At 46.7% G+C, this 144179-nt stretch overlaps 8 protein-coding genes, 1 long non-coding RNA gene and 9 pseudogenes across 10 annotated transcripts; 10 read left to right on the top strand and 8 right to left on the bottom strand.

The window, feature by feature from the left end:
• Positions 1–31172: 31172 nt before the first annotated feature.
• LOC125531972 (ethylene-responsive transcription factor 7) lies at positions 31173–32291 on the top strand. The gene has a single exon (XM_048696162.2). The coding sequence runs from the start codon at positions 31526–31528 to the stop codon at positions 32105–32107; it is 582 nt and encodes a 193-aa protein (XP_048552119.2). The 5' UTR covers positions 31173–31525; the 3' UTR covers positions 32108–32291.
• Positions 32292–41093: 8802 nt separating this feature from the next.
• Positions 41094–41510, bottom strand: LOC147987465 (uncharacterized). Its single transcript, XM_087542383.1, has one exon. It carries the CDS (start codon positions 41508–41510, stop codon positions 41094–41096), a length of 417 nt encoding a protein of 138 aa, XP_087398509.1.
• Positions 41511–42126: 616 nt separating this feature from the next.
• Positions 42127–45242, top strand: LOC147987464 (berberine bridge enzyme-like Cyn d 4 pseudogene; annotated as a pseudogene).
• Positions 45243–50555: 5313 nt separating this feature from the next.
• Positions 50556–51333, bottom strand: LOC147987463 (mavicyanin pseudogene; annotated as a pseudogene).
• Positions 51334–53415: 2082 nt separating this feature from the next.
• On the top strand, positions 53416–54186 carry LOC125529211 (mavicyanin). Its single transcript, XM_087545306.1, has one exon. The coding sequence runs from the start codon at positions 53494–53496 to the stop codon at positions 54007–54009; it is 516 nt and encodes a 171-aa protein (XP_087401432.1). The 5' UTR covers positions 53416–53493; the 3' UTR covers positions 54010–54186.
• A 5637-nt stretch (positions 54187–59823) lies between these two features.
• On the bottom strand, positions 59824–60240 carry LOC147987462 (uncharacterized). The gene has a single exon (XM_087542382.1). It carries the CDS (start codon positions 60238–60240, stop codon positions 59824–59826), a length of 417 nt encoding a protein of 138 aa, XP_087398508.1.
• Positions 60241–60856: 616 nt separating this feature from the next.
• Positions 60857–63972, top strand: LOC147987461 (berberine bridge enzyme-like Cyn d 4 pseudogene; annotated as a pseudogene).
• A 5313-nt stretch (positions 63973–69285) lies between these two features.
• LOC125529210 (mavicyanin) lies at positions 69286–70063 on the bottom strand. The gene has a single exon (XM_048693618.2). It carries the CDS (start codon positions 69960–69962, stop codon positions 69447–69449), a length of 516 nt encoding a protein of 171 aa, XP_048549575.1. The 5' UTR covers positions 69963–70063; the 3' UTR covers positions 69286–69446.
• Positions 70064–72145: 2082 nt separating this feature from the next.
• Positions 72146–72916, top strand: LOC147987460 (mavicyanin pseudogene; annotated as a pseudogene).
• A 9118-nt stretch (positions 72917–82034) lies between these two features.
• LOC125529214 (mavicyanin pseudogene) lies at positions 82035–82717 on the top strand (annotated as a pseudogene).
• Positions 82718–84467: 1750 nt separating this feature from the next.
• On the top strand, positions 84468–86200 carry LOC125529213 (mavicyanin-like). The gene is made up of 2 exons (XM_087540345.1): positions 84468–84652; positions 85716–86200. The coding sequence occupies exons 1-2, from the start codon at positions 84540–84542 to the stop codon at positions 86116–86118; spliced, it is 516 nt and encodes a 171-aa protein (XP_087396471.1). The 5' UTR covers positions 84468–84539; the 3' UTR covers positions 86119–86200.
• A 7946-nt stretch (positions 86201–94146) lies between these two features.
• On the bottom strand, positions 94147–94857 carry LOC125529212 (mavicyanin pseudogene; annotated as a pseudogene).
• A 1315-nt stretch (positions 94858–96172) lies between these two features.
• LOC147987459 (uncharacterized) lies at positions 96173–96897 on the bottom strand. Its single transcript, XM_087542381.1, has one exon. The coding sequence runs from the start codon at positions 96895–96897 to the stop codon at positions 96259–96261; it is 639 nt and encodes a 212-aa protein (XP_087398507.1). The 3' UTR covers positions 96173–96258.
• A 4507-nt stretch (positions 96898–101404) lies between these two features.
• LOC125546771 (mavicyanin-like) lies at positions 101405–126997 on the bottom strand. 2 transcript variants are annotated; one of them, XM_087545304.1, is made up of 2 exons: positions 126814–126997; positions 101405–101803 (listed from the first exon to the last, which is right to left on the bottom strand). In XM_087545304.1, the coding sequence occupies exons 1-2, from the start codon at positions 126928–126930 to the stop codon at positions 101405–101407; spliced, it is 516 nt and encodes a 171-aa protein (XP_087401430.1). In that variant the 5' UTR covers positions 126931–126997. The 2 variants fall into 2 exon arrangements, with proteins under 2 accessions (XP_087401430.1, XP_087401431.1); XM_087545305.1 differs by having other exon boundaries at positions 101405–101817; positions 126828–126997.
• On the bottom strand, positions 122971–123834 carry LOC147987458 (uncharacterized). Its single transcript, XR_015617647.1, has 3 exons — positions 123631–123834; positions 123465–123522; positions 122971–123377 (listed from the first exon to the last, which is right to left on the bottom strand). It is a non-coding gene; the product is annotated as an uncharacterized LOC147987458 (long non-coding RNA).
• A 1997-nt stretch (positions 126998–128994) lies between the features above and the next one.
• On the top strand, positions 128995–129780 carry LOC147987457 (mavicyanin pseudogene; annotated as a pseudogene).
• A 4090-nt stretch (positions 129781–133870) lies between these two features.
• On the top strand, positions 133871–134643 carry LOC147987456 (mavicyanin pseudogene; annotated as a pseudogene).
• A 1992-nt stretch (positions 134644–136635) lies between these two features.
• On the top strand, positions 136636–137422 carry LOC147987455 (mavicyanin pseudogene; annotated as a pseudogene).
• The last annotated feature ends 6757 nt before the right edge of the window (positions 137423–144179 follow it).

Genomic DNA, 144179 nt, shown 5'->3' with positions numbered 1-144179 from the left:
ATGCACGACACCTCCAAGTTCTGCACACGATCAACTCGATGACGTCCCTCAAACTCCGATCCAGCCGAGCTTTGAGGGAGAGTTCCGTCAGCACGATAGCGTGGTGACGATGTTGATGTTCTACTGTCATAGGGCTTCGCCTAAGCACCGCTATGATATTAGCGAGGTGTACTATGGTGGAGAGGGGCACCACACACGGCTAAAAGATTCAAGAGATCAATTGTTGTGTCTATGGGGTGCCCCTCTCCTCTGTATATAAAGGAGGGGAGGAGAGGGCCGGCCAAGGGAGGAGGCGCGCCCAAGGGGGGAGTCCTACTCCCACCGGGAGTAGGGCTCCTCCTTTTCCTATTTGGAGAGGGAGAGGGATGGAAGAGGAAGGAGGGAGGAAGGAAGGGGGGCCCTCCCCTCCCAATTCGGATTGGGCTTGGGGGGCGCCCCATCCCTTGCTCCTTTCCCCTCCTTTCCACGAAAGCCCATTAAGGCCTGTATAGCTCCCGGGGGGTTCCGATAACCTCCCGGTGCTCCCGTATTATCCTGATCTCACCCGGAACCATTCCGGTATCCAAATATAGTCGTCCAATATATCGATCTTTATGTCTCAAACATTTCGAGACTCCTCGTCATGTCCGTCATCACATCCGGGACTCCGAACTACCTTCGGTACATCAAAAACCATAAACTCATAATATAACTGTCATCGAACTTTACGCGTGCGGACCCTACGGGTTCGAGAACTATGTAGACATGACCGAGACACGTCTCCGGTCAATAACCAATAGCAGAACCTGGATGCTCATATTGCCTCCTACATATTCTATGAAGATCTTTATCGGTCAAACCGCATAACAACATACGTGGTTCCCTTTGTCATCGGTATGTTACTTGCCCAAGATTCGATCATCGGTATCTCAATACCTAGTTCAATCTCGTTACCAGAAAGTCCCTTTACTCGTTCCGTAACACATCATCTCGCAACTAACTCATTAGTTGCAATGCTTGCAAGGCTTAAGTGATGTGTATTACCGAGTGGGCCCAGAAATACCTCTCCGACAATCGGAGTGACAAATCCTAATCTCGAAATACGACAAACCAACAAGTACCTTCGGAGACACCTGTAGAGCACCTTTGTAATCACCCAGTTACGTTGTGACGTTTGGTAGCACACAAAGTGTTCCTCCGGTAAACGAGAGGTGCATAATCTCATAGTCATAGGAACATGTATAAGTCATGAAGAAAGCAATAGCAACAAAACTAAACGATCAAGTGCTAAGCTAACAGAATGGGTCAAGTCAATCACATAATTCTCTAATGATGTGATGCCGTTAATCAAATGACAACTTGAGGACCCACAACTATAGGGGATCTATCGTAGTCCTTTCGATAAGTAAGAGTGTCGAACCCAACGAGGAGCAGAAGGAAATGATAAGCGGTTTTCAGCAAGGTATTCTCTGTAAGCACTGAAATAATAGGTAACACATAGTTTTGTGATAGGATAATTTGTAACGAGTAGCAAGTAATAAAAGTAAATAAGGTGCAGCAAGATGGCCCAATCCTTTTTGTAGAAAAGGACAAGCCTGGACAAACTCTTATATGATGTAAAGCACTCCGAGGACACATGGGAATATCGTCAAGCTAGGTTTCATCACGTTCATATGATTCACGTTCGGTACTTTGATAATTTGGTATGTGGGTGGACCGGTGCTTGGGTGCTGCCCTTACTTGGACAAGCATCCCACTCATGATTAACCTATATTGCAAGCATCCACAACTACAACAAAAGTATTAAGGTAAACCTAGCCATAGCATGAAACATATGGATCCAATCAGCCCCTTACGAAGCAACGCATAAACTAGGGTTTAAGCTTCTACCACTCTAGCAACCCATCATCTACTTATTACTTCCCAATGCCTTCCTCTAGGCCCAAATAATGGTGAAGTGTCATGTAGTCGACGTTCACATAACACCACTAGAGGAGAGACAACATACATCTCATCAAAATATTGAACAAATACCAAATTCACATGACTACTAATAGCAAGACTTCTCCCATGTCCTCAGGAACAAACGTAACTACTCACAAAGCATGTTCATATTCATAATCAGAGGGGTATTAATATGCATATAGGATCTGAACATATGATCTTCCACCAAATGAACCAACTAGCATCAACTACAAGGAGTAATTAACACTACTAGCAACCCACAGGTACCAATCCTAGACTTGGAGACAAGAATTGGATACAATAGATGAACTAGGGTTTTGAGAGGAGATGCTGCTGGTGAAGATGTTGATGGAGATTGCCCTCTCCCGATGAGAGGAGCGTTGGTGATGACGATGGCGATGATTTCCCCCCTCTCAGACGGAAGTTTCCCCGGCAGAACAGCTCTGCCAGAACCCTAGATTGGTTCCGCCAAGGTTCCGCCTCGTGGTGGCGGAGTCTCGTCCGGAAAGATGTCTTCTGATTTTTACCTCATCGAAAGACTCCATATAGCGGAAGATGGCCATCGGAGGGCCACCAAGGGGCCCACGAGGTAGGGGCGCGCCCCCACCCTCGTGGGCAGGGTATGCCCCCCTGGTGAACTTCTTGCGCTCAATATTTTTTATATATTCTGAAAACGTCTTCCGTGAAGTTTCAGGACTTTTGGGGCTGTGCAGAATAGGTCTCTAATATTTGCTCCTTTTCCAGCCCAGAATCCCAGCTGCCGGCATTCTCCCTCTTTGTGTAAACCTTGTAAAATAAGAGAGAATAGGCATAAGTATTGTGACATAATGTGTAATAACATCCCATAATGCAATAAATATCGATATAAAAGCATGATGCAAAATGGACGTATCAACTCCCCCAAGCTTAGACCTCGCTTGTACTCAAGCGAAAGCCGAAATCGAAAAAATATGTCCACATGTTTAGAGATAGAGGTGTCGATAAAAATAAAATACGGACATGAGGGCATCATGATCATTCTTAGAACATCAACTTATATAATTCTTGTCATATGATATCTTATGCTAGAGTAACAATTTGATCACAATTTCAAGTATGAATCATAAACTTCATTGAAAACTAACAAACTATAATCACAGTCATTGAAGCAATTGCAATTTATCATAATATAGGAAAGAGTCAATATATAAGAGATTTTCAGCAAGTCCACATACTCAACTATCATATAGTCTTTCACAATTGCTAACACTCACGCAATACTTATGGGTATGGAGTTTTAATCAGGCACAGAGAAAGATAGGGGCTTATAGTTTTGCCTCCCAACGTTTTACCTCAAGGGTAATGTCAACAATAATAGTTCATGAAAACTCACATCCAATTAGCCATATATACCAGGATCTTTCCAACATGTTGTGCTTGCCAAAAGATAAAATGTAAAAAGGAAGGGTGAAGATCACCATGACTCTTATATAAGGTAGGAGATAAAGGTAAACGATAGGCCCTTCGCAGAGGGAAGCAGAGGTTGTCATGCGCTTTTATGGTTGGATGCACAAAATCTTAATGCGAAAGAATGTCACTTTATATTGCCACTTGTGATATGAACCTTTATTATGCAGTCTGTCGCTTTTATTTCTTTCATATCACACGATCGTATAAAGCTTATTTCCTCCACACCAATCAATCATACATATTTAGAGAGCAATTTTTATTGCTTGCACCGATGACAACTTACTTGAAGGATCTTACTCAATCCATAGGTAGATATGGTGGACTCTCATGGCAAAACTGGTTTAAGGGTGTTTGGAAGCACAAGTAGTATCTCTACTTGGTGCAAAGAAGTTGGCTAGCATGAGGGGGAAAGTCAAGCTCAACCGTGTTGGATGATCCATGACAATATAATTTATCTTAGATGTAAGAAAACATAACCTATTATGTTGTCTTCCTTGTCCAATGTCAGCTCTTTAACATGTCATATTTTAATGAGTGCTCACAATCGTAAAAGATATCCAAGATAGTATATTTATATGTGAAGACCTCTCTTTCTTTATTACTTCCTATTAATTGCAACGATGACCAAAACTATGTTTGTCAAGTCTCAACAACTTTTATTCATCATACTTTTTCTATGTGAGCTCATTACTCTCCATAAGATCCATATGATCTCTTTGTTTCTTTTTATCCTTTCTCTTTTCTTTTATTCACTTAAGATCATGGCAAAATAATCAAGCCCTTGACTCAACACTAATTTTTATTATATATAGCTCACGGACTCGATTACATAGAAGGGTCATAAAGCAAAACTCACAACTAGATCATACAAAGAACTCTTATTCTACTACATAAATATATTATCAAAAGGACTGAACTAAGAAAAATGGTAAAGATAAAAGTGATGGTGATACGATACCGGGGCACTCCCCCAAGCTTGGCAGTATCCAAGGGGGTGCCCATACCCATGTGATTATGTCTCCTTTGTTGGTGAAGAAGTTGATGGTTTTGTTGATGGCGTAGGCTTGTCGTCCTTCTTTCAAGGCATAGGCTCACCATCATAGAAGGATGATAGAGTCTCCTGAAACCTCAAATCTGCAGCCAAACTCATCATCTTGAATCTATATTCATACTCACAGTTTTGATTTTGCAGGTCATAGATATGGGCTTGGAGGTGCTCGATTTTCTCATGAAGCTTGAAGATGGCCTCCCCAATGTCCTTGACGTCCAGCTTGTGGTTGTTGGTGAACTCCGTGATCATAATGTGATTGGAATCGAGTCCACGCTCCACCATCTCCTGACACTTGAAAACTTCTTGCTCCAATGCCTCGAGCCTTGCCTCCGTGCTTCCGGTCTTCCTTGGTCCCTCAACATCGCGGATGTGCAACAACCCCTCATGCATCTCGATGGTTTGAGGGTCTTGCAGCACTTCCGCGAGGTAGGGGTTGATGACCTTCTCGAAGAACTGGTCCTTGGGGGCACTTGAAGACGACATGATGACCTGGATCTGTCAAAAAACAGCTCGAAACAAAGACAGGAGATTTTTGCGTGATACGGGAGTCAAAACCTTCGGGAGATTATATAATGATTTTTTACCGACCAAAATACGTGTCGTGTAAGAAAACGGAGTCCAGAAAGCGCACGAGGTGCCCACGAGGTAGGGAGGCGCGCCCAGGGGGTAGGGCGTGCCCTCCACCCTCGTGGAGGCCTCGTGTCCTTCCCGGATGATGTCTACTACACAACCTTCTTCTTGTAGACGTTGTTGGGCCTCCAAGTGCAGAGGTTTGTAGGACAGTAGCAAATTTCCCTCAAGTGGATGACCTAAGGTTTATCAATCCATAGGAGGCGTAGGATGAAGATGGTCTCTCTCAAGCAACCCTGCAACCAAATAACAAAGAGTCTCTTGTGTCCCCAACACACCCAATACAATGGTAAATTGTATAGGTGCACTAGTTCGGCGAAGAGATGGTGATACAAGTGGTATATGGATAGTAGATAAAGGTTTTTGTAATCTGAAAATATAAAAACAGCAAGGTAACTAATGATAAAAGTGAGCGTAAAAGGTATTGCAATGTGTTGATACAAGGCCTAGGGTTCATACTTTCACTAGTGCAAGTCCTCTCAACAATAATAACATAATTGGATCACATAACTATCCCTCAACATGCAACAAAGATTCACTCCAAAGTCACTAATAGCGGAGAGCAAACGAAGAGATTATGGTAGGGTACGAAACTACCTCAAAGTTATTCTTTCCAATCAATCCGTTGGGCTATTCCTATAGGTGGCACAAACAGCCCTAGAGTTCGTACTAGAATAACACCTTAAGACACAAATCAACCAAAACCCTAATGTCACCTAGATACTCCAATGTCACCTCAAGTATCCGTGGGTATGATTATACGATATGCATCACACAATCTCAGATTCATCTATTCAACCAACACATAGAACCTCAAAGAGTGCCCCAAAGTTCCTACCGGAGAATCACGACGAAAACGTGTTCCAACCCCTATGCATAGGTTCATGGGCGGAACCCGCAAGTTGATCACCAAAACATACATCAAGTGAATCACGTAATATCCCATCGTCACCACAGATACGCACGGCAAGACATACATAAAGTGTTCTCAAATCTTTAAAGACTCAATCCGATAAGATAACTTCAAAGGGGAAACTCAATCCATTACAAGTGAGTAGAGGGGGAAGAAAACATCATAAGATCCAACTATAATAGCAAAGCTCGCGATACACCAAGATCGTACCACCTCAAGAACACGAGAGAGAGAGAGAGAGAGAGATCAAACACATAGCTACTGGTACATACCCTCAGCCCCGAGGGAGAGCTACTCCCTCCTCATCATGGAGAGCACCGGGATGATGAAGATGGCCACCGGAGAGGGATTGCCCCCTCCGGCAGGGTGCCAGAACGGGTCTAGATTGGTTTTCGGTGGCTACGGAGGCTTCTGGCGGCGGAACTCCCGGTCTATTGTGCTCCCCGATCGTTTTAGGGTATATGGATATATATAGGCAGAAGAAGTACGTCACGGGGGCCACGAGTGGCCCACAAGGGTGGAGGGCGCGCCCAGGGGGTGGGCGCGCCCCCTACCTCATGGCTTCCTCGAAGATTCCTTGACGTGGACTCCAAGTCTCCCGGGTTGCTTTCCTTCCAAAAATAAGTTCCATGAAGTTTCAGGTCAATTGGACTCCTTTTGATTTTCCTTTTCTACGATACTCTAAAATAAGGAAAAAAAACAGAAACTGGCACTGGGCTCTGGGTCAATAGGTTAGTCCCAAAAATAATATAAAAATGTATAATAAAGCCCATGAACATCGAAAACACATAATATAATAGCATGGAACAATCAAACATTATAGATACGTTGGAGATGTATCACCGGACTGCTTCTTATTTTTCTATTTTTCTAAATAATCCAAAACGAAAGAAAATTGCCATTGAAACTATTTTGGAGTCGGTTTACTTACCGTACCACATACCTATTCCTTTTCGGAGTCTGAAACATTCCGGAAAGTGTCCCTTATGTATTCCTCCGGGGTTACGGTTTCAATAACATTGGTTTCAACATGTATAGGATTACCTGAGATATAATGTTTAATTCTTTGACCGTTCACCACCTTCGGATTTGTGCCTTCAAAGTTGTTGATTTTTATGGCACCGGAACGATAGACCTCCTCGATAACTAAGGACCTTCCCATTTACAGAGAAGTTTTCCTGCAAAAAATCTTAAACAAGAGTTCTATAGCAATACATAATCACCTACATTAAACTCACGCTTTTGTATTCTTTTTTCATGCCATCTTTTAACTTTTTCTTTAAATAATTTGGCACTCTCATAGGCTTGGGTTCTCCATTCATCAAGTGAGCTAATGTCAAATAACCTCTTCTCACCGGCAAGTTTGATATCATAGTTGAGCTCGTTAATAGCCCAATAAGCCTTATGTTCTAGTTCGAGAGGTAAGTGACATGCTTTTCCATAGACCATTTTATACGGAGACATACCCGTAGGATTTTTATATGCAATTCTATAGGCCCATAATGCATCATCAAGTTTCTTGGACCAATTCTTTCTAGATCTATTAACAGTCTTTTGCAAAATTAATTTGAGTTCTCTATTACTCAATTCTACTTGACCACTAGACTGCGGGTGACAAGGAGATTCAATTCTATGATTAACATCATATTTAGCAAGCATTTTACGGAAAGCACCATGAATAAAATGTGAACCACCATCAGTCATTAAATATCTAGGGACTCCAAACCTTGGAAAAATAACTTCTTTAAGCATTTTAATAGAAGTGTTATGATCAACACTACTAGTTGGAATAGCTTCTACCCACTTAGTAACGTAATCAACAACAACTAAAATATGTGTATATCCATTAGAGGCGGGAAAAGGTCCCATATAATCAAAGCCCCAAAAATCAAATGGTTCAATAACAAGTGAATAATTCATAGGCATTTCTTGACGTCTACTAATATTACCAATTCTTTGACATTCATCACAAGACAAGACAAACTTACGCGCATCCTTGAAGAGAGTAGGCCAATAAAAACCGGATTGTAATACCTTATGTGCAGTTCTATCTCCAGCGTGGTGTCCTCCATAAGCCTCGAAGTGACACTTGCGTAGGATATGTTCATGTTCATGCTCAGGTACACAACGTCTAATAACACCATCTACTCCTTCTTTATAAAGATGTGGGTCATCCCAAAAGTAATGTCTCAAACCATAGAAGAACTTTTTCTTTTGCTGGTATGTGAAACTAGGTGGTATAAATTTAGCAACAATATAATTAGCATAATCAGCATACCATGGAGCATTATGATAAGCATTTATGACACTTAATTGTTCATCAGGAAAGCTATCATCAATAGGTAGTGGGTCATCAAGAACATTTTCTAACCTAGACATGTTGTCTGCAACGGGGTTCTCAACTCCCTTTCTATCAATAATATGCAAATCAAATTCTTGTAGCAAGAGAACCCATCTAATAAGTCTAGGTTTAGCATCTTTTTTCCATGAGATATTTAATAGCAGCATGATCAGTGTGAATAGTTACTTTAGAATCAATAATATAAGGTCTGAACTTATCACAAGCAAATACAACTGCTAAGAATCCTTTTTCAGTAGTAGCATAATTTCTCTGAGCGTTGTCTAGAGTTTTACTAGCATATTGAATAACATTTAGTTTCTTATCAACTCTTTGCCCTAGAACATCACCTATAGCATAATCACTAGCATCACACATAATTTCAAAGGGTAAATTCCAATTAGGTGGACGAACAATAGGTGCAGTGATTAATGCTTTCTTAAGTATTTCAAATGCTTCTACGCAATCATCATCAAAGACAAATGGTATATCTTTTCTAATAAATTAGTCAGAGGCCGAGAAATTTTTGAGAAGTCCTTAATGAACCTCCTATAAAAACCGGCGTGACCAAGGAAACTTCTTATACCTTTGATGTCCTTGGGACATGGCATCTTTTCAACAGCATCAACCTTGGCTTTATCAACCTCAATGCCTCTTTCATAAACTTTATGCCCCAAGACAATACCTTCATTAACCATAAAGTGGCACTTTTCCCAATTCAAGACAAGCTTAGTTTCTTCACATCTCTGCAAAACTCGGTCAAGGTTGCTTAAGCAATCATCAAAAGAGGATCCATAGACGGAAAAATCGTCCATGAAAACCTCACAAATCTTTTCACAAAAGTCAGAGAATATAGCCATCATGCATCTTTGAAAGGTAGCAGGTGCATTACATAAACCAAAAGGCATACGTCTATAAGCAAAAGTACCAAAAGGGCAAGTAAAAGTAGTCTTTGATTGATCATTGGCTGACACAGGTATTTGAGAGAAACTAGAATAACCATCTAGAAAGCAAAAATGAGTATGTTTGGATAATATTTCTAGAATTTGATCGATAAAAGGTAAAGGCTAATGATCTTTTTAGTAGCTTCATTTAATTTGCGGAAATCAATTACCATCCTATAACCTGTAATAATTCTTTGTGGGTTCAACTCATCTTTATCATTAGGAACGACAATAATACCTCCCTTCTTAGGGACACAATGGACAGGACTTACCCACTGACTATCAGCAACGGGATAAACTATACCTGCCTCAAGAAGCTTTAGTATTTCCTTTCTTACCACTTCCTTCATCTTAGGATTCAGCCATCGTTGATGATCACGAACTGGTTTGGCATCTTCCTCCAGATTTATTTTGTGTTGACACAGAGTGGGACTAATGCCCTTAAGATCATCAAGAGTATATCCAATAGCAGCACGGTGCTTCTTCAGAGTTTTCAATAATCTCTCTTCTTCATGCTCTGAAAGGTTAGCACTAATAATAATAGGATATATCTTTTTCTCATCAAGATAAACATATTTAAGAGTATCAGGTAACGGTTTAAGCTCAAACACGGGATCACCCTTGGGTGGAGGAGGATTCCCTAGGATTTCAATAGGAAAATTGTGTTTCAGGATGGGTTCCTGTTTAAAGAATTCTTCATCTATTTCCCTTCTTTCATTCGTAAACATATCATTTTCATGGTCTAGCAAATATTGTTCTAAAGGATCACTAGGAGGTACGGCAATAGAAGCAAGACCAATAATTTCATCTTTACTAGGCAATTCCTCTTCACGGTGTTGTCTACGAAATTTAGAGAAATTAAATTCATGAGACATATCACCTAAACCAATAGTAACAACATCCTTTTTGCAATCTATCTTAGCATTAACAGTGTTCAAGAAGGGTCTACCAAATATAATGGGACAAAAGCTATCTTGTGGGGAACCAAGAACAAGAAAATCAGCAGGATATTTAGTTTTCCCACACAAGACTTCAACATCTCTAACAATTCCCATTGGTGAAATAGTATCTCTATTGGCAAGTTTAATTGTGACATCAATATCTTCTAACTCAGCGGGTGCAATGTCATGCATAATTTCTCTGTATAAGTCAATTGGTATTGCACTAGCACTGGCACCCATATCACATAAGCCATGATAACAATGATCTCCTATTTTAACAGAAATAACAGGCATGCTTACCAAAGATCTAGGTTTATCTTTAGCACAAGGTTTAGCAATTCTAGCAGTCTCATCACGGAAATGAATAACATGCCCATCAATATTATCAGACAAGAGATCTTTAACAATAGTAATATTATGTTCAACTTTAATTTTCTCAGGAGGTGTATAAGTTCTAATATTGCTTTTACGAACCACAGTTGAAGCTTTAGCATGATCTTTTATCCTAACAGGGAAAGGTGGTTTCTCAACATAAGAAGTAGGAACAATAGGATCATTATAAGTGATAGTCTTTTCTTGAACTTTAATAGGTGCAGCTACTTTTACTTCTATAGGAGGATGATATTTAAACCACTTCTCCCTAGGGAGATCAACATGAGTAGCAAAAGATTCATAGAAAGAAGCTACTATCTCAGAGTCAAGTCCATATTTAGTGCTAAATTTATGGAAAACATCGGTATCCATAAAAGATTTAACAGAATCAAATTTAGGTGTCATACATGACTCCTTACCTTCGTCGAGGTCCCAGTCTTCAGAGTTGCGTTTAATTCTTTCCAATAAATCCCATTTGAATTCAATAGTCTTCGTCATAAAAGAGCCATCACAAGAAGTATCGAGCATGGTGTGATTGTTATCAGAAAGCCGAGCATATAAATTTTGAATAATCATTTCTCTTGAGAGCTCATGATTGGGGCATGAATATAACATTGATTTAAGCCTCCCCCAAGCTTGAGCGACGCTTTCTCCTTCGCGAGGAAAAAAAATTATATATATAATTGCGATCACGATGAACAAGATGCGTAGGATAAAACTTCTGATGAAATTCCAATTTCAATCGTTTGTAGTTCCATGACCCCGTATCATTACATAGCCTATACCATGTCAATGATTCTTACTTCAAAGATAAAAGGAAGACCTTCTTCTTGATAACATCTCCGGGTACACCTGCAAGCTTAAATAATCCACAAACTTCATCCACATATATAAGGTGCTCATCAGGATGAATTGTTCCGTCTCCTGCAAAAGGATTAGCTAGCAGTTTTTCTATCATACCCAAAGAAATTTCAAAGCAGACATTTTCATTTTCAGTAGGTTCAGTAGGTTGAGGAGCAACACTTTGCTCTACTGGTCGGGGTGAAGATACCCCGAACAAGCCCCTCAGAGGATTACTTTCCATACTAACAAGTGACAGAAATTTCAGCACACTATATAAATTTTTCCATACCAAATTCCACCTACCAAAGGCGCTTCACTCCCCGGCAACGACGCCAGAAAAGAGTCTTGATGACCCACAAGTATAGGGGATCTATCGTAGTCCTTTCGATAAGTAAGAGTGTCGAAACCAATGAGGAGCAGAAGGAAATGATAAGCGGTTTTCAGCAAGGTATTCTCTGTAAGCACTGAAATAATAGGTAACACATAGTTTTGTGATAGGATAATTTGTAACGAGTAGCAAGTAATAAAAGTAAATAAGGTGCAGCAAGATGGCCCAATCCTTTTTGTAGCAAAGGACAAGCCTGGACAAACTCTTATATGATGTAAAGCGCTCCCGATGACACATGGGAATATCATCAAGATAGGTTTCATCACGTTCGTATGATTCACGTTCGGTACTTTGATAATTTGGTATGTGGTGGACCGGTGCTTGGGTGCTGCCCTTACTTGGACAAGCATCCCACTTATGATTAACCTATATTGCAATCATCCGCAACTACAACAAAAGTATTAAGGTAAACCTAACCATAGCATGAAACATATGGATCCAAATCAGCCCCTTACGAAGCAACGCATAAACTAGGGTTTAAGCTTCTGTCACTCTAGCAACCCATCATCTACTTATTACTTCCCAATGCCTTCCTCTAGGCCCAAACAATGGTGAAGTGTCATGTAGTCGACGTTCACATAACACCACTAGAGGAGAGACAACATATATCTCATCAAAATATTGAACGAATACCAAATTCACATGACTGCTAATAGCAAGACTTCTCCCATGTCCTCAGGAACAAACGTAACTACTCACAAAGCATGTTCATGTTCATAATCAGAGGGGTATTAATATGCATATATGATCTGAACATATGATCTTCCACCAAATAAACCAACTAGCATCAACTACAAGGAGTAATTAACACTACTAGCAACCCACAGGTACCAATCCCAGACTTGGAGACAAGAATTCGATACAAGAGATGAACTAGGGTTTTGAGAGGAGATGATGCTGGTGAAGATGTTGATGGAGATTGCCCTCTCCCGATGAGAGGAACGTTGGTGATGACGATGGCTATGATTTCCCCCTCCCGGAGGGAAGTTTCCCCGGCAGAACAGCTCCGCCAGAGCCCTAGATTGGTTCCGCCAAGGTTCCGCCTCGTGGCGGCGGAGTCTCGTCCGGAAAGATGGCTTCTGATTTTTTTTCCTCATCGAAAGACTCCGTATAGCGGAAGATGGCCATCGGAGGGCCACCAGGGGGCCCACGAGGTAGGGGCGCACCCAGGGGAGTAGGGCGCGCCCCCAACCTCGTGGGCAGGGTGTGGCCCCCCTGGTGAACTTCTTGCGCTTAGTATTTTTTATATATTCTAAAAACGTTTTCCGTGAAGTTTCAGGACTTTTGGGGCTGAGCAGAATAGGTCTCTAATATTTGCTCCTTTTCCAGCCCAGAATCCCAGCTGTCGGCATTCTCCCTCTTTATGTAAACCTTGTAAAATAAGAGAGAATAGGCATAAGTATTGTGACATAATGTGTAATAACAGTCCATAATGCAATAAATATCGATATAAAAGCATGATGCAAAATGGACGTATCACAACTCTTTGTCTATGGCTAGGAAACATGACCATCTTTGATCAACGAGCTAGTCAAGTAGAGGCATACTAGTGACACTCTGTTTATCTATGTATTCACACATGTATCTTGTTTCCGGTTAATACAATTCTAGCATGAATAATGAACATTTATCATGATGTAAGGAAATAAATAATAACTTTATTATTGCCTCTAGGGCATATTTCCTTCAGTGATGCGAATTCATCCTGCCGCTTTTTCGGAGACGCGCCATCGCTCCGCCATCTCTCTCCCTGCAGCTACGCAGCGCCGCATTCCCCTCCCCTACATCACTCATGCCTGGCTCACTGGAAATTGTCGATTCGGCCATTCCTAGCAAGCCTGGCTGAGAACTGCTTTAAGGTTCGTGCGAGCCAAGATTCTCATGCGGGCCAAGCAACCAAACAGCATGTTTTCTTCACCGGTGGGCCAGGCTGGGCCTAATGCGAGGAACGAAACACATCCTAGGTGTTCTCTTGGCCTGCCTGAGATCCCCGAATGGTTCGTCTTCATAGTTGGTTAGCCACAATGAGGTTATCCTTGGCTAGGGATTTGGCGTCTAAGAGGCTGGGTGTTTGCCACTGGATCTCTAAAAAAGAAACTTTTAAACGTCGAACACATGTAGCGTGCTACAACAGGTCTTGTACACTGGAAGAAAAGTCTAGGGTTCCCCTGCCTCCCATCGGCGCCGCCTTCGATCCACCTCGTCTTCGGTGGTCGTAGGGCCGTGGCGGTATGGTGGATCTCGGCCCTTGCCGATACGAGAGCTCTGTTTTCAATTGTTCCTTCGTGTTTTGTTAGACTTTGTGTCCTACTTAAAAAGATGAGATGACGACGGCTCCCTGGAGATATGGAATAAGGTTATCCCCGCCTAGGCCCGGTCCTGATGGTGTGTCTAGCATCATCGGTGGTCGTGTGGAAGTGTGTCTCCGACGGATCTGTCCATGGTGGAGTTGCTCGGATTTGGTCGTGGTTCGTCTACGTTCAGATGTTTTTAGGTTGCATCCTTTCGATCTACGCTACTCTTATCAGTGGCGGTTATGCTGGTCTTATGGGGACTTAGCATGACGACTTCCCTACCATCTAGTCCAACAAGCGCGTCTTCGGTTCGCTTCAGTGCTTGTAGTTGTCGCTAGGTGATCTACGAATCTGGATGTAACTTTTATTATTTCTGGTGTTCAATTGTATTGTCATGATTGAAGACTAGCACAAATGCCCGTGCGTTGCAGCGAGAGAAAAATAATAATATCACAAACATCTAGCCTAATAATCATGACTCAAAGACTCCACCTCGCGCGTCGTGCAAGTCCATGTCCTCTATTTTAACACGGCATCCATCTATCACGGCTTTTCCTAATTTCTGCCCTCACTGATGGGTACCCCGGGTCCATTTGATCATAATGCATCTAGACGTGGTCAATCCCAAGGCGATGAGCTTGACCATCACATGACACACCTGTCATTGAATCGCACCAGCCCAATGGATTAAACTGCCCCAATGCAAGGGAATGTTTAAACTAATCTGTTGAGGTGGGGTTGAGCGGTGCCCTCTGTGTCCCTCGGGCACATGCTCCATGCAATTTCTCCTGCACAACCCTCGTGCTTCGTTATGGAGCAAACATCCGTGGCCCTGTACGAAGGTTGTCCAGATCAAGGACCTAGGTTATGACCTAGGTCGCTAATGTAAAAAACGATCGGCCACTCCGTGGTAGGGTTCTTTAGGAGGCCAGTTCAGAACATTGGACATGATAATGTGCGGCTAACGACAATGTTGGACACTTATCCCCTACCACATTGAGCGCTAACTCGGTAGCATGCCAGACGGTCACCGCAAGGCAACTCGCCTACAACTCCAAGCAACTAATATCAATTGATGATTCTAGGGGATGCACCCACTCCCATGACATGTTCGCTTCACTGCATGCACCCACTGCCACAGCAAGATCTATCATTTGCTAGTTGTGTGGAAACCGTGCTTGCTTGCCCTGGTTGGCTCTACCAACTCAGCCAAATCAGTAGTTGTCTAATTCTCTCTTCTGGCTGCGTTGCTGAAATATATATGAACTTAGACTGCACAAGGTTCAGTAAATGAATATGCACACTATCAACTTGTGTGTGCCCTTGTCTTAATTTGGAGATGTGGGGCCAACATGTTGTTCGAATCCATTAGTAATGGCAGATTGGTGAAGCTATAGTTAGATCTCATAGTACTTTCAGGTTGCAATCTGAATTGAGCTGACGATTACTTGAAGAAAAAAACAAAAAGATGCAGTATTGCAAGTGCAAGTGTGAGTGCGAATTGTTTGGGATTGGGACCAAAAGAATGTTATCTGTTGTAGTGTATAAATACGATATAGCTCATTTTATTCCATGAGAGTCTGCTGGTGTAGTTGGTTAATGTGATGGGATTTACACCTCATGTAGCCAGTTTGAATCCCACTAATGCACGCGTTTTTTGCTTATTTTCCAAAAAAAAAATGGAACTCCAGTAGGCCCGGGTCCATGAGAGAAGAGTGTTCACCAAGACTAGTTCGCAGAACGAATGACGTACACAAATTGTGACTCGGTGTACGAAACGCTGCCAATTCTATTTGACCCTTGTGAGCGAACGTTGTCGCTTCGCTGACCTTTCATTCAGAATTTCAAAATTTCTTCAAAATTTTAGAAAATGTCCGTATCTTTTTTCAATAGAAGTTCATAATTCCAAAATTTATTCATGTTCTTAAAAAATTCACGTAATGAAAAAAGTTCACCATATAGAAAAAAAGTCCACCATACATTTGAAAACTCTTCACTATGTATAAGAAAAGTTCATCATGTATAGGAAATTTATTCAGTGTGCATTTAAACAAATCACCGTATATTTAAAAATGTTCAGTGCGTATTTGAAAAATGTGCACTGTATACTAAAAAAACTTCATTGTGTATTTTTAAATTCACTTTTTTTCAAACATTTCGGAATTTTGTTGCTAGTTAAAAAATTACATTTGAAAAAAATATTCACCGTATACTAAAAAATGTTCAGTGTATATTTATGGCCTAGCGCTAATTTTGTCACCACATTCGCCTGCAAACTAAAGGCTCCGTGTTCAATTCTCCCTCGGGCCTCCTATTTTTGGCTGGTTTTCAAAAAAAATATCAGGAATGTCCTATGTGCATTTATATTATAGCGCTGCTTTTCAACACCAAATGTCATAAGGGCGAGTGGCTAGCACCTTAGCCCTAAACCCAAAGGTCCCGTGTACGATCCTCCCTGGGTAAAATACATGTGGAAGTGTGTCTTCGACGGATTTGTCCATAATGGATTTGCTTGGATCTAGTTGTGGTTCGTCTACGTTCATATGTTTTCAATTTGGATCCTTTCGACCTACGTTACTCTTAATCAGCGGCGGTTGTGCTGGTTTATGAGGGCTTAGCATGACGACTTTCCTACTGTTTACTCCAACAAACGTGTATTCGGCTCGCTTCAGTGCTTGTAGTTGTCGCTAGGCTCGGTTCATTGTATTGTTATGATTGAAGATGAATAAATGCGGAAGTTTGCTTGCGAAGAAAAAAAGAATCAAATCTACGCCTTGATGCGAAATGATGGACATTTGGAAAGCATGGACCCAGCAAAGATCAAGACATTTTCATGGTAAGTACTTCCTCCGTACCATAATGCGAGGCAAACAGAGCTCCTAGTTGGGATTAAATTCTCAAACGTCATGGTCCAGGAGACGGCAAATATATTTGGTGCGGCGAGGATGAACATTGTAATTTGCCACTGTATTGTCACGAGATTCGTTTGGAGTGTGATTAGAAAGGCATTAAAAATTATTTTATTTGCTAGCGATTTTGCTTCGCTACTTTCTTTGTTGAACTTGAAATATTTCATTCCATCAACCAACGCGCCGAGCAGAATCGCTGGCTACAAAGTGCTGGGCATAGGCAGGGGCGTGACCGGGCCATATGGCTAGAGATGCAAGCTCCAACTTCGACCCAAACAGCGTCAGAGCGTCTGCAACTTTATTACAGGTTCGAGGGCGGTACTCAACTTGAAAATGACTAAAATTAAGAGAAGCAAAACCTTAATTTCCCTAGAAAGGACCCCATTGGAAGAGAGGTCGAAACTGGATGACTTGAGCGTATGGACTAGAACATTGCATCCATTTCCACCATGGCTGTGATGATTCCCAGCTCCTGTGCCTTGTGTATTGCCTGAAGGCATGCTTCAGTTTCAGCATGTAACACATCCTGTGCGTGTCTCATGTAGCCTGCCCCCGCGACGACCACATCACCTTCATGGTCACGAATAACACAGCCCCAACCTCCAGAGGCTGATTCACTGTTAAAACTGCCATCGACATTAATCTTGGGAGCTCCTTCAGCTATTTTCCCCCACCTGTCTGTCTTATGCACTATTGGTTTCTTCTCTGCACCAAAGAAAAGTTTGAACTCCTCCACTGTACTACTTCATGTTTTCCAAATCAAGCTAGAAAATTCTGTGTGCTTCCCTTAGTAGCAAAAGAAATGCAACGTATGGTTGGTGCCCATTCGCAGGAAAAGACAAAAAATACATCACGTGAAACGGGCTGAATCTAACCGACGAGATTGGTTAAGTTGAACCATTTTCAAAACTCGACCTAATTATACACGTACCCGACGAAGGAAGTGGCCGATACGTCTTCAACAAGAGACGGATTGGATCGTCCGGTGCCTGGTGAAAGGAACACGCCACGCGACGCGCACTCCACAGAAGTGACGAAAGAGGTTCCCTCGAAAAAACAAGCGAGGAAAGAGACGGCGGCGCGCGGGGGCCGAGGCCGAGGCGACCTGGTCGATGGGGGCCGCGCGGTCAAAGGCTCCGGGCTCACTCCGATGCCGTGCCGTGCTGCAGCCTGCAGGTCGGCGTCGCGTGAAAAGCCGTGTCGTGGTGAGCTGAGCTCTCTCGGGCGGCGCGACCGCGTGCCTGCCGCCGCCTACGTCTCCTCTCCTCTGGGTGCGCGTCCGCTGCACTGACGCGTGGGCTCGGGGCGCCGTCTGCGGGTGGGAGTGGTGGCGTGCACCGCGCGCAGGCTGCGAAGGCCGCTGAGCCGATGGAATTCATGGCGTGGCACTGGCGCAGGTGGCAGGTGGGCAGCCGCTGATTCCTGTGGGATGTGACCGCCCACTGGCTCCCCGCCGTCTTTCTGAACAGACATTACACCGGGTGACGATCGCTTTTTCGTTTTTCTTCTTATCTCCTTTCAACATTAGAGCATCTACTCAACATTTGGCTCTCAAATGACCGTGAACGTGCACGCGAACACTGACCGTATGGGCCTCAAATTTTATCATTTACAATCGTAAACCCTATTTGTAAAACATGTAATACATGCAAACACGTCTGTGATGGGTCACGGGTCTGTTAAAAACACCAAAAAAAATTTATACTTAAAATTTTCATATCCGTATTGGGCCGGCGGGTGTCGAATGTTTAGTCCCACCACGTCACCTGAGGAGCTAGTCGACCGGTTTAAATAAATGGATCATACAGAAGCGATAAGCTTCGGACATCATTGCATCCTTTGTTAAGGATATAGACTGTCAACTTATCACAGATAAGATTCATAGTCATGGTCTATCTCCTTCACAAACTAAACATTGATGTTTGCACGGCGCTTTTTGAATCACAATGTGCCGATAAATTCTTTTGAACAAAACAAAAATCTCTTTCATTGTAGTAGGGTTATGAAACGTATATGAATGAACCGAACTTGACACTCGGTGAATGATCATCAATTGATGAAATGCAATTTAGTGTCAAGCTATCTCATCCACACAACAAGAATTGATCGACCTATGCAACAACAAATAAGCTTGTCGCCATCCGCCAGCAAGTCTATTTAAACTGGTTGGCGTCTGCCTCACGCGGCGAGGTGGGACTTAAAGTTTGAGTGCATAGATGAAATAGGAAGGAGTTTCGGGTTGCTGTAGGTGGGACCGCTATGATCTGGAGCGGGGTTCTCGGTCGAGCCCGGTCGTGTCTAGACGCCCTCAAATCGTCTTTACATTTGGTACCGATTTGTGGGGCGCCGGTCAGTCCGGGCATATAGGAACTAGGTGAGGGGTCCGGTTGGGTCAATTTATTTTACTGGGTGGATATTGCGGTCGTTTAGGGAGGAAATAGGGGGTTCGGCTGTAGATTCTGTTAAGGATCAAGTGTGCAACGTCGGGATCATTTTAACATTGAAAAAAATGTCTTTCAAAAAAATTGAAAAAAATGTTGGGATCATTTTGTAAGAGCATGATTAATAATTCTATCAAGAGCCGGTTATATAGAGCTGTCATGTTATTTATAGCCAATGATATAGGCCACCCATACAATAGTTAGTTATACTATATAGTACTATACAACTAATAGATGACCTACATCATTCTCTCATAAAGATTGTTAGGTTCCATGCTACGCCGGGATGTAAAAGCATCTACAAGACTACAAGACTACAACCGGACCCCATACACGGCACGAAAAACTCCACCCAATCAGGCGCCCCATAATCGGCCCAAACGCCCGGACTAACCGGCATTCTCCATATTCAGTTCATATTTGGAACGGATATGGGGGCGTCCGAACGCGGCGGTCTGAGCTAGGCGGTTGTATGGTCTGAGCTAGCCGGCGGTCGCTCATTGCTCCGGTTGTTATCAAGCACGCTAGCAACCATGGGCGTGCTCTGCGAGCCATGTTGCCCTTCTACAGGGCGCTCTCCAAGGTGGCTGTGGGGGACAGGCATTGGATATCCTTCTGGCTTGACAATTGGCTCTCATGTATTGTAGTTTCAGCTGCCTTCCCTGTCTTGATCTCCCGGCCACGAATCGTGATGTGCCGGTTTGGCAGGCGAGGAAACGACCACTGATTGGTCCCATGTCTCACCTAGAGGGGTAGCTATAGCGCATCGCCCGACATACCGGCTGAGGGAGTCCTGGATTAGGGGGTGTCCGGATAGCCGGACTATACCTTCGGCCGGACTCCTGGACTATGAAGATATAAAATTGAAGACTTCGTCCCGTGTCCGGAAGGAACTTTCCTTGGCGTGGAAGGCAAGCTTGGCGATACGGATATATAGATCTCCTACCATTGTAACCGACTCTGTGTAACCCTAACCCTCTCCGGTGTCTATATAAACCGGAGGGTTTTAGTCCGTACGACGAACAACAATCATACCATAGGCTAGCTTCTAGGGTTTAGCCTCCTTGATCTCGTGGTAGATCTACTCTTGTACTACCCATATCATCAATATTAATCAAACAGGACGTAGGGTTTTACCTCCATCAAGAGGGCCCGAACCTGGGTAAAACATCGTGTCCCCTGCCTCCTGTTACTATCCGCCTTAGACGCACAGTTCGGGACCCCCTACCCGAGATTCGCCGGTTTTGACACCGACATTGGTGCTTTCATTGAGAGTTCCTCTGTGTCGTCACTTTTAGGCCCGATGGCTCCTCCGATCATCAACGACGATGCGATCCAGGGTGAGACTTTTCTCCCCGGACAGATCTTCGTATTTGGCGGCTTTGCACCGCGGGCCAATTCGCTTGGCCATCTGCTACGTCCCTGGCCGTCAGGTCAGATTTGGAAGTTTAAACTACACAGCGGACCTCCGCGGAGACTTGATCTTCGACGGATTCGAGCCACAGCCGAGCGCTCCGCACTGTCACGATGGGCATGATCTAGCTCTGCCGCCGAACAGTGCCCTGGAGGCCGCACCCGCATCAACTCCGACCCTTAATTCGGAGCCAACTGCGCCAATCGAGGATGGGTGGTTGGGCACCGCCTCGGGGGCTGCAATCACTACGGCGATCGAGCCGAACACCAGCCCTATTCTCTGCGAAGCCCGTGACTCCAAGGAGCTGGACTCCTCTCCAGACTCCGAGCCCTCCGCGCCCCTACCGATCGAACCCGATTGGGCGCCGATCATGGAGTTCACCGCCACGGACATCTTTCAGCACTCGCCCTTCGGCGATATTCTGAATTCACTAAAGTCTCTCTCTTTATCAGGAGAGCCCTTGCCGGCCTATGGTCAACATGATTGGGATGCGGATGATGAAGAAATTCAAAACCCACCCACCACCCACTTCGTAGCCACTGTCGATAATTTAAACTACGTGCTCGACTTCGACTCCGAAGACATCGACGGTATGGACGACGATGTAGGAAATGAACATGTACCAACACCTATAAGGCACTGGACAGCCACCTCATCTCATAATGTATACATGGTGGACACACCCAAAGGAAGCGACGACGAGGAACACAGGGATGCAACGAGGGATCGTTCACTCGAAAAGCAATCAAAGTGGCGACGTAAGCGCCGCTCTAAGCCCCGCCTCGATAGAGACAACAGCCATACAAACCCAGCCATAGAGCAGGACGAGCCGGCGGATGATGAACATGCCTTCGAGCAACCGTCCTGACGCAGCATAAAGGGCTTTCTAGCCGCGATCTCTCCTTCCTGACACAGCTCCTCCTTCATAGCTCTCATCGCAGAGCGAGCATCCTTGGCATCGGCAACGACCTTCTCTAGGTCCGTCTGTTCCGCCCGATATTCTTTTTCAAGAAGCTTGCAACGGTCAGCAGCGTTCTTCAGCTTCACGGCCATCTCAGCCATTTCCTTCTTGCTTCGGCAGTGAGCAGCCTGCTCGGCTTTCAGCTCTTCAATTGCCTTTCCGGTAGCCGCATCACTTTCCCTGGCTTGCTCCTTGGCTCGGGCAAGTTCCGCCCGAAGATTCTCCATGGCAGCAGCACCATCTGCATCAAGCGAACACATTGTAAGATACTGGCATAAAGCTCCTCTTACCAGGTGCCGCCGGAGGAATTACATACCTTGTGCCTCGTCAAGCCGCTTGTCGACAAGCACGATGTCGGCATCTGCCACGTCAAGTTGCCGCTTTAACTCGGCAAATTCATCAGTCCGGCTTGCCACCGGACACTTTCCCACCTACGTATGAAGGCGGCATATTAGACCTGGGATTATGATCCTCTGCGCGCCGTCACTTTTGACAACGCACAGAGTCTCAGGGGCTACTATCTACACAGGGTGCATCTTATTTATGTGCGACTGTCCAAAAAGGGTACATTATTTCGCGTACCTCAAAACCTGTCAGTAAACTCCTGACAGCCTTGTGCAATCCGCTCTCCACAGATGAAATCCTCTCAATCACCGTACCCATCAATGCACGGTGCTCCTCTGAGATAGATGCTCGCCCTAGCAGATCCTTCAACTCCTCCGACCGCGCACCAGATGGTGCCGGACTCATCCGATGACCCTATTCGAAGGCCGGACGCGGAGGGCTTTGGGGGGCCATATGACAACCTTCCGGCCCTGCCGGATTCGGAGAAACCCTCCGCGACGATACCTCAGGATCGCCCGCCTTGCAAGGCGGTACGGCAGGGGGAGGCATTCCGCTCTCCATCATCTCCGGAAGAAGATCCCCCGAAGACGAGCTCTGCTGAGAAGGGCTAAGGTCCGAGCGACAAGGTAAATTTTCGATTACTCTTCTCAGATATAACGCAAGGATTTCTCTCATTTCCTAAAAAGAAAAACTCCTCTCTACTTACGGCTCGGTGGAGGGCTGATCCCCTTGAGGGCATAATTCGGCCGAAGTATCCCCTGACGCAGGACCCTCTGACGAAGATTTCTTCCCCCACTTTGAGGCCATGGTCTCCGGGTCGTCAGAGGCGGTCCTCTTCTTCCCCTGAGGAGAGGAATTTTCGATTCCTCCCTTCCGAACAACCTTCTTCGAGGAGGCTGTAGCTTCCTTGTCCCCTCCCTCGCTTTCCTCCGAAGGCGCAACCTCCAACATCCTGACTAGCACGGGACCCGGCATGGTCTCGGGGAGGGGGGGCAGACACCTGATTAGCTTTGCTTTCGCTATCCACTCCTGTTTAAAGGACAACTCTTTTAAGGGCAATTTTATGACAAATATGCGGATTGCGAGTCCGGGCACAGGGCTACTTACTTGAGTATCAGGGCGGTTGCAGCTCAGACCTGCGTCCTCGGTCAAGTCCGGACACATTGCTTGTGATCCGAAGAACAATTTGTACATCTCTGCGGGCGTCGCGCCCATAAAATGTTGGAGAGCTCATGGTCCCTCCGGATTGAACTCCCACAGGCGGAGGGGGCGACGTTTGCAGGGCAAAGCTCGGCGAATCAGCATAACCTGTGTCACCACGATCAGACTGATATCTCTTTCTAGGAGATCTCGAATGCGGCCCTGCAACAAGGGCACGTCCTTGGACGGCCCCCAGTCCAGTCCTTTATTGACCCATGACGCTAGCTGTGGTGGGGGACCCGAGCGAAAAGCAGGCAGCGCCACCCACTTGGTGCTCCTGGGAGCTGTGATATAAAACCACTCTCGTTGCCATAAGCTGGACTCCCCTTGAAAAGAGCCCTCGGGCCATGGAGCACCAGCATTCTTGCTTATAAAAGCACCTCCGCACTCCGCGTGCCATCCCTCGATCATCTTCGGCTCTACTTTGAAGGTCTTGAGCCATAGTCCGAAGTGAGGAGTAATACGGAGGAAGGCTTCACACACGACGATGAATGAGGAAATATGGAGGATGGACTCCGGAGCTAAGTCGTGAAATTCCAGCCCATAATAAAACATGATCCCCCTCACGAAGGGATCCGTCGGGAAGCCTAGCCCCCGAAGGAAGTGAGACATGAACACCACACTCTCACCAGGCTTGGGAGTGGGAATGACCTGCCCTTAAGCGGGCAGCCTATGCGAGATTTCGCCGGTCAAGAACCTGGCCTCTCTCAACTTCAGCACGCCCTCCTCCGTGACGGAGGAGGGCATCCATCGGCCTCGAAGGTCAGAACCGGACATTGTCGAAGGTCCGAAGCGCCTGAAATATGGAGCCTTGGGTGTTGGAACTTGAGGCGAAGGGCGAACTCGTTTGAGATTGAAAGAAATGAGTAAGGCCTTGGTCTCTTTATAAGAGGTTGAATACCAAGGGCCCTCCCCGTGACCGTTTGGGACTCGCCTTTGATCGAGAAAACATACCAACGGGTACGACTGGGTTACCCACGCCCGTATTGATGAGAATCCCGGAATAAGGGGACACGATCTCTGCTTTAACAAGACGTGCCAAGGAAACCGCCTCGCTAAACGAGCTGAGGTGGGACAGTAAAACGATTTGAATAAAGACTTGGCCGTGGTGTGATGTCATGCTACGGAATACGTCAGCAGATTAGATTTGTGTAAATATTATTCTCTCTATGGCAATATGTGGAAACTTATTTTGCAGAGCCGGACACTACCTTTGTGTTCAAAATCTTCTATGAAGTACTTGGAGGAGGAACTCGCCTTGCAATGCCGAAGACAATCTGCGCGCCGGACTCGTCGTCATTGAAGCCTGGTTCAGGGGCTACTGAGGGAGTCCTGGATTAGGGGGTGTCCGGATAGCCGGACTATACCTTCGGTCGGACTCCTGGACTATGAAGATACAAGATTGAAGACTTCGTCCCGTGTCCGGAAGGGACTTTCCTTGGCGTGGAAGGCAAGCTTGGCGATACGGATATATAGATCTCCTACCATTGTAACCGACTCTGTGTAACCCTAACCCTCTCCGTGTCTATATAAACCGGAGAGTTTTAGTCCGTACGACGAACAACAATCATACCATAGGCTAGCTTCTCGGGTTTAGCCTCCTTGATCTCGTGGTAGATCTACTCTTGTACTACCCATATCATCAATAAGCTTCAGAACCGATAAGATCATACAGAACCGATAAGCTTCAGACATCATTGCATCCTTTGCTAAGGATATAGACTGTCAACTTATCACAGATAAGATTCATAGTCATGGTCTATCTCCTTCACAAACTAAACATTGATGTTTGCACAGAGCTTTTTGAATCACAATGTGCCGATAAGTTCTGTTGAACAAAACAAAAATCTCTTTCATTGTAGTAGGGTTATGAAACGTATATGAATGAACCAAACTTGACACTCGATGAATTAATGATCATCGATTGATAAAATGCAATCTAGCGTCAAGCTATCTCGTTCACACAACGAGAATTGATCGATCTATGCAACAACAAATAAGTTTGCCGCCATCCGCCAGCAAGGCTATTTAAACTGGTCGGCGTCTGCCTCACGCGGCGAGGTGGGACTTAAAGTTTGAGTGCAGAGATGAGAGAGGAAGGAGCTTCGGGTGGCTGCAGGTGGGACCACTATGATCTGGAGCGGGGTTCTCGGTCGAGCCCGGTCGTGTCTAGACGCCCTCAGATCGTCTTTACATTTGGTACCGATTTGTGGGGTGCCGGTCAGTCCGGGCATATAGGGACTAGATAAGGGGTTCGGTTGGGTCAATTTCTTTTACTGGGCGGACGTTGCGGTCGTTTAGGGAGGAAATAGTGGGTTCGGCTGTAGATTCTGTTAGGGATCCAGCGTGCAACGCCGAGATCATTTTAACATCGAAAAAATGTCTTTAAAAAACTCAAAAAAATGTTGGGGTCATTTTGTAAGAGCATGATTAATAATTCTATCAAGAGCCGGTTATATAGAGCTGTCATGTTACTTTTAGCCAATGATATAGGCCACCTATACAATAGTTAGTTATACTACCGGACCCCTTACACGGCTCAAATGCATGGTCGGGCTGCCCGGCCAGTTAGTGTGTGGAAGGAAAAACTCCACCCAATCGAGCGCCCCATAATCGGCCCAAACACCCGGATTGACCGACACTCTTTATATCCAGTTCATATCTGGGGCGGGTATGGGGGCGTCCAAACGCGGCGGTCTGAGCTAGGCGGTTGTGTGATCTGAGCTAGCCGGTGGTCGCTCATCGCTCCGGTTGTTGTCAAGCACGCTAGCGACCATGGGCGTGCTCTGCGAGCCATGTTGCCCCTCTACAGGGCGCTCTCCAAGGTGGCCGTGGGGGGCATGCATTGGACATCCTTCTGGCTTGACAATTGGCTCTCGTGTGTTGTCGTTTCAGCCGCCTTCCCTGTCTTGATCTCCCGGCCACGAACCGCGATGTGCCGGTTTGGCAGGCAAGGAAACGAGCACTGGTTGGTCCCACGTCTCACCTAGAGGGGTAGCTATAGCGCATCGCCCTCTGGGACATACCGGCCACCATTCCTGTAGGGGCGGCGTGGCCATTTGGAGCTGCGCTCTGTGCGCAGTGGACGATGATCTCTCGTTCGCCCGCCTATACAAGATTTCCCTCTTCAGCGGGGTGTGCGCTCTGTGCGCAGTGGACGATGATATCTCGGGAGTGTGTGCGCCATTCAGGGTCAGGTTCTTTCCATGGCTGCTTGTCCAACGACGCATCTAGACACGCGACCTCCTACTGCGGAAGGTCATCATTGAATTGTGGGAAGCAGGGTGCCCTCTCTGCTCTACCGACATGGAAACTGCAGACCACTTGCTTTTCCAATGCCCTTTCGTGTCTGTCTTCTGTTATAGGGTGAGGGTGGACACCACCGGTGCGTTGGCGTGCGCCCTTCACCTCCTCGAAGCCCATGCGAAGGTTGGCGCCCCCTTCTTGGGGACTTTCGTGATCCTCTATTGCTGGAATCTTTTGGAACATCGGGACGCGTGGTCTTCGAAGGGGTACTCCTCCCCCCTCCCTCGCGTGCGCCCTCCAATGTTGTAGGGATGACACGATGCTGTGGTGGGAAAAACTATGCATGAATGACCATAACCATGCCGATGCCTAGCCTCGAGCGCGCCTCGTGATGTTGGCTAATACCCTCTTGTGTGTTATGTCCCCTCCCTCGCCAGGCTGTCTTGTTGGTTATGTTGACCTGTCTTACCACTGTATACTGTAAAATTATGTAACGCTTTACCGCTTTATATCAAAAATCAGAATCCCCCCACCCCCACCCCCTCCCTCGCGGTTGATTTTTTTTATAACGTTGCAAATGATATATCCGAGAGCTTGTAAGCATGGAACCAACAAACTAGAAACACCGAACATGTCTACAGCCAGTGGCGGAGCCAGGGGGGACGAGCGGGGGCCAGCCCCCAACGATCGAGCGATCATGCAGTAGGTACCGTGTAATCAGCGATCTGATCTCATGAACTCACGTACTCCCCCCCCCCCTATCTCAACGCGAATTTTGGGAAAAAGGGAAAAAGGCCCATGTGGAGCCCACTAGCGGCCACGTTAGGCAATTGGCTCTAATCTACTGGCCTGGGGTTCTCCCGTAATTAGCGTGTGCGTGGCCGCGTGGGATAACTGCGCACAAAGTTTTGTGGCCGCCGCTCCGAGCCTTGCCGCCCCACTGCCTCCGCTCCCCCTGCCCTGTTCACGATCTGGTTGATACAGCGACGACACAATGCAGCTTGATCAATTCTTACGGCTCCGATCAACAAACTAGCCAAAGGTTAAACACATCAGACTATCTAATCTCCCTGACTCTCTCAATTCGCATCTTACATCTTGTTTCATTGTCGAACTTATACATCAGTTTTTGGTTGCTTCGGTCGTGTGATTTGTGGCAATATAATTCTATCTTGTACGTCTCCCTAGAAATTATGGTGATTATGAAGCAAATTATCTAGTACAAGTTCCTATTTGCGATGCAAATTTTTTCTATGTCAAATTTACCTAATTTCAGATTGCAATTCAGCAGCTATGAAGAGAAAACTGCCAATCATAGAGGCCAATTTAAACTAATACAAGTTTCATATGTTTTTTTTTCATTGGATATTTGTTTACCTAGTTTGGCTTGCCCCTCCCCCCCCCCCCCCCCCCCCCCCACATACCTAAATCCTGGCTCCGCCCGTGTCTACAGCAGTATGTATTGTAGTCACATTTTGTTCCTAAATGTAAGACATTTATCAGTTTAATACATCTAAACTTAGTTTTTTGTTAGAGAAATATTTAAACTTTGTTTATGGCGATTTCAGCCTACAACCAAACATGACCCAAGGCCTTCCCAAGTTTGATCGACAAATCCCAAATTATTTGCTCTGGCTGAATTGTACACATCCTGGGTCTTGGAACTCGAAACATGTACCCATACGGCTAATTCATCATGTAAAGCGAAGCCCTCTCTTTGCCCGGAATCATGCAAAGCGGTACGTTCATATCCCAGCGGGAGTACCATTTGATTTGAATCTTCCGTGCCCGCCACAGTGGAACAAGGAACAGAGCCTCTAGGCCACAACCCCACCCGCATAATTCATTCACGATAGTAAATGATGAACCTGAAGATTATTAAATTCTGAATAATGTATTAGGGCCTCAAAGGGCTGTTTATATAAGATACAAAACTTGGGGGCCAAGGATAGTAGAGATAGATTACAATTTGAACTACCAAATATACAAACCGAATATATACTCTAATACCCCCCCCCCCCCCCCCCCCCCCGCAGTGTCAACATCAGGTGTAACAATGTTGAGACTGGAGCGAATGTCAGTGAATGCTGTAGTGTGGAGCCCCTTGGTGAAAATATCAGCAAATTGCACAGTGGTAGGAACATGAAGCACACGGACCTCGCCAAGAGCCACTTTTTCACGAACAAAATGAATATCAATCTCGATGTGCTTGGTGCGTCGATGCTGAACAGGATTGGACGCCATGTAGACTGCAGAAATATTGTCGCAATAAACAATAGTTGCACGCTCGATTGGTCGATGGAGCTCAACCAAAAGCTGACGGAGCCACACCGCCTCGGCCACAGAATGAGCAACAGACCTGTATTCAGCTTCTGCAGACGATCTGGAAACTGTAACCTGCCTTTTAGAAGACCAAGAAACAAGATTGTCACCCAAATAAACACAAAAGCCGGATGTAGATCGTCGAGTATCTGGACAACCCGCCCAGTCTGCATCAGAATAAACTGTCAAGCTTGTTGGAGAGGAAGAATTAAGGAGAAGACCATGATCAATAGTGCCTTTGAGATACCGAAGTATTCTCTTGACATGAGAATAATGAGGAACACGAGGATCATGCATATATAAGCATGCTTGTTGAACAGAATAAGATATATCAGGACGAGTGAGTGTGGCATATTGGAGAGCACCAGTGATACTGCGATATAGAGTAGGATCAGAAAAAGGTTCACCGTCGGCCGACAACTTGGTACCAACGTCGACCGGCGTATGACATGGTTGACAGTCAGTCATCCCTGCACGAGAGAGCAGGTCAAGAATGTACTGGCGTTGAGAGAGAAAGAGTGTAGATGAAGAGCGGGAGACAGTGATCCCAAGAAAGTGATGAAGAGGACCGAGATCGGTCATGGAAAATTCACGATTAAGAGAAGATATAATGTGTTGTAAAAAGGAATCAGAAGAGGTAGTGAGAATTATGTCATCAACATATAAGAGAAGATAGGCAGTATGGGAGGAGAAACGAAAAATGAAGAGAGATGAATCAGATTTAGACGCGGTAAAACCTATTGTGTGAATAAAGGTGGTGAAGCGATGAAACCAAGCACGAGGAGCTTGTTTAAGACCGTACAGAGATTTGTGAAGAAGACAAACAAAATCAGGAGAAGAGGAATTCTCAAAACCCGAAGGTTGTTGACAATAGACAGTTTCATTGAGAGTGCCATGGAGGAAGGCATTTTTAACATCTAACTGATGGATCGGCCAAGAGGAGGAGACAGCGAGACTGAGAACAATACGAATGGTACTAGGTTTTACAACTGGAGAAAAAGTCTCATCAAAATCAACATCGTGTTGCTGAGAAAACCCACGACAAACCCAACGAGCTTTATAACGAGCAAGAGTACCATCAGCATGAAATTTGTGACGGAAAACCCATTTGCCGGAAACAACATTGACACCGGGTGGTTTGGGAACGAGAGTCCAGGCGTTATTTTGCTGAAGAGCATGAAACTCATCACGCATAGCAGAGTGCCAAAGAGGATCGAGAAGATCACGTTTATAAGATGTAGGAATAGGGGAGATAGTGGGAACGGCCGTGAGGTTAAGACGTCGTGTAGGGAGGTGAAAGCCACGCTTACCACGAGTGCACATGACATGATCATTGGCCGAAGGTATTATAGGAACGGCATTAGATGGAAGAGGCGGTGTGGAGGAAGAAGAGGAAGAAGGAGAAGCAACAATAGGGGAGATGGGCGTGGGAGGAGAGGAAGCTGCTGTCAAGGGAGGAGTGGGGGCGCGCGGAAGGCTGTGGTGAAGGAGAAGTGGGCGGTGCAGAAGGCTGCTGTGGAGGCATGGAAGACTGATGCGGTGGTGGTTGTTGCTCCGGGACAATAGAGGTAGGAGCTAGACGAGGGAGGAGAGAAGATGAAGAACGAACAGAGGAAGGTTGGGTTGTGGATGATGTTTGTGTGGCAGCGTAGGGAAAGGTATATTTGTGTAACGAATATATACTCTAATAGAACCGACACCACCCCGAACAAAACGCAGACGGCTGGGATTACAGTAATTTACTACTACTGTGGCAATAATGAATTCCGCCAGACGCCCGTAATTTCCACCGCCGAATACACTTCAATTCCGTCAGGCGTCGCCCGTGACAGTGAGGCCGCGTCTGCGTGCCAGCCGCAGCACGGCGCACGGAGGATACGATCCGATCCAACCCAACCCAACCCTACCCCCTACCCAGCGTCACGTACTCCCCACGCTGCACCGCTGGGCGGGGCGGGGCGGTTCGATTTGAACGCCACCGAATCTCGGCGCGCAGTCTGCCGCCCCTGTGGAGCCGATCCGATCCGATCTAGTGCGGCCGGAGCGCGCTCCACGTCGCGGACAGCGCACCCACAGCCGGCGAGCGAGCTACGCGTAGTAGCGGCGGCACAAGCCAAAGGAAACGTGTTATCCCTGCTGCCGACGCGGGAGAACAAAGTAAACTCGGCGAAGACCGGTCTCGTGTGGGAGGGAGGGAGAGTGAGGACGAAGGGTGCGGAAGGTGGGAAGAAGCGGCCGCCCACCAACGCTGGCTGAGCTATCCCTCCCGCGCGGCGCCTCCCACCCCACCACGCACCCGCACGCGCCTCCTCCCCCTTCTTCTACCCCCCTCCCCCGCCCCTTCACACCATCACAGCCCACCCCACCGCGCCGCCTTCTCCTAGCTCCGACACAGCGGCAGCCCCCTCTGCGCAGAGTCAACAAGTCAAGCCTTTCTCAAGCCCAGAGCAGGGTAGACGCCCGGCCTGACCAGCTCGGGGCAGCACCCTCGGCCTCCGGTGATAGCCACTAGCCAGCCGCGTCTCGGCGAGGAAACAGCGGGAGCTGGCTCAAGCGATTGCCGGCCGGCGTTCTACTACTATGAGGAACGGCAGCACCGTGTGCGACGCGGCGGCGGCTGTGGGACTGGGCGTGGCGCCGCGGTACAGGGGGGTGCGGAAGCGGCCGTGGGGCCGGTTCGCGGCGGAGATCCGGGACCCGGGCAAGCGGGCGCGGGTCTGGCTCGGCACCTACGACTCCGCCGAGGCCGCCGCCCGCGCCTACGACGTCGCCGCGCGCACCCTCCGCGGCCCGCTCGCCACCACCAACTTCCCCCACGACCTCGTCTCCTTCCCCACGCTCCCCGCGCTCCCGCCTCCGTCTCGACCGGCTTCCCCCGGCCCCGCCTGCAGCGCCAGCTCCACCGTCGAGTCCTACAGCGGGCCCAGGGCCGCGAACGCGCCTCGGGTCGTGCCGCGCGTGCCAGCGCCGGCACCTTTGCCGGCGAAGCTCCCAGGCGGCGACGCCGGATGCCAGAGCGACTGCGCGTCGTCGGCCTCCGTCGTGGACGACGGCGGCGACGAGGCTGCCTCGGCCGCCGTCCGGCCGCGCGCGCCCTTCGTGTTCGACCTCAACCTTCCTCCGCCGTCGGACGAGCTGTGCACGGAGCTGCGGCTCTTCTAGGACGGATCCACCGGAGCCGGATCGCGGGACGAGCTGTGCGCCAAAGCTAGCGATTTTAATTTTTTTCTTCTATTCTTTTTCCTCCTGATTAGATTAGACAGATGATGTGTGCAAGAGAAGACCGATTGTACCACCAGCACTACTACTATTCTTTACGCGATAAGAATTGCGGTTGATTGATTGATGCCCAAATTTTGCGATCTGATTAAGAGTTGATTTTTGCTTGCCCACTTGGATGCAACTTTATGGACATCTTGCGTGCGAGTGTAACCGGAGAGCATTCGCAGCAACTTTGCGAATTGCGAGCAAGAAATGCTTCGAATACGACCGCTGAATTGTTTATTAGTGGTGGGGTTTTGAGATGTTCTAGCCTTCGCCCGAGTGGTTCATTCACCTTTCCTTTGCTCCCTCCCTCCCTCCCTGGTATTTCTTCTGTGTTATATTTTTTTGCAGGGTTTTCTTCTGTATTCAGACTGGACTGATGGTTCCTCTTTTTTGCCAACACTGCACTGCTACGGCCAGTAACGAGATTAATACTTATGGGCCCACCAATTTGAAGAAGATGGTGGATCATGTTCTGGGTTTGTGGTTCATGGATTTTGAGGAGTTTCATGGCGTGTTCTAACATGTGGATGACATATCAGCGATGTAGCCGCGTCGAGCTCAGGTGAAAAGATGATTTGTCTTCTTTATTCGTTGATGCTGCTCTGGTTATGCCGGAGTTAGAAGACGAATGTTGGTGACAAGCTCAAAAGATTCTTCATTCTAATTTTCTTTCTTGACTAGTGTTTCCTTTTATAAAGTCAAGCGTTCTACTATTTTTACAGTTTTGTCAGGTCAATATTTACTTGAATTGTATTATATTCTTCACGATATAAAAAGACATGTATCATCATAAAAAAAACACTACTAAACTGCCTATTGGCCCACCAATTTGAACGCCGTTTGAAATAAATATTGCTCCCTACAAACCACATTACTTATCGCTGATTTAGTAGTAGCAGTACCGATATTAGTCTTTTAAAAAACATACCGGTATTACTCCCTCTGATTTACTTGTAGTACCGAAATAACTAGATTGCTTATGCAACCTTCCAAACATATCCGAGTTCTCTATATTCAAACCAAATAATCTGAATGCAAGCTACCTAAGGAAAATATGTTTTTGGATTAAAAAATATTTATGATTTTGAAAAAACATTTCAAATCCTAGAAAAGTGAGCATAAGTCTGGAAAAAAGTTAAATACTCCAAAAAAATGTTTGCAAATTTCAAAATTTACTCATGATGACTAAAAAATGTTCTCAGATTTAATTCTTTCCAGATTTTTAAAAAATTCGTGAATGTGAAAAAATATTCAAAATATAAAAAAATGGTCACATATTTCAAAATGTTCTCGTATTTCAAGAAAGTTTTCATGAGTTCTAAAACTGTTCACAGATTAAAAAACTTTATGAATTTGATAAAATATTATATATGATTTTTTTCTCAGATTTTAAAACTTATTCCTTGATTATATTAAAATCGCAAAATTCTAAAAATGTTTCAAATTTCAAACCTTGTTCCCATATTTCAAAAAATGTTCATGATCTTTAAAAAGATGTTCATGAATTGGAACAATGTGCCAAATTAAAAAAAGTTTAAAGTTTTGAGGAACGTTTCCACATTTCAAAAGTATCCATGACCTACACAAACGGTTCCGTAATTCAAAAACAAAAAACGAAAAAGAGAAAAACAACAAGAAAAAACAAAGAGAAAAAGGAACACCCGAACGGCAGCCTACCACAAGGAAACTACCGCACTGCTACTTTGCGTGACAACGGAACGAGAAAGTGGGCAACATATCTCGTGAATCCCAACTATTTGTGTGTCCATGTATCCCCTTTCTTTTCATCCCCACGATCTTAATCGTATGAATTATCAGAGTTTGTGGTAATTTTACACTAACACGCCCACCCTCCGACTAAAACCAACAACTTAATTTTGCAACAATACCCCAACTTCTGTATGCGTCGTGCGCCGCCGCCACCGCCGAACTGCAGGTACCTCTAATTTCGATCGATTTGATCCTAACGTGCACCGGCACCCACCCGGCCGCCCCCATGCAGGTAGCATCCCAATCCTTTACGTGCTCCTCTACTCCCATGTTAACACGAACCAGACAAGCACCAACAAGTGCCCCATGCTTGTACTTCCCCAATCTGATCTATCTCATGTATAACTGAAATATTCTGCTGCAGGCTGCAGCGGCGACTAGAGATGGACAAATAGCAAGTATGTCTGATTTCAAAACTGAACAAAGACATCGCAAGCCACTTCTCGTAGTTCAGAAGCTTTACTGAACAGTATTTGCTTCGACCACGTAACTCAGAAAGTTTCAACACATAACGGATCTAGTCACTTCATTTTGTAGATGTTCAGGGGAACCTTTCATACTGACCTTTTGCTTATGGCATTGATCTCAAAACCGGACAATGTTGTTGCAGACCACTTCCTTTAAGTCAAAAGGTTACTGATCAATACATGTTTTGACCTAGTTTTAACAATGCATAACTGAACTAGTCACAGAAATTTTTCACAGTAGCAGAGAAGGCTTATTTTTTGCCAAATGCCAAGCAAACTGACAGGAATTTCACTAACATGACTATGTGGGCAAGAATTGCACTAGTACAATCTGTTACTGCCTACAGCTTCAGGATATAAGCAAACTGACATGCTATAGGATACAAGCACTGCACTAGTACATCTTCGGCATGCCTACATCTCTACAGGCTACAGGCTATAAGCAAAGCAATTAAGCATCGCACTAATACATCTGCTACAGTCAACAAACAGCTTCCTACAGACGTCATGCTACAACATCGGGACTGTCGTGGTTGTAGGAGGCTATCCAGGGGGTGTTGGCACATGACGGCAGATCCAAAAAATTATATGTAAAAAAAACCAAAATCCCAAGGGACAGTCTAGCGTACGACACATGACGGCAGCTGCCTACATCAATTGGCGTGCTTCCAGCGTACCAAAAGTGATCTCTTGCTTGCCCCTAGAGGGTACTACCTCTGTCCTGTTTTATTAATCTTCATTGTAGTTTGAGTTAAAATTTGACCATATATTTTACTAGCAAAATGACAATGCATGTTACAAAAAATTATATTATTGGATTCTTATTTGAATATAGTTCCCAGTGATATTATTTTTGCTACATATAACTTATATTTTATTCGTTAAAATCATGGTCAAAATATAAACCAAAATACAAGGGGGACTAATAAATCAAAACGGAGGTAGTGCCCTTTAATTAGTTGGTCCCTGATACATGCGCGGAAAAGAAAGGACGCGTGTACCATGTTGTCCGGGTTCGCCAGCCCATCCCAATTACTCCCAGTCCAAACTATTTTTTTCTCTAGGTCAAGTGCTGTAGTAATTCACCACCAAGCTTGCTACCAGGACCATGTCCTATTTTTGGGTCTTTGTAAATATCAGAAAATGATCAAATATTTGAATTTTCTTAAAAATTCTATATAATTATTAATGAAACTTAATGAACATTAGTAAATTCATAAAAAGTTCACAAATTTTATGTATTATGCTATTTTTAAAGAATATTCATGGAATAAAAATTTAATTAAAATTTAAAATATGTTAAAACTTATAAATATTAGTATCAATTTTTAAAAAATTCTTGAGTTTTAAGAATTACTCAAGAATGTTCTAGAAAAATCATGAATTTAAAAAGTTCAAGGATTATAAATTTCCCCAAATTTCAAAATAATTTTTGCAAAGTAATATAATATTTTAAATTTGAATAATGGTTGCGAATTAAAACATGTAAAAAACATACAAAGTAAAAAACCCATAAAAACCTTAAAGAAACACAAAAAAAGAGAAAAATCAAAATCTTTTCGAAAGTTGCCTAACCAGAAAGTCCTCTATTACATGTGACAGACATATTACCTTTGTAGCGTGCAAGCTTTTGGTGGCATGACGCTGGCGTGGCTATGATCGCCTTTCACAAGAACAAGCAGGCACTCGCCTACATCGAGTGTCTTGCTTGGCTGGCCCAAGTAGGATTCTGTAGGTTAGTTTTCTTTTTTTGCACATATTTTGAAAAAGAATCTAAACACATATAAACCAAAACTTATATTCACATAAAAGTGGTAAAAAAACACCAATTTGAAAAATATTAACACGGTGTATTTCTTTTATGAGAGTAACTACAAATGAATATTTATAGCACTAAAACATGTGTATGACATTAAAGATGTTCTTTACATTATAGAGAAGATTATACAATATAAAATAAGGTTCGTGTAATTCAGAGAAAATGTATCGGATCATTCGAAAAATGTACGTTACATTTTTAATTATTTGACATTTCGAAATGTGTTTTTAATATTTAAAAAATATTATTATACAATGTATCATTCAAAAGGATTTAATGCGTATTTGAAAACATTTTAACACGTATTTGAAACAATCCACAAACCATTTATTTGATTATTTTTAATCATGTATTTCTGACCTATTTAATGCGCATGAATTCTTTTTTATACTATACCAATAATGTACAATGTGAATGAAAATAATATACATCAAAACACATATTTGGCTGAATGATGTATTTGAAATATGCTAAACATATCTAAAAACTTTTTATATTTATAACAAAAATCAACAATATTTATGAAAAAATAGGCATCAAAGATATACTTGAAAAGAATGTTGAACTTGCATAAAATAATATTTTCATATGTATACCAAAAATATACAACGTATATGAAAAGAAATAGGAATCAAAAAATAAATTTAAAAAAAGACTAATGGTGTATTTAAAAAATATTAAACTTGTAAATTAATTGCTTGATGTATACAAAATATTTATAATGTGTGAAAAATTAGAGATGTGTTAAAAAAGAAAAAAGAAAAGAAAAAAATGGAGAAGAAAACCAATGAAAGAAACAAAAGAAAATCGTTGTAAGAAAAAAAAGGAAAAAGGAAAAAGGAAAATGTGAAGGAAACCGTAGAAAAACCTAAAACCCCGAAGAAAACGGACGTGGAATAATGAAAAAACAGATAAAAATCATAAAAAAGGTCGCATGCACCTACTGTATTGAGTCGATGTATTACGTCTCCAAACTGGCGACAGAAAGCGCTAGTGGAATGGCACCGCGTCATGTGCGGAATAAGAGACACCTTTGATGTGTAGTACTAAAAAATAAAATAAGCATGTTTCAAAGTAAATTTGTTGGTACAAAATGAAATATATGATACACTTTGAAATAGTATTTTTTAACAAACATTATATAATAAGTTTGAATCAATACAAAATCTATAAAAAAACTGAAAATGTGCATGAATCTCAAATAACGACAAAGCACATCTCAATGTAGAAAAATCACTCTCGAGATAGTCCCCACTCATGAGATACTTGTGCACAACTGAATCAACGATGGAATGCAATACTTCAACAGTGACTAGGTTATGGTGTCCTGCGGGTTCTCCTGCGTGGTGCTTCTCTTCCCCTGTCTTTGATCATGTTGTTGTCATTGTTTTTATTTAGGTCGGCCAATTGCAGCGATAGATTGACATCTACTACTCCTGTAAAAGCACGAAGGGCGGAGATCCAAAGTATCTGCACCGTCCAGTAAAGTAATCCAACGATCCACAACCCCCCTATGTTTAGCACCAACCATGTGTGCCCACCAAATCCCGCTGCCACGGAACTGAAAAGAAATTCTGCACACTTATCCTGCCGGCTCCGTACCCAGGATCTTTTAACTGAAACCCATAGATGCTTGTACTTTGTCCTCCTCCCCAGCATTCAAAAAATCACCAAAACTATAGTATTTTGCTCTAAGAACTCTTGCAGTAAGTGATTCGGGTTTCATTAAGACCCTCGAGGCTTGCCTAGCTAGGATAGCCATATTAAACAGTTTAATGTCTTGAAAACCCAACCCTCCACAGAATTTGGGCATCGTCAATGTGCTCCAAGATACCCAGCTAGGCTTTCTCTGTCCTTCCTTGCTGGCCCCCCAAAATTTGCGAATCAAAGAATTGATGTGTTCACATAGACCACGAGGGAGTTTAAAACACGACATCGAGTAAACCCAAACAACTTGTGCAACCAATTTAATTAAGACCTGCTTTCCTCCTGTAGAAAGGAGTTTTTCCATCCATCCTTTGATCTTGCTCCATACCCTGTCTTTCAGAAACTTGAAAGCACTGTTTTTTCTACCACCAACATCAGAGGGCATACCCAAATACATTTCAGAGAGGGACTCATCTATGATGTTTAAAGCATTCTTCACCTCATCACTTAGTGTGTTTGGGCACCCCTTACTGAAGAAAACAGAAGACTTGGACAAGTTTATTCTCTGACTAAAAGCATTGCAGTAACTATCCATTAAAGAAGACACCTCATTTGCTCCAAAAGAACTGGCTTTGACAAACAACAGGCTATCATCCGCGAAGAGAAATGGCTTACGGGCGAAGCCGATGGAGCCACTCGTATTCCATTGAGGTGCGATGATTCATATTTAGTTATTAAGAGGCACGTAATGACCTGGGCTTCAAGCAGAAACATGTATGGAGAAATTGGGTCTCCATGACTGATTCCTCTGGATGATCTGAACTCTTCTAGTTTACCACATTTGAAAAGGACAAAAAAATTGATAGAACTAACCATCCTCATGATTAATGCCACCCATGATGGTGCATATCCCAGTTTGACCATTATAGCCTCCAGATATTCCCATTCAACATGGTCATATGCTTTCATCATGTCTAGTTTCACTGCACAAAAATTATTTTTGGGCCTTGTTCCTCTTCATGAAATGCAGACATTCATATGCAGTGATGTTGTTGTCTGTAATCAGTCTACCTGGGACAAACACTAACTGTTCCTCAGAAATAATGTTAGGTAAGATCTGCTTTAGTCTGTTAGATAAAACCTTGGAAGCAATCTTATATAAGACGTTGCACAGACTTATGGGCCGGAATTGAGATAACTATGTCGAGTCTTTTACCTTTGGAATCAATACTAAGATTTTCTCATTAATTACCTCAGGGCTCTCCTCGCCTTGAATAATGCGAAAAACCACATCAGTGACTCAGCACCACATAGCTCCCAGTGCTGTTGGAAGAAGTGAGCAGCCCGTCCGGGCTAGGAGCCTTCGTTGGGTACATTTGAAAGAGAGCTTTTTAAACCTCCTCGGACGTAAAAGGGGCCATCAAGTTTGCATTCATCGCTGGTGTCATGCTTTTGTGGTTCCAACGAGAGTGGCTAGAGATCGAGAAGGCCTTGTGACGTTTTGACCAAGATTTTCAAATTTTGAACCCAATAATAGCCCTAAAAGTGTAGGCTCATAATTAACAAACCTAGGCACTACAAAGAACAAATTTAACATCAAGCCCATCTATTAGATCCTCAAAATCGATCTAATAGACAAACAGGATAAAAACTCCATTTGCCTGAAAAAAGATAAAAATTCCATGAGATTTTTTATCTCTATGGTGCCTTCTAGTAAATCTTCTGTATCTAAATAGCTAGCTCCCACTAACTATTTCTCTCAACGTGCAAAGATGCCACATCATCGCATAATATGCATGAGAAAAAGGCTCACACCCACTATCATATCTCTCTCAAGATGCAAGCATGCCACTTCATCATGGCATGCATGGAAAAAGACCCATCTTAACATGCAAACATACATGAGGTTTTTCAATTTATTATGCTATATATATTTAATAAACATTTTACAACTATATAGAAATCAAACATAATAAATTATATGTAGTTTTAGTTTTAGCTTTTTATATTATTACTTCTCATATTCATGTTTCATACAACGAATTACATTGAAATATGTTATAAAATATTCTCACAACAACGTGCGGGGTATCATCTAGTTTATAAAGTTGTTACATGGAAGAAAGATCGGGTTCAATATCTTCTAGTCCTCATATTCTTGTGCATATGATAGATAGTTCTAGAAATGACGTTCTACCATGCACAAAATATTCCATGCATGCATCCACATTGTTTCACCGGTTTGGCATTCATGCCACATTTCTAGTCTGAGACAAAATATATGTGGTCACGATATATTACATAATGTTTTATTGGGTCTTTTTTTTCTCATTTAAAAGTTTAATGTTTTGTTGTCTACCAGCAAAAAAGTGCACTTGTTGCAAAATGAATTCGCTGGTACACAATGAAACATCATGATACTCTTTGAAATAACGGGAAAAGGTAACAAAATATCTTACAATAATTTGAAACACCACAGAATTTATCAATATTCTTCTAGAAAACATGGGTGGCACGGATCTCACAATAGCGACGGAACACATCTCAGTGCAGAAAAATCACTATCTAGATAGTTCTCACTCATGCGAACCAATCTTTGCTTGAGATGGTTAGATGGACAGTGGTATCTCAACCCACCAGGGTTCAAATCCTGGTGCTCGCATTTATCCTGGATTTATTTCAAGAATTCGGCGATACACTTTCAGTGGGAGGAGATGTTCCCGTCGACTACGAGTCGCCTACGGTAACTTCGTAAAATCTCAAAATGATATGCCGGCTCAGTCTCTCGAAAGTGTTCATAGGGGTAGGGTGTGCGTGTGTGCGTTCATAAGAGCATCTCCAACAGGCGCCCAACGCGCCGCGCGGTAAAAACGGATTTGGCGCGCGTCCATCGCCTGGTTTGGCGCGGCGCGCAGCGTTTGCTCCAACAACCGCGTTGAAAAGCCGCGCGCGCGCGCAGCTCCAGCAGGCGCCGTAAAATGCAGCGCGCGCTCATTCTACATCGGTGCAACGACATATTTTTTAAATTAAAATTACATAGATAAAAAAAAGATATAAAGATATTTTACATCGGTGCAACGGCATAGATAGATAGATAGTTTGACATAGATAGATAGATAGATACTACTACGGCATAGATAGATAGATAGAAACTACTACGGCATACATAGATAGAAAACTACTCCAAGTCGCTATCATCACTATCATCACCATTATTCTCCTCGGCGGTGTCGTCTGAGGTATCCAGCCAGATGTCCAACCACCGATCATCGTTCGCCGTGAAGAACGACTGGCCACTTGCTGCAATGAGATCGGACTGCGCGTTCGCCAACGCCTTGCGCCGACGCCTGTCCAACCGCGCCTCGCGGCGCCTTAGCGTGTCCTCCTCGCGACGCCTTGCCCAGTAGGCCTGCTCGTAGGCGACGTCCTCCGGGTGGCGGGCGCGCCACTCCGCCATGACCCGCTCGTCCTCCTGGGCGACGAGGAGGCGGCGCTGCCGCTCGGCGTGCTCCGCACGGTCTTGTACTGTGTTCAGACGCGGCGGCGGGGCACGGTCGAGCGCTTGCTGGAGCGTGTAGACATTCTGAAAGTTCATCTGGCCGCGCGGCCGGCCTAGGCGCCACGCCGCCGCGTCGTACGCGCGGCCGGCCTCGCGCGCCGTCCCTTACGTGCCGAGGCCGAGCCGGAGATCGCCGGAGCGTATCTCCGCGTAGTAGCCGCCGTTGGGGCGCAGGCGGACGCCGCGGTAGCCGGACTCTCCTCGGCGGCGCGGCGGCATGGCGTGGCGCTGGGGCGGCGGAGGCACGTCGGTGGCGGGGCGCTGGAGCGGCGCGTGGCACAGAGAGAGTGAGAGAAGAGGAGAAGAGGAGGCGTGAAGAGGCGCGTGGCGCGCGCTGGACTTTATAGGCGCGCCGGAAGCGGCGCGCAAAATATGGCGCGCGAGCTGGCGCCTTTTCGCGCGCGCGCAAGCGTTTCCCGCGCGCGTGGTTTTCCTGCCGCCGCTGGAGCGCGGCAAAACGCTCGGCGCGCGCTAAAGGGTCTGTTTACCGCGCACGCGCCCCGTTTCGCGCGTCCGTTGGAGATGCTCTAAGGATGAGTATATGCGCGTTTATATGAGCGCTTGCGCGTTAAAAAAAAAGATAGTTCCCACTCATGACTTACTCGTACATAAACGCATCAACGATGTCCCTTGATGCAATACGTGCACGATCTCGTGTTTCACGTGGAACAGAGGGAGCAGTAATAATTGAGGTAGTACAACACTCTCGCTCAGAGGATTGATCGAGGAGCTCCAGATCATTCAACTTTACAATGCTGAGAGGCTTAGCACTCGTGTTTTCCGTGAGCTTCTTCTCTTGCCACCTGACGTCTGTTGCTTCCCTAGCTTCCCCTGATGGCCATGGCTTCCTCCAATGCCTAGCCGGCAAGATACCTAGCGAGCTGGTGTACACGCAGAGCTCCAGCAACTTCACCGACGTGCTGTTCTCCTCCATCAAGAACCCCAAGTTCTTCACCACCGCCACGGCGAGGCCGCCGCTCTGCATCGTGACGCCCGGCGACGCCTCCCACGTCCAGGCCGCCGTGGTGTGCGGCCGCAGGCAGGGCGTGCGCCTCCGTGTGCGCAGCGGCGGGCACGACTACGAGGGCCTGTCGTACCGCTCGACGCGGCCGTCCGAGGTGTTCGCGGTGGTCGACCTCGGCGCCAGCCTCCGGGCCGTGCGCGTCGACCGGCTCGAGTCCACGGCCTGGGTCGACTCCGGCGCCACCATCGGGGAGCTGTACTACGCCATCGCGAGGAACAACTCCCGGGTCGCGTTCCCGGCCGGCGAGTGCCCGACGGTCGGCGTGGGCGGCCACTTCAGCGGCGGGGGCATCGGAATGATGACACGCAAGCATGGCCTCGCCGTCGACAAGATCGTCGACGCCAGGCTGGTCAACGCCGACGGGGACCTCCTAGACAGGGCCGGCATGGGGGAGGACCTTTTCTGGGCCATCCGCGGCGGCGGCGGCGGGAGCTTCGGCATCGTGCTCTCGTGGAAAGTCCAGCTCGTGCAGGTCCCGCCGACGGTGACGGTGTTTAACATCGGAAGGACGGTCGACCAGGGCGCCCTGGAAATCCTCACCAGATGGCAGCACGTCGCGCCGTCGCTCCCCAGCGACCTCACCATAAGGGTGATCGTAAAGCAAGGGCAGCAGGCTCTGTTCCAGGCCGTTTACCTCGGCGCGTGCGGCGCGCTGGTGGCGACGATGGACAAGCAGTTCCCGAAGCTGGGCATGACGAGCGCCGACTGCCAGCAGATGACCTGGCTGCAGTCCGCGGCCACGCCCTTCCTCAGCTTCGCCAGCAATGGCACGCTGGAGGAAGTGCTCCTGGACAGGACCGTCTGGACGAGCGCCTTCACCAAGGCCAAGTCCGACTACGTCCTGCGCGCCATCCCAAAGGACGTGTGGAAGGACATCTTCTCCCGCTGGTTCGCCATGGACGGCGCGGGGGACATCATCCTGGAGCCCCACGGCGGGTTCATGGATAGCGTCCCTGCCGCCGCCACGCCATACCCGCACCGGAACGGCGTGCTGTACGTCATCCAGTACATCGCATCCTGGCAGCAGCAGGGTGACGGCGGCGCTGCGGCCAAGAGCTGGATCGACGGCTTATACGACTTCATGGGGCAGCACGTGTGCAAGAATCCGAGGCGGGCGTACGTGAACTTCCGCGACCTGGACATCGGCCAGAACGACGACGACGGCACCTTCGAGAGCGGAAAGGTCTGGGGCGAGCGGTACTTCGTGGGCAACTACCGAAGGCTAGCGGCGGTGAAGGCCGCCGTAGATCCGACGAACTACTTCAGAAACCAGCAGAGCATCCCGCCGCTGATGGAGACGACGACGACGCAAGTGATCTAGCAGAGCTGCATGCATGTGCGAGAGGTATCAGACGAATTAACAGTACGATCTTGATGTGTCTACTACAAGTCGAGATCAGTTTGCTTTCATGAATGAGTTAATTACATAAAACCATCATATTTTGGGCTTCTTCTGCAGAAAACCATCTGGTCTCTAATCATTTGCAAAAATCACCGCATATTCACTAAACTTTTTGTAAAAAGCACTGATCAAATGATTTACCCCGTTTAATCACTTTTTGGCAAGTGAGACCGGAATGTAAGAAGCTGATTTGGCAACATATTAAAACACACACACCTACATCTAAAAGAAAAACGCAATAAGGCCCTCCCCTTGTGGATAACCTTGAGCAGTCCAAATACCCCAAAGCCCTTGACCGCCGGCGCGCTGCTGTCCGGTCGGCGCCGCTCCTCCACTGTCAGACACACCCCTCCTATCGTCGGAGACCATTGTCAGCGCCGCCGCGCCCGTCTTCTTACTCGCGGCGACAAAGAAGTGGCGGGAGGAGCGCCTCCATACTCGCGGCCGCGGGGCCGTTCTCCGCCGCGCGCTCGCTCCACCAGCCATGCCATTTGCCGGAAGCAGCGCAAGTGCGGCTTCTGCTCGGGGCCTTGAAAGCCGGCGGCGCGCCCAGGCCCTGCCGTGGCCGCGCCTCGGCCATCTCTCGAGGACGCCTAGGCCGTTCGACGCCCAGGAGCGTGCTGCCGGCTCCAGGGGAGCAAAGAGGTGCGCCACAACCCTGTCGCCTCCTCTTCGTGGATCCAGGAGCTCACCACCGCCCAGACCGAGCTCCGATGGCCGCCACACCCTGGATCGACGATGTGGCGTGCGCTAGATGACCAGGTGGCGCGGCTCGAGAGCGTGCGAAGGCTCACGGCGACAGTGTGCTGCTGGCCCTCACGCTCGCAAAGACGGTCGGCGCTTGCGGGGACATCTCCTGCGCTGTCACGCGTCTCGCCGGCCGGTGTGTCCCCCCTGTTGCTGCACGCGAGGAAGGAGATGCCCTCCGTGGGGGAGGGGGAGGGGCTTGATTGCTTTCTCTTTTAAGATCCAGTGAGGTATACGTCAATTGGTTGCCAAATCAGCTCCTTACATTCCGGCCCCACTTGTTAGAAAGTGGTTAAACGGGCTAAATCACCTGATTAGTGTTTTTTTGCAAAAAAATTACTAAATGCGCGGTGAGTTTTGCAAATGATTAAGGACCAGGTGGTTTTCTGCAGATGAAGCCCGAAATGTGCTGGTTTTATGCAATTAACTCTTCATGAACAGACAAAACAGAATGTGTTAGGTACTTCGATCTTGATGTGCGTACTACAAGTCGAGATCAGTTTGCTTTCATGAATAGACAAAACAGAATGTGTTAGGTACTTCGATCCTGATGTGCCTACTACAAGTCGAGATCATTGTATTTTGGCTGGTTATCCATCGTGATCGTCGGTACTTCTTGGTTGAAATTTTGGTTGGATTGCGATGATTGTGGCCAGGATGTGCATGCCTATTGAGATGGTAAAGATAAGGCCAGTAGTGGCGCGTTGGGTGCCACGGGCAAAAAGCTAGCTAGCTAGCCTGGGTGTATCGGCTGATCGATGGTACTGGTGAATACGAGTTGTTACGTTCTTGGTTGAAATTTGGTTGATCGTGATGCTTGTGGCCAGGATGTGCATGCCTATTGAGATGGTAACGATAAGGCCAGTCGTGGTGCGTTCTGTGCCACGGGCATTAGTCATAAACTAGGAAAACGTCGCCACGGTTTCATCCCAAACCAAACACGAAGACCCCTAACAAAAACCTAAGACAATTATTTTCACACTGGTGTAAGCCAAGTACGGACCTGAGATCAAACTCGCCACCATCCAGGGCTTTGTGTCGGCGCAGTCTTCTCCGGTGTCCTAGCCCGGACAGGCCGCCATAGAAGCACACCGCACAATAGCTATACGTAAGTTGACTCAATTTACAATCTGTGTAACTCAATTTTGTAGAAGGAAGAACGGTTGGAGGAGGAAGAAAGGTGGAGGTAGAAGAAAGAAGATCGGTCGTTGGATCTTTAAAATGTTGGCGTAAACAATCAGAACTCATGTTCGTCGCATCATCCGACGTCTACTATATAGGGAGCATGGTCAGCGTCTCGGCCTTGATCACCGGACGTGGCAGCGAACGACAAGGCGGTCGTTGTCAATCGTCTTTCCGGCAAAGTACTAGAAGTACAGGAACTCGTGCTCGTGGTTGTGATGGTCGAGCGTGCGCTTTGTGGATCTCACCTCCTTTTGGTTCCCGATCTCGAAGGGCAACTTGGCGTGGTCACCGGTTCGTCGGACCTCCCATGTCCAAGGAAGACGGACATGCCGCGTCCAAGGAATATAAGGGTGATACAAGTTGGTAATTTGCTTGTGAGTTCTAATCATCATTGGTTCTTCATTGCAATAGTATACGTGTTTCCAATGTTTTGCTTGTATCGATATTGGCTTGCTTGTGAATCGACAGACAGACATAGATTATGAAACACAAGTATATATTCTTCATTGCAAGAGTATACGTGAAACGAAAAGGAACGTAAGGGCAATACACATTGGTAATTTGCCCCTGACATTAGGTTTATTCAACAATCAAAACTCATGTTCCGTCGCATGATCTGACGTCTACTGGATAGGGAGCACGGTCGGCGTCTCGGCCTTGATCATGCGGACGTGGCAGCGGACGACAAGTGGGTCATCGTCAAGTCCTTCTTTCCTTGACAAATCGATTGTGATCCAACAAATCCATCGATCGCGCTCTTGCGCGGCCTTCGGGAATATCCAAGACCTTAACATTTTGAAGCTGGCACCCTAAAGTTTTCGTTTTCTTACAAATTTTGACAAGTCGGGAAAATTTTCACTAAAAATTTCGGCAGCATAAGACGTTGTGAAGAATCAGATCTCTTGTTGTATTTCGTATTTCACATGCCATTGCCACAAAAAAAGATTACTCCACAGCCGGACAGCCCGCCTGCTCGAATTCTTCATTCATTTTACTTGACCACGAACTTGGCAGATCTCATGACAACATCATGCTAGCACACTATCATCGTAGTATTACTGTTATCATCTACATTTCTCATATGTTTGTGTAATTGCTAGAAATATGTGCATACATATTGTGACCTTATGATTTTCTCTTGTACACATGAGCTCTAATCCTCATTGGTTGTTGTTAAATCGACGAACAATCTAGATTACACAGCTATATAGGTTCTTCGTTGCAAGACTAATACAGTATACGTAGAAACAAAAAGGAACGTAAAGGCGATACATGGTGTCAACTTTTCCTAATTTGCACATGACTTTTGGTTTGTACATTACTCAGAATTAATCTTGATCCGTCCATTAAGAAGGTGGGGTAGTGGCACTTGGCGGCTCCTCGGTAGGCGGTAGGGAGCAAGACGAGACAAAGACGACGGCTGAATTCCGCTTCGAGGTCATCGGCCTCACGGGGCCCGGCAAAGCGGAGCGCTTGAGGCACACGTTCAATTATGACAAACCCACACACGGGTCGCGCTGCCTGGTGCACACGAGCAACCCGCTGGTCGAACAGATGGACAACGATGATGACTGCCTGGTCATCCGCGGCCACATCCGAGTGATCGAGACTACTACCGCAAGGTTGCACCCTACCATGGGGCCGCCGACCGCCATCGCCGTCCCATCTTCCGGCGGGGTGAAACACCATCTCAAGGTGCCCGTTAAATGGTTAAGAATCCTTGATCGACTTCTATAAAGCACTGGTCAAATTGCAGTTATGAATTTGGCACATCTGATGACAAAAATCATGCTAGCATCCTAGCACACTATCATATCGTTATTATTTTCATTTGGATTTGTAATACTTCTTCCGTTCATTTTTGTAAGTCGTTTCAGACAATTCAAAATAGGCTGTTTTGCACATTGTTTGAAATGCCTTCAAGATCTTTAAAAGTGAACAGAGGGAGTAGTATGTTATTACAGAATTGCTAGGAATACCCCGACATATATATTGTGACATTTTGATTTTCTCCAAGAAATAGAGGAAACTCCTATACATATTGGTTGTTACCGGGCAGCTGCATGTGAGATTAAGCACAGCCAAAATAAGAGTCTTCACGTTCACGAAAAAGAACGTAGGAGTACTAATTTGCAACTGAGTTTTAGTTTATTCATCGATCAAAACTACTCCCTCCGTTCTTAAAAGAGTGTACTTCCAACTTTGTTGGAGGGTCAAACTATATCAAAGTTTGACCGAGTTTGTGCAAAAATATATCAATACTTGTGAAATCAAAAAGGTATATGACGAAAATATAGTTTATCATGAATCTAATGCTACTAATTTGATGGCATAAATGTTGGTCTATTATTGTATAAATACGGTCAAACATAAAAAATTTGACTTTCCAACTAAGTTGAAAGTATACTTTTTTAAGAATGGAGGGAGTACGCATCTTGATCCGTCCCATCAGAAGGTGGGATGGTGACGGTCGGTGGATCCTCGGTATTGACCAAGTTAGCCTTCGGAGCCTTGATCACGCGGAGGTGGCATCGTATGATGAGGCGGTCGCCGTCGATTATTGCATCCTCCGGAGAGTACGTGAAGTAGGGGACCTCGTGCTCGGGCTGGTCATGGTGGAACTTGTGCTCCGCCTTGGCAAAATACTCCAAGATAATGTGCTGGTCGACCTCGAAACTGAATTTGACGGTAGTCGTCAGCTCGTCGGACCTCCCGTGGCAGAGGCAGATGGTCATGTGGTACTTGCTGTCATCACAGTGCCCGTTGGGGTACACCTTGATGTACACCTTCGTGATAGTCAAAGAAATTATCGAGTGGCTGCGCGCGTCCTACGTGAGGATTGAAGGGCTGTCAAGTTGTTCGGATCTGAAGCAAACGGCCGACCAGTAGGAAATTAGTTTTCTCGTAATCTTAATATCAACATTAATCAAGGAAATTATATTACTATCAAACTAGACGTGCAGGTACACGATTACTGGTATTACTAATCAACCAAAACGCACATTCCCTGACTTAATCATAGTACATGTCGCTCTATACTAGAGTGGGAACCACTGTATGGTAAGGTGGCGAACCGGGTCAGCCCTTGGCGCGGGCGGTTCATGTCCTCGGTTGCTAGGCTCATCCTAACGAATACTAGTCTCTCCATGCTCCCCATGTTTACCATGGGCATGTTCCTTCTAGCGGACGACGTCCATGCCAAGCTTGACACCCCCCGATCCAAGTTTTTTTTGGAAGGAACTGGATCCAAAAAGAAATACCACTTAGTAAAGTGGGCTGCGATTTGTAGGCCTAAGAAATATGGCGGCCTTGGGATTATAAACTCTAAGCTCATGAACGTAGCTCTTCTCGCAAAGTGGCTTTGGAAACTTGCCCAAAATGAGCAGGGGCTTTGGGCGGATATCCTTCGAGAAAAATACTTCCCCGACGAGAATTTCCTCACCTCCATGCCAAAGGGTCGGCATTCTGGAATGGGATCCAGGCTGTCAAACCGGCCTTCGCGGTCGGAGCTAAGCTCTGCATTAATGATGGCAGATCTACTCGCTTTTGGCTTGACCACCGGTTCGGTCAGGAGCCGTTGTGGCGTAGTCACACCTCCTTATACCAACTTGCCACATAGATATCCTCGTTGCTGATGCGCTCAGAACCACCCCGCCAGCCATAACTTTCAAAATGCCTCTCTCTGATGCCGAACGAGCTGGTTGGGACGAGCTATGTGGTGCCCTTGCGGTAGTGCCGTTGCGCCCCGGGGCTGATTCGGTCTCTTGGTCCCTCACGAGCTCGCGGGAATTCTCGATGAAGTCACTGTACAATAAGCTGACGGCGGGGCCGGCACTGGACATAGCAAGAGGGCTATGGAAAGTGACCACCCCCTCAAAATTAAAGTTTTTTTTGACAAATGTTCCGCGACCGACTCCCGTCCTCTAACAATATAGCAAAACGGAACGGGCCGTCCAATGGCGATTGTGTGATGTGTGGTGCACATGAGGATGCAAACCATATCTTCTTCAATTGCCATCTTCCTTGGTCGCGTGAGATCCGATGAGACAGAGACGATGGCCGAATTCCACTTCGAGGTCATCGGCCTCGCGGGGGCTGGTGAAGCGGAGCACCTGAGGCACACGTTCGACCAAGATAACCCCACGCATGGGTCCCCGTTCCTGCTGAAGACGAGCGACCTCACACTAGTTGAACAGATTGACAGCAACAACGATCGCCTCATCATCCGTTGCCACCTCCGAGTGATCAATACGACCACCGCAAGGTTGCCCCCTACCACGGAGCCGCCGGCTGCCATCGCAGTCCCACCTTCCAATAGGTTGAAGTACCATCTCATATTCCAACATATAATTATTGGACCATACACATATATAGTTACTGGTAATAACTACTTGACTATACATAAAATACACATGTGTGTGGGGCTGTGCAAATGAATTCAAGCAATGAGAAGCAAGATGGCGAGGCTAAACCCCATGGTCTGCAGAGAGGTGACAGATATGGGCACATGCAGGGAAGTGTTGGTTGCACTTGGGCCATTGTCCGGGGCAGGCGACGACTAGGAGTAGTTAGGCATGACATCAATCATGACCTTCATGCCACACACGCAATGGCGAGGGAAGTTACATATGAAATAACGGGTGATGTGATATTGAGGGGTATGACATGATTCCAGAGCTGAGGGTGGCTTCTTAAGGTTGGCGAACATGTTTCGGGACAAATATTGTATAATACAAAAAGAATTTTTATTACTCATCCTCTAAAATGAATATGCAAAACGTGAAGCCTGAATACATACAACGTACGATATAATTACTTGACTATACATGTACACCACATATGCTTGATAGTAACAGTGACTTCTATGGTTTTTTAAGGACGCACTCAAGCCATCAGACCGGCAACGGCAAGCAAGACGGCGAGGCCAAACCCTGTGGCCTCAATAGAGGTGGCGGCTGAGACAGGCACCGGTGGGGGTGCGTTGCTTGCACTAGGGCCGCTGGCCGGGGCCGGCGAGGAAGAGGACGAGCTTGGCACGACATCGATCTTGACCTTCATTCCCCCGGCGCAGTGGCCCGGGAAGCCGCAGAGGAAGTAGCGGGTGCCGGTGGCAGTGAGGGAGACAACATCATTCCCGGAGTTGAGGGTGGCGATGGGGCTGGCGGTGCTGCAGGAGTCGTAGTCGGCCTTGCTGACCTCGAGGACATCGTGTGCCTGAGGAGAGTATTTGAAGATGATTTGGTCGCTGGGGTGAAAGTTCCTGGAAGACGCCCAGGTGCCGTAGTTGGTGCTGAGGTCCCATTGACCACTTGGCTCGCCGACGTTGTAGATTGCCGCCGATGCGGTGCTCAGGATGGCCATCGCGGACACGGCGAGGAGAATGGTTCTCATGGCAGCCATTGTGGTAGAAACTGAAAGATGAGCTAGCAGAGGAGATTGTAAGCCAGGTGCTGTGTTGATCCTTTGAGCGGAGATTGTGTTTTGCTTCTCTAGGTGTCTGTGTCGGGTCCTATATATACAATACAGGCTATGCCCAGGTGGGTTGAAGAAACGTGTGCGGTAGGTGGAAGGCTGGAAGCGTAGAATAGACTACAGATATCTGAATTTTGGACTTTGAATGTTTACGTGGGAACACAAGCAAGCTACGCAGCATGCAGCTACTACTTGGTCATCATAGTCAAACACGTATAGATATATAATACTGTAGATAATAGATCGACGGAAGTTCTGAAGACCGGGCCACGCTGCTGGCCTACTGACTGCTTCACGCGTTGCTTTCCTTTTCTTCAGTATCGACGCGGTCTACGCGATGTTGACTATCACAATCCACGTCCCTGCTCACGTACATCAAGGGTTCGTCGATCAGCATTCAACTCAAACTTCTCTTCTCTCGAAAAAGGAAAACTTTTAACTTCCTTTATTAAATATATCATCTTTACTGCATGAATTTTGCGTTACAACTAACTATATTGCAGCCTTTAGTGATTTATTTTGCACCTTTCAAGTTTCAACGACAAAAGAAGTCACAACCTCCAAATTAAAAGGCAAACGATGAACAAAATTACAATATTCTAATCAAAAAGTAAAGCTTTCATAACATATACAGTAAAGTTAACACGCTTCAAATTACATCCACAAAAAGAAAAGCAAGTTTACAATCGGTAAAATGGAGCTTTCAGCTTGCAAGTTGAGCCGTACAATTGACCCACAGTGCATCATCCTGGATTGCGACATAACATCATCAAGTGAAAAAATATTGTGTGATGTATTATTACACTGAATTAAAGTTTATAAATATCCGCTATGTCTTGCCGGGAATATCTCTCCTCACACGCAAATTTGTAATTAAAATTTCATCACTTTGTGGCGCTTTGAGTAATTCATTCATATGGGGATCCTCTCCTTCGGTGATTGTTCACGGAATACCTAGACATATCATGGTGATGAGGAGTACATTTCATACTAGTGTTGGATAGATTTCTCCGGTCTAATTTCCAGCTTTCATACCACATACAATTATCACAATCAAGAATTAAAGCGTTCATGCCACATTCAATTATCACATTTAAAACTGGTAGAATGGAGCTTTCAGCCTGCAACCAAGTAAATTTATCTAGAATGAAAGGCCATATTTATCTTGGCGGCAACGGTAGAAATTTGTTTTGGATCTCAGGATCTATATCCTCCATGTAACCTATTCCTGAAAAATTCTAAAATAAGTTTTGAAGTGGCAAAAAAATCCGAAAACAATTTCACACGCATGCATTGATGTGTTTGATGCATGTGTAAAATTACATTATGAGATACTTTAACATGTCATTAAAAAGGCAAACACATGTATTTGAAAATACTTGTTTTACTAGAATCAGTCCACAATATATATTTCTTATGAAACATGAGCAACTATTATTGACCACAGATATTATTATAGTTGACGACGATCACTGTGCTTTTCTTGGACAGATTGTACACTGGTGTGTGGTCCTTTGTGTCCGCGATCCAAATCGAGGCACACAACAGGCCTCCGGCGGCACGTTTGTACCGTGCACCTATGCAGAGTGTTCGGCTGCACAGGGGCTCCAAATCAATAGGGCCTCTAATTTTCTATGTAATAGAGTAGTGATAATGACTAATTTAGATCTTATTAATTTAGGTTAACATTATAGTGAACAAATGTAACATTTGTACTTGATATTAAATTAGTACATATAATTAAATCATTCCGAATAAAATATGATTTATAAAAATAATGCTTTGGACACTTGGATCTAGATATATGGATCGTGATAGTCTACGTCATGTCTTCTAGACGGAGTCAATACTGAAGAAAAAGGAAAGGAACGCGTGAAAAGGTCAGCAGGCCAACAACACAGTCCATCTTCACATCCTCAGTCTATGATGACCAAGTACGTACCAGCTGCATGCGTAGCTTGCTTGTGTTCCCATCTACACAACATTCAAAGTCCAAAATCAAGCAGGTACACACACTCGACGCTTCCACCAACCTCACACGTTTCTCCAACCCACCCGGGCATAGCCTGTACAGTATAAATAGGACCCGACACGGCCGCCTAGGAAGCAAACGCATTCTCCGGTCAAGGATCAATACAACACCTCCCTTATAATCTCCTCTGCAAGCTCTGCTTCCATTTCCAACCGCAATGGCTGCAAGGAGAACCATTCTTCTCGCCATGGCTGCCATGGTCATCCTGAGCACGGCGTCTGCGGCAATCTACAATGTGGGCGAGCCGGGCGGCGCATGGGACCTCAGCACCAACTACGGCACTTGGGCGTCCTCTAGAAACTTCCAAACCGGCGACCAGATCGTCTTCAAGTACTCCACCCAGGCACACGACGTCCTCGAGGTCAGCAAGGCCGACTATGACTCATGCAGCACCGCCAGCCCCGTCACCACCTTCAACTTCGGGAATGATGTTGTTACCCTCGCCGCCACCGGCACCCGCTACTTCATCTGCGGTTTCCCTAGTCATTGTGCGGGCGGCATGAAGGTTAAGATTGATGTCATGCCAGGCTCCTCCTCTACATCACCCGCCCCGGCCAGCGGCCCAAGTGCAACCAACGCGCCCCCGCCGACACCTGTCTCCACTGCCACCAATGTGGAGGCCACCGGGTTTGGCCTTGCCGTTTTGCTTGCCGTTGTTGGCCTCATGGCTTGAGTGCATCTCCACATTCGCAGGCACATGTGTACTTTATGTTTAGCTAAGAAATTATTACTAGCAATTATCTGTGTGTATAGCCGAGTAGTTATGTGTATGTTGGACGTATTTGGGCTTTGCGTTTTACTGATTCATTTGGGAGGATTTGTTCATAAGGATTATTTTGGTCTTATACAACATTTGTCCTGAAACACGTTCATTCTAAACCATAAGAGCCCAGACTTTCGTAACATAAACTTGTATTACAGAAAGATATACACATAGATTAGACATGCAATTAGTCTGCCCCGATTGTAAATGAATTGTCCCAAAGAACCAGCTGCCACAAATGGTGAAGAACAATTAGGATGGCCCCGCCCCGAACATACTTGAGCTATAAAAATATACATGCGGCATTGGGTGAAAGTGTTCCATCCTGACATAGATAGGTCATGACCCACGCGGCACGGCGCAGCATTTCACCTCCGGATCCGCCACCTCCATTGGAACCGGATGCTGCTCCTTTTCCTCCTCCTCGTCCTGCTACTCTAGCGAGTCCGGAGGCAGGCCAGCTACGATGCGGGCGGCATGCCTCGCCCCGATTTCCCCCTCAATCCGGAAGCGGCGCTCCGGCGTGAGCATAGCATAGGTCGTCTTCTTTTAGCGGGCCAGGGCGGACGACGAGGGAAGAGGGAGATGGACAAGGAGAGAAATGTGCTCCGACTGGAACAACAGAGAGGGCAGAAGATGTTGTGGCTAGAGTTGGGGACGTCGGCCGGCTCAAATAGCCGGACTTTGGCCTCGGGCGCCGAGCCAAAGTGGCGCCACACGGCGATCGCACCTCACCGGAGGAGAAGCCCGTTGAGCTGTTGGGTTTCACTGCGATTTCCGTGTCGAACCCGGTCGTCAGTCCGACATGACGGATGCGCCTGGATGTTTCAGGCCTATTTGAGGCACCCGTCTGGGTCTTTTTTTTACCACTAACTGACCGGACCATCCGCCCGGACGTATGAGAGGGCTTTAGAGTGTCCGGCTATAGATGTTCTTACCTAGCATAAAGATGCTATGGCATGTAACGACAAATAGTCCAAATAGACCAGAGACTTCTGTCCAACGTTGGTGCGCATGTCCCGTTTCCGTCTCCCGTGTACTTATCCTTTAAGAAAATTGGTACAACCCACTAATCAGATTTGCTTCTAATTTCAAAGCATGCTCAAATTTACCCCTCTACCATCAGTTGCACTTATAGAAATGCCCTTCCGTGCCGTTACCGTCCAGTCAAAGGCCTTTGACCGTTTTCTGGGCGTTTGCTTGACAATTTTGCCCCTTCTTACACGTGGGCCCTAAAAGAGAAAATAAAAACACTCTTTCTCTAGCTTACATGTGGGACTTAATAAATAAAATATAAAAAATAAAGGAAAAAACTCTCCCCTCCCTACCTCACCTGTCTCTCTCTCACCTCCGACGGAGCCAATGCCCCGTCCACGGCGTCGCCGGGGTGTGGCGCCGCACTCGCTCCGACTCCTTCCCTCCCCGTTGCAGTCCCCCATCCCCCGCCCTTCCTCTCCCCCTCCCCCGCCCCTCTTTTCTCTCAGCCGTGCGACGAAATCGTGCTCCATCGGAATCATGGCCGTCCACCCTGGTGCTGTTCGTCGTGCACGCGGCTAACAGGAACCCCACGACTCGTAACGTTGTCCATAGAATCCGCCTGTCCGTCCTCGACTACCACACCGAATGAATTGAAGTATAACGCCCCCAATCATTATGGTTGATATCATCTTCTCCCCCTCTGGTGATGCTTGATCGCGCCCCGATCTCCTCATCTCGCCGTCCCTGTGCTTTCTCTTGGCTGCATCGTCGAGATCTGATGCTTCCAGAACCTGTGGACTCGATGCGGAGCCTTTCATTCCCGAGCCACCATGGCCACGTTGCCTTGCTCCGTCGTCCACCATGGACGAAGAGGTCATCGCTCTGGTGAATCCCAGGCCTCCTGGATCGCGCTAGTGGAATGGCACCGCGTCATGTGCGGAATAAGAGACACCTTTGATGTGTAGTACTAAAAAATAAAATAAGCTTGTTTCAAAGTAAATTTGTTGGTACAAAATGAAATATATGATACACTTTGAAATAGTATTTTTTAACAAACATTATATAATAAGTTTGAATCAATACAAAATCTATAAAAAAACTGAAAATGTGCATGAATCTCAAATAACGACAAAGCACATCTCAATGTAGAAAAATCACTCTCGAGATAGTCCCCACTCATGAGATACTTGTGCACAACTGAATCAATGATGGAATGCAATACTTCAACAGTGACTAGGTTATGGTGTCCTGCGGGTTCTCCTGCGTGGTGCTTCTCTTCCCCTGTCTTTGATCATGTTGTTGTCATTGTTTTTATTTAGGTCGGCCAATTGCAGCGATAGATTGACATCTACTACTCCTGTAAAAGCACGAAGGGCGGAGATCCAAAGTATCTGCACCGTCCAGTAAAGTAATCCAACGATCCACAACCCCCCTATGTTTAGCACCAACCATGTGTGCCCACCAAATCCCGCTGCCACGGAACTGAAAAGAAATTCTGCACACTTATCCTGCCGGCTCCGTACCCAGGATCTTTTAACTGAAACCCATAGATGCTTGTACTTTGTCCTCCTCCCCAGCATTCAAAAAATCACCAAAACTATAGTATTTTGCTCTAAGAACTCTTGCAGTAAGTGATTCGGGTTTCATTAAGACCCTCGAGGCTTGCCTAGCTAGGATAGCCATATTAAACAGTTTAATGTCTTGAAAACCCAACCCTCCACAGAATTTGGGCATCGTCAATGTGCTCCAAGATACCCAGCTAGGCTTTCTCTGTCCTTCCTTGCTGGCCCCCCAAAATTTGCGAATCAAAGAATTGATGTGTTCACATAGACCACGAGGGAGTTTAAAACACGACATCGAGTAAACCCAAACAACTTGTGCAACCAATTTAATTAAGACCTGCTTTCCTCCTGTAGAAAGGAGTTTTTCCATCCATCCTTTGATCTTGCTCCATACCCTGTCTTTCAGAAACTTGAAAGCACTGTTTTTTCTACCACCAACATCAGAGGGCATACCCAAATACATTTCAGAGAGGGACTCATCTATGATGTTTAAAGCATTCTTCACCTCATCACTTAGTGTGTTTGGGCACCCCTTACTGAAGAAAACAGAAGACTTGGACAAGTTTATTCTCTGACTAAAAGCATTGCAGTAACTATCCATTAAAGAAGACACCTCATTTGCTCCAAAAGAACTGGCTTTGACAAACAACAGGCTATCATCCGCGAAGAGAAATGGCTTACGGGCGAAGCCGATGGAGCCACTCGTATTCCATTGAGGTGCGATGATTCATATTTAGTTATTAAGAGGCACGTAATGACCTGGGCTTCAAGCAGAAACATGTATGGAGAAATTGGGTCTCCATGACTGATTCCTCTGGATGATCTGAACTCTTCTAGTTTACCACATTTGAAAAGGACAAAAAAATTGATAGAACTAACCATCCTCATGATTAATGCCACCCATGATGGTGCATATCCCAGTTTGACCATTATAGCCTCCAGATATTCCCATTCAACATGGTCATATGCTTTCATCATGTCTAGTTTCACTGCACAAAAATTATTTTTGGGCCTTGTTCCTCTTCATGAAATGCAGACATTCATATGCAGTGATGTTGTTGTCTGTAATCAGTCTACCTGGGACAAACACTAACTGTTCCTCAGAAATAATGTTAGGTAAGATCTGCTTTAGTCTGTTAGATAAAACCTTGGAAGCAATCTTATATAAGACGTTGCACAGACTTATGGGCCGGAATTGAGATAACTATGTCGAGTCTTTTACCTTTGGAATCAATACTAAGATTTTCTCATTAATTACCTCAGGGCTCTCCTCGCCTTGAATAATGCGAAAAACCACATCAGTGACTCAGCACCACATAGCTCCCAGTGCTGTTGGAAGAAGTGAGCAGCCCGTCCGGGCTAGGAGCCTTCGTTGGGTACATTTGAAAGAGAGCTTTTTAAACCTCCTCGGACGTAAAAGGGGCCATCAAGTTTGCATTCATCGCTGGTGTCATGCTTTTGTGGTTCCAACGAGAGTGGCTAGAGATCGAGAAGGCCTTGTGACGTTTTGACCAAGATTTTCAAATTTTGAACCCAATAATAGCCCTAAAAGTGTAGGCTCATAATTAACAAACCTAGGCACTACAAAGAACAAATTTAACATCAAGCCCATCTATTAGATCCTCAAAATCGATCTAATAGACAAACAGGATAAAAACTCCATTTGCCTGAAAAAAGATAAAAATTCCATGAGATTTTTTATCTCTATGGTGCCTTCTAGTAAATCTTCTGTATCTAAATAGCTAGCTCCCACTAACTATTTCTCTCAACGTGCAAAGATGCCACATCATCGCATAATATGCATGAGAAAAAGGCTCACACCCACTATCATATCTCTCTCAAGATGCAAGCATGCCACTTCATCATGGCATGCATGGAAAAAGACCCATCTTAACATGCAAACATACATGAGGTTTTTCAATTTATTATGCTATATATATTTAATAAACATTTTACAACTATATAGAAATCAAACATAATAAATTATATGTAGTTTTAGTTTTAGCTTTTTATATTATTACTTCTCATATTCATGTTTCATACAACGAATTACATTGAAATATGTTATAAAATATTCTCACAACAACGTGCGGGGTATCATCTAGTTTATAAAGTTGTTACATGGAAGAAAGATCGGGTTCAATATCTTCTAGTCCTCATATTCTTGTGCATATGATAGATAGTTCTAGAAATGACGTTCTACCATGCACAAAATATTCCATGCATGCATCCACATTGTTTCACCGGTTTGGCATTCATGCCACATTTCTAGTCTGAGACAAAATATATGTGGTCACGATATATTACATAATGTTTTATTGGGTCTTTTTTTTCTCATTTAAAAGTTTAATGTTTTGTTGTCTACCAGCAAAAAAGTGCACTTGTTGCAAAATGAATTCGCTGGTACACAATGAAACATCATGATACTCTTTGAAATAACGGGAAAAGGTAACAAAATATCTTACAATAATTTGAAACACCACAGAATTTATCAATATTCTTCTAGAAAACATGGGTGGCACGGATCTCACAATAGCGACGGAACACATCTCAGTGCAGAAAAATCACTATCTAGATAGTTCTCACTCATGCGAACCAATCTTTGCTTGAGATGGTTAGATGGACAGTGGTATCTCAACCCACCAGGGTTCAAATCCTGGTGCTCGCATTTATCCTGGATTTATTTCAAGAATTCGGCGATACACTTTCAGTGGGAGGAGATGTTCCCGTCGACTACGAGTCGCCTACGGTAACTTCGTAAAATCTCAAAATGATATGCCGGCTCAGTCTCTCGAAAGTGTTCATAGGGGTAGGGTGTGCGTGTGTGCGTTCATAAGAGCATCTCCAACAGGCGCCCAACGCGCCGCGCGGTAAAAACGGATTTGGCGCGCGTCCATCGCCTGGTTTGGCGCGGCGCGCAGCGTTTGCTCCAACAACCGCGTTGAAAAGCCGCGCGCGCGCGCAGCTCCAGCAGGCGCCGTAAAATGCAGCGCGCGCTCATTCTACATCGGTGCAACGACATATTTTTTAAATTAAAATTACATAGATAAAAAAAAGATATAAAGATATTTTACATCGGTGCAACGGCATAGATAGATAGATAGTTTGACATAGATAGATAGATAGATACTACTACGGCATAGATAGATAGATAGAAACTACTACGGCATACATAGATAGAAAACTACTCCAAGTCGCTATCATCACTATCATCACCATTATTCTCCTCGGCGGTGTCGTCTGAGGTATCCAGCCAGATGTCCAACCACCGATCATCGTTCGCCGTGAAGAACGACTGGCCACTTGCTGCAATGAGATCGGACTGCGCGTTCGCCAACGCCTTGCGCCGACGCCTGTCCAACCGCGCCTCGCGGCGCCTTAGCGTGTCCTCCTCGCGACGCCTTGCCCAGTAGGCCTGCTCGTAGGCGACGTCCTCCGGGTGGCGGGCGCGCCACTCCGCCATGACCCGCTCGTCCTCCTGGGCGACGAGGAGGCGGCGCTGCCGCTCGGCGTGCTCCGCACGGTCTTGTACTGTGTTCAGACGCGGCGGCGGGGCACGGTCGAGCGCTTGCTGGAGCGTGTAGACATTCTGAAAGTTCATCTGGCCGCGCGGCCGGCCTAGGCGCCACGCCGCCGCGTCGTACGCGCGGCCGGCCTCGCGCGCCGTCCCTTACGTGCCGAGGCCGAGCCGGAGATCGCCGGAGCGTATCTCCGCGTAGTAGCCGCCGTTGGGGCGCAGGCGGACGCCGCGGTAGCCGGACTCTCCTCGGCGGCGCGGCGGCATGGCGTGGCGCTGGGGCGGCGGAGGCACGTCGGTGGCGGGGCGCTGGAGCGGCGCGTGGCACAGAGAGAGTGAGAGAAGAGGAGAAGAGGAGGCGTGAAGAGGCGCGTGGCGCGCGCTGGACTTTATAGGCGCGCCGGAAGCGGCGCGCAAAATATGGCGCGCGAGCTGGCGCCTTTTCGCGCGCGCGCAAGCGTTTCCCGCGCGCGTGGTTTTCCTGCCGCCGCTGGAGCGCGGCAAAACGCTCGGCGCGCGCTAAAGGGTCTGTTTACCGCGCACGCGCCCCGTTTCGCGCGTCCGTTGGAGATGCTCTAAGGATGAGTATATGCGCGTTTATATGAGCGCTTGCGCGTTAAAAAAAAAGATAGTTCCCACTCATGACTTACTCGTACATAAACGCATCAACGATGTCCCTTGATGCAATACGTGCACGATCTCGTGTTTCACGTGGAACAGAGGGAGCAGTAATAATTGAGGTAGTACAACACTCTCGCTCAGAGGATTGATCGAGGAGCTCCAGATCATTCAACTTTACAATGCTGAGAGGCTTAGCACTCGTGTTTTCCGTGAGCTTCTTCTCTTGCCACCTGACGTCTGTTGCTTCCCTAGCTTCCCCTGATGGCCATGGCTTCCTCCAATGCCTAGCCGGCAAGATACCTAGCGAGCTGGTGTACACGCAGAGCTCCAGCAACTTCACCGACGTGCTGTTCTCCTCCATCAAGAACCCCAAGTTCTTCACCACCGCCACGGCGAGGCCGCCGCTCTGCATCGTGACGCCCGGCGACGCCTCCCACGTCCAGGCCGCCGTGGTGTGCGGCCGCAGGCAGGGCGTGCGCCTCCGTGTGCGCAGCGGCGGGCACGACTACGAGGGCCTGTCGTACCGCTCGACGCGGCCGTCCGAGGTGTTCGCGGTGGTCGACCTCGGCGCCAGCCTCCGGGCCGTGCGCGTCGACCGGCTCGAGTCCACGGCCTGGGTCGACTCCGGCGCCACCATCGGGGAGCTGTACTACGCCATCGCGAGGAACAACTCCCGGGTCGCGTTCCCGGCCGGCGAGTGCCCGACGGTCGGCGTGGGCGGCCACTTCAGCGGCGGGGGCATCGGAATGATGACACGCAAGCATGGCCTCGCCGTCGACAAGATCGTCGACGCCAGGCTGGTCAACGCCGACGGGGACCTCCTAGACAGGGCCGGCATGGGGGAGGACCTTTTCTGGGCCATCCGCGGCGGCGGCGGCGGGAGCTTCGGCATCGTGCTCTCGTGGAAAGTCCAGCTCGTGCAGGTCCCGCCGACGGTGACGGTGTTTAACATCGGAAGGACGGTCGACCAGGGCGCCCTGGAAATCCTCACCAGATGGCAGCACGTCGCGCCGTCGCTCCCCAGCGACCTCACCATAAGGGTGATCGTAAAGCAAGGGCAGCAGGCTCTGTTCCAGGCCGTTTACCTCGGCGCGTGCGGCGCGCTGGTGGCGACGATGGACAAGCAGTTCCCGAAGCTGGGCATGACGAGCGCCGACTGCCAGCAGATGACCTGGCTGCAGTCCGCGGCCACGCCCTTCCTCAGCTTCGCCAGCAATGGCACGCTGGAGGAAGTGCTCCTGGACAGGACCGTCTGGACGAGCGCCTTCACCAAGGCCAAGTCCGACTACGTCCTGCGCGCCATCCCAAAGGACGTGTGGAAGGACATCTTCTCCCGCTGGTTCGCCATGGACGGCGCGGGGGACATCATCCTGGAGCCCCACGGCGGGTTCATGGATAGCGTCCCTGCCGCCGCCACGCCATACCCGCACCGGAACGGCGTGCTGTACGTCATCCAGTACATCGCATCCTGGCAGCAGCAGGGTGACGGCGGCGCTGCGGCCAAGAGCTGGATCGACGGCTTATACGACTTCATGGGGCAGCACGTGTGCAAGAATCCGAGGCGGGCGTACGTGAACTTCCGCGACCTGGACATCGGCCAGAACGACGACGACGGCACCTTCGAGAGCGGAAAGGTCTGGGGCGAGCGGTACTTCGTGGGCAACTACCGAAGGCTAGCGGCGGTGAAGGCCGCCGTAGATCCGACGAACTACTTCAGAAACCAGCAGAGCATCCCGCCGCTGATGGAGACGACGACGACGCAAGTGATCTAGCAGAGCTGCATGCATGTGCGAGAGGTATCAGACGAATTAACAGTACGATCTTGATGTGTCTACTACAAGTCGAGATCAGTTTGCTTTCATGAATGAGTTAATTACATAAAACCATCATATTTTGGGCTTCTTCTGCAGAAAACCATCTGGTCTCTAATCATTTGCAAAAATCACCGCATATTCACTAAACTTTTTGTAAAAAGCACTGATCAAATGATTTACCCCGTTTAATCACTTTTTGGCAAGTGAGACCGGAATGTAAGAAGCTGATTTGGCAACATATTAAAACACACACACCTACATCTAAAAGAAAAACGCAATAAGGCCCTCCCCTTGTGGATAACCTTGAGCAGTCCAAATACCCCAAAGCCCTTGACCGCCGGCGCGCTGCTGTCCGGTCGGCGCCGCTCCTCCACTGTCAGACACACCCCTCCTATCGTCGGAGACCATTGTCAGCGCCGCCGCGCCCGTCTTCTTACTCGCGGCGACAAAGAAGTGGCGGGAGGAGCGCCTCCATACTCGCGGCCGCGGGGCCGTTCTCCGCCGCGCGCTCGCTCCACCAGCCATGCCATTTGCCGGAAGCAGCGCAAGTGCGGCTTCTGCTCGGGGCCTTGAAAGCCGGCGGCGCGCCCAGGCCCTGCCGTGGCCGCGCCTCGGCCATCTCTCGAGGACGCCTAGGCCGTTCGACGCCCAGGAGCGTGCTGCCGGCTCCAGGGGAGCAAAGAGGTGCGCCACAACCCTGTCGCCTCCTCTTCGTGGATCCAGGAGCTCACCACCGCCCAGACCGAGCTCCGATGGCCGCCACACCCTGGATCGACGATGTGGCGTGCGCTAGATGACCAGGTGGCGCGGCTCGAGAGCGTGCGAAGGCTCACGGCGACAGTGTGCTGCTGGCCCTCACGCTCGCAAAGACGGTCGGCGCTTGCGGGGACATCTCCTGCGCTGTCACGCGTCTCGCCGGCCGGTGTGTCCCCCCTGTTGCTGCACGCGAGGAAGGAGATGCCCTCCGTGGGGGAGGGGGAGGGGCTTGATTGCTTTCTCTTTTAAGATCCAGTGAGGTATACGTCAATTGGTTGCCAAATCAGCTCCTTACATTCCGGCCCCACTTGTTAGAAAGTGGTTAAACGGGCTAAATCACCTGATTAGTGTTTTTTTGCAAAAAAATTACTAAATGCGCGGTGAGTTTTGCAAATGATTAAGGACCAGGTGGTTTTCTGCAGATGAAGCCCGAAATGTGCTGGTTTTATGCAATTAACTCTTCATGAACAGACAAAACAGAATGTGTTAGGTACTTCGATCTTGATGTGCGTACTACAAGTCGAGATCAGTTTGCTTTCATGAATAGACAAAACAGAATGTGTTAGGTACTTCGATCCTGATGTGCCTACTACAAGTCGAGATCATTGTATTTTGGCTGGTTATCCATCGTGATCGTCGGTACTTCTTGGTTGAAATTTTGGTTGGATTGCGATGATTGTGGCCAGGATGTGCATGCCTATTGAGATGGTAAAGATAAGGCCAGTAGTGGCGCGTTGGGTGCCACGGGCAAAAAGCTAGCTAGCTAGCCTGGGTGTATCGGCTGATCGATGGTACTGGTGAATACGAGTTGTTACGTTCTTGGTTGAAATTTGGTTGATCGTGATGCTTGTGGCCAGGATGTGCATGCCTATTGAGATGGTAACGATAAGGCCAGTCGTGGTGCGTTCTGTGCCACGGGCATTAGTCATAAACTAGGAAAACGTCGCCACGGTTTCATCCCAAACCAAACACGAAGACCCCTAACAAAAACCTAAGACAATTATTTTCACACTGGTGTAAGCCAAGTACGGACCTGAGATCAAACTCGCCACCATCCAGGGCTTTGTGTCGGCGCAGTCTTCTCCGGTGTCCTAGCCCGGACAGGCCGCCATAGAAGCACACCGCACAATAGCTATACGTAAGTTGACTCAATTTACAATCTGTGTAACTCAATTTTGTAGAAGGAAGAACGGTTGGAGGAGGAAGAAAGGTGGAGGTAGAAGAAAGAAGATCGGTCGTTGGATCTTTAAAATGTTGGCGTAAACAATCAGAACTCATGTTCGTCGCATCATCCGACGTCTACTATATAGGGAGCATGGTCAGCGTCTCGGCCTTGATCACCGGACGTGGCAGCGAACGACAAGGCGGTCGTTGTCAATCGTCTTTCCGGCAAAGTACTAGAAGTACAGGAACTCGTGCTCGTGGTTGTGATGGTCGAGCGTGCGCTTTGTGGATCTCACCTCCTTTTGGTTCCCGATCTCGAAGGGCAACTTGGCGTGGTCACCGGTTCGTCGGACCTCCCATGTCCAAGGAAGACGGACATGCCGCGTCCAAGGAATATAAGGGTGATACAAGTTGGTAATTTGCTTGTGAGTTCTAATCATCATTGGTTCTTCATTGCAATAGTATACGTGTTTCCAATGTTTTGCTTGTATCGATATTGGCTTGCTTGTGAATCGACAGACAGACATAGATTATGAAACACAAGTATATATTCTTCATTGCAAGAGTATACGTGAAACGAAAAGGAACGTAAGGGCAATACACATTGGTAATTTGCCCCTGACATTAGGTTTATTCAACAATCAAAACTCATGTTCCGTCGCATGATCTGACGTCTACTGGATAGGGAGCACGGTCGGCGTCTCGGCCTTGATCATGCGGACGTGGCAGCGGACGACAAGTGGGTCATCGTCAAGTCCTTCTTTCCTTGACAAATCGATTGTGATCCAACAAATCCATCGATCGCGCTCTTGCGCGGCCTTCGGGAATATCCAAGACCTTAACATTTTGAAGCTGGCACCCTAAAGTTTTCGTTTTCTTACAAATTTTGACAAGTCGGGAAAATTTTCACTAAAAATTTCGGCAGCATAAGACGTTGTGAAGAATCAGATCTCTTGTTGTATTTCGTATTTCACATGCCATTGCCACAAAAAAAGATTACTCCACAGCCGGACAGCCCGCCTGCTCGAATTCTTCATTCATTTTACTTGACCACGAACTTGGCAGATCTCATGACAACATCATGCTAGCACACTATCATCGTAGTATTACTGTTATCATCTACATTTCTCATATGTTTGTGTAATTGCTAGAAATATGTGCATACATATTGTGACCTTATGATTTTCTCTTGTACACATGAGCTCTAATCCTCATTGGTTGTTGTTAAATCGACGAACAATCTAGATTACACAGCTATATAGGTTCTTCGTTGCAAGACTAATACAGTATACGTAGAAACAAAAAGGAACGTAAAGGCGATACATGGTGTCAACTTTTCCTAATTTGCACATGACTTTTGGTTTGTACATTACTCAGAATTAATCTTGATCCGTCCATTAAGAAGGTGGGGTAGTGGCACTTGGCGGCTCCTCGGTAGGCGGTAGGGAGCAAGACGAGACAAAGACGACGGCTGAATTCCGCTTCGAGGTCATCGGCCTCACGGGGCCCGGCAAAGCGGAGCGCTTGAGGCACACGTTCAATTATGACAAACCCACACACGGGTCGCGCTGCCTGGTGCACACGAGCAACCCGCTGGTCGAACAGATGGACAACGATGATGACTGCCTGGTCATCCGCGGCCACATCCGAGTGATCGAGACTACTACCGCAAGGTTGCACCCTACCATGGGGCCGCCGACCGCCATCGCCGTCCCATCTTCCGGCGGGGTGAAACACCATCTCAAGGTGCCCGTTAAATGGTTAAGAATCCTTGATCGACTTCTATAAAGCACTGGTCAAATTGCAGTTATGAATTTGGCACATCTGATGACAAAAATCATGCTAGCATCCTAGCACACTATCATATCGTTATTATTTTCATTTGGATTTGTAATACTTCTTCCGTTCATTTTTGTAAGTCGTTTCAGACAATTCAAAATAGGCTGTTTTGCACATTGTTTGAAATGCCTTCAAGATCTTTAAAAGTGAACAGAGGGAGTAGTATGTTATTACAGAATTGCTAGGAATACCCCGACATATATATTGTGACATTTTGATTTTCTCCAAGAAATAGAGGAAACTCCTATACATATTGGTTGTTACCGGGCAGCTGCATGTGAGATTAAGCACAGCCAAAATAAGAGTCTTCACGTTCACGAAAAAGAACGTAGGAGTACTAATTTGCAACTGAGTTTTAGTTTATTCATCGATCAAAACTACTCCCTCCGTTCTTAAAAGAGTGTACTTCCAACTTTGTTGGAGGGTCAAACTATATCAAAGTTTGACCGAGTTTGTGCAAAAATATATCAATACTTGTGAAATCAAAAAGGTATATGACGAAAATATAGTTTATCATGAATCTAATGCTACTAATTTGATGGCATAAATGTTGGTCTATTATTGTATAAATACGGTCAAACATAAAAAATTTGACTTTCCAACTAAGTTGAAAGTATACTTTTTTAAGAATGGAGGGAGTACGCATCTTGATCCGTCCCATCAGAAGGTGGGATGGTGACGGTCGGTGGATCCTCGGTATTGACCAAGTTAGCCTTCGGAGCCTTGATCACGCGGAGGTGGCATCGTATGATGAGGCGGTCGCCGTCGATTATTGCATCCTCCGGAGAGTACGTGAAGTAGGGGACCTCGTGCTCGGGCTGGTCATGGTGGAACTTGTGCTCCGCCTTGGCAAAATACTCCAAGATAATGTGCTGGTCGACCTCGAAACTGAATTTGACGGTAGTCGTCAGCTCGTCGGACCTCCCGTGGCAGAGGCAGATGGTCATGTGGTACTTGCTGTCATCACAGTGCCCGTTGGGGTACACCTTGATGTACACCTTCGTGATAGTCAAAGAAATTATCGAGTGGCTGCGCGCGTCCTACGTGAGGATTGAAGGGCCGTCAAGTTGTTCGGATCTGAAGCAAACGGCCGACCAGTAGGAAATTAGTTTTCTCGTAATCTTAATATCAACATTAATCAAGGAAATTATATTACTATCAAACTAGACGTGCAGGTACACGATTACTGGTATTACTAATCAACCAAAACGCACATTCCCTGACTTAATCATAGTACATGTCGCTCTATACTAGAGTGGGAACCACTGTATGGTAAGGTGGCGAACCGGGTCAGCCCTTGGCGCGGGCGGTTCATGTCCTCGGTTGCTAGGCTCATCCTAACGAATACTAGTCTCTCCATGCTCCCCATGTTTACCATGGGCATGTTCCTTCTAGCGGACGACGTCCATGCCAAGCTTGACACCCCCCGATCCAAGTTTTTTTTGGAAGGAACTGGATCCAAAAAGAAATACCACTTAGTAAAGTGGGCTGCGATTTGTAGGCCTAAGAAATATGGCGGCCTTGGGATTATAAACTCTAAGCTCATGAACGTAGCTCTTCTCGCAAAGTGGCTTTGGAAACTTGCCCAAAATGAGCAGGGGCTTTGGGCGGATATCCTTCGAGAAAAATACTTCCCCGACGAGAATTTCCTCACCTCCATGCCAAAGGGTCGGCATTCTGGAATGGGATCCAGGCTGTCAAACCGGCCTTCGCGGTCGGAGCTAAGCTCTGCATTAATGATGGCAGATCTACTCGCTTTTGGCTTGACCACCGGTTCGGTCAGGAGCCGTTGTGGCGTAGTCACACCTCCTTATACCAACTTGCCACATAGATATCCTCGTTGCTGATGCGCTCAGAACCACCCCGCCAGCCATAACTTTCAAAATGCCTCTCTCTGATGCCGAACGAGCTGGTTGGGACGAGCTATGTGGTGCCCTTGCGGTAGTGCCGTTGCGCCCCGGGGCTGATTCGGTCTCTTGGTCCCTCACGAGCTCGCGGGAATTCTCGATGAAGTCACTGTACAATAAGCTGACGGCGGGGCCGGCACTGGACATAGCAAGAGGGCTATGGAAAGTGACCACCCCCTCAAAATTAAAGTTTTTTTTGACAAATGTTCCGCGACCGACTCCCGTCCTCTAACAATATAGCAAAACGGAACGGGCCGTCCAATGGCGATTGTGTGATGTGTGGTGCACATGAGGATGCAAACCATATCTTCTTCAATTGCCATCTTCCTTGGTCGCGTGAGATCCGATGAGACAGAGACGATGGCCGAATTCCACTTCGAGGTCATCGGCCTCGCGGGGGCTGGTGAAGCGGAGCACCTGAGGCACACGTTCGACCAAGATAACCCCACGCATGGGTCCCCGTTCCTGCTGAAGACGAGCGACCTCACACTAGTTGAACAGATTGACAGCAACAACGATCGCCTCATCATCCGTTGCCACCTCCGAGTGATCAATACGACCACCGCAAGGTTGCCCCCTACCACGGAGCCGCCGGCTGCCATCGCAGTCCCACCTTCCAATAGGTTGAAGTACCATCTCATATTCCAACATATAATTATTGGACCATACACATATATAGTTACTGGTAATAACTACTTGACTATACATAAAATACACATGTGTGTGGGGCTGTGCAAATGAATTCAAGCAATGAGAAGCAAGATGGCGAGGCTAAACCCCATGGTCTGCAGAGAGGTGACAGATATGGGCACATGCAGGGAAGTGTTGGTTGCACTTGGGCCATTGTCCGGGGCAGGCGACGACTAGGAGTAGTTAGGCATGACATCAATCATGACCTTCATGCCACACACGCAATGGCGAGGGAAGTTACATATGAAATAACGGGTGATGTGATATTGAGGGGTATGACATGATTCCAGAGCTGAGGGTGGCTTCTTAAGGTTGGCGAACATGTTTCGGGACAAATATTGTATAATACAAAAAGAATTTTTATTACTCATCCTCTAAAATGAATATGCAAAACGTGAAGCCTGAATACATACAACGTACGATATAATTACTTGACTATACATGTACACCACATATGCTTGATAGTAACAGTGACTTCTATGGTTTTTTAAGGACGCACTCAAGCCATCAGACCGGCAACGGCAAGCAAGACGGCGAGGCCAAACCCTGTGGCCTCAATAGAGGTGGCGGCTGAGACAGGCACCGGTGGGGGTGCGTTGCTTGCACTAGGGCCGCTGGCCGGGGCCGGCGAGGAAGAGGACGAGCTTGGCACGACATCGATCTTGACCTTCATTCCCCCGGCGCAGTGGCCCGGGAAGCCGCAGAGGAAGTAGCGGGTGCCGGTGGCAGTGAGGGAGACAACATCATTCCCGGAGTTGAGGGTGGCGATGGGGCTGGCGGTGCTGCAGGAGTCGTAGTCGGCCTTGCTGACCTCGAGGACATCGTGTGCCTGAGGAGAGTATTTGAAGATGATTTGGTCGCTGGGGTGAAAGTTCCTGGAAGACGCCCAGGTGCCGTAGTTGGTGCTGAGGTCCCATTGACCACTTGGCTCGCCGACGTTGTAGATTGCCGCCGATGCGGTGCTCAGGATGGCCATCGCGGACACGGCGAGGAGAATGGTTCTCATGGCAGCCATTGTGGTAGAAACTGAAAGATGAGCTAGCAGAGGAGATTGTAAGCCAGGTGCTGTGTTGATCCTTTGAGCGGAGATTGTGTTTTGCTTCTCTAGGTGTCTGTGTCGGGTCCTATATATACAATACAGGCTATGCCCAGGTGGGTTGAAGAAACGTGTGCGGTAGGTGGAAGGCTGGAAGCGTAGAATAGACTACAGATATCTGAATTTTGGACTTTGAATGTTTACGTGGGAACACAAGCAAGCTACGCAGCATGCAGCTACTACTTGGTCATCATAGTCAAACACGTATAGATATATAATACTGTAGATAATAGATCGACGGAAGTTCTGAAGACCGGGCCACGCTGCTGGCCTACTGACTGCTTCACGCGTTGCTTTCCTTTTCTTCAGTATCGACGCGGTCTACGCGATGTTGACTATCACAATCCACGTCCCTGCTCACGTACATCAAGGGTTCGTCGATCAGCATTCAACTCAAACTTCTCTTCTCTCGAAAAAGGAAAACTTTTAACTTCCTTTATTAAATATATCATCTTTACTGCATGAATTTTGCGTTACAACTAACTATATTGCAGCCTTTAGTGATTTATTTTGCACCTTTCAAGTTTCAACGACAAAAGAAGTCACAACCTCCAAATTAAAAGGCAAACGATGAACAAAATTACAATATTCTAATCAAAAAGTAAAGCTTTCATAACATATACAGTAAAGTTAACACGCTTCAAATTACATCCACAAAAAGAAAAGCAAGTTTACAATCGGTAAAATGGAGCTTTCAGCTTGCAAGTTGAGCCGTACAATTGACCCACAGTGCATCATCCTGGATTGCGACATAACATCATCAAGTGAAAAAATATTGTGTGATGTATTATTACACTGAATTAAAGTTTATAAATATCCGCTATGTCTTGCCGGGAATATCTCTCCTCACACGCAAATTTGTAATTAAAATTTCATCACTTTGTGGCGCTTTGAGTAATTCATTCATATGGGGATCCTCTCCTTCGGTGATTGTTCACGGAATACCTAGACATATCATGGTGATGAGGAGTACATTTCATACTAGTGTTGGATAGATTTCTCCGGTCTAATTTCCAGCTTTCATACCACATACAATTATCACAATCAAGAATTAAAGCGTTCATGCCACATTCAATTATCACATTTAAAACTGGTAGAATGGAGCTTTCAGCCTGCAACCAAGTAAATTTATCTAGAATGAAAGGCCATATTTATCTTGGCGGCAACGGTAGAAATTTGTTTTGGATCTCAGGATCTATATCCTCCATGTAACCTATTCCTGAAAAATTCTAAAATAAGTTTTGAAGTGGCAAAAAAATCCGAAAACAATTTCACACGCATGCATTGATGTGTTTGATGCATGTGTAAAATTACATTATGAGATACTTTAACATGTCATTAAAAAGGCAAACACATGTATTTGAAAATACTTGTTTTACTAGAATCAGTCCACAATATATATTTCTTATGAAACATGAGCAACTATTATTGACCACAGATATTATTATAGTTGACGACGATCACTGTGCTTTTCTTGGACAGATTGTACACTGGTGTGTGGTCCTTTGTGTCCGCGATCCAAATCGAGGCACACAACAGGCCTCCGGCGGCACGTTTGTACCGTGCACCTATGCAGAGTGTTCGGCTGCACAGGGGCTCCAAATCAATAGGGCCTCTAATTTTCTATGTAATAGAGTAGTGATAATGACTAATTTAGATCTTATTAATTTAGGTTAACATTATAGTGAACAAATGTAACATTTGTACTTGATATTAAATTAGTACATATAATTAAATCATTCCGAATAAAATATGATTTATAAAAATAATGCTTTGGACACTTGGATCTAGATATATGGATCGTGATAGTCTACGTCATGTCTTCTAGACGGAGTCAATACTGAAGAAAAAGGAAAGGAACGCGTGAAAAGGTCAGCAGGCCAACAACACAGTCCATCTTCACATCCTCAGTCTATGATGACCAAGTACGTACCAGCTGCATGCGTAGCTTGCTTGTGTTCCCATCTACACAACATTCAAAGTCCAAAATCAAGCAGGTACACACACTCGACGCTTCCACCAACCTCACACGTTTCTCCAACCCACCCGGGCATAGCCTGTACAGTATAAATAGGACCCGACACGGCCGCCTAGGAAGCAAACGCATTCTCCGGTCAAGGATCAATACAACACCTCCCTTATAATCTCCTCTGCAAGCTCTGCTTCCATTTCCAACCGCAATGGCTGCAAGGAGAACCATTCTTCTCGCCATGGCTGCCATGGTCATCCTGAGCACGGCGTCTGCGGCAATCTACAATGTGGGCGAGCCGGGCGGCGCATGGGACCTCAGCACCAACTACGGCACTTGGGCGTCCTCTAGAAACTTCCAAACCGGCGACCAGATCGTCTTCAAGTACTCCACCCAGGCACACGACGTCCTCGAGGTCAGCAAGGCCGACTATGACTCATGTAGCACCGCCAGCCCCGTCACCACCTTCAACTCCGGGAATGATGTTGTTACCCTCGCCGCCACCGGCACCCGCTACTTCATCTGCGGTTTCCCTAGTCATTGTGCGGGCGGCATGAAGGTTAAGATTGATGTCATGCCAGGCTCCTCCTCTACATCACCCGCCCCGGCCAGCGGCCCAAGTGCAACCAACGCGCCCCCGCCGACACCTGTCTCCACTGCCACCAATGTGGAGGCCACCGGGTTTGGCCTCGCCGTTTTGCTTGCCGTTGTTGGCCTCATGGCTTGAGTGCATCTCCACATTCGCAGGCACATGTGTACTTTATGTTTAGCTAAGAAATTATTACTAGCAATTATCTGTGTGTATAGCCGAGTAGTTATGTGTATGTTGGACGTATTTGGGCTTTGCGTTTTACTGATTCATTTGGGAGGATTTGTTCATAAGGATTATTTTGGTCTTATACAACATTTGTCCTGAAACACGTTCATTCTAAACCATAAGAGCCCAGACTTTCGTAACATAAACTTGTATTACAGAAAGATATACACATAGATTAGACATGCAATTAGTCTGCCCCGATTGTAAATGAATTGTCCCAAAGAACCAGCTGCCACAAATGGTGAAGAACAATTAGGATGGCCCCGCCCCGAACATACTTGAGCTATAAAAATATACATGCGGCATTGGGTGAAAGTGTTCCATCCTGACATAGATAGGTCATGACCCACGCGGCACGGCGCAGCATTTCACCTCCGGATCCGCCACCTCCATTGGAACCGGATGCTGCTCCTTTTCCTCCTCCTCGTCCTGCTACTCTAGCGAGTCCGGAGGCAGGCCAGCTACGATGCGGGCGGCATGCCTCGCCCCGATTTCCCCCTCAATCCGGAAGCGGCGCTCCGGCGTGAGCATAGCATAGGTCGTCTTCTTTTAGCGGGCCAGGGCGGACGACGAGGGAAGAGGGAGATGGACAAGGAGAGAAATGTGCTCCGACTGGAACAACAGAGAGGGCAGAAGATGTTGTGGCTAGAGTTGGGGACGTCGGCCGGCTCAAATAGCCGGACTTTGGCCTCGGGCGCCGAGCCAAAGTGGCGCCACACGGCGATCGCACCTCACCGGAGGAGAAGCCCGTTGAGCTGTTGGGTTTCACTGCGATTTCCGTGTCGAACCCGGTCGTCAGTCCGACATGACGGATGCGCCTGGATGTTTCAGGCCTATTTGAGGCACCCGTCTGGGTCTTTTTTTTACCACTAACTGACCGGACCATCCGCCCGGACGTATGAGAGGGCTTTAGAGTGTCCGGCTATAGATGTTCTTACCTAGCATAAAGATGCTATGGCATGTAACGACAAATAGTCCAAATAGACCAGAGACTTCTGTCCAACGTTGGTGCGCATGTCCCGTTTCCGTCTCCCGTGTACTTATCCTTTAAGAAAATTGGTACAACCCACTAATCAGATTTGCTTCTAATTTCAAAGCATGCTCAAATTTACCCCTCTACCATCAGTTGCACTTATAGAAATGCCCTTCCGTGCCGTTACCGTCCAGTCAAAGGCCTTTGACCGTTTTCTGGGCGTTTGCTTGACAATTTTGCCCCTTCTTACACGTGGGCCCTAAAAGAGAAAATAAAAACACTCTTTCTCTAGCTTACATGTGGGACTTAATAAATAAAATATAAAAAATAAAGGAAAAAACTCTCCCCTCCCTACCTCACCTGTCTCTCTCTCACCTCCGACGGAGCCAATGCCCCGTCCACGGCGTCGCCGGGGTGTGGCGCCGCACTCGCTCCGACTCCTTCCCTCCCCGTTGCAGTCCCCCATCCCCCGCCCTTCCTCTCCCCCTCCCCCGCCCCTCTTTTCTCTCAGCCGTGCGACGAAATCGTGCTCCATCGGAATCATGGCCGTCCACCCTGGTGCTGTTCGTCGTGCACGCGGCTAACAGGAACCCCACGACTCGTAACGTTGTCCATAGAATCCGCCTGTCCGTCCTCGACTACCACACCGAATGAATTGAAGTATAACGCCCCCAATCATTATGGTTGATATCATCTTCTCCCCCTCTGGTGATGCTTGATCGCGCCCCGATCTCCTCATCTCGCCGTCCCTGTGCTTTCTCTTGGCTGCTTCGTCGAGATCTGATGCTTCCAGAACCTGTGGACTCGATGCGGAGCCTTTCATTCCTGAGCCACCATGGCCACGTTGCCTTGCTCCGTCGTCCACCATGGACGAAGAGGTCATCGCTCTGGTGAATCCCAGGCCTCCTGGATCGCGCCTTCGTCAAATAAGTGAGCGTTTTCTCACGTTCTTGAGTCTGCTCCCCCTCTGTATTGTAGCTTGCCCATGCGTAACACCTTGCGCCGTTTCCACGGGACCTTGTCGCCGGCGAGCTTCCCGGCTGCTCTGCGAACTCCTAGTGCCCTTGTCGAGCACCTCGCGACCCCGCCTTGCTTCTGGACCATTCGCAGCTCCCCCTCGCGTGCTCCCTCATAGTCTCAAATCTCAAGCTGACCCCGGAGTGCCGGTGCTTGCCGGAGTTCAAACTCCGTCATGTACATGAAAGGTGGGCCCGAGCTTGTTACTTATATTAGGGATAAACCATTTTATTATAGTTCTTAACGACCCTATTAGAGCCGCTGACTAGTTGGCCCACCCCTGAAATAATTAAGTGAATAACATTTTATAAATTGATATTTTTTTCATTTCGGTCCCACGTGTAAGTGAGACAAGCAAAGAGAGGAAGAGAGAGAGAACTTATACTTTTTATTTTTCTGTGAGTGGGTCCCACACGTCAGTGACGTATGGAGGGAGGGATAGAAATGTCCAAAAAATGCCCCGTTGACGGTCAAAGGCCTTTGACTTAACGGTAACGACATGGAAGGGCATTTCTATAAGTGCAACTAACGGCAGAGGGGCAAATTTGAGCATGCTTCGAAATTAGGGGCAAATCTAAGTAGTGGGTTCAAGTTAGGGGTAGAAATGGAAATGTCCCTTTCATAAATGTAACGATGATGCGATGCATGATCCTCCATGGTTTTTTAAAATTGAAATCTTTTTATAAGTTGCCTAAAACTGTTTCTCTCTTTGTTGTTTTATTTATTCATCACCTAACATTACTCCCCATTTCTCTCCAGATTTATATGGTCAATGTACATGGTAAATGGCCAGTGTGTGGTGAGCTTGTATAATGAATTTCTATCTGGTAAATGCTGGTTACTGGGTAGGTATAATGTTGTCTTTGGTGGGTGTGTGGATTTTTGTTCCTTCCAGATTACTTGATATAGGCTACTTGGTAAATGTTTACTGAGTCATTTTTCGTTTAAGCTACATCTGTCATTTTTCGTTTACGTCAGCAGGTGAAACCACCGTTTATTATTACTTGTATCACGAGACTGGAGTTATCTCAAAACTACTTAAACTCCATCTCCTTTACCATAAAAAAATTACTTCATGTACGTTGAAGATTATTGAGCATCAAGACTTAAATAAACATCATGGTACAAGAAAAGCCGAGCAAATTGGAAAAATCAAACTTGGATGTTGGATCTCTGACTTTGGAAAAATATAAATATAGAAAAGTAATGAAATTCAGTTTTTTTTGTTTCTATGTATTTTAACATATTGATTAGTAGTTCCGGAAAAGGCTTTCGCCCTGCTTTATATATAAAGCAATGACCAACAGCAACCCGATACAAACACACCCCCACAACACACGCACACACCCAAGACAATATACAAGGCGCTGAGCGCAACAATACCACCCTAAGCACACAAGAGCAGCCGGGGTCCTCGACCGTGAACACGCCACCGCGAAGAGATGAAGCCGCATATGATGAACCGTGGGCTCCAAAGCGATGCCTTCAGGAAGGATACGACACCGGAGTGCCGCCACCGCCCGACCCGAGGGTCAGAGTTTCCCTGGAGCGACACGACGGGCAATGAGAGCCGCGACGACGCCTTCAAGAAGGGAACGAGCTTCGCCGCCACCGGACCGTCCGAAGATAGAACAGGTTTTCACCCCGGCCAACACTCACCACCATCGAACGCCACACCCCCGCAACCACGCCGCCCACACGGCCATGGTCACTGGGCAGCACCGAGCCACGAGCTCTGCCCCTGAGCATCGCGCATCCATCCCCAGGGCCGCCACCCTGGCATCCAAGACCTAGACACTGAAGGAAATATGCCCTAGAGGCAATAATAAAGTTATTATTTATTTCCTTATATCATGATAAATGTTTATTATTCATGCTAGAATTGTATTAACCAGAAACATAATACATGTGTGAATACATAGACAAACAGAGTGTCACTAGTATGCCTCTACTTGACTAGCTCGTTAATCAAAGATGGTTATGTTTCCTAACCATGGACAAAGAGTTGTCATTTGATTAACGGGATCACATCATTAGTTGAATGATCTGATTGACATGACCCATTCCATTAGCTTAGCACCCGATCGTTTAGTATGTTGCTATTGCTTTCTTCATGACTTATACATGTTCCTATGACTATGAGATTATGTAACTCCCGTGTGCCGGAGGAACACTTTGTGTGCTACCAAACGTCACAACGTAACTGGGTGATTATAAAGGTTCTCTACAGGTGTCTCCAAAGGTACATGTTGGGTTGACGTATTTCAAGATTAGGATTTGTCACTCCGATCGTCGGAGAGGTATCTCTGGGCCCTCTCGGTAATGCACATCACTTAAGCCTTGCAAGCAATGCAACTAATGAGTTAGTTGCGAGATGATGTATTATGGAACGAGTAAAGAGACTTGCCGGTAACGAGATTGAACTAGGTATTGGATACCGACGATCGAATCTCGGGCAAGTAACATACCGATGACAAAGGGAACAACGTATGTTGTTATGCGGTCTGACCCATAAAGATCTTCGTAGAATATGTAGGAGCCAATATGGGCATCCAGGTCCCGCTATTGGTTATTGACCGGAGACGTGTCTCTGTCATGTCTACATTGTTCTCGAACCCGTAGGGTCCGCACGCTTAAGGTTTCGATGATAGTTATATTATGAGTTTATATGTTTTGATGTACCGAAGGTTGTTCAGAGTCCCGAATGTGATCACGGACATGACGAGGAGTCTCGAAATGGTCGAGACATAAAGATTGATATATTGGAAGCCTATGTTTGGATATCGGAAGTGTTCCGGGTGAAATCGGGATTTTACCGGAGTACCGGGAGGTTACCGGAACCCCCCGGGAGCTATATGGGCCTTAGTGGGCCTTAGTGGAAAAGAGAAGGGGGCAACCCAAGATGGGCCGCGCGCCCCTCCCCTCCCTTGGTCCGAATAGGACAAGGAGAGGGGGCCGGCCCCCTCTCTCTTTTCCCCCCTCCGCGAATCCTATTCCAACTAGGATTGGGGGGGGAATCCTACTCTCAGAGGGAGTAGGACTCCTCCTGGCGCGCCTCTCCTAGGCCGGCCGCACCCCCCCCCCCTTGATCCTTTATATACGGAGGCAGGGGAACCCCAGAGACACACAAGTTGATCCACGTGATCTTATTCTTAGCCGTGTGCGGCGCCCCCTGCCACCATAGTCCTCAGTAATATTGTAGCGGTGCTTAGGCGAAGCCCTGCGACATTAGTACATCAAGATCGTCACCACGCCGTCGTGCTGACGGAACTCTTCCCCGCCACTTTGCTGGATCGGAGTCCGGGGATCGTCATCGAGCTGAACGTGTGCTAAAACTCGGAGGTGCCGTAGTTTCGGTGCTTGATCGGTCGGGCCGTGAAGATGTATGACTACATCAACCAAACGCTTCCGTTGTCGATCTACAAGGGTACGTAGATCACACTCTCCCCTCGTTGCTATGCATCACCATGATCTTGCGTGTGCGTAGGAAAATTTTGAAATTACTACGTTACCCAACAGACACCACCTCCCCCGTGTCCCACTGCTACCCCAACCAACCTAGGGGTCCCCCAACGCCGAGACCCAATAGGCCGGCCAAAGAAGCCTCCATCGACCCGTCCTGCGGCACCGGGCGCAAGACGAGCTTGGTCCTGCTGCCCGGTGCGAGACGAGCTCGGTCCTGCTGTCGGGCGTGAGACGAGAGCGGTCCTGCTGCCGGGCGTGAGACGAGCTCGTCCTTCTGCCGGGCGCGAGACGAGCTCCGTCCTGCAGCCCCGGGCGCGAGACGGGCGATGGACCGTAGCCGGGAAAGAACCACTCCTTCGACGAATATAGCGCGGGGCAATGAGAAGAGGCATCGAAGGCCAACCCAGGCCACCCACGGACCGCCGACGCCGGAGATGACCAGCCGCCGCCGTGACACGATCCATACCACGGCCATGAGCCACCACCACGCCGCGGCAGCCCATATCCCCGCCGAGACTCCGAGGGACAGCCCCAAACCGCCCACCGATGGCCATGGGCCAGATCCCAGCTGATTTGGCCGACAATCGCCGCCGCCCCCTCACGAAGACCACCGCCACCACCACCCGCATCGACCGCACGGGCGATGCCGCAGCCACCACCAGATCTACAGCCTCCGTGCCCGTACAGCTATGCCCCGCCACCAGCGCACCAGCCGGCACGCCTCACCACGCTAGAGGCCGGCCCAGCCTAGCCGGACACCGCCCCCAGCCCGCGCCGCCGCGGCCCGCAACCCTTGTCGTCGGGATCTGACGAGGAAGCCTCGAAGCAGCCAGCCACCTCGCCCGCCCCACGCCCAAGCCCGCGCCTCTAGAATCACGCAGTCGTCGCCGCTCCGCCGCACGACCGCGCCACCGGCACGCCGCCCGGGTCGCCGTCGCGCCGTCCCGCACGAACTCGCGCTCCTCACCGCGGCCCTGCGTCCCACGCCGTCGGAAGCCATGGGAGAAGGGGAAGAAGGCCCCGCCGCCACCCACGCCAGCCGGGCTTCGCCCGTCGGCGCACTCCGGTGGCGGCAGGTGGGAGGAAAGGTTGGGGGAGGGTCGTTGGCCGGCAGCGGCTAGGGTTTGCCCTGCCGCCCACGAGAGCAGCACGGGCGAGAGAGAGGAAAGTCTTACGCTAGTGTTGTACGAGAGAGAGGAAAGTCTTATTGATTAGTAGTGGAGGTCGTGCGTTGCACATGCACACTTACTGTAGTGTTGTACGGTTGGTCGGGCAAGGGAACCCGGTTGTATTTTAACATATTCTTATTCATTATCTAAACCATTTTTTTACAGTCTAGGATGATGCAAAGTGAGTCATTTGTTCCGCTGAATTTTCGCGGGCTGAATACACCATTTTACCAATTTCAAATTTCATAAATGTGTGATACAAAAGCATTACTTCTTGAGTTTAATGTCAGACTTCTCTGCCATAAATATATTCTGCTTTTAGGAGAGTTGTGATTTTTGTTTCTTGAAATTTAAAAGCTGCAATTTTAATTAGTTGTGAATTTGTGATCCAGCTGGAAATCAGGTGGTTGAAAGCTGACAATTTTAACAGAGGAAGTTAAAGGCTTTTTTTAGAGGGAGTTGAAATGCAGCTGGGCACTTGGATCTACGTCACAAGGTATGTGGATTGTGGTAGTCTACTTTATGTCTTGTAAACCACGTCAATACTGGAGGAAAAGGAAAGGAAACGCGTGAAAGGTCAGCAGGCCAACAACACAGCCCGGTCTTCAGATGTTCAGTCAATCGATGATTATCTTAGGCCAACTCCATCACGCGATCCTATCCTATCCGGCTCCATTCGTTTGGGGTAAAACGGACAAAGGAGGTGGCCCAACGTGCGACGGTCCGGACCCATCTTATCCATTTTGTGTCCGAGCTGACCCATTTCGAGCGCAAATTTGCGCCGGGTTTGGGTCGCGACGGACACCAAACGGACGCGCGTCTCGTCCGCGTCGGGGCCGCGTAGCAGGCGGCCACCTACCTTCCACCCGCCCACATCAATGCACATGAGCGGGCGGCCCCACCTGTCATCCACACGTCGAACGGTCGCCGTCCTTCTTTAAGTGGGAAGCGTGGACGGGTCGTCGTCCACACTGCCCCACGCCACCCCGCGGCCTCCTCGAAACCCGACAGCCCCAGTCCCAAAACCCTAACCAACACCTCGCCGGCTGGCCGCCCGCAGCAATGGGCCTCTGGAAGTCCGGCAGCAAAGGCAAGCACAACCGCGAGGCTGGTTCCTCGTCGGGACGCCGCCGCGGCTCGCCATCGCCACCACGCCGGGCCCCCGTGCCGCCCGCCTTCTCTATCGCGCCCACTTCCGCCGGCGACCGCGACCGGCATTACGTCCGCTCGTCGGTGTGCCGCCGTTATTAGGAGACGAGGACGCCGCTCCCCTGGAGCAACGTCCATCTCCCCAATAACTGGCATCTCTCCGCCGACTGGGTCCCGATCCCGCCGGTCCCGACGAGCGGCCGTGCGAGCGAGAAGGAGATCGAGCGCCGCCGCCGCCTCCTCCCCGACGACCTCTTCTACGACCCCAGGTACGCCCCCGACTCCGGGCTCTGGGACACCTGGTTTCGTGACGAGCACGACACCAGGCGCGCGACCTTCTTCGCCGGCACGTCGACGGGGCCGCGGCGGCCACGACAGGAGCGCGCAACGCCTGCTCCCTAGGAGCGCGGGCGTAGGCGGGTGCGCGGCGTCACGCCCACGTCGTCGCCTTCGCCGTCTCCATCGCCACCACCACCTCCTCGCATGACGGACGAGGAGGAGGCCCGTCTCATGGCACGTGTCATGGAGGACTCCATGTACACGCACGATGAGCGGCAATGGGAGGGCCTGGAGGAGATGACGGCCCGCTCCGCTGCCGGCGAGGTAGCCATCCCCGAGGAGGAGCCGGTGGCCGCGTTCCAGCAGCTGCTGGGCCAGGGGTGGGGCTGGTCCTGCACTGCTCCGGAGATGGCCGCCGGCATGGGCGTGAACTGGTGCCCCACTCCGCCGCGGTCACCGGAGCGGGAGGCGTCGCCACGGGAGGAGGTGGTGCAGGCATCTCCGGCCGTCCAGCCCGCCCCCGTCTATCACGCACCGCCGGCCCACCTGTGGACGCCGCCGGCCTACGTCGACCTCGTCAGCGACGACGTCGACACCGGCGGCCAGTGAAGACGACGACGGCCACGGCACCGACGGGCGGGGCAGGAGCGCGCGGGAGGCGTTATTTTATTTTATTTTTATATGTTAATTATGAAACTGGGCCTTTTAAGTGGCCGTGGAAACTGGGCCGTTTTGTGGCCGACCCCTATATATGTTTTATGTTTTTTTTAAATGCGTTTATTTACTTTTTTAGTTATTTCATTCTAGTTTTTTAATTTTTTTTATTCAGGTCCACCCCGGACACGATTTGGGGTGCGGCCGCGCGGTGGGCGCACGCACGACCCATCGGACAAAACCGGATACGGACGAACCCATCGGCGCCCTAAAGAGACAAAATCTAGCCAATCAAGACGTCCGTTTGGGGTCACGCGGTAGAGTTGGCCTTATATACTCCTACGTGTCTGAGTATGACCAAGTACGTACCAGCTGCATGCCTTCCTAGGCTTCCACCTACTACACACGTTTCTTCAACCCACCAGGGCATAGCCTGTAGTGTACTGGTGTATATATAGGACCCGACACAGCCACCATGGGAAGCAAACACAATCTCCGCTCAAAGACCAACACAACAACACCTCAACTATAATCTCCACTGCTATATCTCTTTGCAGTTCAAACCTCAATGGCTGCCATGAGAACCATTCTTCTCGCCGTTGCCGCGATGACCGTCCTGAGCACCGCATCTGCAGCAATCTACAACGTGGGCGAGCCGGGCGGCGCATGGGATTTCAGCACCAACTACGACACTTGGGCGTCCTCTAGGAACTTCCAAACTAGTGATCGGATCGTCTTCAAGTACTCCCCTCAGGCACACGACGTACTCGAGGTCAGCAAGGCAGACTACGACTCCTGCAGCACCGCCAGCCCCGTCACCACCCTCAACTTCGGGAATGATGTTGTCACCCTCACCGCCACCGGCACCCGCTACTTCATCTGCGGTTTCCCTGGCCATTGTGCGGGCGGCATGAAGGTCAAGATCGATGTCATGCCAGGCTCCTCCTCTTCGTCACCCGCCCCGGCCAGCAGTCCAAATGCAAGCAACGCTGCCCCACCAACACCTGTCTCCGCTGCAACCAATGTGGAGGCCATGGGGTTTGGCCTCGCTGTTTTGCTTGCCATTGCCGGTCTCATGGCTTGAGTGCATCTCGACAGTCGCACACACATGTGTACGTTATTGTATAGAGATGTACTTATTACTAGCAACTATCTGTGTGTATAGTCAAGTAGTTATGTGAATTTTACATGAGAACTAATTATATTGCAGCCTTTAATGATTTGTTTTACACCTTCATTTACACCTTTCAAGTTTCAGCGACAAAAAAAGTCACAACCTCCAACTTAAAAGGCCAACGATGAACAAATTCCAATATTCAAATCAAGAAGTAAAGCTTTCATACAGTATACAGTTAAGTTAACATGTTTTAAATTACATCCAGGCAAAAAACATGATAGGAATTGTAAAATGCATGTTGAGCCGTACAATTGACCCACGGTGCATCATCCTGGACTGCAGAATAACATCATCGAGTGAAATAATATACTATGCGATGTATTATTAAACTGAATTAAATTTTACAAATATCCGCCTTGTCTTGGCGGCAATATCTCTCCTACCATTTGGCATGACTAGTGAGCTATCTCAAAAATAATGAGCAATAGAATATCTCTCCTCACACGCAAACTTGTAATTAAAATTTCAGCACTTTACGGTGATTTGAGTAATTCATTCACATGGGGATCCTCTCCTTTGGTGATTGTTCATGGAAAACCTAGATATATCATGGCGACAAGGACTACTTTTGATACTAGTGTTGGAAACATACAATTAGCATATTTAAAACTGCTAAAATGTAGTTTTCAGCCTGCAATTCAACTAAATTTTATCTAAAATGAAAGGTCATATTTATCTTGGCAGCAACAGTAGAAATTTGTACTGGATCACAGGCTCTATATCATCTATATTCTCGAAAAAAATCGAAAATAAATTTTGAAGTGGCAAAAAAGGGAAAAAAATTGACACGCATGCAAAGATGTATTTTACGCATGTGTAAAATTTCATTACGAGATACTTTAACGTGTCATTTAAAAAGCAAACACATTGATTTTGAAAATACTCATCTTGCTATTAGAATCTGTCCACAATTTGAAACCGTCCGTAAAAGGTCTCTATATAGCAAAACGTATATATATTTCTTATCAAGCACGAGCAACTATTATTGACCATAGATATTATTATAGTTGACGGCGATCACTGTGCTTTTTTTGCACTCTTTTTTAGAAATTCAAGATTCTACACTGGTGTGTAGTGTCTGCGATCCAAATCAAGGCACGCAACTGGCCACCCGTACCATGCACCTGTGCAGAGTGTTCAGCTGCACCGGGCCTCCAAATCAGTAGGACCCCCAATTTTCTATGTAGAGTAGTACTAATGGCTAGTTTAGCTCTATTAACTTAGGTATATAGGATAACATTATGGTGACCAACTGTATCATTTGTACTTTTTGCGGGTGTACATGTAATTAAATCATTCCAACAACAAAATTTTAGGGTCTCTTTAATATGTCAAATCCACTAATAAAAAAAGCTTTGTCAAAATAATGCTTTGGACAATTGGATGTACGTCAGAAGCTATGTGGATCCCCTAAAAAAAGAAGCTATGTGGATCGTGATAGTCTACCTCATGTTCTTGTAGACCGCGTCGATACTGAAGAAAAATGAAAGGAACACGTGAAATGGTCAGCACGCCAACAGCACAGCCAGGTCTTCACATCCTCAGTCTATTTTGATCAAGTACGTACCAGCTGCATGCCTAGCTTGCTTGTGTTCCCACCTACACAAAATATTCAAAGTCCAAAATCCAGGTACACAAACTTCATTCTACACTCCCACCAACCGCACATGTTTCTCCATCACACCAGGTGTAGCCTGTATTGTTCTATATATAGGACCCGACGCTGCCTCCTAGGGAAGCAAACACATTCTCCGCTCAAGGATCGATACACACCTGCCTTACAAGTTATAATCTCCTCTGGTAGCTCTCTTTCTAGTTCCAACCGCAATGGCTGCCAGGAGAACCATTCTCCTCGCCGTGGCTGCGATGGCCGTCCTGAGCACCGCATCAGCGGCAATCTACAACGTGGGCGAGCCGAGCGGCGCATGGGACCTCAACACCAACTACTGCTGGAATTTAGTTTATTTTGGACAGCCCAATAACTATTTCAGAAATTCCTAATAAATCTTAGAGGCCCACTTAGCCCATTTGTGCAAGGCAAGGGATACTACTAAAGTTTAGTACCATATTGTTAGTTTAATGGGAGTTGGACATCCTTATAAGGGAGGTTCTTTCCCCACTTGTACGAGCATGAGAACAAGAGGGATATCCACGCGCGCTCCTCCTCCGCCGCCCGCCCCGCCACGCCTCGGCGCGCCGCGGGTTGCAGGAATGAGCCGAGCCGATACCTAAATTTTTGCCACGCATGACGGGTATACGAAAGGTCACGTGGGAGTTGAAACATTTTCTGTAGTGGACACTGAATTCGAACGGCGCGCCTCTTCGGCCGCTGCCTGTTCGCTTCGTCTCCCTTCATTACTTCACCTCCTGCCGCAGCCTCTTCGCGTCCTTCTCCTATGCCTATATAAGAGAGGTCGCTCCTCTCCAGAAAGACACAACAGAAACTCCTCTTCCTCTCGCCACAAAGTTTCGACCACTGCGCTGCTGCTATGTTCTTCCCCATCCCGTCTTGCGGCGTGCACCGCAGGTCGGGACAGTAGGCCTCCGAAACCGCACATTTTGAGTCCTGTACGGGAGAAGGGTGATAAGGTTTTTGGGGAGCGCTCAGCGCGACTACTGGCTGCTTCATCACGGACGATCCGGTCGCCGACGACTTCTTCCCCGACGTCCACGACCTCCTCGACGACATGGCAGGCGAGGACACCGACCCCAAGTCCAGCGCTTCTGCTGCTGCTGTCCCGTACGTGTTCTTGTCTTTCCTGTTAAAGGTTCTGCCGCAGTTCCTTGTTGTAGTCCTTGTCCTATACATGATAGGTTCTACTTCATATATACTACTTGCTATACTGTCTGCTTTAGATATAATAGGCTACGGTTCATATATGCAGCAGCTATTTACCTTCTCTCTGTCAGAACGCATGATTTGTTTTATCTCTACTATATTAGTCATGCTTTATCTAGTATTTCTGTTAATAAAATTATTTAATAAATTGCTCATATTTCCAACAACTACAACACTTGGGCGTCCTCTAGGAACTTCCAAACCAACGACCAGATCGTCTTCAAGTACTCCCCTCAGGCACACAACGTCCTCGAAGTCAGCAAGGCAGACTACGACTCTTGTAGCACCGCCAGCCCCGTCACCACCCTCAACTTCGGGAATGATGTTGTCACCCTCACCGCCACCAGCACCCGCTACTTCATCTGCGGTTTCCCTGGTCATTGTGCGGGCGGCATGAAGGTTAAGATTGATGTCATGCCTAGCTCCTCCTCTACGTCACCCGCCCCGGCCAGCGGCCCAAGTGCAACCAACGCGCCCCCGCCGACACCTGTCTCCACTACCACCAATGTGGAGGCCACCGGGTTTGGCCTCACCATTTTGCTTGCCGTTGTTGGCCTCATGGCTTGAGTGAATCTCCACATTCGCAGGTACATGTGTAATTTATGTTTAGTTAACAAATTATTACTAGCAATTATCTGTGTGTATAGCCAAGTAATTATGTGTATGTTGGACGTATTTGGGCTTTGCATTTTACTGATTCATTTGGGAGGATTAGTTGAAAATGATTCTTTTGGTCTTATGCAACATTTGTCCTGAAACACGTTCGTTCTAAACATAAGAGCCCAGACTTTCGTAACTTAAACTTGTATTACAGAAAGATATACACATAGATTAGACATGCAATTAGTCTTCCCTGATTGTAAATGAATTGTCCCAAAGAACCAGCTGCCACAAATGGTGAACAACAATTAGGATGGCCCCCGCCCCGAACATACTTGATCAAAATCGTCTGGCCAAAACATCATGTCCTTTGCTCGTGGAGTGCCATACATGTTCCTGTTTCTAGTGTTGCAAGGGACAGTCACCGTCGTCGAGGGAAAGAGAGCCATGGAAGTGGGTGATGGGTGCTTTTCAGGACCGAATTCTTCCTTGTTATGTTCTTCTAGATGGAGAACGATGACTATCGATGCTTTGACAGAACAAAATTTCCCCACTCCAAGCCCCATCGTTCAGAACTATAAAATATATGCGGCATTGGGTAAAAGTGATCCATCCCGAGATAGATAGGTCACGGCCCACGCGGTGCGGCGCAGCATTTCACCTCCAGATCTGCCACCTCCATTGGAACCGGATGCTGCTCCTCTTCCTCTTCCTTGCCCTGCTACTCCTCCTCCTCCGGCTCTAGCGAGTCCGGAGGCAGGCCAGCTACGATGTGGGCAGCATGCCTCGCCCAGATCTCCTCCTTGATCCAGAAGCGACGCTCCGGCGTGAGCATAGCATAGGTCGTCTTCTTTTATCGGGCCAGGGCGGACGACGAGGGAAGTGGGAGATGGACAAGGAGACAAATGTGCTCCGACTGGAACAACGGAGAGGGCATAAAAGGTTGTGGCTAGAGTTGGGGCGATTTGATAATTTGCCACCCCTTACTTCCCCCTTTCACAATTTGCCACCCATTGTCTCAATGACGGGCGGGCCCGGGCCCCACCTGTCATTCTCGGGGGGGGGGGGGGGGGGGCAAATTATGAAAGGGGGAGGTAAGGGGTGGCAAATTATCAAATTTGCCCTAGAGTTGGGGACGTCTGCCGGCTCAAATAGCCGGACTCTGGCCTCGGGCGCCGAGCCGAAGCGGCGCCACACGGCGGTCGCACCCTCACCGGAGGAAAAGCCCGTTGAGCTATTGGGTTTCGGGCGATTCCGTGTCGGACCCGGTCGTCAGTCCGGCATGGCGGATGCGCCCGGACGTTTCAGGCCTATTTGAGACACCCGTCTGGGTCAGGTTTTTTTTTTGACCGCTCACTGACCGGACCGTCCGCTCGGACATATGACCTCTCACTGGTCAGTTTAGAGTGTCCGGCTGTAGATGTTCTTACCTAGCATAAAGATGCTATGGGCATGTACGACAAATAGTCCAAATAGACCAGAGACTTCTGTCCATTCGTTGGTGCGCATGTCCCGTCTCCGTCTCCCGTGTACTTATCCTTCAAGAAAATTTTCTTCACAATAATCAAAAGTAGTCCTCATTGGCGCATTAATGGTATATCAATCTTTTTATTAGATAAAATTTATTTTAATATAATATATCATTCAATATTTGACCTGTTATTTTGCAATTCCAGATGATGCAATATCGGTTATTTTTCGGCTTAATCCACGGGCTGAAAGCTCTACTTCTTGGTTTTAACATTGAACTTTTACCTTTTCAGTTGAAATTTGTGACGTGGAATTTATAAATCAAACCTGACGATTTCAATAGAGGATGTTACAACTGTTTTTAGAGTAAGAGTTTATACGCGGCTTGACCTTTGGATCTACTTCTACAAGGTTTGTAAGTTAGGATAGTCAACTATGTCTCCTTGGAGCCTAGATTGACCGCGTCGATATTGAACCAGGAGCCAATGGCTGCTATGCTATGAGAACGCTTGAAAAGGTCTTAACATCTTCAGTCTATTTTATTATATATCTATCTAGGTGTTTGAGTATGACCAACTACGTACTACCTGCATGCCTAGCTCGTGTTCCCGCCTACTCTATATTCTACGCTTCACCTACCACACGCGTTTCTTCAACCTACATTGCCATGAGTTTGTATATATAGGACCCGGCACGACTCGTATCTTCTCTTTTCAAACATCTTCTTTAGTTAATTGTTGCTGTTACACAATGATGCAAGTACCCATCACTTCTCACCTTTTTGTGAATGACACTTGATTTTCTGACAATTATTCTTTACTAATTTTGTTTTTTTGCGGGTCTTTACTAATTTTGTTTGGTACAGAAACGGTTCATTAACTTGTATTAAGCGACATTTATGTGTCATGATACTTGCATCTGTTTGATTTTGGAGAATGGTGACAAAACAATTTAGTGATTGACTGTGGCTCTTGTTATCTATCTCCCATGCATGTGGCTCTTGTTATTGTTGATCAAGCAAAATGGGTATTGTAAGTTCAAGCTGATTGAAAGTTAATGTGGCTGGTTGTAAGTAATGATGAGTTTGGTTGAGTTGCTTTTCTATAAGTGCATGTCTGTACATTTCTTGGACTATTGTGAAATAAACCACTTTCTACAGTTTCCAAATGTTGATGTTATCTGCGCACACTAACTATGAACCCATGTGCAACATATTTCATATTGTTATCATTTTTGCAGGGAGCAAAATTTTGCATATAACTTAGAAGAATAATAGAATGAAACACATCTCTTCATCAGCCCACAAAGGGGTAAATATACAGAATACATGATAACAAACACAGCTATGTACGGGCATGCACAACGTGCACCAAGTCATGGGGCATGGCATGCGGTAGTGGATCAGGTACGAGACATGGGACTCGGTCCCTCTGTTATACAAGCAACGGGCATCTTCCAACAGCCCCCCGCAATCGCAACGGGATTGTCGAGGACGTTGAGGATGGACCGGAAGTCGAGGAAGATGGTCGTCGGGAGCCCCTTCGTGAAGATGTCGGCGAACTGTGACGTAGAGGGCACGTGGAGGACCCGAACGTAGCCGAAGGAGACACGCTCGCGAACGAAGTGAAGGTCGATCTCGATGTGCTTCGTCCATTGGTGCTGCACAGGGTTGGTGGAGAGGTACATCGCGCTCACATTGTCGCAGTAGACAACCGTCTCTACGGACGGGGGCCGCTGGAGCTCTTGGAGTAGCTGCCGGAGCCAACACGCCTCAGCCACGGCGTTGGCGACGGCCCTGTACTCCGCCTCAGCGCTGGAGCGCGAGACGGTCGGCTGGCGCTTCGAGGACCACGAGACGAGGTTGTCGCCGACGTAGATACAGAAGCTTGACGTAGACTTGCGTGTGTCGGGACAGCTGGCCCAGTCAGCATCCGAGTACGCAATCAACCCGTGGTCTGAGGAGCGCCAAAGATGAAGGCCGGGCTGCGAGGTGCCGCAGATATATCGTAGGATCCGCTTGAGGATGGTGCAGTGTGGCTCTCGCAGGTCATGCATGAATAGACAGACGTGCTGAACAGCGTAGGCGATGTCCGGACGAGTGAGGGTGAGGTATTGGAGAGCTCCGGCTAAGCTACGATAGTGAGACGGGTCAGAGACGGGAGGTCCGTCAGAAGCTGAGAGCTTGGAGCGAGTGTCAATGGGTGTGGTGGCGGGTTTGCAGTTGCTCATGTGGGCGCGCTCAAGAACCTCTAAGGCGCACTGGTGCTGTGAGAGAAACAACCCGTGTGTACTGCGAGTGACATTGATGCCTAAGAAGTTGTGGAGCTCGCTGAGATCAGTCATAGAAAACTCGCGATGGAGCTGTGCGATAATGTGGCGGAGTAGTGCAGCGGTACTAGCTGTCAAAATGATATCATCGACGTACAGGAGAAGGTAGGCAATGGCACCATCGCGATGAAGGATGAACAGGGATGTGTCGCTTTTGGAAGCAGGAAAGCCGAGGCGGGCGAGGTAGGTGGTGAAGCGGAGGAACCAAGCGCGCGGGGCCTGTTTATGCCCGTAAAGCGAGGGATGTAGCTGACAAACGTGGGGTGGTCGAGAGGCGTCAACGAAGCCGGACAACTGCTGGCTATAGACGACGGTGTCGAGGTGGTCGTGGAGAAAAGCATCCTTCACGTGCAGCTGATGGATGGGCTAGAGGAGACGGCGAGGCTGAGGACGACGCTGATAATCGCCGACTTGACGACAGGACTGAAGGTCTCCGTGAAGTCGACACCGGGCTGCTGCATGAAGCCATGCAGAACCCAGCAAGCCTTGTACCATGTGAGAGAGCCGTCGGGGTTCAACTTATGCCTGAAGATCCACTTGCCCGTCACCAGATTGATACCTGCAGGGGGGACACCAACGACCATGTATTGTTCTGTAACAAAGCAGTATATTCCTCGAGCATAGTGTTGTATCAATTTGGATCCTTAAGTGCCTGTTTGTAGGAAGAGGGGATTGGAGAGACGGGGCCATTGGTAACGGAGAGGCTAAAAAGGCTTTTAGGCTGAAGGAATCCGCTTTTGGCACGAGTGTGCATGTGGTGAAGATTTTTTGGTGGGACCGCTGGAACCACATGAGGTGGCAGAGGGCGGCCAGGTGGCGAGGGGGGTGCGTCGGGGTCAGGTGCAGTGGGCGAGGCCAAGCAGACGCACGAGAGGGGCGGCGTCGATTGGTTGGGCACGGAAGTCGGGTGGTGGTGGTGGTTGGGTGTGGCGCGGCGGTAGTGGGCGGGCTAGGTGGAGATCGGGCGGGTGAGCACGAGGAGGGCGCAGAGGGGCCCGGGGTAGGTGCGTCGGCTGTGGAGGTTATTGGTGGAGCGTATCGAGAGGTAGATACAGCCGAGCTGTCGTACGAGGTAGTTGTGGGAGGGTGGGTTGGAGTGCATGGCGCGGATTGGCTGCATGGCATAGGGAGTGCAGCGGGATTGTCTTGTGGCCGAGCGTGGGGAGGCATGCATGTGTGCGTGTGTGAAGGGAAATCCATTTTCATCAACTATTACATCGCGCGAGGTGATGACTTTGTTCATCATTTTCAAAAAAAAGTTCTCAATTTTATTAAAAAATCATGAATTTAAAGATTTTCGCCAGTTTAAAAATAAGATTAAAAATGAAAATAGTAAAATAGAAAACAAAATAAAAAACAAAAGGAAAAGAAAACAGAAAAAGGATCAAAGAAGAAAATGAAAAATGTAGAAGAAAGGTAAAACCGAAAGAAAAAATATATATAAAAAACAGAAAAACCCGGTTCAGGGAGGGATATAGAACCTTCCCAAAACCGGTTGGGGGTGAAATCCCGAAATCGGCCGGCCCATAGAAGCAGCAGCACGTGAGAGGGGGGGGGGGGGGGGGTGCGAACATTAAGTGGTGATTGTCATCAAGAAGTTAGTGCAAGTGCAAGATGGATGTACACACAACAAGACATTAATACGAGGATGGTCATCAAGAAGATTACAAGTACCATATGTCGATATGACATCACCCCTCTCTCTGTAACTAGTTTCTTTTAGTCACACACCCCAAAGAATATATAAAACGAAAAAACGGGAGGAAGGCAGCGGTCTCTAGCTAGCTAGCAAGCCTATGTAATAGTCATCCTTCGAATTATTCATACCGAATACAAGATTGAACCGACCCATTATAATGGAATGAATGCATGACATTTTATTACACTTTGCTCTCGAATTAAACACACCCCAACAGGCTAATATAGTCCTTTGGTGACCTAGGCCTGTGAATCTGTGTCTAGTGTGCCACGCCACTGCCCTTGTGTCACGGTCAGATGACTCCACGGTGTTCACTTTCAAACTAGTGTTTTCCCTTTTTAGAAAGTATATGCTACAAGTAAAAGTTCTCTTTTTGGTGACTTTCACAAAGTATATTATCTACTTTGAGAAATATAACAAGCCCAAGTAATTTTTATGGGATTTAAAACTTCCAATTTTCCAAACTTTTGGAAGTTTGAACTATGGCTAAATTTTTTAAAAATCCAACTTAAACAAATTGCATGCCCAGAAAATTTCCATTTCTATGAAAATTTGAAAATTTTGTAAACTTTGGACTTCAACAAATTTTGGAATTTCAGAAAACTCAAAATTCACTGGAGAGAGAAGACTAATAGAATGTCACCCGGCAGACCTTCATATTATACACACACTGTTTTTACAACAGTGGTGCTGCCCAAGCGTGATCACACGGCAATGAGTCAATTCATTAACTGATTGCTAGCAACACACAGATGTGTGACTTCTAATCCTTATTGTTTCTTGATAGACAACGAAATAGATCATCAGTCATAGGTAAAATCAAATTAAGATACCCCAGAAAAAATTAAGATTATTCGTTGCTTCAATATGAACTGAGAAAAAAATGTATTGCATTTGACATTTTTTTGGGCTTATTTACTATCTACTATCTACTACTCCCTCCGGGTACAGACAAGAATTTTGGGACGGAAGGACTATACTACTTTTAAAAGCATGAGCTTGGTGAATCCAGATGATCCGAGCAATCGAGCAACCTATATGCAACGTCACACGCTGCTTCACCGATGTATCATCACGTCATGAATAATTTGGAAACATGTTAATTGCATTGATCGTAATTTGTAAAAGGACATTAGTTACATTAAAAAGAATTAATCTTCCCTGACTTAATCAACCAAAACGCACCTTCCCTGACTTAATCATAGTACATGTCGCACAACAGAGGAGCTGACTCAGTTACAAACCATGCTACGCAACAAATATTTAGGCCAAAAAGTGGTGTCTCAGGCATATTGGAAACCTGAAGGCTCTCATTTTTGGTCTGGTCTAATGACGGCAAAGAAATATCTCTTTTGCTTTTGGGTCTTTCGTGATAAAGGACAGGTCAGAGATTCGTTTCTAGGAAGACATCTGGCTAGGCATGCCAGTCTTCGAGAACAATATCCAGCCTTATACATCATTACTTGCGAGAAGAATAATACTATTGTGCAGGTGCTCAGTTCATCCCCGCCGAATATTTCGTTCAAGCGGGATTTGATTGGGCCTCGCCTTACGTCATGGCATAATCTATTGTCCAAGCTGGATTCGATTAATCTGACACAAGGTCGGGATGTGTTTCGCTGGAACTTTACTACATCAGGGTCTTTCACAATAGAGTCCATGTACCTTGCACTCACGCATTCTGAGGTACTAGTGAATAATAATAAGAAACTATGGAAGTAGAAGATTCCATTAAAGGTCAAAATCTTCACATGGTATCTTTGTAGGGGGTTGTGCTAACCAAAGACAACCTCACACGGCGCAACTGGCAAGGGAGTAAGAAGTGTTGTTTTTGTACTCATGACGAGACAATCAAACACCTCTTTTTTCAATGCAAGTTTGCACGTTCTACGTGGCCAGTCATCCAAATGGCGTCAAATTTGTATCCGTCCACAAGTGTTGCCAATATTTTTGATCATTGGTTGGACGGTATTCTAAATAGGTTTAAAATGCTAATAAGGATGGGAGCGCATGCCTTAATGTGGTCGCTATGGCTATGTAGAAATGATTTGGTTTTTAATGACAAAAATGCTTCTCCTCTACAGGTTCTTTTTCGGTGTACGCACTCGCTTTGTACGTGGTCTACACTAAAGCAAGCGGAGTACTAACCGCTGTTCATGGCGGTGTGTTCGCGATTGGAGCAGGTGGCTATGGAGGTTTTTTTCCAACATGGGTGGCAGTATAACCTCTGGATTGACCCGCCATCGCTTTCGACATAGGCATATATAGTGTCGGTCTATAGGACTCTACTGTTGCCGTTTTGTCGATTTTATTTCTTTTCTTTCTGTCAAACTTTTTAGAATGGGCTGTGTGCATCTTGGTTATGCAGAGGTCGGATGTCACTCATAATGCTTTGTATCCGCTTCATACTACATTTTTGAGATAATAAAACACCCTTTGTCAAAAAACAGAGGAGCTGACACACTCGGCTCTTCATTCTCAACAAAAATGAATTAAAAGAAACTCAAAGTCGTGTATCCAATTAATTGAATATAGACACATATATTCACTAGGAATGATTATTTGACTTTACATAAATTAGGTATGTGCGTGGGGCTATACAGATGTACTCAAGCCATGAAACCGATAAAGGCAAGCAGGATGGCGAGGCCAAACCCCGTGGCCTTCACGGAGGTGGCGGTAGAGACAGGCATGGTTGGAGGAGCGTTGCTTGCATTGGGGCCACTAGCCGGGGCGGGTGATGGTGAGGAGGAGCTAGGCACGACGTCGATCTTGATCTTCATGCCACCAGTGCAGTGGCCAGGGAACCCACAAATGAAGTAGCGGGTGCCAGCGGCGGTGAGGGTGACGATGTCGTTCCCGGAGTTGAGGGTCGCAATAGGGTTGACGATGCTGCAAGAGTCGTAGTCGGCCTTGCTAACTTCAAGGACGTCGTGCGCCTGAGGGGAGTACTTGAAGACGATCTGGTCGCTGAGTTGGAACTTCCTGGAGAATGCCCAGGTGCTGTAGTTGGTGGTAAGGTCCCACGCGCCGCCCGGTTCGCCAACATTGTAGACTGCTGCCGACGCGGTGCTTAGGACGGCCATCGCGGCAATGATGAGGAGGCTGAGTCTCATGGCAGCAATTGCAGTTGAAACTTGAAGGAAGGCAACGAGAGCCAGCAGAGGAGGTATAAGCCGGGTGCTGTGTTGATCCTCAAGCTGAGATTGTGTTGCTTGACTTGCTTCCGTAAGTGCTTGTGTTGGGTATATATACAGTACATGCTATGCCCAGGTCGGTTGATGAAACGTGTGTGGTAGGTGGAAATATGCCCAGACTTTGAATGTTCTACGTGGGAACACAAGCTAGGCAGCTGGTATGTACTTGGTCATACTGAACATCTGAAGACCGGGCTGTGTTGTTTGGCCCGGTCACCTTTTCACGCGTCCTCGTGGAGCCATTGCCGATCGTCTGCTCCAATATCGACGCGGTCTACTCTACAAGACGTAGAACATCTTTTCCCTAAAAAAAAAGAAGACGTAGACCATCTTCACAATTCACAAGTCTTCTAGAAGTAGATCGAATGATACAGCCGCATTTCAACTCCTAATTCTCCTCTCTAAGTAAATAAAAAACTTTCTCCTCTAAAATTGCAAGCTTCCAATTGGCTGAATCCCATGGCACAACTAAATAATATGCCAGCTTTCAAGTTTCAAAAATAAAAGTTACAGTTTTCATCTTATTGCACAGAGGTCCAACATTTAATTCAAGAAGTATAGCTTTCATTACATAACAAAAAGTTTTTCTTTGATATGACAGTTAGCTTGATTAAAATTGGTAAAATGAAGCCTTCAGCCTATGAATTAAGCAGAAAAATGACCCACATTACATCATCGTGGATGTATTGCAAAATAACAATGCGTAAAATAATTATTGAGTGACATATTATATTAAATTCAAGTAAATTTCAAAAAAATTAAAGGACTTTCACGACAATGGCAGAAATATGTTTTGGTGTTCAGTCCATGTAGCCTGTTTTGACGAAATCTACTTATTATGAAGTGTCAAGAACTTCTCAAAACAATTTCACATACACATGCGGGGGCACACACACATAGATGTATTTTATGAATGTGTAAAATTTAATTATGGGACACTTTAACATGTCATCTATAACAAAACACATACTTAAATGGATTTGAAAATTAGCAAATAGTACGTTCACTACACTTCTTCCTGTTAAAACTTGTCCACATTTTCAACTAAAAAATCACTCTACATATTTTCAAAAAATTAGTCATCCTAGACTTAGGAAAACACATTAATGTCTTAATGGTTGTGGCTAGATCTGAGCCGATTGAGACTAATCAAGTCCTAGTCAAGAGATGAACCACGTTTATATACAGATAACATTAAAAAAAAGAAAACAAAAACGAAAAATTCACCCAAATGTCTACATAAAATCGCATGGATGATATAGTATCGACTGAGACTGAGATTTAATGATATCATTTCTGAATATATTTCTTATCAATTATGAGCAACTATTACTGACCAGAGCTATTATTTTACAGTTAACCATCAAAATTGTATTCTCAACTCAAATAAAATAATAAAACATCATTGTATTCTCAACAGGCCTTGGGGGGCGGTCTTGGATATGTGAGCTTGGTGGTCACCTCCACGTCCCTGGACAGCGTGCACCGGACGGTGAAGGAATCGTCGTCGCGGACGCACGTCGACTCATCCAGGTCCCTCCTCGCGACGAACCGGACGTAGCCCTTGCTGCGGTTGTGGTGATGCAGCGTCTGCTCCGACCTGGCCGTGTTGTTGTCCAAGACGGCGCGCTCCCCGTCCTTGTCCAGGATCTCTATGAAGATCGTCCGGGCGGCCCTACCGAGTAAGAACGAGTCCCAGTGGTCTTCCATGGTGACGAGAACAGCGACGAAGCCTGCCGACTCCTCGTCGAAGCCCGCGGGGTACACCTTGAGGCGGTAGGCGCGGTCGCCGAGGCGGAACCTGTCGAACTCAAGCACGGAGCCGACGAGCTTCCGCGCACATTGCGAGTAGCCGGCGACGGTGAAGACACGAGTCGTGGCCTCTGTCTTCAACACGGTGCACGACGACGGCAGGTTTGACCCCGAGTGGCTGCTGAGGGTGAAACGAGGCATTGTGCTGTGCGTGCTCGGGACGGCGACGTACTTCTCAACGCTAGCTATATATGGAGGGGCGCAAATCACTTGCCTTGATTTTGCCCTCACCGCGTTCATGGATCTACCGGGAGGCTTTTTTTGGCTTTCCATACAGTGCTTTGTGGTCTGGTATCAAAATCCAATCATTCCATCTATCGGCCAGGAATAAATATATGGCAACCCGATGATTTACATAGAAATCAAAAACGAAGATCGACTCAATCGATGATAATACCACACACCATACTAGTCAAAAGCCGAATGTCCATGTGTTGCCACATAATAATAAAAAACATAGAAACATTGATCAAATTATTCTTTTAATTCGGAAATATGTGTTAAGCAAGGTAGGCATCTGATTTCCATCATACATCGACAAATAAAGACTCTCTTCCACTTGTTTTCTTCTCGGTAGTCATTGTGTCTCCTTGACCAACCAAATCGTTCGCTAATTGGATATATGTCGTCAACGATTAAGTAGTATTAATATTACTCAACTTCACGCATCCATGGGTGCCACTATTATAAGGTACACAAAGCTTGACAATTCCTCAGACTTATAGTGCGCCTCTTAATTTCAGCAATAATAGCACAAGAAGATATATCCAATTTGTGAGATTGTTCTTCATCGATAGCATGGATGTTTCATTCTCCATAGCAATAATCAGCCTGACAATGACACTGCAAATGGTTCAAGTCCGTGTCAAATATTAAGCCGAAGCTATTAACTGCGGCAATTTTTCAACCAACACATCACCCTTGGTAAGTGTATAGTGCACCATGGCTTGTACCGCACCTGAATTCGGCTTGTACATACAAATATTTTTTTAAAAACTGAGAAAAAGTCTACAAATGGGCACAACATGAACCGATAATTTCCACAAAAATCAAGTACCTTTTGTATCTCAACTAATGTCAATTACTTTTTGAATCTCAACAGATGTGCACTAAGTGGATATCTCTATCCATGTAGAACCATTTATGTGATCAATCTTACTGAAACTACAAAAAGTATGCAAAAGATAACACGTTATATCAGTGAACACCGGAAGATTGCATTCTTAAGTAAATGAATTTTAAGAAATTCATAAGCTCACCTGGTCTCTCGCCAACCAAGTTAACTTCCTGACAGTCTCATCCCCTTCCAAGCGAGGGCCAGCACGCCCTTGCAAGCATCCGCACTGGAGTGTCCGACCATCCTGCGTTTCATTGGATCGAGCCCCTGGCAACCACCAGTATCGTGACTTCAGGGAGAGATAGGAGACGATGGTGCGGCGCCAGATCGGGAAGAGATGGGAAACGGGGCGGCGGTGCCGGGAGAGCTCCATGAACGGGATATGAGCCCACCGTCGCCGCAGCCACCGTGGACTGCCCTCGGATACGCCAACCCCGGCGCCGGGGGTGGCCCCTCCCCGTCGCTGATGTCGCGGCCCAGCCGTCCGCCCCTAGCCCGGATTCCCGTCCTCGCACTCCTGAACATCGTCTCGATACCCGCACTGCTCCAGCATGGTCTCGAGCGTCCTCTGTCGTAGCTGCAGCTCTAGGGCCTCTGAGGCCGCCCTTCGCCTATTCGCCGACGACATGGAGGCCGCAGGCTCCATCGAGAACCCTAGGCGCACGCGATGGGTGGCGGCCGGCCGGCTTCGCTTCGCGGCTGGGGAGGAAGAGGGACATAGGTTCGTAGGTTTCAGTCACGCTGGTTTTTCTTGCTTGTTTCTTTTGTGCGTGCAGAATCGTGGGGAATCCTCGGGGATTGTGCGATCGAGGTTTGGGAGTAGGAAGCGAAGATACCACCTACCAACTGAGTAGAGATCAGAAAAGGTAAGAATCAATGTGTTAGGAAAGTTAGGATTTGAATTGATTTCCATGAAAATGGGTTTTATTGTTTGTAACGTGATATCAATACCTGCCCGTTTGTGACATGCCTACCAACTGAGTAGAGATTAGAAAAGGTAAGAATCAATGTGTTAGGAAATTAGGATTTGTATTGATTTCCATGAAAATGGGTTTTATTGTTTGTAACGTGATATCAATACCTGCCCGTTTGTGACATGTATAGTTAGGAAAGTTTGCAAATGTTAAGAAAGTTTTTAATGGGAGAGTAAAAAAAATCACCGTGAGGATATAATAATGGAAGGTGAGACAAAAATAAACCAGACGAAAAAAAAACGACGAAAAAAATCTATGAAGGTTAACCTACAAAACAAAACCGGACGAAAGTGGTGGAACGAAAATTGACCGGAGGAGACTACCAACTGCTCCATTAGGAGTAGAGATTAATCTACGAAAAAACCGGACAAAGGTGGTGGGACGAAAATTGACCGAAGGAGACTACCAACTGCTCCATTAGAAGTAGAGATACGTCCCCGGCAAGTTTATAATATGCGGCCGAGAGAGATGAGGAGCCCATCAAATATATAGGGTGGTAATTATATTAGTACCGATCTCCAACAGCAGCCGAGATCGATGGGTGCCAACCCTAGCCACGCTGCGCCGGCAGCGCCGTCGCTGCCGGTGAGGTGCGGCCTGTTCGAGACGATAGATTCCGTGACGTATCTCTTCACGGTGCCCGAGTACTCCAGGTGGGCGCGGACGCCGGCCCGCACGGCGCTCAACTTCGACCCCTTCTTCGTCCGCGGGGCACTCCACCACCTCAAGGTCTACCCCGGGGGCATCGACAAGAAATCAGCGGACTTCGTGGGTGTCTTCCTCGTCGCCCGGCACGGGATTTTTGACCACATCTACACCAGGGAGGGCCGCTGCAGGCTCAGGATCTCCATCGAGATCCTAGACGAGAGCGGCGAGCGCACCGTTTTCGACAACTACACGGCGCGATCGGGGCAGACGCTCTGGGGCCATGGAAAGGGCTACGTCCGGTTCGTGAAGAGGAGCGAGCTGGAGTGCTCGTCGTGCATTCGTCGTCACGATGATAACTTCACCATCCGGTGCACAGTGTTTGTCGACGTGGAGGTGGAGGTGAGAAACATGCCGGTGAAAGTGTTCGCGGCAGAACAAATGGTTCAGGCCTCGAAGCCAGCAGCCGGGACGATCAGTGCGTCCTACACGATGACGATTAGCTTCTTGAATGTCAAGGCAGCGCTCCGTACTGGGGAGTGCGTGCACTCTGCGCAGTTCAGCTTTGGCGGCGGCAGCTGGTACCTCAAGGTGTACCCCAACGGCTACTGCGAAGCTAGCAGGGACTGGGTGTCCGTTTCCTCGGTCGCGGGAGGTCCAGTGACACAGAGACGATGGCCGAATTCCGCTTCGAGATCATCGGCGTCGTGGGGGCCGGCGAAGGGGAGTGGTTGAGGCACATGTTCGACCACGACAACCCTGTGCACGGGTCCCGGTGCTTGGTTAAGAGCAGCGACCTCACACAAGCTGAACATATGGCCACCGACAACGACCGCCTCGTCATCCGCTGCCACCTCCGACTGATCAAGACGACCACCACAAGGTTGCCACCTACCACAGAGCCGCCGACCGCCATCGCCGTTCCACCTTCCGATGGGTTGAAACACCATCTCAAGGTGCCCACCAGACTGCCGAAATCGTGGGTGAAAGGGTGGATGAAGAGACGAGGGATGCAGCTCCACTGTTGAGCCTCAGGTACTAGCTAAGAATAACTACGGAGATGATCCTAAAAAAATGCGGAGATGGGTTTGAACTTTTGATCGGTGAAGCAAGTGGATCCTTACCTAGTAGAGTATTAGTTCTTTGGCAGAAGCTAGCAAACATGTTCGTATGTTGCAATGGGAGAAAAAAATCGATGCATTTTGTCCAATAAGTATGGTAAGTCCCCACATTTTCACTGCCTCTATTTCAACACCGCAGGGGAGCACTAATATAGTGTAAAAACTTAATATGCAATATTACTAAGGCTTAAGTTCGTAATTCGACTTGCATGCCACTAGCTGAAAAAGAGTATACCCTGATGACGGGTATCCGCAATGGGGCAAGGAGTCGCAACTGAATAATGTATGGACAGACATTGGGACAACATGCATGCAACCATCCTATTCCAACATATAGTTACTGGACCATACACATATACAGTTACTAGTAATAAACTAATAATTACTTGACTAAACATAAAGTACGCATGTGCGTGGGGCTGCGCAAGTGAATTCAAGCAATTAGATCGGCAAGGAGAAGCAAGATGGCGAGGCTAAACCACACGGCCTCCGCAGAGGTGACGGTAGATATAGACACATGGGGAAGTGTTAGTTGCACATGGGCTGTTGGCCGGGGCAGGCGACACTAGGAGTAGTTAGGTATGACATCAATCGTGACCTTCATGCCACACACGCAATGGCGAGGGAAGTTACATATGAAATAGCGGGTGCTGTGATATTGAGGGGTATGACATGATTTCAGAGCTGAGGGTGGCTTCTTATGGTTGGCGAACATGTTTCCGGACTAATGTTGTATAATACTAAAAGAATTTTTATTAATCATCCTCCAAAATGAATATGCAAAACATGAAGCCTGAATACATACAACATACGATATAATTACTTGACTATACATGTACACCACATATGCTTGATAGTAACAGTGACTTCTATGTTTTTTAGAGACGCACTCAAGCCATCAGACCGGCAACGGCAAGCAAGACGGCGAGGCCAAACCCTGTGGCCTCCATAGAGGTGGCGGCAGAGACAGGCGCCGGCGGGGGAGCGTTGCTTGCACTGGGGCTGCTGGCCGGGGCCGGGGAGGAAGAGGACGAGCTTGGCACGACATCGATCTTGACCTTCATTCCCCCCGCGCAGTGGCCCGGGAAGCCACAGAGGAAGTAGCGGGTGCCGGTGGCAGTGAGGGAGACGACATCATTCCCGGAGTTGAGGGTGGCGATGGGGCTGGCGGTGCTGCAGGAGTCGTAATCGGCCTTGCTGACCTCAAGGACATCGTGTGCCTGAGGAGAGTATTTGAAGATGATTTGATCGCTGGGGTGAAAGTTCCTGGATGACGCCCAGGTGCCGTACACTACACCACGACACTGCATTCCCTACAGACGTGTGTTGGGAAAAGTCAGTTTTGCCGACCGGCTGTTTGTTTGTAAAACTTCTATCAAACCGTTGGTTGGTATTACTCACATATAACAACCAACTGTCGGTCGGGAATGCTGAAATGTATAGCGTACCGTTGGATGGTAATAGTTGCACTCGTATCACACAGTCGGTCGGCAAATGTTCCCGACCGACCGTGGGCCGCCAACTGGCCACTCAAAATATCAGTGCGCGCGCGCCTGCGAAACTTAGCGCGAAGCCCATCCAAAATTTTCATGTCGCGCCACCACAGCCCACCTCCTAAAACATCATCCGCTCAAGAGAAAAAAAACACAACACCGCTATCTCTCTGTCCTCTCTCCCTTATATCTTTCTCTTCCGATCTTAGCGGCGGCGGCGACGCTCGCATCCGGCGACGGTTCCACCACTCCGCCCATCTCTTCCTCCCACCACTCCGTCCATCTCTTCCTTCCACCACTCCATCACCATCCCCACATCGCTGCTGATTTCCCATGTTGAGGTGGTCCTGCGGCGCCGATGCCCTCACCCAGCTGCCAGTGGCGGCGCTTTTTGTTCGTGCCCAAGCGCTCGGTGAGGTCACCTCTCACCTCCCTCCTATGGTGCCACTGCCCCAAGCCCCCAACCCATACGCAGCTTCCTCTTCCCCACTCCCATGGTTGCAGATCTGAGCGGGACAAGGTCCCTTCGGCCCTGGTGGTTCGGAACGAGGCGTGCGGCCTCTGCTCCCTTAGCTTCTGGAGACTAGGGGCGCGGTGGCTGGTGCCCCATCTCTCTTAGCCATCCACAGCGGCAACAACATCAGTAAGATCTGTGTGTGTGTGTGTGTGTGTGTGTGTGCAGATTTAACCTTCAATAGCCCCAATGGCTGGAGCCCTCACCTCTCTGCATATTGATCTCTTTCAAAACAAATCTGTGCTGCTTTGTTACATGGAATAAAAATGATTTTGAAGCACTAAAAGTTCAAACCCTAGCCATCGATTATTATCATTCTCTATTTATATCATGTGATTGTTAGCAGACTGAATTGGATAATGATTTTTTGCAGGGTCAAACAAACTTTCATAGGTTTGGCGGATGTTTGGGCAATTACTCAACTACTAACAAAAGGCCACTGGATGATTTTTATACCTGCATCACATCAAGTGGATTTGGATAGGTGAGTATTTTTTTTCACATCTTGAGTTTTGTTATACTATTTGCTGGTTTCTTGCATTATTTTTGCTTACTCTCACTTCCGATGTGTAACTGCGATTATGTCAGGTTGCTTGTTTTTTTTCTTATCTGGCTATTTTCTCATGAATGATATGCCAAATCTTATTCTTTGGGCATGCAACTGATGGAACCTAGATCAGGGGCGGAGTATGGATTTAGACATGAGGGGGCGAGGAAGATAATAATCGTTTGAGAGACACAACACAAGAATATAGTCCCTAAAGTAGAACTGATATGATTGTACACTGGTAGAAAAAGGGCCTATAGTCCCGGTTCGTAAGGGCCTTTAGTCCCGGTTCAGGAACCGGGACTAAAGTGTCGGTACTAATACCTCCCCCCTTTAGTCCCGGTTCAATCCAGAACCGGGACTAAAGGCCCTCCACGTGGGCAGTGCGTAGAGCTCAGTCAGGAGACCCTTTGGTCCCGGTTGGTGGCACCAACCGGGACCAATAGGCATCCACGCGTCAGCACTTCTGTGGCTGGGGTTTTTGTTTTTTTTGAAAGGGGGGGGTTGGGGGTTTTGGGGGGTTAATTTAGGTGTTTCATATATTGTGTTAGCTAGTTATAATTAATAGAGAGAAGTGTCCTATGTTATGTCCGTGCTTGGTCGACGCTACGTACTATACATACGTATATAGAGAGGACTAGACACGCTAGCTAGCTAGTAAGCAAGCGAAGGAAACAGAAGATCGTCATGAACATATATGCATATATACAGAGAGAAGTGATATCAACCACCTCTCCTTCTCCGAGAGATTGGTCGAACAACAAGTTCTCGTATATCTATCTGACACTACCGGCTACATATAGACAATAATTATCTCTTCCAAATATAATCATACGGACTCAGGGTCCACATAGAATTCTCCGTCTTCAGGGATCATGTGGTCAAGAAAGAATGCCGCCAATTCCTCTTGAATTCCTCGCATGTGAGCTGGTGCTAGGAGTTCATCCCGCTTCCGAAACATCTAATTTAAAGAAGGGGGTCAATATATATATATATATATATATATATATATATATATATATATATATGAATGAATGAATGAAACTCAACACAAATGATGGTAATAAAATAAAATTGTGAATGTTGTTATTTAGGTACTTCATATTGTTCGTCAGTGTAGCCCCGCTCACAGGTCGTGTGGCGGATGGACTCGCAAACATAGTATCCACAGAAATCATTCCCTTGTTGCTGCCACAACCACTTTACAAGAAATAGAGGTTAATCAAACTGATAAGCAAGAATGCCAAATGGTATTGATGAAACTAGCGCTTGAATGACTAGTAGATGCGCTTAAAATGCTACTATAGCTAGTACTTACTTTCGGATGTCTAAATTGCAGCTCCTTCGGCAGTCCCGGAGCTTTTCTGGTGAATTTTCTCCAAACCCTGCCGACAAAGAAAACAATTACTTGATATATCAGGAAATGAACAAAGTTGCTGATATGGTGGATAATGATCGATTTAACTTACTTCTCGAGTATTTGAGTCATGTCTGCATAGTCCTTGGGATCCTTTCGTCTTGAGTCTAAGACGGTTACTAGTCCCTGCTCAAGCTTAATATGTAGGAGAATATAGTGGAAACTGCACACGCATGCATAACTCATCAATTACATTACTATAACCTTGACTAATATATAAGGGAAACCGAATACGCACAAGACAGTAACACTCACTTGAAGTTGTAAGGAAAGAGTATTATATCTTTGTTTTGATTTATTATCAACGATTCTAGCATGCTGGCCTCGGTTTCTGCGGCATGAAATTTAACCTGAGTTGCATCTATGAGATATGTGTTAATGAACCCAATATCACCGACTTGTCTTTTCTTCAATTCGACGATCTTCAATCTGCATAATATAGTGAGGATGATTATAAATACATGCAATGAAAGAGCTGAGCTATATGGAGAGACTTAATGACAGAAGTAGTAGTACTTACAGACAGTAGCAGGTGACCGTTGCTTTATCGAGGGCCAATTGATTGAAAAACTGATAGAACTCCTCAAATGGAACAGGCAACAGATCAATTCCAACGAGGTCATGCTCCTTTTTAACTTTCAAATACAAAGTACTCCTCCCCCCAGAGTCTCTGCAGATTTTCAAGTACCAATCATGCAATCTTCGCATCATCGTTGATAGAGATCTTTCATCTTTGACGAGAGGCTGCCCGTACTCATATCTTTGTATCTGCACGTCCATGGGTTCATAATGTACTTCATCGGGCAGGTAATCTGCAAGATTGCTATAACCGGGCACCATCCTCGGATCATTATCGACGTTGTGGCTAGGCACCTTGAGCGGGGGGCACGATTGCTTCGCTTGTTCGCCGAGCTGGGCAATCTTTGATCACTGACAGTACTTCCCGACCGCTCCGCTTCGGCAAATTCCTTTCCAATAATGCGGTCATAGTTTCCTTTCGGCGGATCAGACTTCGGTGGTTTTGTCAGGGCAGCCAGAGTGCGCTTCACTTTCACCTGATCTACCTTCTCCTCCGGAGGTGGATGTTTCTTTGCTTTCACCCCTTCAAAGAATTTCTTCACTTCTTCTCGCGCGATCTCGGCGTTCTCCTCCTGGGTCCTCTCGTATGGTAACTTCTCTGGAGTCTTCAGAGAAGGACCGAATCTGTATGTCCTCCCGCCTCTGGTTGTACTGCTAGACGCCGACCGAGCAGACGTAGTGGTTGTCTTCTTTACTTGCTTAAGCGGCGGAGGAGAAGGACTACGACGCGCCGGAGCAGCTGGAGCGGCGGCAGGTCTCTTCCGCCCTTGCTGACGAGGCGAAGAAGGAGGAGGCTGGCTGCTCGGGCGCGTCGGCGCAGGCGGAGAAGGAGGCGGAGTGCCGCCGCGCGCCAGAGAAGGAGCCGGCCGAGGGCCCTGATCGTCACTCGCCGGAGGAGGAGGAGGCGGTGGAGGCGGAGTGCCCTGACCCGCCGGAGGAGGAGGAGGAGGCGGAGGCGTCCAGTTCGGAAGGTTGATGAGCTCCTTCCGCCATAGGCATGGAGTCTTCAAAGCAGACCCCAGCCGAGTCTCCCCTTCACCGGTAGGATGGTCAAGCTGGAGGTCCTCAAATCCCTCTGTTATCTCATCCACCATCACCCTAGCATATCCTTCTGGAATCGGCCGGCAGTGAAAAGTTGCGCCGGGTTCAGTAGGATAAACAGAGCCAACAGCCGCCTTGACCTTCAAATTCATCCATTGCGTCATAAGGTGGCAATTTTGAGACACCGTGATAGCATCCACGGGATAGCTGGCAGGAGCCGTCAAGGCATGCTCCGGCTGAAGCAGCTCGGTGGAAGCCACGCTGCTTCTGCGCTGAGATGGCGGGGTAGCTTTGGGGGAGGCTTCGGCAGTACGTTTGCTGCGATTTGCTTCTCGTTCCTCTATCGCGTCTACCCTTGCTTGCAGCGCCTGCATTTGGGTCTGCTGCACTTTTTTCCTCCTCTCATGGGATTTGTAACCGCCTGCGTCCGGAAACCCAACCTTCCACGGAATGGAGCCTAGCATGCCTCGTGTCCGTCCAGGGTGCTCAGGATTCCCGAGGGCCATTGTGAGCTTGTCGTTCTCTCTGTCTGGAAAGAATGTCCCTTCCTGCGCTGCTTCGATATACTGCTTAAGCTTACTGACTGGTATGTCCATTTGATCGTTCGTCCAAATGCACTTCCCTGTTACAGGGTCCAGTGTTCCGCCAGCCCCGAAGAACCAAGTCCGGCAACGCTCTGGCCAGTTAATTGTCTCTGGTTCGATCCCTTTATGAACCAGATCATTCTCAGTCTTGGACCACTTAGGCCGGGCTACGAGGTAGCCACCTGACCCCGTGCGATGGTGAAGCTTCTTCTTCGCAGCATTTTGCTTGTTTGTCGCCGACATCTTCTTACTCTTTTCCGATGTCTTGTGGGCCACAAATGCGGGCCAGTGATCTCTGATATTCTCATATCTACCCTTAAATTCTGGTGTCTCATTATTTTCGACAAACTTATTCAGCTCTTTCTTCCACCTCCTGAATAGTTCTGCCATCCTCTTTAGAGCAAAAGACTTGATTAATTTCTCTTTAACTGGGTTCTCTGGATTATCCTCAGGCGGTAGGGTGAAATTTGACTTCAGCTCAGTCCAAAGATCATTTTTCTGCATATCATTGACATAAGAGACCTCAGGGTCTTCTGTAGCCGGCTTAAACCATTGCTGGATGCTTATCGGGATCTTGTCCCTAACCAGAACCCCGCACTAAGCAACAGATGCGCTCTTTGTCCGGAGGGGTTCAATAGGTTGGCCGTCGGGCGCGATTGCTATGATCTCAAACTTTTCATCCGAGCTCAACTTTTTCTTCAGGCCTCGTCTCTTTACCGAAGTTGTGCTCGATCCGGAGGGCTAGAAAAAAGAACAAAGACTTAATTAATATGTGTACATACCAAAACAATGAATGCATCAATCAGCTAGTCAGCATAGGCTTAACTAATATATATACCTGGCCGGACTCGGTTCGGTCACCGGAGCCGTCCTCATATTCTTCTTCTTGCACCGGCATTAGGTCACCGTAGCCAGCTTGTTCACCCTCTCCTTCCAGACCATCGGTTTCGTTAACGAGATGTCATCACTTCCTTCTGCGATTATGTCCCTCAACAACGCTTCTTTTGTTGCTTCGTCTAGGGCGATGTCCATAGTTTCTACAAATATTTACAACATGGCAATTATTATTCAAACATGATAGATGGATATATTAGTGCCAAACGTAGAACTAGCTACCTAATCATAGTAAGCTATCGGGAGGGGGTATATATCGACAACGACGACACTACATCTATGTCCCTCGACGACCCTCGTTCCCGATAAAAAAAATAGGAAGAAGAAGAAAAATAAGAGGAGAAGAAAGAATAGAGGAGAAGATCTCCTCTATTCTTTCTTCTCCTCTTTTTTTCTTCTTCCTCTTCTTTTTTTATCCTCTTCTTCCTCTCATGTTCGATAGGATCGCCGAGGGGTCGGGAGGTTGCGTAGTGTCTCAGGATTCAACAAAACCATGTCTTCATCATTAGGCGAAAGTAACATGTGCATGATGGTACGAAGCTCTTCAAAGTTGTTCTGGAACGGACTCCCAGATAGGATAATCCGCCTTTTGGTACAAAGTTCAGCAAGAGCCTTCCGAATATCGCTATTTGGAAGGCCTTTGCTGAATTGGTACCAAAAGGCGGATTATTCTATCCGGGACTCCATTCCAAAACAACTTTGCAGAACTTCGTACCAACATGCCCTGGTTACTTCCGGCTAATGATGAAGGCATGGATTTCTTCAATACTTTGACACTAGGAAACCTCTCTCGACCCCTCGGCGATCCTCGACCCCTCGAACCCTCGACGACCCTGGAACCCTCGACCCCTAGACGACCCTCTTCTTCCTCTCATGTTCAAGAGGATCGCCGAGGGGTCGGGAGGTTGCCTAGTGTCAAAGGATTCAACAAAACCATGTCTTCATCATTAGGCGAAAGTAACATGTGCATGATGGTACGAAGCTCTTCAAAGTTGTTCTGGAACGGAGTCCCAGATAGGATAATTCGCTTTTTGGCACAAAGTTCAGCAAGAGCCTTCCGAATATCGCTATTTGGAAGGCCTTTGCTGAATTCGTACCAAAAAGCGGATAATTCTATCCGGGACTCCATTCCAGAATAACTTTGCAGAACTTCGTACCAACATGCCCTGGTTACTTCCGGCTAATGATGAAGGCATGGATTTCTTCAATACTTTGACACTAGGAAACCTCTCTCGACCCCTCAGCGATCCTTGACCCCTCGAACCCTCAACGACCCTGAAACCCTCGACCCTTGACCCCTTAACGACCCTCGACCCCCTACCCTAGCTAGTTCCCGACCCTCGACCAATAGAGGAGAAGAAGAAAGGAATAGCTAGAGGAGAAGATCGAAGAAAAAAAGAAGAAAAAAAAGAGGAGAAGAAGAAAGGAATAGTGGAGAAGAAGAGAAAATAGAATATTTTCTCTTCTTCTCCACTATTCCTTTCTTCTTCTCCTCTTCTTTTTCTTCTTTTTTCTTCTTCTTATTTATTTCTCCTCTTCTTTTCCTCTCCTCTTCTTCTTTCTTTCCTCTTCTTATTTTCTTCTTTCCTATCCTTCTTTTTCTAAAATTGTAACTTTTGCATATATAAAACTTTTCTAAAATTGTAACTTTCTATATAAAACTTTCCTATCGGGAAGGGGAGAAGATCGAAGAAAAAAAAGAAGAAAAAAAAGAGGAGAAGAAGAAAGGAATAGAGGAGAAGAAGAAAAAATAGAATTTTTTTCTATTTTTTCTTCTTCTCCTCTTCCTTTTCTTCCTCTCCTCTTCTTCTCCTTTTTCCTCTTCTTTTTTTCTCCTCTTCTTCCCGACCCTCGCCCCCTCGAACACTTGGCGACCCTCGACCCTCTACCCTAGCTAGTTCCCGACCCTCGCCCCCTCGATCCCTCGAACACTCGGCAACCCTCGACCCTCGACCCTCGGCGACCCCCTCCCCCCATGATGTCGAAGTTATCGGGGAGGGGGTATATCGACCCCCCTCATGTCGAAGTTATCTGGTACACACATATACATACAGACACATATACACTACACACATGCATACATACACATACATACACATACATATACATATCTGCATGCACACACATATACACTGCACACATATACACTGCACACACATACACATACATACACATATATATACACTACACACATGCATACATATATCTCAAAAAAATTAACAGAGGCGGGCGGCGGCGCGGCAAGCGGAGCGCGGCCAGGCGGCGGCGGCGAACCAGCGGCGGCGCGGCAAGCGAAGCATGTACGGGCAGAGCACGGCGGGCAGCGGCGTCGGGGCGCGGCAAGAGCACGGCGGGCAACGGCGTCGGGGCGCGGCTGGCGGCGGTGGCAGGGCGCGGCGGGGGGAGAGGAGGAGAGGAGGGGAACGGCACGGTGGCTCACAGTGGGAGCGGGCCGGGAAGGCGTCGGGGTAGGGCTCGACGGCGGCGGCGAGGACGGCGAAGTGGAGCAGCCTGACGGCGTCGGGGCAGGGCTCGGCGGTGGCGGAGGCGATGATGAGGGGCAGGGCTCGGCGGCGGCGACGGCGACGAGGAGGACGAGCAGCCTGGCGGCGTCGGCGATGGGGAATGGAGTAGTTGGCGAAAATTTCGCAAGGGTTGTATATATAGCCAGAGCAATGGTCCCGGTTCGTGGCACCAACCGTGACCAATGCCCCCCTTTACTCCCGGTTGGTGCCACCAATCGGGACCAAAGGCCGCTGCTTCCCGCCCTTTGGGCTGCTGAAAATTGGCCTTTGGTCCCGGTTCATGGCACCAACCGGGACCAAAGGGGGGCATTGGTCACGGTTGGTGCCACGAACCGGGACCAATGCCCCCTTTAGTCCCAGTTGGTGCCTCCAACCGGGACCAATGCCCTTGTGCTGCCCCGCGCCCATAAGTTTAGTCTCACATCGCTAGTTGACAGCGCCCAACACCAGTTTATAAGGTCTGCTGCCTCCTCCCTCTTGAACTCCTCTGAACAGCAGGCCTATGGGCCTAATTTGACACTGCTTTGCCTGTGGGCCTATTGGGCCTTCTGCGGGCCTGAATCCTGGCCCATGTAGGGTTTCTAGTCGTATTCAGGCCGTGGATGCCCAGTAGGTGGCATTTTTTTTGGTTTTTTCTTTTTTATTTCTATATTTTTTTGGTTTTTTATTTTTTTATTTCTACTTAAAACTAAATACTTACAGTTTTTTAGTGATTTCTTTTTGCTTTTAGGTCACAAAAATTATAAACTTTCTGTTAGTGCCATTAGTTTTAAATTTTAAATAGTTTAAATTTGAATTTTTAAAAATTTGTGTGAATCACTAGTTTATGAATAACTTTACTATAAAATTAGAATTTTTTTCTATTTATTTTTTATTTCTACTTAAAACTAAATACTTACAGTTTTTTAGTGATTTCTTTTTTGCTTTTAGATCACAAAAATTATAAACTTTCTGTTAGTGCCATTAGTTTTAAATTTTAAATAGTTTAAATTTGAATTTTTAAAAATTTGTGTGAATCACTAGTTTATGAATAACTTTACTATAAAATTAGAATTTTTTCTATTTATTTTTTATTTCTACTTAAAACTAAATACTCACAGTTTTTTAGTGATTTCTTTTTGCTTTTAGGTCACAAAAATTATAAACTTTCTGTTAGTGCCATTAGTTTTAAATTTTAAATAGTTTAAATTTGAATTTTTAAAAATTTGTGTGAATCACTAGTTTATGAATAACTTTACTATAAAATTAGAATTTTTTTCTATTTATTTTTTATTTCTACTTAAAACTAAATACTTAAAGCATTTCAAAATGAACTCTGAAAAGGTTGAAAGTTGGCATGGTCTCATCATTTCACCCACATAGCATGTTCCAAAAAGTAGAGAGGGTTACGACAAAAACTTGATGCACTTCGTGTACAAAATGGACAATCACTTTCGAAGTATCAAAGTTTCGAACCATAAGACATGAAAGCATTTCAAATGAACTCTGAAAAAGTTGAAAGTTGGGATGGTATCATAATTTCACCCACATAGCATTTGCTTATTGCGGAAGAAAGTCTTCACTTTTTCTTCGCTTGTGTCATTTGCTTATTGCGCCGTAACCATGGATAATCTTCATTGTTTATCAGGATGCTTGGGTCAGCCTTGACATTGAAGGGAGGAATTTCATGAAACTTTTCATAATTTTCAGACATGTCTGTCTTGCCGTTCACTCCCAGGATGTCCCTTTTTCCTGAAAGAACTATGTGGCGCTTTGGCTCATCGTATGATGTATTCGCTTCCTTATCTTTTCTTTTTCTCGGTTTGGTAGACATGTCCTTCACATAGATAACCTGTGCCACATCATTGGCTAGGACGAACGGTTCGTCAGTGTACCCAAGATTTTTCAGATCCACTGTTGTCATTCCGTACTGTGGGTCTACCTATACCCCGCCGCCTAACAGATTGACCCATTTGCACTTAAACAAAGGGACCTTAAAATCAGGTCCGTAGTCAAATTCCCATATGTCCACTATGTAACCATAATATGTGTCCTTTCCGCTCTCGGTTGCTGCATCAAAGCGGACACCGCTGTTTTGGTTGGTGCTCTTTTGATCTTGGGCGATCGTGTAAAATGTATTCCCATTTATCTCGTATCCTTTGTAAGTCAATACAGTCAAAGATGGTCCCCTGGACAACAAGTACAACTCATCACAAACAGTGTTGTCACCTCTGAGACGTGTTTCCAACCAACTGCTGAAAGTCCTGATGTGTTCACATGTAATCCAGTTGTCGCACTGCTCTGGGTGTTTGGAGCGCAGACTGTTCTTGTGTTCATCGACATACGGGGTCACCAAGGTAGAGTTCTGTAGAACTGTGTAGTGTGCTTGAGACCAAGAATATCCGTCCCTGCATATTATTGAGTCTCTTCCCAGAGTGCCTTTTCCAGTCAGTCTCCCCTCATACCGCGATTTAGGGAGACCTATCTTGTTAAGGCCAGGAATGAAGTCAACACAAAACCCGATAACATCCTCTGTTTGATGGCCCAGGGAGATGCTTCCTTCTGGCCTAGCGCGGTTACGGACATATTTCTTTAGGACTCCCATGAACCTCTCAAAAGGGAACATATTGTGTAGAAATACGGGCCCCAGGATGACAATCTCGTCGACTAGATGAACTAGGACGTGCGTCATGATATTGAAGAAGGATGGTGGGAACACCACCTCGAAACTGACAAGATATTGCGCCACATCACTCCTTAGCCTTGGTACGATTTCTGGATCGATCACCTTCTGAGAGATTGCATTGAGGAATGCACATAGATTCACAATGGCTAATCGAACGTTTTCCGGTAGAAGCCCCCTCAATGCAACCAGAAGCAGTTGTGTCATAATCACGTGGCAGTCATGAGACTTTAGGTTCTGAAACTTTTTCTCTGGCATATTTATTATTCCCTTTATATTCGACGAGAAGCCAGTCGTGACCTTCATACTGAGCAGGCATTCAAAGAAGATTTCTTTCTCTTCTTTCGTAAGAGCGTAGCTGGCAGGACCTTTATACTGCTTCGGAGGCATGCCGTCTTTTTCGTGCAAACGTTGCAGGTCCTCTCGTGCCTCGGGTGTATCTTTTGTCTTCCCATACACGCCCAAGAAGCCTAGCAGGTTCACGCAAAGGTTCTTCGTCACGTGCATCACGTCGATTGAGGAGCGGACCTCTAGGTCTTTCCAGTAGGGTAGGTCCCAAAATATAGATTTCTTCTTCCACATGGGTGCGTGTCCCTCAGCGTCATTCGGAACAGCTAGTCCACCGGGACCCTTTCCAAAGATTACGTAGTGTAAATCATTGACCATAGCAAGCACGTGAACACCGGTGCGCATGGCGGGCTTCTTCCGGTGATCTGCCTCGCCTTTGAAATGCTTGCCTTTCTTTCGACATTGATGGTTGGTCGGAAGAAATCGACGATGGCCCAGGTACACATTCTTCCTGCATTTGTCCAGGTATATACTTTCAGTGTCATCTAAACAGTGCGTGCATGCATGGTATCCTTTGTTTGTCTGTCCTGAAAGGTTACTGAGAGCGGGCCAATCGTTGATGGTCACGAACAGCAACGCCTTAAGGTTAAATTCCTCCTGTCTGTGCTCATCCCACGTACGTACACCGTTTCCATTCCACAGCTGTAAAAGTTCTTCAACTAATGGCCTTAGGTACACATCAATTTCGTTGCCGGGTTGCTTAGGGCCTTGGATGAGAACTGGCATCATAATGAACTTCCGCTTCATGCACATCCAAGGAGGAAGGTTATACATACATAGAGTCACGGGCCAGGTGCTGTGATTGCTGCTCTGCTCCCCGAAAGGATTAATGCCATCCGCGCTTAAAGCAAACCATACATTCCTTGGGTCCTTTGCAAACTCATCCCAGTACTTTCTCTCGATTTTTCTCCACTGCGACCCGTCAGCGGGTGCTCTCAACTTCCATCTTTCTTTCGGTTCTCACTGTGCCATCGCATCAACTTGGCATGCTCTTCGTTTCTGAACAGACGTTTCAACCGTGGTATTATAGGAGCAAACCACATCACCTTCGCAGGAACCCTCTTCCTGACGGGCTCGCCGTCAACATCACCAGGGTCATCTCGTCTGATCTTATACCGCAACGCACCGCATACCGGGCATGCGTTCAGATCCATGTATGCACCGCGGTAGAGGATGCAGTCATTAGGGCATGCATGTATCTTCTCCACCTCCAATCCTAGAGGGCATGATGAGGACATCAATACCATTGTTACACCCACAGCCCCTACTGTTACATATACTGGACCAATTACTAGAGCTCGCGCACGCCAATTAAATTACCAGGTACTTTCGTTTCTTGGTAATGATTCTAATGTTCATGAGATTATGATGCTGCCTAAATTGGATACATTTGTTTTGCTTTCAAATGAAGGGCCTAGCTTGGAGAAGGATGAACATTGGAGCAAGAACACGCATGAAGTTGATGGCATGCGCAAGGGGATCAAGAACGGAGTTACAAGTGATGATTTCAGGACTTTGAAGCCGCCATAAGGAGTGCATGAAGCCATGGACGAAATATACAAGATGCCACTTCATAATATTCGTCCATAGGCTATTCTAGGTGCTGCGTCACCTTATTAATGGGCCAGGCCCATGTAATTTCGAAATACTTAAGTATAGGCTATTTTTAGAGTCCGTATGTGTGGGGAAACAAGAGTTAGGGTTGGTTTCGGACCCCACCCTCAAGGGCCACGAAATTCCCCTCTCTTCCTCCATATATACAGCCCTTAGGGCGTCGTTTAGACTTTGGGTTTTGTTTAGATTGAAAGTTCGCCATAGCTGCAACTTCGCGTACTTCGTTTGTGTCCAACGACCAGACCAAGACGTCACAGAACCCCACCTTGATCAATAAAGCTTTCATCTTATATTCGCAATATCCAGATTGCAATCTCAGTTTCTTGCTTGTTCTTCGTTTGCTCGCAGGAAACAGGCCCTCGTGGTCAGGTTGATCGTGCTCCGGCGTGGTCAATAACCCCTCGGAAGTTGGTTTAGCGATTGCTAAGGCGCGACGTCTCGCACGTTCGTAGTCGGATCGTCAAGGTCGACTCCCATAGAAAACGATAGCCACCATCTCATCGAAACATCGGGAGACCTTTGCCTCTATCAAGTGGTATCAGATTTCCAGGTTGCTCGGTGAGATTTTACAGTTTTTCGTAGATTAGATCGAGTCTGTTCTTCATACCTACAGTCCACGAAAAAGCCACAAAAAAATTAGGGTTAGTTCATCATATCCGAACCAATCTGAGCCTTTGCATAATCTTTTTAGGGTTTTTGCTTTGTTGAATTTGCGGTTGCATCGTCGTGTCAAGTTGCTGGTCTTAGAGTCTAGTCTTTTAGAGTTTCGAGTTCTGGTCACAAGTTGTCACGCCGCCGCCGCACCATTATCATCGCCCATCTACCACTTTTTCTTATCCGCCACCGCTCTGAATCCATATCGATATACCACCACCAATCCGTATCCATATACCACCATCAATCTCTATCCATATACCACCACCGCTACCATATACCACCACCGCTGCCATATACCACCACCATATATCCACCACCAATCCGAGTTCTTCTCATATTAGCTTTGTTCTTGAGATCAATCTCAATTCCGATTCGTGTTTCCTTGCCTGCGTAGGTCTCGGAAAAAAAAGGAGTCTGGAGACCCCCGGGCAGTTTTTAGGCCAAAATTTTCACGGGCAAAAATATTTTTTCCCTATCCTATTTTTAGGCTTTTCTGAGTCTTTTGAGCCACGTGCCATCATAGTGATTTTTTGTCGCACTTTTTCGTCGTCGCTGCCCTGATTTCCGAAAAAAAAGTGAAAAAAAAATTTCGTGCCCATCCTATCAGTTTGACGAGGGAAGAGTTTTGAGACACTCGCCATTATAGTAATTTTTCGCAAAAAAAAAGAGGAGCGCAAAAAAAAAGAGGAGCGCAAAAAAAAAGCGAAGAAAAAAGTTCCAGAGTGTGCTTTTCCCTTATTCACGTGCAGCGCCGTGATTTTGTTAGTGTTCTAGGCTCGCGTCTCTAGCACGGTCTAGCCTAGGACCAGCACAGTACCGTCGTTGAGCGTTTATTCAACTTTGCATCTCTGAATTGATTATTGCTGACCCTTTTTGCTACCATACTATAAGCCTTCCCAGCTCCACATACCTCTACGATGTGCGTTTGACTCTCCCTGGCAATCGCTCTATCCAAGCTTTTGAGAGTTTTGACTACAACGGTTGCCGATCACCGCCTGCTGCTGGGTAAGAACTGGTAAGAATTTGAGATTTGCTTGACGGATTTGTGACACCCGCCACCACCACCTCTTGTTAGTATTCTGTAGGATCATATTCTTGTGTGTTTTCTATTGTTGCTAACCATGGCAGGATCACAAGCCGACGAGACTGACTGGAGAAGATGAAGAATCAGGAGTTGCATGATAAATTTCAGCAAATGATGAATGGACAGGTGCAGGATGTGCTAAACAGATTTGAAGAGGCCATGGAGAAGATAGATGACATGGAGAAGACGTTCGAAACAAAGCTCGATAACAGGTTTAATGAATTGCTCGCGCGTCTTCCACCACCACCACCGGCTGCACCTAACGCACCTCTACAACAACAACAACGACGACTACCTACACATCGTGAAACAGCCCTCCGCCGAGCGAGCCGTCTCCCTCTTGCACCTGGCCAAACTGTTGGTGCTGCTGTTGCTACTTCTGTGGCTCCTGCTGCTGATGCGGAGGAGGATGATTTTGCTGGCGATTACGAGGATGAGGTTGATCAAAATCAGAACTACGTGCCACCACCAGCACAGCAACCATCAGGTCGTCCACATGCAAATAATGGCAATGGTAGGGCTCACCCTCAGGTACGAGATCATGACCATCTCCCTAAACTAAAATTGAATATTCCACCATTTGAGGGTAGATATGTTCCTGATATATATCTTACTTGGGAGTTAGAAACTGAACAACGATTTACATGTTTACAATATCCCGAGGAGAGACGTGTTCCTGCTGCTGTTTGTGCATTCACTAGTTTTGCATGTGTTTGGTGGTCTGAGCATTGTAGATTATATCCCATTCCTGCTACTTGGGCTGCTTTGAAAACTGCTATGCGTACTCGTTGGGTTCCACCATATTATCAACGTGAATTACTTCAAAAATTGCAGCGATTAAGACAGGGAAAAAATTCTGTAGAAGAATATTATCAGGAATTACAAACTGGCATGATTAGATGTGGTATTGTTGAGGAGAATGAAGCTATGCTTGCACGTTTTATGGGTGGATTAAATAGAGAGATTCAGACGATTCTAGAGTATAAGGAGTATACTAATATCACTCGTTTATTCCATCTTGCTAGTAAAGCTGAACGTGAAGTGCAGGATCGACAGGCATTGGCGCGGACTAACTTTTCTGCAGGTCGACCTTCTTCATGGACACCACGTGCATCATCTACTTCCACACGTTCTGCTACACCGGCGCCTCCGTCGGCTGCCACCTCCAACCGTGATACAATAAAGCAGGCACAATCACCACTATCTGCCAAGAGCACACCTTTTGGGCCTGCAAAGAGCTCTTCTTCATCCATGGCATCAACAGGGCAAACACATGATATTATTTGTCGACGTTGCAAGGGTGGAGGTCATTATGCGAGAGAATGCCCATCTAAGCGTGTGATGATTGTTACTGAGGATGGTGGGTATGAGTCCGCTAGTGACTATGATGAGGAGACTTTGGCTCTTATTACACGTGACGAACACAGTGGAGACGATTCTGATCATGAGACGCAATACATGGCTCCTGAAGATGCTGACAGGTATGAACGTTTAGTTGCTCAACGTGTTTTGAGTGTGCAGGTTACACAAGCTGAGCAAAATCAGAGGCATAATTTGTTCCATACAAAGGGAGTTGTGAAGGAACGTTCTGTTCGCGTGATCATAGATGGAGGGAGTTGCAACAACTTGGCTAGCATCGAGATGGTGGAGAAGCTATCTCTCACCACCAGACCACATCCACATCCTTACTACATCCAATGGTTCAACAACAGCGGCAAGGTTAAGGTAACACGTACTGTTCGTGTGCATTTTAGTATCTCTACATATGCTGATTATGTTGATTGTGATGTGGTACCGATGCAAGCATGTTCCTTATTACTTGGTAGACCATGGCAATTTGATAAAAATTCTATTCACCATGGTAGAAACAATCAGTATACTCTTGTTCATAAGGATAAAAATATTACTTTGCTTCCTATGACTCCTGATTCCATTTTGAAAGATGATATTAATAGAGCTAATAAAGCAAAACAGGAGAAAACTAAGAGTGAAAATCAGATTGTGGCAAAAGAATTTGAGCAACAAATGCAGCCTAATAATAATAAACAATCTAGTGTTGTTTCTGAAATTAAATTGAAAAGTGCATGTTTACTTGCCACCAAATCTGATATTGATGATCTAGATTTTAGCAAATCTGTTTGCTATGCTTTTGTGTGCAAAGAGGCATTATTTTCATTCGAGGACGTGCCTTCCTCTTTGCCTCCTGCTGTCACTAACATTTTGCAGGAGTTCGCCGACGTCTTTCCACAAGACGTGCCACCGGGATTACCACCTATTCGCGGGATTGAGTATCAAATTGACTTAATTCCCGGTGCATCATTACCCAACCGGGCACCATACCGTACCAATCCAGAGGAGACGAAGGAGATTATGCGTCAAGTACAAGAACTGCTCGACAAAGGTTATATACGCGAATCCCTTAGTCCTTGTGTTGTTCCTATCATTTTAGTGCCGAAAAAGGATGGTACGTCGCGTATGTGCGTTGATTGTAGAGGCATTAATAATATTACTATTCGTTATCGTCATCCTATTCCTAGGCTAGATGATATGCTTGATGAATTGAGTGGCTCTACAATATTCTCCAAAGTTGATTTGCGTAGTGGTTACCATCAAATTCGTATGAAATTGGGAGATGAATGGAAAACAGCATTTAAAACTAAGTTTGGATTATATGAGTGGTTAGTCATGCCTTTTGGGTTAACTAATGCACCTAGTACTTTCATGAGGTTAATGAACGAAGTTTTACGTGCTTTCATTGGACGATTTGTGGTAGTTTACTTTGATGACATATTGATTTATAGCAAATCTTTGGAGGAACATTTGGAACATTTACGTGCTGTTTTTATTGCTCTACGTGATGCACGTTTGTTTGGTAACCTTGGAAAGTGCACCTTTTGCACCGACCGAGTATCTTTTCTTGGCTATGTTGTTACTCCACAGGGAATTGAAGTTGATAAAGCCAAGATTGAAGCTATTGAGAGTTGGCCGCAGCCCAAAACGGTCACACAAGTGAGGAGTTTCCTTGGCCTCGCTGGTTTCTATAGGCGTTTTGTGAGAGATTTCAGCACCATTTCTGCACCTCTCAACGAGCTTACAAAGAAGGATGTACCTTTTGTTTGGGGTACCGCACAGGAAGAAGCCTTCACGGTATTGAAAGATAAGTTGACACATGCTCCTTTACTCCAACTTCCTAATTTCAATAAGACTTTTGAGCTTGAATGTGATGCTAGTGGAATTGGATTAGGAGGTGTGTTATTACAAGATGGAAAACCTGTTGCATACTTTTCTGAAAAATTGAGTGGGCCTAGTCTGAACTATTCTACTTATGATAAAGAATTATATGCTCTTGTTCGGACCTTAGAAACATGGCAACATTATTTATGGCCCAAGGAATTTGTTATACATTCTGATCATGAATCTTTGAAACACATTAAAAGTCAAGCAAAACTGAACCGTCGACATGCTAAATGGGTTGAATTCATTGAGACTTTCCCTTATGTGATTAAACACAAGAAGGGTAAAGAAAATGTTATTGCTGATGCCTTGTCTCGTCGTTATACTATGCTTTCACAACTTGACTTTAAAATATTTGGTTTGGAGACCATCAAGGATCAATATGTTAATGATGCTGAATTTAAAGATGTATTGCAGAATTGTAAGGAAGGGAGAACTTGGAACAAGTTCGTTCTTAACGATGGATTTGTGTTTCGTGCTAACAAGCTATGCATTCCAGCTAGCTCCGTTCGTCTTTTGTTGTTGCAGGAGGCGCATGGAGGAGGATTAATGGGACACTTTGGCGTCAAGAAGACGGAGGATATACTTGCTACACATTTCTTTTGGCCAAAGATGAGACGGGATGTTGAGCGTTTTGTTGCTCGTTGCACTACATGTCAAAGAGCTAAGTCACGACTCAATCCTCATGGTTTATATATGCCTTTGCCTGTACCTAGTGTTCCTTGGGAGGATATATCTATGGACTTTGTTTTAGGTTTACCTAGAACAAAGAAGGGGAGGGATAGCATATTTGTTGTCGTGGATAGGTTCTCGAAAATGGCACACTTTATACCATGTCATAAAAGCGATGATGCTGTTAATGTTGCTGATTTGTTCTTTCGTGAAATTATTCGCTTACATGGTGTGCCAAATACTATTGTTTCAGATCGTGATACTAAATTTCTTAGCCACTTTTGGAGATGTTTATGGGCTAAGTTGGGGACTAAGCTGCTTTTTAGTACTACTTGTCACCCCCAAACTGATGGACAAACTGAAGTAGTCAATAGAACATTGTCTACTATGCTTAGGGCTGTTTTGAAGAATAACAAGAAAATGTGGGAAGAATGCTTGCCTCATATTGAATTTGCTTATAATCGTTCATTGCATTCTACTACTAAGATGTGCCCTTTTGAAATTGTGTATGGTTTCCTACCTCGTGCGCCTATTGATTTGTTGCCTCTTCCATCTTTGGAGAAGGTTAATTTTGATGCTAAAGAACGTTCTGAATTGATTTTAAAAATGCATGAGTTAACTAAGGAAAACATTGAGCGTATGAATGCTAAATATAAACTTGCTGGAGATAAGGGTAGAAAACATGTTGTGTTTGCACCTGGAGATCTTGTTTGGTTACATTTGCGTAAAGATAGATTTCCTAATCTGCGCAAATCAAAGCTAATGCCACGTGCTGATGGTCCTTTTAAGGTTTTAGAGAAAATAAATGATAATGCATATAAACTTGAGCTACCTGCAGATTTTGGGGTTAGTCCCACTTTTAATATTGCAGATTTGAAGCCTTATTTGGGTGAGGAAGATGAGCTTCCGTCGAGGACGACTTCATTTCAAGAAGGGGAGGATGATGAGGACATCAATACCATTGTTACACCCACAGCCCCTACTGTTACATATACTGGACCAATTACTAGAGCTCGCGCACGCCAATTAAATTACCAGGTACTTTCGTTTCTTGGTAATGATTCTAATGTTCATGAGATTATGATGCTGCCTAAATTGGATACATTTGTTTTGCTTTCAAATGAAGGGCCTAGCTTGGAGAAGGATGAACATTGGAGCAAGAACACGCATGAAGTTGATGGCATGCGCAAGGGGATCAAGAACGGAGTTACAAGTGATGATTTCAGGACTTTGAAGCCGCCATAAGGAGTGCATGAAGCCATGGACGAAATATACAAGATGCCACTTCATAATATTCGTCCATAGGCTATTCTAGGTGCTGCGTCACCTTATTAATGGGCCAGGCCCATGTAATTTCGAAATACTTAAGTATAGGCTATTTTTAGAGTCCGTATGTGTGGGGAAACAAGAGTTAGGGTTGGTTTCGGACCCCACCCTCAAGGGCCACGAAATTCCCCTCTCTTCCTCCATATATACAGCCCTTAGGGCGTCGTTTAGACTTTGGGTTTTGTTTAGATTGAAAGTTCGCCATAGCTGCAACTTCGTGTACTTCATTTGTGTCCAACGACCAGACCAAGACGTCACAGAACCCCACCTTGATCAATAAAGCTTTCATCTTATATTCGCAATATCCAGATTGCAATCTCAGTTTCTTGCTTGTTCTTCGTTTGCTCGCAGGAAACAGGCCCTCGTGGTCAGGTTGATCGTGCTCCGGCGTGGTCAATAACCCCTCGGAAGTTGGTTTAGCGATTGCTAAGGCGCGACGTCTCGCACGTTCGTAGTCGGATCGTCAAGGTCGACTCCCATAGAAAACGATAGCCACCATCTCATCGAAACATCGGGACACCTTTGCCTCTATCAGGGCATACGACCTTCTTTGCTGCGTATGTACTGTCGGGCAATTCGTTATCGTTTGGAAGCTTCTTCTTCAATATTTTCAGTAGCTTCTCAAATCCTTTGTCAGCCACAACATTCTCTGCCTTCCACTGCAGCAATTCTAGTACGGTACCGAGCTTTGTGTTGCCATCTTCGCAATTGGGGTATAACCCTTTTTTGTGATCCTCTAACATGCGATCGAACTTCAGCTTCTCCTTTTGACTAATGCATTGCGTCCTTGCATCGATAATGACCCAGCGGAGATCATCATCATCGGGCACATCGTCTAGTTCCTCTTGATCTTCAGCAGCTTCACCCGTGGCAGCATCATTGGGCACATCATCTGGTTCCTCTTGATCTTCACCAGCTCCCCCCGTTGCAGCATCACCTTATTCAGGGGGCACATAGTTGTCATCGTACTCTTCTTCTTCGCCGTCTTCCATCATAACCCCTATTTCTCCGTGCCTCGTCCAAACATTATAGTGTGGCATGAAACCCTTGTAAAGCAGGTGGGAGTGAAGGATTTTCCGGTTAGAGTAAGACCTCGCATTCCCACATTCAGTGCATGGACAACACATAAAACCATTCTGCTTGTTTGCCTCAGCCGCATCGAGAAACTCATGCACGCCCTTAATGTACCCGCGGGTGTGTCTGTCACCGTACATCCATTGCCGGTTCATCTGCGTGCATTATATATAATTAAGTGTCCAAATTAATAGAAGTTCATCATCACATTAAAACCAAAGTGCATACATAGTTCTCATCTAACAACATATAGCTCTCCAGAGCATCTAATTAATTAAACCATACATTGAAACTATGTAAAACATTTCAATACGAAAACAAATGCGATCATAATCGCAACCAAGGTAACAATTGATCCAACGGCATAATGATAGCAAGCCTCGGTATGAATGGCATATTTTCTAATCTTTCTAATCTTCAAGCGCATTGCATCAATCTTGATCTTGTGATCATCGACGACATCCGCAACATGCAACTCCAATATCATCTTCTCCTCCTCAATTTTTTTTATTTTTTCCTTCAACAAATTGTTTTCTTCTTCAACTAAATTTAACCTCTCGACAATAGGGTCGGTTGGCATTTCCGATTCACATACATCCTAGATAAATAAAATCTATGTCACGTTGGTCGGCATAATTTTCATAAACAATAAATGAACCAATAGTTATGAAGATAATATACATACCAAATCCGAATCATAGACAGGACGAGGGCCGACGGGGGCGGATACCAAAACCATCGCACTATATAAGATGCAATAATAAATGTAAGAAAATGATACAAGTATCTATCTAAACAGACAAGTAAGGATATTTTTCCTTTCAGAAAGAAGATAAGAACAAGAGGCTCACCACGGTGGTGTCGGTGATGAGATCAGCGCGGGTGATCGACGGCGGTGAAGACGGGGACGGGGCGTGACGGACCGCTAAATCTAGACAAATCTCAAGGAAAATGGAGCTTGGAGGTCGAGCTTCGAGAGGAGAAAGTTTAAGTAGTGTGGCTCGGGCATTCCATCGAACACCTCATGTGCATAGGAGGTGAGCTAGAGCACCACAAACCCCTCCCCTCGTCGGCCAGAGAAAAACAGAGCACTGGAGTGCTCTGCTCGCGGGCGAGGGTATATATAGGAACCTCATTGGTCCCGGTTTGCGGCAAGAACCGGGACCAAAGGGGAGCCTTTGGTCCCGGTTCAGGCCACCAACCGGGACCAATGGTGGTGGGCCAGGAGCGAGGCCCATTGGTCCCGGTTCGTCCCACCAACCGGGACCAAAAGGTCCAGACGAACCGGGACCAATGGCCCACGTGGCCCGGCCGGCCCCCTGGGCTCACGAACCGGGACCAATGCCCACATTAGTCCCGGTTCTACACTGAACCGGGACTAATGGGCTGAGTCGGCCTGGACCATAGCCCTGTTTTCTACTAGTGGTATTGCAACATATGTCTGGTAATATATAAAAAAACTACATTTCTACCAGTTGCATATCAACAGGATTGGGGTTGGAATTATCATCTACAACGGTTGCTTGTCAGGTGGATTTGCATTTTCTGTAACGTTTGAGCTAGAAGCAATGGGCTTGAAAACCAAATATGTTAGGCTGGGGAAAAATGAATATGTTTCTGTTGTATCCTTTCTCTTCATACATACTGTTTCAAACGTTAAACGAGGAGTAAAATTAGAATCCTATATTGTAATTTTACCGCCACTGTCTTCAACGGAATTGTATTAATTCACAAATATTATTTACCAGTGATGTACCTAGATTCTTTGAAGTTGATCTTGTGATACATGATGCCGGTGTAGCACACAAGCTGGCATGGTCTTCATCGTGGATTCAATCTCCACACGAGTGGAGTGGCCTCTGCCTTGTGCGGCAGCTGCGGACGGGCAGAGGAGACGACGACGTAGGGCACACGGAGCCAGCAAGCCTAGAAGCCATGATGCCCGCGAACAAAATTACCTGAAGGATAGGAAACAGACTACCTGATCTCACGGATGCATGTAGTCTTTTTTTTCTGATGCGTACAACAAGCGATCAGGGCATCAAGGGATGCTTTCTCACGTTGGGCGTTTGGGCTGGAAAATTCGTGCTAGATAGATCTTTTCTAGTCGCTCGTCTATGCATCATCCTTTCATTAGTCATTTTTGATTAGCGGATGAAAGCACAAGCATGATTGTACTTTTCTTAGAATGAAGAAAAGAAATACACCATCAGACTGAGACTGACGTACATTCATACTACTATCTCGTGGTCCATTTCTGTTGCAAATAACATCTCCCCTGATTTGAACAATAATTTTTCAGGCTGAGATGGAAATTTTACGCTCACTGGATTACATTTTCACATACTAAGATAGGTTACAATTGAATGTCGAACAGTTAGTTGGACATTTTGCATCAGTCCTGATACCACTTAGAAGATAGAACAAGTCTGTATCTCTGGAGATTTTTTGAAGTTTTAAGTGTGTACCTAATCAATTGAATATTATAGTTGCATTTGTTACTTCTACTTGACACCATTGACACTCTGAAGTTTGCAGGGTTCAATTGACACATGGTGTGTAAGCATTTGCCTATCTACCTAAAGGGTATGCTAGAGGGTTGCCAACATCAATGTGCTATGTGATGCAGAAATGGATTTTCAAAAACCTCTAGCACATGGTGTCCTGGGAATTCCTGGATATGTTGACCTGCTAGCTCATTATCAGGTTTTGATGCATCTATTAATCATATGATAAAAGAACCAGAACATGGATAAATTTTGTATAGTGTAGTTGTAGTATCTAGCTTGGCTGCTTTTAGAGGTCTGAGCTATAGAAGTTACCGCGGTAAATAAAGTCTAAAGTATTCTGTAAACGCCTACATATTTTTGCCCCATTATGTTTAATCTTTGGTGAGAAATACAATTACGCTCCATAAAATGAGCTAATGTCGGAGAAGGTCGCTCTCATTTTTAGTTTAAAACCATTCGTTATGTTGCCAACTACTTTCTAAATTTTAATGCGGTCATAGTAAAGTCATCTAATGGACAGCTCCTTGTATAATTTAACTTGTTGATATTCACAGAAGCCTTCTTGTTATCAATGAATATAGTGTCTAGAAATAAGGACACTTTAACTAGTGCTTAGTATGCCCCTTTACATGGTTACCTAAACTTGAATGGAGTGCCTTTCTTAGTAGGTGTTTGGTACTAGCTTGCCTTGTGAAGTAATAGTTGTTCTCAATGCTATGATTTTTACAAATTTTTATGGTGCCATTGTCTTTATGAATGTAATCACAACTTTACATTATGTAGGAAAAATAGGCAAGAGGACGAGGAAACATGAAGACGGTGGTTTGTGTAAATGGGATATTTTGTGTAATGGTGACTGAATCGTTGGAGATGCACTTTATATATCATTTTGTAAACTCGCATTGTGTGTGACAAAATGAACCATATTGTAATGGATGAAGTATTTACATCTGAAATTAATTAATGTGTTATTGTTTGGTTATGGTTTATTATTGTTAGGGCATGCATGTTATTATTATGAAACATGAAACTTGATTTATATTTTGTTGGTAACACAAATGTAAGCTATTGAGGGCTATTGGATGTTTGTGGGCAAAACGAAAAAACCATCTCATAGTCTGTCGAAGAAAGCTAATGCATGGGCCAACGAAAAGTTGGTCGGGAAAACAAACCCTGTCACACAGTCGGTCGGGAAAGCCTCCTGGAGGGCCTAATAGACTGTTGGTTGGGAAAAAAATTCTGTCAAACAGTTGGTCGGGAAAGCTTCATGGCAAGCCCAATAGACTGTTGGTCGGGAAAGGACCATGGCAGGCCCAACAGAATGTCGGTCGGGAAAAGTGCCCCATAGCCAACAAGCGATCGGTCGGCAAAGATATGTCGGTCGGGAAAGGCTTTCCCCGTCTGGACTTTCCCCAACAGACAAGATCGGTCGGCAATAGTTTTTCCCAACCGATTGTCTGTCATGGGAAGTTGTTTTTCCAACGAACCTGACTGTCGCAGATGTAGTGTTGTGGTGTAGTGGTAGTTGGTCCTGAGGTCCCATGCACCACCTGGCTCGCCGACGTTGTAGTTTGCCGCCGATGCGGTGCTCAGGATGGCCATCGCGGCCACGGCGAGGAGAATGGTTCTCATGGCAGCCATTGCGGTTTGAACTGAAAGGAGAACTAGCAGAAGAGATTGTAAGACAAGTGCTGTGTTGATCCTTTGAGCGGAGATTGTTTTTGCTTCTCTAGGTGTCTGTGTCGGGTCCTATATATACAATACAGGCTATGCCCAGGTGGGTTGAAGAAACGTGTCCGGTAGGTGGAAGGCTGGAAGCGTAGAATAGACTACATATATCTGAATTTTGGACTTTGAATGTTTATATATGGGAACACAAGCAAGCTACGCAGCATGCACCTACTACTTGGTCATCATAGTCAAACACGTATAGATATATAATAGATAATAGGTCGACGGAACATCTGAAGACCGGGCCTACTGACTGCTTCACGCATTGCCTTTTCTTTTCTTCAGTATCGACGCGGTCTACGCGATGTAGACTATCACAATCCATGTCCCTGCTCACATACATCAAGGGTTCGTCGATCAGCATTCAACTCGAACTTCTCTTCTATCAAAAAAGAAAAACTTTTGACTTCTTTTATTCAATATTTCATTTTTACTACCTGAATTTCACTTTAGAACTAATTATGTTACAACCTTTAGTGATTTCTTTTACACCTTTCAAGTTTCAACGACAAAAAAAGTCACAACCTCCAATTTAGAAGGAGAACGATGAACAAAATTCCAATGTTCAAATCAAGAAGTACAACTTTCATACCATATACAGTTAAGTTAACACGTTCTAAATTACATCCACACACACACACACACACACACACAAAACACGTTTAGAATTGGTAGAATGGAGCTATCAGCTGGCATGTTGAGCCGTGCAATTGAGCCATAGTGCATCATCCTGGATTGCAAAATAACATCAACGAGTGAAATAATATTGTGCGATGCATTATTAAACTGAATTAAAGTTTACAAATATCCACTATGTCTCGGCGGGAATATCTCTCCTACCATTTGGCCTGACTGGTGAGCTATCTCAAAAACAATGAATAATAGAATCTCCCCTCACACGCAAACGTGTAGTTAAAGTTTCATCACTTTGTGGTGCTTTGAGTAATTCATTCACATGGGGATCCCCTCCTTCGGTCATTGTTGATGGAAAACCTAGATGTATCATGGTGACGAGGACTACTTTTGATACTAGTGCTGGATAGATTTCTCCGGTCTAATTTCCAGCTTTCTACTACATGAGTTGCATGCTACAACTAATTAAATTACAGCTTCAGTGTTACAAAAAGTTACAACATTGTTCCAACAAAACAAGTCACAACTATCAACATAGAAAGCAAGCAATATGTATTGCTTAAAAGATGAGCATCAAAATCAAGAATTAAAGCGTTCATACCACATACAATTAGGAATTTAGAACTGATAAAAATGGAGCTTCCAACCTGCAATCAAGTAAATTTTATCTAAAACGAGAGGCCATGTTTATCTTGGCAGCAATGGTAGAAATTCGTTTGGATCTTGGCCTCTATATCCTCCATGTAACCTATTCAAGGCACGATCCTAATCAAGGCATGCAACAGGCCTCTGACGGCAGGCCCGCACCTGTGGAGAGTGTTCGGCTGCACAGGGCCTCCAAATCAGTAGGACCTCCATTTTCTACTATGTGGTAAAAAAAAGCTCTTATTTATATATTCCCTAAAAAAATCTCTTATTAATATATAGGTATATAGGTTAACATTATAGAGTGACCAAATGTACCATTTGTACTTGATATTGAATTAGTGCATATAATTAAATAATCCCAACAACAACATTTTAGGGTCTCTTTAATATGTCGAATCCAGTAATAAAAAATGATTTGTCAACATTTTAGGATCTACGTCAGAAAGTATGTGGATCGTGTTAGTATACGTCATGTCTTGTAGACCGCGTCCATATTGAAGAAAAAGGAAAAGAACGCGTGAAATGGTCAGCAGGCTAACAGCACAGCCCGGTCTTCACAAACTCAGTCTATTTTGATCAAGTACGTACCAGCTGCTTGTGTTCCCACCTACACACAATATTCAAAGTCCCACCAACCGCACATGTTTCTCCGTCCCACCCGGCCAGGATTGTCCTATATATAGGACCGGACACCGCCGCCTAGGGAAGCAAACACATTCTCCGCTCAAGGACCAATACATCAGCACCTCCCTTGTAATCTCCTCTGCTAAGCTCTCCTTGCAGTTCAAGCCTCAATGGCTGTCACACGAACCATTTTTCTCGCCATGGCTGTGATGGCCATCCTGAGCACCGCATCAGCGGCGATCTACAACGTTGGCGAGCCCGGCGGAGCGTGGGACCTCAGCACCAACTACGGCACATGGGCGTCCTCCAGGAACTTCAAAGCCGACGACCAGATCGTCTTCAAGTACTCCCCTCAAGCGCATGATGTCCTCGAGGTCAGCAAGGCCGACTACGACTCCTGCAGCACCGCCAGCCCCATCACCACCCTCAACTCTGGGAATGATGTCGTCACCCTCACCGCCTCCAGCACCCGGTACTTCATTTGCGGCTTCCCTGGCCACTGCGCTGGTGGCATGAAGGTTAAGATCGATATTATGTCTGGCTCCTCCTTGTCACCCGCCCCAGCCAGCGGACCAAGTGCAAGCAATGCTCCCCCGCCGACCCCTGTCTCCACTGCCACCAATGTGGAGGCCATCGGGTATGGCCTCGCCGTTTTGCTTGCCATTGCTGGCCTCATGGCTTGAGTGCATATCTGCAGTCGCAGGCACATGTGTACTTTGTGTATAGTCAAGTAATTATTACTAGCAACTATATGTGTGTATAGTCAAGTAGTTATGTGTATGTTGGACATATTCAGGTTTTGCGTTTTGCTGATTCGTTTTGGAGATTAATAAAAATTCGTTTGGTCTTATACAATATTTGACTTGACACACATTCTTGCTAAACCGTGAGAACCAACAATTTCGTAACTTAAACTTGTATTACAGAAATATATACTTAGATTAGACATGTAATTTGTATTGCCCCGGATTGTAAATGAACTATCCTGAAGAACCTGCTGCCACAAATGGTGGAGAACAATTAGGATGCCCCCCAACCCCAAACATACTGGATCAAATTCGGCTGGGCAAAAATCCCGTCATTTGCTCGTGGAGTGCCATACATGTTCTTGTTTCTGGTGTTGCAAAGGGACAGTCGCCGTTATCGAGGGAGAGAGAGAGAGCCATGGGAGTCGGTGGTGGGTGCTTTTCGGGAACGAATTCTTCCCTGAGATTGATGGCTATCGACGCTGTGAAGGACCAAAATTTCCCCTGTCCAGGCCCCGTCCACTGTAAAAGTACCTTCGGCATTAGGTAAAGAACATTCATCAAGATGGTCCCTACTAGCTAACCGCCTATTTTATTTTGAGGGAATAACAGCTTATTTTATTAAAATGTTTTCCCTTTCCCTGTCTGCTTTAACTTTGTTTTGGGCGCTGATCTGCATGAAAACGCGACCGACTGGATAATATGGACCAGCAGGCACGTGTATAGATCGTCTGCTCTCACCATTTAAACCTCAATTCACCTTGAAGTAAAATGTACAGTGCATGAGGGTTAGTAGAAAATGCTGAAATTTCAAGGCTTACCTAGCAAAAAGATGCTATGAGCATGTACCCCAAATAGTCCAAATAGACCAGGGACGTCTATCCAATGTTGGTGGGCGTGTCCGGTGTACTTAACTTTCAAGAAAATTTTCATCACTATAATCAAAAGTAGTCCTCATTGGCGCCATTGTATATCCATCCTTTTATTACATAAAATTTACTTTAATATAATATGTGCTCACTCTTTTTTTAAGCTGTTATTTTGCAATTCAGGATGATGCAATGTCGGTCATTATTTCTCTGCTTAATCCGCGGTCTAAAAACTTTACTTCATGATTTTAATATTGGACTTTTACCTCTTAAGTTGAAAGTTCTTTTTTTGTGGGAACTCTTAAGTTGAAAGTAGTGACATGGAATTCATACAACAAGCGTTCCAGTTTTAATAAGAGGAAGTGAGAACTTTTTTTTCTATAGTGAGAGTTTAAATGCCTTCTACAAGGTTTGTGAGTTATGATAGTCAACTATGTCTCCTTGGAACCTAGACCGCGTCGATACTGAAGCAGCATGGTAAGGCCGTGGAACCAAGTTATGCAGTAGTTTCTCAAAGAAAGATACTGAAGCAGCAGGCAATGGCTGCTATGCGATGAGAACGCTTGAAACGGTCTTAACATCTTCAGTCTATTATTTATTATATACTATCTATCTAGGTGTTTGATTATATGACCAAGTACATACTAGCTGCATGCCTAGCTCGTGTTCCCGCGTACTCTATATTCTACGCTTTCACCTACCGCACGTGTTTCTTCAACCCACCTGGCCATGAGTTTGTATATATAGGACCCAACACAATATGTATAATCTGATGCCATTTCGATCGGATGGGATCGACACGGAAAAGAATTCTATAAGACCAAGTCTCACGGGTTAGCAGGTGAAATCCATCCTGATAGATAACACGTGGCATTCACAAATCATAAAGTATCTAATCTCTCCTCATAAATCACAAAGCATCTATCACACCTCCCACCTGAAATGAAGGGGGGGGGGGAGGGGGGATTAAATGCTTTATGATTTGTGAATGCCACGTGTCATCCATCAGGACGGGCCTTACCTGCTAACCGTGAGACCTGATCTCATATAATTTTTTTTCCAGATCGACACTGTAGCCATGCTTCTCTTTGGTGCGTTGGGCTCCTTTGGCAATCGTGTCTTTGCTGCATTTGTCAAAGCCAGGACATATGTACCTCAGTTATTAGTTATGGTGCCGTAAGGTAAAAACTCTAGCTTTGGCCTTTTATTTTTGAACCTGACAGTGGCAACACATTTTCTAAAAAGAAGGATAAACTCGGGCCTCTGCATCAAGTGATGCACGCATCCATATATTACTTATTATTAAAAAAATTCAGCAGCAGAACAACACTGACATGAAAACTAAAAATATCCGAGGCCACATGCCTCGCAATAGTAACTGCACCGGACATGCACTAACCCTATTATAAAATAAAAAGAAAGAAATCTTCACACGTGCGCCGATAATGACAAGTCCAACCCAAGGTCGATCTTCGGATTTCATTTCCAAAGCCAAGTTTCGATCCGCCACCTTCAGCAATGGTACCACGCAACGCGTGTCGATATAGCGTGATCAGAGTTCTAGTGTTTCCATCGGAGTGTGCATGCTCATCGCTAAAGTTGCTTCTACCACCAACACTTGTCCGCTACCGACACCTCGCTAGCCAGATATTGCAGTAGGTGAAACCGGAAGACAAAGACGTCCCATGTTGCCTCGCCTCCGGTCTCCGTCGCACCACCTTCGATACAATAGGAACAGGCTAAGCATGACAACTCTGTCAAACCCACCATATAGCATCTGCCGACGGCAAGCATGACTTGACGTCTGCGCATGAGATATCATGCATAGCACCTGCTGGTGGCAGGCATGCCATGACGCTTCCAGAAGAGATACATGTGTCACCCGCCGAGCCGCATCAAACCCGATTTGTTGGTGGAGGGGGCGTCCCATACCTCCGCCATCCTCATAGAAGCCGTCAGCACCACAAGACCCAGCCTCCACGCCATACACATGACCACGGGGGCCGCCACCACCGAAAAAGGCGGGTAGCCGCCCCATCGCACCCCATCGGACGACACTGCAGCGAGCAAGAACATGGCCAAAACGCCGTCGCCGGACCGGCTGGAGGCTACCGTATTGCCACACGACAACAACCACTGACAGCCACCACCTCACCGCCGCAAGTCGCTGCAGACCCCGCTCCAAAGGCCCGATGGCACGAAGAAGACGAGGCGGCCGCGACCTAGCACCGTTGCCTCTGGTCCCTCCAATCGTTGCAAGGTCCAAACACGATGTCCTCAAGAGGGATTACGACACGGAAGCACGACCGTCGCTCGACCCCGAGAGGCACTGAGCATAGACATGCATGTGTGTTGTCTCTATGTTATAGTCTCAAATCGCCTAGTAGCAAATTACATTGTGCATCAAGGGCTAGTTGAAAAAGATGGTGTTTCAAGGCTCGCCTCACATTAATACTTTTAGCGCATGCACCACAAATAGTTTCAAATGGATTAGAGACATCTATCCAACAATAATGATTATGTATCTATTCTTCAAGACTTGTTTATCGTTTTCATCAAAACTAGTCCCCGTCACCGGCACTATCTAGCCTTTTATTCCAGTAAAACTTTAATTCAATTTAAATATATATTATCAGTCATTATCTAAACCTTGTTTTTACAATCTAGGATGATGCAAAGTCAGTCATTTGTTCCGCTGAATGTTCGTGGGCTGAATGCCAATTTCCCAATTTCAAATTTTATAACTCTGTGGTACTAAAGCATTACTTCTTGAGCTTAATGTCATAGGAGTACTTTTTTGCCATAAATATATTTTGCTTTTAGGAGAGTTGTTACTTTTGATTCTTGAAATTTAAAAGCTGCAATTTTAATTAGTTGTGAATTTGTGATCCAGCTGGAATTCAGGTTGTTGAAAGCTGACAATTTTAACAGAGGAAGTTAGAGGCTTTTTTAGAGAGAGTTGAAATGCAACTGGGCAGTTGGATCTACGTCAGAAGGTATGTGATTGTGGCAGTCTACGTCATGTCTTGTAGACCGCGTCAATACTGGAGGAAAAGGAAAGGAAACACGTGAAAAGGTCAGCAGGCCAACAACACAGCCCGGTCTTCAGATGTTCAGTCGATCGATGATTATCATAGACTCCTACGTGTTTGAGTATGACCAAGTATGTACCAGCTTGCTTGTGTTCCCACCTACACAACATTCAAAGTCCAAAATCCAGGCACGTACGATAATAGTCCAGGCTTCCACCTACCGTACACGTTTCTTCAACCCACCAGGGCATAGCCTGTACTGTATATATATAGGACCCGACACAACCACCATGGGAAGCAAACACAATCTCCGCTCAAGGACCAATACAACAGCACCTGCATTATAATCTCCTCTGCTAGCTCTCCTTGCAGTTCAAACCTCAATGGCTGCCACGAGAACCATTTTTCTTGCAGTTGCCGCGATGACCGTCCTGAGCACGGCGTCTGCGGCAATCTACAACGTGGGGCAGCCGGGCGGCACATGGGACCTCAGCACCAACTACGGCACATGGGCGTCCTCCAAGAACTTCCAAACCAATGACCAGATCGTCTTCAAGTACTCCCCTCAGGCACACGACGTCCTCGAGGTCAGCAAGGCAGACCATGAACTCCTGTAGCACCGCCAGCCCTGTCACCACCTTCAACTCCGGGAATGATGTTGTCACTCTCACCGCCACCGGCACCCGCTACTTCATCTGCGGTTTCCCTGGTCATTGCGCTGGCGGCATGAAGGTTAAGATTGATGTCATGCCAGGCTCCTCCTCTACGTCACCCGCCCCGGCCAGCGGCCCAAGTGCAAGTAACGCTCCCCCGCGGACACCTGTCTCTGCTGCCACCAATGTGGAGGCCACGGGTTTCGGCCTCACCGTTTTGCTGGCCGTTGTCGGCCTCGTGGCTTGAGTGCATCTCTGTAGACGCAGGCACATGTGTATTTTATGTAGATTCAAGTAATTATTACTAGCAACTATCTGTGTGTATGGTCAAGTAGTTATGTGTATGTTGGACGTATTCGGGCTTTGTGTATTGCTGATTCATTTTGGAGGATTTATTAATACAGATTCTTTTTGTCTTATACAACATTTCTCTTGACACAGGTTAGTTCTTGTGGATTGTGAATATTTGCATTGATCGTATGCCGTAGCATATATAGGGTACATATAATAGAGTACCTATCTGAATTTTGGACTTTGAATGTTACGTGGGAACACAAGCAAGCTACGCAGCATGCAGCTACTACTTGGTCATCATAGTGAAACACGTATAGATATATAATAGATAATAGATCGATAGAAGATCTGAAGACCGGGCCTACTGACTGCTTCACTCGTTGCTTTTCTTTTCTTCGGTATCGACGCGGTCTACGCGATGTAGACTATCACAATCCATGTCCCTGATCACGTACATCAAGGGTTCGTTGATCAGCATTCAACTCGAACTTCTCTTCTCTCAAAAAAGAAAAACTTTTAACTTTGTTTATTCAATATTTCATCTTTACTACCTGAATTTCACTTTAGAACTAATTATGTTACAACCTCTAGTGATTTATTTTACACCTTTCAAGTTTCAACGACAAAAAAAGTCACAACCTCCAATTTAGAAGGAGAACGATGAACAAAATTCCAATGTTCAAATCAAGAAGTAAAGCTTTCATACAATATACAGTTAAGTTAACACGTTTTAAATTGCATCCACACACACACACACACACACACACACACACACACACACACACAAAACACGTTTAGAATTGGTAGAATGGAGCTATCAGCTGGCATGTTGAACCGTGCAATTGAGCCATAGTGCATCATCCTGGATTGCAAAATAACATCATCGAGTGAAATAATATTGTGCGACTCATTATTAAACTGAATTAAAGTTTACAAATATCCACTATGTCTTGGCGGGACTATCTCTCCTACCATTTGGCATGACTGGTGAGCTATCTCAAAAACAATGAACAATAGAATCTCTCCTCACACGCAAACTTGTAATTAAAATTTCATCACTTTGTGGTGCTTTGAGTAATTCATTCACATGGGGATCCTCTCCTTCGGTCATTGTTGATGGAAAACCTAGATATATCATGGTAACGAGGACTACTTTTGATACAAGTGCTGGATAGATTTCTCCGGTCTAATTTCCAGCTTTCTACTACATGAGTTGCACGGTACAACTAATTAAATTACAGCTTCAGTGTTACAAAAAGTTACAACACTGTTCCAACAAAACAAGTCAATACTATCAACATAGAAAGCAAGCGATATGTATTGCTTAAAAGACGAGCATCAAAATAAAGAATTAAAGCGTTAATACCACATACAAAGAGGAATTTAAAACTGGTAAAAATGGAGCTTCCAGCCTGCAATCAAGTAAATTTTATCTAAAACGAAAGGCCATGTTTATCTTGGCGGCAATGGTAGAAATTCGCTTGGATCTTGGCCTCTATATATATCCTCCATGTAACCTATTCAAGGCACGATCCTAATCAAGGCATGCAACAGGCCTCTGACGGCAGGCCCGTACCACGCACCTGTGGAGAGTGTTCGGCTGCACAGGGCCTCCAAATCAGTAGGACCTCCATTTTCTACTATGTGGTAAAAAAAAGCTCTTATTTATATATTCCCTAAAAAAATCTCTTATTAATATATAGGTATATAGGTTAACATTATAGAGTGACCAAATGTACCATTTGTACTTGATATTGAATTAGTGCATATAATTAAATAATCCCAACAACAACATTTTAGGGTCTCTTTAATATGTCGAATCCAGTAATAAAAAATGATTTGTCAACATTTTAGGATCTACGTCAGAAAGTATGTGGATCGTGTTAGTATACGTCATGTCTTGTAGACCGCGTCCATATTGAAGAAAAAGGAAAAGAACGCGTGAAATGGTCAGCAGGCTAACAGCACAGCCCGGTCTTCACAAACTCAGTCTATTTTGATCAAGTACGTACCAGCTGCTTGTGTTCCCACCTACACACAATATTCAAAGTCCCACCAACCGCACATGTTTCTCCGTCCCACCCGGCCAGGATTGTCCTATATATAGGACCGGACACCGCCGCCTAGGGAAGCAAACACATTCTCCGCTCAAGGACCAATACATCAGCACCTCCCTTGTAATCTCCTCTGCTAAGCTCTCCTTGCAGTTCAAGCCTCAATGGCTGTCACACGAACCATTTTTCTCGCCATGGCTGTGATGGCCATCCTGAGCACCGCATCAGCGGCGATCTACAACGTTGGCGAGCCCGGCGGAGCGTGGGACCTCAGCACCAACTACGGCACATGGGCGTCCTCCAGGAACTTCAAAGCCGACGACCAGATCGTCTTCAAGTACTCCCCTCAAGCGCATGATGTCCTCGAGGTCAGCAAGGCCGACTACGACTCCTGCAGCACCGCCAGCCCCATCACCACCCTCAACTCTGGGAATGATGTCGTCACCCTCACTGCCTCCAGCACCCGGTACTTCATTTGCGGCTTCGCTGGCCACTGCGCTGGTGGCATGAAGGTTAAGATCGATATTATGTCTGGCTCCTCCTTGTCACCCGCCCCAGCCAGCGGACCAAGTGCAAGCAATGCTCCCCCGCCGACCCCTGTCTCCACTGCCACCAATGTGGAGGCCATCGGGTATGGCCTCGCCGTTTTGCTTGCCATTGCTGGCCTCATGGCTTGAGTGCATATCTGCAGTCGCAGGCACATGTGTACTTTGTGTATAGTCAAGTAATTATTACTAGCAACTATATGTGTGTATAGTCAAGTAGTTATGTGTATGTTGGACATATTCAGGTTTTGCGTTTTGCTGATTCGTTTTGGAGATTAATAAAAATTCGTTTGGTCTTATACAATATTTGACTTGACACACATTCTTGCTAAACCGTGAGAACCAACAATTTCGTAACTTAAACTTGTATTACAGAAATATATACTTAGATTAGACATGTAATTTGTATTGCCCCGGATTGTAAATGAACTATCCTGAAGAACCTGCTGCCACAAATGGTGGAGAACAATTAGGATGCCCCCCAACCCCAAACATACTGGATCAAATTCGGCTGGGCAAAAATCCCGTCATTTGCTCGTGGAGTGCCATACATGTTCTTGTTTCTGGTGTTGCAAAGGGACAGTCGCCGTTATCGAGGGAGAGAGAGAGAGAGCCATGGGAGTCGGTGGTGGGTGCTTTTCGGGAACGAATTCTTCCCTGAGATTGATGGCTATCGACGCTGTGAAGGACCAAAATTTCCCCTGTCCAGGCCCCGTCCACTGTAAAAGTACCTTCGGCATTAGGTAAAGAACATTCATCAAGATGGTCCCTACTAGCTAACCGCCTATTTTATTTTGAGGGAATAACAGCTTATTTTATTAAAATGTTTTCCCTTTCCCTGTCTGCTTTAACTTTGTTTTGGGCGCTGATCTGCATGAAAACGCGACCGACTGGATAATATGGACCAGCAGGCACGTGTATAGATCGTCTGCTCTCACCATTTAAACCTCAATTCACCTTGAAGTAAAATGTACAGTGCATGAGGGTTAGTAGAAAATGCTGAAATTTCAAGGCTTACCTAGCAAAAAGATGCTATGAGCATGTACCCCAAATAGTCCAAATAGACCAGGGACGTCTATCCAATGTTGGTGGGCGTGTCCGGTGTACTTAACTTTCAAGAAAATTTTCATCACTATAATCAAAAGTAGTCCTCATTGGCGCCATTGTATATCCATCCTTTTATTACATAAAATTTACTTTAATATAATATGTGTTCACTCTTTTTTTAAGCTGTTATTTTGCAATTCAGGATGATGCAATGTCGGTCATTATTTCTCTGCTTAATCCGCGGTCTAAAAACTTTACTTCATGATTTTAATATTGGACTTTTACCTCTTAAGTTGAAAGTTCTTTTTTTGTGGGAACTCTTAAGTTGAAAGTAGTGACATGGAATTCATACAACAAGCGTTCCAGTTTTAATAAGAGGAAGTGAGAACTTTTTTTTTCTATAGTGAGAGTTTAAATGCCTTCTACAAGGTTTGTGAGTTATGATAGTCAACTATGTCTCCTTGGAACCTAGACCGCGTCGATACTGAAGCAGCAGGGTAAGGCCGTGGAACCAAGTTCTGCAGTAGTTTCTCAAAGAGAGATACTGAAGCAGCAGGCAATGGCTGCTATGCGATGAGAACGCTTGAAACGGTCTTAACATCTTCAGTCTATTATTTATTATATACTGTCTATCTAGGTGTTTGAGTGAGAGAGGTGAAACGACGTGGGGATGGGCGAAAGGGCGACTGGGCGGGCGACCGGGGCCACGGCCGCGGCTGTGCCGTCCCTAGCCGCCGGTGATGGCCGGCGAATCGGAGGCCGGTTCTGGGCTCTTGCCAATCCGGATGAGGAGGATGCAGACGACGACGGGGATGGGATCCCGGCGAGTTCTCTACCGTCTCCGACTCCGTCAGATCTCATATGTGAGTTTTTTCATTCAGGGTACAACAAAGATGAAGTGGCAACAACAATCGATAGTGTTTTGCCATCTGACGATCCGGCAAGAATTGGATTGCACGCGGGAGAGAAGAAAGAAATGATCCGTCGCGTAGTTCACCGGAGAACGGCGGCGACGGCAATCAGGCCATGGAAAGGTCCCCTCCCGAAGGTAAGTCTTCCAAATCTTACTCTTTTCGATTTGATTAGGCCGGAATCGTGGATCACAATTAAGAGGAAGAAGAATGTGCGCCGGCAAAACGCGTCTAGGGTGCCGAAGACGGCTATGGCGTCATCGCCGGCGGCTCAGGCGATCGGGATCTCCGCTAAGCGGGCGCTGCATTTGAATTGCCTGTTGGGCCACGAGATGGGTGCGTGTACAGTTGGGCCGTCTCTGGGTGAGTTGGGCCCGAGCTTAGACGGGCCGGGGTTAGCTGGGTATGTGGCCCAGGCTAACCCGACCCCTATTCCTCCAAGCTGCGACGCCCCATGCACTCGTTCGATCACGTTTCCTCTGTGTTCGTCGTCATCTGCTCGGTCTAGGGTTCCGAGGCGCGGCAAGCCAGGGTTCCGGGCGTGTGGAACTGGTAGGGCTCGACGTATCCCCGCCTTCCCGGCTATGGCTGGCCGCGGGTCAGCCGCGCCGGCAGGCAAAAGCGCTGTCGCGGGTGGGGCGGCTACGTTGCCGGGAACCGGCCGCGCCACTCCAACGTTGCCGGCGGCTGGGGCTGGACGTGGGGGCGCGCTGCAGGCTGCGCCGCGGCCGCCAGCGCTGGTCGGTGCAAACCCCACTGCCGTGGGTCGTGGTGGTGGAGCGAACGGCCCGAGACCGCCGACTCCGATTGCTGTTGCCGCCTCGGGTCGGGGCGGGTCTGGCCTTGGTTCTCGGTCGCCGCTTCAGGGCCCGGGGATTGCTGGACGGGGAGCTCTGCTCGGCCCGCGACCTGCACTGACGGCGGGTGTGCCGACGGCGGTCGGGCGTGGTGATCTACGGCCTCCCGCACCGGCTAATACTACTGTGGGGAGCGGCTTTGCTCCGCCGGGGCCACCGAAACCTGCGGCTGTGGGGCGTGGTGCTGCTCCGCAGCCTCGTGCCGCACCACCGCCGCACTACGTCGTGAGGCCGACGCAAAAACGATCGGGCCCAACGCAGACGAGGCAGAACGAGGTTGCAGGAGAGTCCAATGAACCGCCCCGGGGATAGTGGGGGATGATGGATATGATGCTTATGGAGATGGCTAGCACCGTGGATCATCGTCTACGGGAGGTGGACGTGGTTATGCCTGGCAGGGTGATGGTTCTGCTGAGAGACCATTTCTCGGACCTCCAGGTGGTTTTGTCGAGGGAGCTTCTGGCCTAGACTACCGGCAGAGAGGTGGATACCGTGGTCATCGTGGTGGTCGTGGTCGGTACCGCAGACAGCCTCCGCCACCGGCGGCCGATCCCGTTCCGTTGAACGAACTACCTAGCTAGGCGATGGAGGTAGTGACGGCATTGGCCAACGTGGAGGTTCCTGCTACTGGTGTTTCTGCAGAGGCAGGTGACAGGTCAGAGTCTAAGAGGGCATCCAAGTGGGCGCGTAAGAAGGAGAAGATGCTATGCTATTGATGTGGTGAGAAGGGTCACTTCATTGCTGAGTGCGTGGCGGAGCTGTGCGATTCGTGTGGTAAGCCAGCACATGCCTCGGGGCATTTCCCACTTCTGCGTGATCAGGTCCCAGCTCTTACGATGTATGGAGTATATTGTGCTGAGCTGATGTTCTTTGAGTCCCCGGCTGCGATAGAGATTATGGTAGAGACGCAGAGCTTGACTACCGGAATTGTGAAAGCTAACCAGGGAGTGGTTTCTGAGGCTCAGATTGTGCAGAGACTTCAGGAACTGGCTCCAGGTGATTTTCAGTGGGAGCTTGTCCATATTGAGGACAATGTGTTTAGGGTTGATTTCCCAATGGTGGACGATTTGCAGAGGTTGCTGAGTTTTGGGTTGTGCAAGGTCCCCGGTACTAAACGCATTCTGGAATTTCACGAGTGCAAGAAGGTGGAGCCTAAGGGAAAGCTGCTCACTCAGGTGTGGCTGCGGTTTTCTGGGGCTCCCTTTGAGCCTTTGACAGATGCTCGAGTTGTGGGTACTCTGGGTATAATGGTTGGAAAAACTGAGAAAGTGGATATGGCATTCACCCGCGCCCATGGGGTGGCCCAACTCCTTGTGAGTGTTCTTGTTGGGGAACGTAGTAATTTCAAAAAAATTCCTACGCACACGCAAGATCATGGTGATGCATAGCAACGAGAGGGGAGAGTGTTGTCCACGTACCCTCGTAGACCGTAAGCGGAAGCGTTAGCACAACGCGGTTGATATAGTCGTACATCTTCACGATCCGACCGATCAAGTACCGAACGTACGGCACCTCCGAGTTCAGCACACGTTCAGCCCGATGACGTCCCTTGAACTCCTATCCAGCCGAGTGTTGAGGGAGAGTTTCGTTAGCACGACGGCGTGGTGACGATGTTGATGTTCTACCGACGCAGGGCTTCGCCTAAGCACCGCTACAGTATTATCGAGGTGGACTATGGTGGAGAGGGGCACCGCACACGGCTAAGAGACGATCAACTTGATGAACTTCTGTGTCTAGAGGTGCCCCCCTCCCCCTGTATATAAAGGAGCAAGGGGGAGGCAGCCGGCCTAGGAGAAGGGCGCGCCAAGGGGGGGGGGGGAGTCCTACTCCTACCGGGAGCAGGACTCCTCCTTTCCTTGTTGGAGTTGGAGAGAAGGAAAGAGGAGGAGAGGGAGAAGGAAAAGGGGGCTGCACCCCTTGTCCAATTCGGACCAGAGGGGGGGCGCAGACCTCCTTCCTTTTGGCCTCTCTCCTCTATTACCGTATGGCCCAATAAGGCCCATATACTCCCCGGCGAATTCCCGTAACTCTCCGGTACTCCGAAAAATACCCGAATCACTTGGAACCTTTCCGAAGTCCGAATATAGTCATCCAATATATCGATCTTTAAGTCTCGACCATTTTGAGACTCCTCGTCAAGTCCCCGATCTCATCCGGGACTCCGAACTCCTTCGGTACATCAAAATACATAAACTCGTAATATAACCGTCATCAAACTTTAAGCGTGCGGACCCTACGGGTTCGAGAACTATGTAGACATGACCGAGACACGTCTCCGGTCAATAACTAATAGCGGAACCTGGATGCTCATATTGGCTCCCACATATTCTACGAAGATCTTTATCGGTCAAATGGCATAACAACATACGTTGTTCCCTTTGTCATCGGTACGTTACTTGCCCGAGATTCGATCGTCGGTATCTCAATACCTAGTTCAATCTCGTTACCGGCAAGTCTCTTTACTCGTTCCGTAACACATCATCCCACAACTAACTCATTAGTTGCGATGCTTGCAAGGCTTATAGTGATGTGTATTACCGAGTGGGCCCAGAGATACCTCTCCGACAATCGGAGTGACAAATCCTAATCAAGAAATACGCCAACCCAACAAGTACCTTCAGAGACACCTGTAGAGCACCTTTGTAATCAACCAGTTACGTTGTGACGTTTGGTGGCACACAAAGTGTTCCTCCAGTAAACGGGAGTTGCATAATCTCATAGTCATAGGAACTTGTATAAGTCATGAAGAAAGCAATAGCAACAAACTAAACAATCAAGTGCTATGCTAATGGAATGGGTCAAGTCAATCACATCATTCTCTAATGATGTGACCCCGTTAATCAAATGACAACTCATGTCTATGGTTAGGAAACTTAATCATCTTTGATTCAACGAGCTAGTCAAGTAGAGGCATACTAGTGACACTCTGTTTGTCTATGTATTCACACATGTATTATGTTTCCGGTTAATACAATTCTAGCATGAATAATAAACATTTATCATGAAGTAAGGAAATAAACAATAACTTTATTATTGCCTCTAGGGCATATTTCCTTCAGTCTCCCACTTGCACTAGAGTCAATAATCTAGTTCACATCGCCATATGATTTAACATCAATAGTTCACATCACCATGTGATTAACACCCATAGTTCACATCATCATGTGACCAACTCCCAAAGGGTTTACTAGATTCAATAATCTAGTTCACATCGCTATGTGATTAATGCCCAAAGAGTACTAAGGTGTAATCATGTTTTGCTTGTGAGAGAAGTTTAGTCAACGGGTCTGCCACATTCAGATCCGTAAGTTTGCAAATCTCTATGTTAACAATGCTCTGCACTAAGCTACTCTAACTAATTGCTCCCACTTTCAATATGTATCTAGATTGAGACTTTGAGTCATCTGGATCAGTGTCAAAACTTGCATCGACGTAACCCTTTACGACGAACCTTTTGTCACCTCCATAATCGAGAAACATGTCCTTATTCCACTAAGGATAATTTTGACCAATGTCCAATGATCTACTCCTAGATCACTATTGTACTCCCTTGCCAAACTCAGGGCAGGGTATATAATAGGTCTGGTACACAGCATGGCATACTTTATAGAACCTATGGCTAAGGCATAGGGAATGACTTTCATTCTCTCTCTATCTTCTGCCGTGGTCGGGTTTTGAGTCTTACTCAACTTCACACCTTGTAACACAGGCAAGAACTCCTTCTTTGACTGTTCCATTTTGAACTACTTAAAAATCTTGTCAAGGTATGTACTCATTGAAAAACTTATCAAGCATCTTGATCTATCTCTATAGATCTTGATGCTCAATATGTAAGCAACTTCACCGAGGTCTTTCTTTGAAAAACTCCTTTCAAACATTCCTTTATGCTTTGCAGAATAATTCTACATTATCTCCGATCAGCAATATGTCATTCACATATGCTTATCAGAAATGTTGTAGTGCTCCCACTCACTTTCTTGTAAATACAGGCTTCACCGCAAGTCTGTATAAAACTATATGCTTTGATCAACTTATCAAAGCGTATATTCCAACTCCGAGATGTTTGCACCAGTCCATAGATGGATCGCTGGAGCTTGCATATTTTGTTAGTACCTTTAGGATTGACAGAACCTTCTGGTTGCATCATATACAACTCTTCTTTAATAAATCCATTAAGGAATGCAGTTTTGTTTATCCATTTGCCAGATTTCCTAAAATGCGGCAATTGCTAACATGATTCGGACAG

This window comes from Triticum urartu, chromosome 2A, assembly GCF_056163025.1.
Source record: "Triticum urartu cultivar PI428250 chromosome 2A, HENAU_Tu73, whole genome shotgun sequence".
In the NCBI taxonomy this organism is placed as follows: domain Eukaryota; kingdom Viridiplantae; phylum Streptophyta; class Magnoliopsida; order Poales; family Poaceae; genus Triticum; species Triticum urartu.
The sequence above is the reverse complement of the archived record's forward strand: the minus strand, read 5'-3'. Positions and strand labels throughout refer to the sequence as shown.

Bases quoted from the DNA above. Each gene is read 5' to 3' on its own strand.
- LOC147987459 (XM_087542381.1), bottom strand. From the start codon at position 96,897: ATGAACGCGGTGAGGGCAAAATCAAGGCAAGTGATTTGCGCCCCTCCA.
- LOC125531972 (XM_048696162.2), top strand. From the start codon at position 31,526: ATGAGGAACGGCAGCACCGTGTGCGACGCGGCGGCGGCTGTGGGACTG.
- LOC147987465 (XM_087542383.1), bottom strand. From the start codon at position 41,510: ATGAACTTTCAGAATGTCTACACGCTCCAGCAAGCGCTCGACCGTGCC.
- LOC125529211 (XM_087545306.1), top strand. From the start codon at position 53,494: ATGGCTGCAAGGAGAACCATTCTTCTCGCCATGGCTGCCATGGTCATC.
- LOC147987462 (XM_087542382.1), bottom strand. From the start codon at position 60,240: ATGAACTTTCAGAATGTCTACACGCTCCAGCAAGCGCTCGACCGTGCC.
- LOC125529210 (XM_048693618.2), bottom strand. From the start codon at position 69,962: ATGGCTGCCATGAGAACCATTCTCCTCGCCGTGTCCGCGATGGCCATC.
- LOC125529213 (XM_087540345.1), top strand. From the start codon at position 84,540: ATGGCTGCCAGGAGAACCATTCTCCTCGCCGTGGCTGCGATGGCCGTC. The intron at 84,653-85,715 runs CAACTACTGCTG...TCATATTTCCAA, and splicing joins GGCGCATGGGACCTCAACAC to CAACTACAACACTTGGGCGT.
- LOC125546771 (XM_087545304.1), bottom strand. From the start codon at position 126,930: ATGGCTGCCATGAGAACCATTCTCCTCGCCGTGGCCGCGATGGCCATC. The intron at 101,804-126,813 runs TACCACTACACC...CGTGGTGTAGTG, and splicing joins CATGGGACCTCAGGACCAAC to TACGGCACCTGGGCGTCATC.